General features: G+C 40.6%; 8 protein-coding genes across 10 annotated transcripts; 3 read left to right on the forward strand and 5 right to left on the reverse strand.

Moving 5' to 3' along the window:
• Positions 1-3,181: 3,181 nt before the first annotated feature.
• LOC121183660 (ceruloplasmin) lies at positions 3,182-14,212 on the reverse strand. Its single transcript, XM_041040828.1, has 24 exons — positions 13,879-14,212; positions 12,554-12,798; positions 12,246-12,458; positions 11,290-11,463; positions 11,116-11,207; positions 10,678-10,840; positions 10,414-10,552; positions 10,165-10,304; positions 9,841-9,981; positions 9,709-9,753; positions 9,406-9,620; positions 8,297-8,447; positions 7,927-8,139; positions 6,524-6,728; positions 6,126-6,265; positions 5,800-5,928; positions 5,373-5,479; positions 5,076-5,131; positions 4,803-4,874; positions 4,359-4,450; positions 4,098-4,237; positions 3,920-3,976; positions 3,334-3,439; positions 3,182-3,236 (listed from the first exon to the last, which is right to left on the reverse strand). The coding sequence occupies exons 1-24, from the start codon at positions 14,037-14,039 to the stop codon at positions 3,211-3,213; spliced, it is 3,222 nt and encodes a 1,073-aa protein (XP_040896762.1). The 5' UTR covers positions 14,040-14,212; the 3' UTR covers positions 3,182-3,210.
• A 1,171-nt stretch (positions 14,213-15,383) lies between these two features.
• tm4sf18 (transmembrane 4 L six family member 18) lies at positions 15,384-21,560 on the reverse strand. The gene is made up of 4 exons (XM_041039434.1): positions 21,272-21,560; positions 17,895-17,963; positions 16,840-16,982; positions 15,384-16,680 (listed from the first exon to the last, which is right to left on the reverse strand). Exons 1-4 carry the CDS (start codon positions 21,449-21,451, stop codon positions 16,482-16,484), a joined length of 591 nt encoding a protein of 196 aa, XP_040895368.1. The 5' UTR covers positions 21,452-21,560; the 3' UTR covers positions 15,384-16,481.
• Positions 21,561-24,555: 2,995 nt separating this feature from the next.
• Positions 24,556-34,325, reverse strand: LOC121183931 (glutathione hydrolase-like YwrD proenzyme). Of its 2 annotated transcripts, XM_041041255.1 has the most exons (13): positions 34,307-34,325; positions 34,094-34,213; positions 33,380-33,533; positions 33,149-33,302; positions 32,042-32,248; positions 30,275-30,427; positions 30,102-30,189; positions 29,277-29,448; positions 28,352-28,508; positions 27,624-27,806; positions 27,391-27,475; positions 26,566-26,661; positions 24,556-25,315 (listed from the first exon to the last, which is right to left on the reverse strand). In XM_041041255.1, exons 2-13 carry the CDS (start codon positions 34,191-34,193, stop codon positions 25,170-25,172), a joined length of 1,695 nt encoding a protein of 564 aa, XP_040897189.1. In that variant the 5' UTR covers positions 34,194-34,213; positions 34,307-34,325; the 3' UTR covers positions 24,556-25,169. The 2 variants fall into 2 exon arrangements, 1 of the variants encoding a protein (XP_040897189.1); XR_005894240.1 differs by lacking the exon at positions 24,556-25,315 and having other exon boundaries at positions 26,627-26,661; positions 27,564-27,806; positions 34,094-34,313.
• Positions 34,326-35,988: 1,663 nt separating this feature from the next.
• tm4sf4 (transmembrane 4 L six family member 4) lies at positions 35,989-40,434 on the forward strand. Its single transcript, XM_041040563.1, has 5 exons — positions 35,989-36,459; positions 37,127-37,216; positions 38,302-38,450; positions 38,918-39,104; positions 39,509-40,434. Exons 1-5 carry the CDS (start codon positions 36,289-36,291, stop codon positions 39,524-39,526), a joined length of 615 nt encoding a protein of 204 aa, XP_040896497.1. The 5' UTR covers positions 35,989-36,288; the 3' UTR covers positions 39,527-40,434.
• Positions 40,435-42,174: 1,740 nt separating this feature from the next.
• LOC121183251 (transmembrane protein 69-like) lies at positions 42,175-44,977 on the forward strand. The gene is made up of 4 exons (XM_041040231.1): positions 42,175-42,274; positions 43,143-43,187; positions 43,342-44,198; positions 44,563-44,977. Exons 2-3 carry the CDS (start codon positions 43,143-43,145, stop codon positions 44,128-44,130), a joined length of 834 nt encoding a protein of 277 aa, XP_040896165.1. The 5' UTR covers positions 42,175-42,274; the 3' UTR covers positions 44,131-44,198; positions 44,563-44,977.
• A 600-nt stretch (positions 44,978-45,577) lies between these two features.
• LOC121183250 (calcium-binding mitochondrial carrier protein SCaMC-1-like) lies at positions 45,578-56,747 on the reverse strand. Its single transcript, XM_041040230.1, has 10 exons — positions 56,242-56,747; positions 54,763-54,889; positions 54,471-54,558; positions 52,623-52,734; positions 49,525-49,683; positions 48,953-49,105; positions 48,593-48,700; positions 47,780-47,947; positions 47,439-47,589; positions 45,578-46,879 (listed from the first exon to the last, which is right to left on the reverse strand). The coding sequence occupies exons 1-10, from the start codon at positions 56,416-56,418 to the stop codon at positions 46,698-46,700; spliced, it is 1,425 nt and encodes a 474-aa protein (XP_040896164.1). The 5' UTR covers positions 56,419-56,747; the 3' UTR covers positions 45,578-46,697.
• A 1,704-nt stretch (positions 56,748-58,451) lies between these two features.
• fam102bb (family with sequence similarity 102 member Bb) lies at positions 58,452-75,553 on the forward strand. 2 transcript variants are annotated; one of them, XM_041040641.1, is made up of 11 exons: positions 58,452-58,688; positions 62,670-62,790; positions 63,954-63,983; positions 64,414-64,530; positions 65,001-65,047; positions 65,992-66,086; positions 68,439-68,540; positions 69,593-69,827; positions 70,546-70,682; positions 71,144-71,213; positions 72,688-75,553. In XM_041040641.1, the coding sequence occupies exons 1-11, from the start codon at positions 58,543-58,545 to the stop codon at positions 72,728-72,730; spliced, it is 1,143 nt and encodes a 380-aa protein (XP_040896575.1). In that variant the 5' UTR covers positions 58,452-58,542; the 3' UTR covers positions 72,731-75,553. The 2 variants fall into 2 exon arrangements, with proteins under 2 accessions (XP_040896575.1, XP_040896576.1); XM_041040642.1 differs by having other exon boundaries at positions 68,442-68,540.
• A 280-nt stretch (positions 75,554-75,833) lies between these two features.
• henmt1 (HEN methyltransferase 1) lies at positions 75,834-79,855 on the reverse strand. Its single transcript, XM_041040640.1, has 9 exons — positions 79,772-79,855; positions 79,440-79,552; positions 78,959-79,093; positions 78,561-78,743; positions 78,187-78,373; positions 77,523-77,724; positions 77,232-77,358; positions 76,857-77,014; positions 75,834-75,943 (listed from the first exon to the last, which is right to left on the reverse strand). Exons 1-9 carry the CDS (start codon positions 79,853-79,855, stop codon positions 75,834-75,836), a joined length of 1,299 nt encoding a protein of 432 aa, XP_040896574.1.
• Between the last annotated feature and the right edge of the window lie 24,222 nt (positions 79,856-104,077).

The following is a 104,077-nucleotide window of genomic DNA, read 5'->3' on the forward strand; positions in this document are numbered from 1 at the left end:
ATCTGGACCCTACCAAGTGGGATTGGAGGGAAGGAGGAACTTTTGTGTTCTTTTTCTTTGTCTATGTACTGTCAGAACTAATAATATCTGTAGCTTGAATGTGGCGTTCTTGAGTCATTGCACACTGACTAAATGAAAAGTTAAATGAAAAGTGTAAAGTTAAATGAAAAACTGCTTGCGGTTGTCTGACTTGACTGCTTCAACCTCTCTACCATGCAGGTGGTTTTGACCAAAGGGTATTTAAGGCTGCTGTGTGGTCAGATGACCTGTTTTGTCTGTGGGGCTGGGACAACCTTTCTTTTTAATTTAAGCTTTGCACATGCAATGATGGCTTTGCACTGTGTGTGTCAAAAGTCTGGAAAACAATTTTTAAGAAAGAAAGAATCATTTCTCTTTTTAGGCTTTACTTATGGAGCTGCCAAGCCTCCTAGAACTGCTTCACAATCTGATTAAGTTTTCTGTTCCATGTCCAACACTGAGCCTGACAAAGTTAAGATTTAAAGTTGTGGTCTAAGAATATAGAGCTCAGTCTGAACCGCTGAGTTTCAAATGTCTTAAAATGCCCCCTGCAGAGACAATAAATCATTTGATTTAGTTTAAAACATGGTGTCTCCTCTGGTGACACGTCACCAAACTTTTCAGTTCTTACCCTGATAGTGATCTAAGAATAACAACAGTTGTCCCTTTTTCATCTATTTAAGTGTCACAGCCTCCAAATGCTGCTATCATCGCTTACACATCTCATTTTGCTGTGTAAAGATCTGACCTTTGAATTAGCAGCATCAACCAAACAGCTGTGTCTCATTCAACAACCCCAACTAAGACCAAATGCACAGTATTTTTGGTGTAGGCTAAAGCCACTGCTTGGAGTGAGACTGAGCATCAAGTCAAGTTTCACTAGTTGAATGTGACAGAGCTGTTAGCACATCATTGAGATTCAGTACAGGTTTAGATCAGAGCCGGCATTATTGGCCACATTTCATGGTCTGAATCTTTTAAATTCCTTTTCCTTGCCAGCTAATGGAGGACTGCAGGTGGCTGCGTAGACACTGATCTGCACTCAGTACAGTGTCTGTGTGTGGGAGAGAGGGTTTGTGTGTCTGTGTGTGCTTGTAAGTTTTGGGTAGGAGTATGTGTGTGTGTTTGGTGGTGATAGGTAATCTCACAATCTCAGATCCCTTTGAACACTCAAAAAGGGCAAAATCAGAATAAAGTGGCTCCTCACAAGCCTGTCAAACTGCTATTTTTAAAATGTATGTGTGGCTTTTATCTGAGTCTGGAAAACCTATAGTGACTCACTGCAGCTTCTATTTATGGAACTATTTACACAGTACAAAACTGCTTTGTCGAGACTCCAGGGATCATAGACTCAGCTTACAGAAGTTGTAGGATATGTGGCAACCTTCAGATGAATAGAACAAGTCATTGAAACCAATTTCTCATCAGTTCTTGCAGACATACTACTTACTAGTGGAACTAACCCCTCTAAAGGTCCCTCTCTGGGACACTGACAGGCTCGAAGGCTCCTAGTTGCATCACCCTGAACCCTATAAGCCGGTGTATTTGAGGTGAAATTAGATCCAAACTGCCCAGAAAATAGAGGAATTGTCTTTTCTTCAAACTTTTCTGCTGGATCACACAGTGTGAGCTCTGCAATGAAACCAAAGATCCTTTTTTAAATGGATTCCCTGGATTTCATCTGAACATGCTGGTCAGCTCCACTAACAGAGTAAAACATGTTCCTCCTGACTGAAACTGTACTGTTCCTGTGTACGTGTTCGTAGGAAGTCATGCTTGATAAAAGAGACTCAGCTACAGAAAGACACACGTCAGCAACAATCTGAGCTGCTTCACACTGATCTGTCACTGTAGTGATTCAAGCCTCACAAGTCACAGACTTTCTACTGCTTAACATCCTGTGTCTATATAAGTGGCAGTACTGCCACCTATTGTTCTTCCAGACTGAACCCCTGCTCATGATCACCTTACTGTGATGCCCTGTTTGCAGCTTTTCTGGTGGTTCTCATTTGTACATCTGTGCACTAGAAACAGAACAATTGCAAGTGACTCTTTTAGTCATGTACAGTTTAACCCCTCAGTACCCAATCCCCCTATCCCTTTTTTTTTTTTTTTTTTTTTTTTTAATTAAATGTCCATTTAAACAATCATAAGGTTGTAAATTAATCAATACTGCCTGCCAGCATCACATATATTCATCATTACAGTATGATGTTTACACAGAGTAAAAAACATGCATGGTTGCATCATTCCCTCAAATATAAATATTCAAGATGGCTTGTATGAAAATTCAGTCTGGCATATTCAGGATCTTTGGAAACTTTGAGACCTCGACTTTGATTCAAATAAAGCTCTGTGAACTCAAACAAAGTTTTCCTGCACAGCATGATTTTGCACTGACTGATCCACTGACGGATTTGAACCTGCTTTAGGTTCCCAGGGGACAAAGATGAGCTGCTGGGCCTCTACTAACCTCCAGTTCTTCCCCCTCTGTGCGATTTTTTTTTCCAATGATCCTATGATGAATAATTATAATTACATGGTCCATTTTTTTTTTTTTTTTTTTTTTTTTTTTTTGCTGTGTGATTAACTGATTAAAGATAAAATCACTTAGCATTATGCTCTGTGAAACTAAATGATTAGCGTAAAACTAGATTTTGTCACAGAGAAGGCCTCAGTGGAATCTGATAGACATTCAATGTACAGAGCCAAAGGGACCTGACCGTCCCACTCAAGGTTCTTTCTTTTTTTTATTTCCCACAAAAAAGAAAAAATGTTCACAGAAGCAACAAAGCTTTTTGAATACTTGAAGTTTGTCCAGCAGATCTGATGTACTATCAGGCTATAGTGCCCCCTGCTGCCTGATAACTGTCATTATGGTCCACACATGAAAGTCACATGAAACTACTGACTTCACCTTTCAGGGTTTTAGCTTTTCTTATTTTTTTTTCATTGTGTTGGTACACTGTTCACTGACATTCACTGGAATATATTAGTCAGAAAATTATCAGAAAATTATCAGTCATATATCAGTCAGAAAATTGTAAAAATGTACATTTCAATTTAACTGACTCATGATAATCTATTCTGTAACTCTTCATATTAGGCTGATTTTACAAAGTTAAAAAATTCAAACTTTTAGCTGGTTTGCTTTTCTGTTTTCTTCAGTATGGATTAGTTTTCCTCAACTGTTCAGCCGAAGAGTCCCCTCCTCTGTTCTGTTGAAGAGAAACAAACACATTATCACCTATGTGGTATCTTCATCATTGCCAGAATATTGTAAAATATCCCTGTAAAATCTATCTGTTTCCTTACCTTTTTCAGTAACAGTATACATCGCCTCCATGCCAGCTTTAATGTGATCAGTGACGTGACAGTGGAGCAGCCAAGTACCAGGATACTGAGGACGCATCTTTACTGTCTGAAAGGGAGAAAGATGAGAACAGCACATGATTCACTGGTCCAGAGTTTGACAGCACTGTCAGGCCAGAGGAGAGAGACATTGTCACTGTCATTTTTTTATTAGCAACAGCGCCTTTCCAATTTTCTGGATTCCAACTGTAAAAGGAAAAGCCTTTTTTTAAGATACTCTGTATTTACTTGGTCTTAAAGACAGTAGGCTTGACAAAGAAACGGAAAGTTCTAGTTTTCTTTGATGAAAGTGATGAAAAATTAATTGAAAGTTTATCTGTATTACAAACATGCTATTTTTATATTTTTCTCATTTCTTGCCTCATTCAAACCTTTTCTCTTACCTGCTTTACGAAAAGGTGCAGATGTATGTGCAGATGTAATGTGGTCAGTATGTACAGATGCAATATGCAGCATCTTTTCAACGCTGCAACAAAGACTCAGGTTTTTAAAGAAAGTTGTTAAGTCAAGTCAGATTTCAAGGTTTTACCTGGAACGTGGCTGGAAACAGCTCATACACATCAGTACGATGAGGACCTCCACCCAGCTGGAGAGACAGGAGGGTTATTCTAGGAGTTGTTGTTTTTTTTTTTTTTTTTTTTGTACTGCAGTGTGCTTGTGTAATGGGACTGCATTGTTGTGTCTTGTATATATATGTTTTTATTTACCTTATATTCCACACTGTGTCCATGCCAGTGTGCAGTGTGTATGTCCACTTCATTGCCCATTCCCATCAAGTACCAGTACACCTTATCACCCACCTCCATGTTCAAACCATTTGCGTTGCCATACACGAAACCATTAATGGCTGCGTACAAACACATAAAAACACATAAGCACTCACATGTTGGAAATATAATTGAAGAAGCAGGAAAAATATCCCATCTTTCCAAATGATGCAGTTCATTTTGTGTGTATGTTTATCTCACCGTGCATCTTGTTGCTCTCTATAAAGGTTTCATCATCCTTCAAATTTGGGCGAGGGTTCCTGATGTAGGTCCTGATATTTTCATCCAGGTACCTGTAGTAAAAATAACAACAGCATTAATTCTGCCCAATATTGTTCAATATGAGCACAGCAGATTTTGTTCCTGAATATCACCATGCCACATCAGATAAAATGAACAATGTAAAGTCAAAATAAGATCATTAGTTGGGACCCTAGGTGGTTTATAACTGTCTCTGTCTCCCTTGGAACTATTTTGTCCTGATGAAATAGTCTCAGCGAAAATTACAGACAGATCTGTAGTTCATCCTGAACTGCTGAGTTTCTAAAAACGTTTTCAGTGTTTTTGGTGGCCCAATTGAAATCGGATTCTAGTTGTAGGATATGTGTATAAAGGTGGCTTTATAATTAGACCCTTGTTCCTTACCAACTTTCATTCTCATCAAAAATTAGGAAGAGCAGTGCAAACTCCTCTACTTCTTTCTTTAGTCCCAAAGTCCTGGAAGAAAATTTAAAAAAAAGAACTGCACATTAGCATGTAAGTATACTTATTCAGCTCAATATCACATTACAAAACATCCACTGGCCTTTTCAGATGCAGGAATTACACAAGCACATTGTGTACTACTGTATACTACCATCTTACTGTATATTTCAGTAAGATGGATTTCTGTCAATGCATCAATGTAGTAGCACTCACCTGGCCCAGCTACGGCGGCAAATCACCAACGGACCGATCAGCCCGCTGTACATGTCCTTGTGAACAGGAAAAAGACACATCAGTTTGTTAATGCCCGTGTGTGTGTCTGTGTGGTTATTTTGTTTTTGTTTTTTGTTGTTTTGATTTGTGTGTGTGTGTGTGTGCGTGCATATGTGTGTGTGTGCGTGCGTGCGTGCGTGTGTGTGTGTGTGCGTGCGTGTGTGTGTGCGTGCGTGTGTGTGTGCGTGCGTGTGCGTGTGCGTGTGTGTGTGTGCGTGCGTGCGTGTGTTAACATACCTTGACAACATCAACAGTGGAGTAGTATGCTGACACAGAGCACTCCTCCTGCTCCGTGGTCGGTCCTGTGTTCTTTGTGACGTACCAATAGTAGGTGTAAGTCTCACCTTGGAAAGATGACAGATTAGTTTTCAAGGTTTTGAATTCCATGCTATATTTAAAAAAAAACACACACAAATTACACACAGTAATAGCTGGACAGATAGTACTGATGAATATTATAAAGTGCCTCTACCATTACTACACTATACTATTGGTGGATGGTTTATCACTCTATCTCCAAGGAAAAAAATATCTTGGAGTGGAGCAGGGGCATTTGCGACCCGAGCAACAACCAGGAAGAATAAGCATTTGGGGGTTTTCTGTCCACTCCCAATATTTCTTGATTGTCCACCTCTGTGTTAGCTGATATCATATGCATGTGTACCTGGTGCTGTGTGGTGGACATCAGGGGTTTCTGTCTTGACTCCGTGGGCATGGATAGAATAAGGTCTGGATGCCATGTTCTTAAAAACCACCTTCACTTTGTCCCCCACATCAGCATGAATCATTGGACCTGAGAGAAAGGAAGATTTTCTAGTCACCAGACCAATCCAGCTGCACAGTGTTTCTCATATAGTTACTTATATTAAGTTTATTTAAGTTAATACTTGCTGTTACTGTACAATTGCTGCTGTGTATATATGTTAAATAAAGGAAGTTTATGTGATACATTCTCAGGTCTTGTGCATTTTCACAGCCCATAAAGCCTACCCAAAATGCCAAGGTGTTCCATATCGGCTGTTCTTTCCACCTGCTTGGTGAACTTGTCATTGGTAAACTGACGGTAAACCACCTTCTTGTAACGAGAACCAATGAGTCCACCCTGCTGGTCCAAGTAGAGCGGAGCAGGACTACAAAAGGAGAGAGTCACAAATAGTTTTACTATTCATGAAAAGATCAGCAGCTTTCAGCCATGAACAGGAGGAAATCGTGGACTTGTTGGGAACTCTTTTTAGCTGCGCATTAAAGCACTCTTTGGCTACCAAGACAACATTGGTTATTAGCATCAAGTAGTTGTAGCTTTTGAAAGACCAAAATTCGAGCAAACGAGTAAATCAACTCAGTCTAACTCTATAGAATTCACTGCACGCGTGCAGATACTACACTACCTTTCCTGACCACGGAACATCTCTGCATCCCAGGTGCGGTTCGGAGCATAGTTCCAGTCTGTTTCCATGGCAGCAATGTAGTATGTTTTCGAGTGGAGCATCGTCTCACCCTGACGGTGAAGTAAGCTGCACTTCTGTACTGTATAGTTGGCTCTCATCCCACCACGGTAATGGTTCACTGTAGGAGACACTACTTCAAACTGACCTGAAACACAGAAACATATGTGAAGTCATGCAATGCACTTGGCTTAATTTTAACCAAAGACCTCAATAAAATATAAGTTCACTTTGCTGGAAGATGGTGTCTTTGTTTTATAAAACCTCAGAGTCAAATATTGACTTTTGTTGCTTAGTTGTCTTGTGGTCTTATCTGCTGAAATATTTGTCTAATACAGGCCATAGGACCATGGACAGTACCTATTTTTATTTTAAACAAATAATGTTAAATTTTTTTAATTTAAAAAGCTTTGTGCATGGGGCTGTTGGGACAGTTGCCTAGTTTGCCTAAGCGACAGTTTGGTCCCTGACAACTGAGATTGTTTAACGTTTGGCTAAAAGAAGACTTTACCATGTAACAATGGGACTGAGGGTTCTCACAAGTATAGGTGGAGTGTATAGGACTGTGAGAGAGTGAGTGAGTGAGTGAGTGAGAGTGAGAGTGAGAGTGAGAGAGTGAGAGAGTGAGTGAGAGAGTGAGTGAGTGAGTGAGAGAATGAGTGAGTGAGAGAGTGAGTGAGTGAGAGAGTGAGAGAGTGAGTGAGTGAGAGAGTGAGTGAGAGAGTGAGAGAGTGAGAGAGTGAGTGAGTGAGAGAGAGAGTGAGTGAGAGAGAGAGTGAGTGAGAGAGTGAGTGAGAGAGTGAGTGAGAGAGAGAGTGAGAGAGTGAGTGAGAGAGTGAGTGAGAGAGTGAGTGAGAGAGTGAGAGAGTGAGTGAGTGAGAGAGTGAGAGAGTGAGTGAGTGAGAGAGTGAGTGAGAGAGTGAGTGAGAGAGTGAGAGAGTGAGAGAGTGAGTGAGTGAGAGAGTGAGTGAGTGAGAGAGTGAGTGAGAGAGTGAGTGAGAGAGTGAGTGAGTGAGAGAGTGAGTGAGAGAGTGAGAGAGTGAGAGAGTGAGTGAGTGAGAGAGAGAGTGAGAGAGTGAGTGAGTGAGAGAGAGAGTGAGTGAGAGAGTGAGTGAGAGAGTGAGTGAGAGAGTGAGAGAGTGAGAGAGTGAGTGAGAGAGTGAGTGAGTGAGAGAGTGAGAGAGTGAGTGAGTGAGAGAGTGAGAGAGTGAGTGAGAGAGTGAGAGAGTGAGAGAGTGAGTGAGTGAGTGAGAGAGAGAGTGAGTGAGAGAGTGAGTGAGAGAGTGAGTGAGAGAGTGAGTGAGAGAGTGAGTGAGAGAGTGAGAGAGAGAGTGAGAGATGTATACCCATGCTGTCTGGCTCCATAGTGACAGTGTGTGAGATGTGAGGGAAAACACTGATGGAGTCTCGTCTGTTCTGGTTATAGAGGAAGCGGTTTCCCTGGAAGTACAAGCTGTTGATGTCCGTCTCTGACCCCAGTCCTGACAGGTGCCACGTTACTTTATCGCCCTTACACATGGTCAGGCCTGGGAGGTTCCTATACACAAACCCATTGATGGCTAGAAGACAGAGCACAAAATATTAAAAATGTACCATGGTAAAGAAAAAAGAAGTGGAAATATTGAACAGAAATATATGTATTATTAATAATTTAGACATATTTAGCATATTTTTAGATAGGTAGTGAGGTGAGGCAAATCTCATCTCCCATCCCACCGTGCATCTTGTTGCTTTCCATGAAGCCCTCATCCTCCTTGTTAACCGTAGCGGGAGCAGTGGTGAAGGTCTTAATGTTGTCATCCAGATACCAGCTCAGGTTCTCATCAAACACTGTGGCCATGAGGTGGAACTCTTTCTGATAGTTTTTCTACATGAAGAGAAGAGAGACAAAAGAAATGTGTCAGACTATGGTTTCATCAATACACTTTAGGTTTTAAACTGGTAACTGCTACTGCTTCTGGTTGTACAAAAAACATTATCATTCATTTGAAGTCTTGTCACTGTCCACCTTATGAACATAAGTCCAATATTGACTCTCCTTTGAGCTCTCTTTTGGTTTCCACAAACTCCTTAGGGAAAACCAAACAGTCAGGTGATAAATATGTGAGGAATCCCCATTATGAGCAATACCTGTCACATACAAGTCATGTGTTCAATATAAAACTAGAAAGGAAATGCTAACCAACAGACCTCTGCCAAGGCCAGTGTCAAACAACATACACCGGACCTCAGAGAAAAAAAAAAACTGAAATTCATAGTAAATGATCCAGGTCTGTCCTAAACATTGATGGATTCTTCCCTGACCCTAGATTTGTTGTTGACAGGTGCCTACATAATATTACTTTTTTATTAGTATTAATGTACAATACCAGTCTGCATAAGTCATCATCAAACAACTGACAGAGGGATGTTCATGCTGACATACTGGATCCAGACCTGTGAACTGCTAGCCGTGACTCATAGTTGTGTGAATGGACTTCTTTTATTTGAGTCTTCAGCTTCACTGAAGGTTGTTTGTAAGGCCTGTAGTACAGCCGTGACATTTTCCTGTGGCACTGACTTAGCTACCTCAAACAGCCATCTGTCAGCCATGTGTTCTGCTAGTTTTGAAGCAAAAATTTCTGTAGTTCAATATGTTTAAGTGGCAAAAAATCAAGATGGTTGTCACACTGAACTGACAAAAAGTTGCATGAATTCTGACGTCAGAGGTCAGGTTGCGACAAACTGAGTATGATTTAGGACCACATATAAAATGCACAAAATCTGAGCTGAAAATTTCATTGGCTTCTATGTGGTGTGATCCCTGTTCACCCTGTTATCCTCACCTGTACTCCTTTCTTCAGTGATCCCTGTCGGCAGATGAGGAGGGGTCCGACTAGTCCAGAGTTGGTGTCTTTAACAGGGTCCACTCCAGAGTAGTAGAGATAAGTCAGACAGTCAGCCTCCCCCTGCACTGGACCAGCACCTACTGGCACCGTCCATTCATATGTGTGCACCGTCCCAGGTCTGACCAGAGCAGCGGGGGGAGGAGTCACCACTCCTAAAAACCACAGAATTAGTAGAATAATAATATTTTTCATAATGCATGCTAACTGAGACTAGTTCTGTAATTCAGGTTTTTAACTCACTTGGTTCCCTCTTCAGCTCCCGCAGTTTCTTTGCTGTATAAGACTCTAAGGATTAAGAAATATGGATGAGGGAGACATGAAGAAGCCCTCTAGCTATATTTTTTTTGTGTGTATTGTGTAATGTGTATTAACCTTCCAGTTCATTGTGATAGAGTGTCCCATCCTGTTCTACATTGTATTGAACACCATGTGGTTGTATGGAGTAAGGCCGGCTGGCTTTGTTCTTAAACACCACCTGAATAGTGTCCTTCTCTTCAGCTCGCAACACAGGACCTGGGGACATAGATGGACACAAACAGACACACAAGCACACACAGAGTTGTTAATTGGTTGGAAATTTAGGATGGGAGCCTGTTTTAGGAAATTTCCACCCTCATCTGCTTTCTCACAGCAGTATAGAAACGAGATCTTGGTGACATATTTCAAATATTTGTGTTACATAACAGCCTTAATTACCCAGAATTCCAAGGTGTTGTTCCTCTGGGCTGCGTAGCATCTTTGTTGTGAAGGTGTTGTCAGTGTATTCCACATAGTGAACCTTCTTATAGCGGCTTCCAATACGGTTTCCACCTCTGGTCACAAACATGTCTGCCTCGCTGCACACACACACACACACAAAAAAACACACACATATACAAGTCTCTTACAGAAGAAGCACCAAGATCAGCCAGGATGATTTGCATGTGTGTGCGTACAGTAACCAACCCATCAGTAGGTGGTATAGGAGCGTAGTCCCAGACCTCTTCTTCTGCAGCAATGAAGTACTGTCTGAGTTGACCGTGTGGCCTGGGCTTGTGGACGTTGGGGAAACATTTTTTGATCTCAAATATAGCCTGCATTCCAGCTGTATGAAAGCACAACACAAAACCTTTCAGCCACCACAACGGTGGGATGATACATTTCTATCATAAATTCCATCATCATGGTGAAGTGACCAGCCTCATGTTAAGACTGAGCATGTGAGCTCACCAGTCAGATGGTCGTTAACGGTGCACGTCAGCAGCCAGTGTCCGGGGTTATCAGCTACCATTTCAGCTGTAGCACTGGAGGCTGGGAAAAGACTGACCGTGTCTGTGTGGTGGTTCTGAATGGTCAGGATCTGGCCATGGAAATGTACTGAATGCATGTCCACCTGTTGTAGATAAATGACAATGAAAGTGGGCCCCTAATGAAAATCCAGGTCCAGACAAAAATGAAAAATTTCTAAGGATTAAAGTTGGATCTAGTTGCGTATTTTTAATTTTCGTTAGTTACATTTCTTAACTTTCCCGCGACCCTGACAGATCAAGCGGTAAATGAGAGAAAGAAAATGATTTAAAAGTTGAGAGATCACAAAAGCATTTTTAAAATAATTCCTGTACAGTCAAATGTTCTGGTTAATTGTTATAATTATAATGTAATAGTTACCTCGTTCCCTAAGCCAATCATATGCCAGTGGATCGTGTTACCTTGGCACATGCTCAGTCCAGGCAGGTTACCATACAGAAAGCCATTTATTCCTGCAATACACACTCACGGTTAAGTAGAGTATTTGTGTATATATTTGGGGATGTGTTTGTGGATGTGATGTTCCCCTCTCACCATGCATCTTGTTGCTCTCAATGAAATCTTCATCCTCCTTCAGGTCTCTGGCAGGATTTGTAATGTACGTCCTGATGTTTTCATCCAGGTACCAGCTGAAGTTCTCGTCCGACACCATGAACAGCAGAGCATACAGATAGTCTCCCGACCTGTCGCCATGTAAGTCCAGAGTTCCTAGAGAAGAGAGGAGAAAAGAGATTCACTCTGTTGTTTTGGAAGATTTCAGGAACTTCCAAGTCTGTCCTAACAGTTATTGATGTGAAATTCACTGGAAAAAATACATCTATTTAAGTTGCAAACTGATAAGGCTTTTTGACAAAACCACAATGTCATGATTGTTTTTAGCTTAGCATTCATTGAGCATCAGCAAAGAAATTTTCCATCCATGGTAATATTAAGATTACAAATGGGCTGTACTTCACCTTATACAAATGCATCAAACATTTATGTGATCAGAGACTGGATGGTTATAGAAAAATGTTAGCAATGGTAGAAATAGTGCACAATAAATGGATTTCACTGGGTAATTTGTTGTTGTTGTTGTTGTTGTTGTTGTTGCTGCTGCTGATTTGCTCATACTTGAACGATTAGCTCATTGTTTCAATTATAAAACTATTAAAATATTGCTGAATTCAAGTCAAACCTGTAAGCTGTGCTTTTACTTGGGCAAAAGTTGAGAAGTGTTCACAAAGAACATGCTTAAAGTAAAAGTACTCATTATGCCACAGAACAACAATTCAAACAACATAGCAATTCATCACAGATGATACATTTATAGATGTGGATTTTACATTCAAAACTAAGAAGTAACTGGAATAACTGTCAGAAATGTAAGTACAGTGGAGTAGAAGTATAAATTGGCAGAAAATGGAAATACTCAAGTACAAGTACTTCAGAATTGTACTTAAGTATAGTACTTATACTACCAGATGCTAAGTTTAAAAAGGTTCCAGTACCTCTCTTACAGACAATGAGGGGTCCTATCAGTCCTGAGTTTATGTCTTTTGGGGGGCTAATGTGGGAGTGGTAGAATCTGGTCATGCAGTTGCTGTCCTCTGATGTTGGGCTGTGGGAATCAGGGAGGGTCCACTCATATGTCACTGCTGCACCAGGAGCCACTGAGTCATCACGCTTCAGCTCTGGAGCAGTACCATCTGGATATAGGGCTCCTGACACAAGCACAAAGACACATAAAGTTACACATCCCTCAGTGTGTCAAGTCTGCTTGTGCTCTGACTCGTGCATCGGTTCCTTCTTTCCTCACCCTCATTGCCCTTGCTGTAGTTCAGTCCATGTGGGTGGATACTGTAAGGTCTGGACGCGCTGTTCTTCAGGTGGACAATCAGTGTGTCTCCCTCCTCAGCCATCAGCAGAGGTCCCAGGTAGCCCAGCCAGTCCGACTTGGCCACCTCTATCCTGTAGGTGGCGTCGGTGTACTGCTTATAAACAGCCTTCTTGTAGATTGGGCCGATCCGCTGGGGACCCCGCTTTAAAAAGACTGATGCTTCTCTAAAGAGCAATCCAGGCAGAGAGAGAGAGAGAGAGAGAGAGAGAGAGAGAGAGAGAGAGAGAGAGAGATGTGTGAGTGTGCGTACCCTTTTTTGAATTACAGTTAAAAGACAGATCTTCTGTCGGTGTAGATTCAAATACAGTTGTTAAACATATGGACATTAAAACTGAATCACAATCTGAGGGCAACAACTGAGAAATACCCTTGAGTATTAATTGAGAGAAGTGACTGGTTAGAAAATCTAAGATGGCAGCTGTAAAGCTACTGAGAAAGGTGAAGTAGGGGCTCAGAGGACTGCACATAAGATGGTCAAAATTCAAATAGAAGAATTTGTACTTTCAATGTTTATGTTAAATGTCCATTTTTAAGAGAAGGTGCACGCAAAGTTTCTAAAGTGCTCAGAAAAATGGAAAGGTGAACATCTACAAATCTGCGGTGAATTTGCTGCTGAAGATTGTGTATTACAGTCAAAAGCTCCAGAACCGGGGATGTCTGACTTCCTCTACAATAAAAAGACTTAAATTCAATCCTACTACTATAATTTGACAGCGGTTTGTGTGAGTCTGTGTTTCTGTTTGTCTGTTCTGTGTGAGCAGCACAGAATTTTCAAGGAACCTATTTCTTCATGAGGCCTTTCAAACAGCGACGTTTGCCTGACTCGGCCATTCCGTTCTTTTTTCCCTTGCACACATACTTGTGAGGTACTACTGTCACACAAAGGTGTGAGCTTAACTATGCAAAGGTCCGCCTCACTGATGCACATACATCGTTGTAAAGTTAATTAAATCAACGGCCATTGATAATACAACAAGACCAGGAGTGGCCAATCGAGAACTAACTCAGCCAATCTGAAACTGCATTTTCATAAGAGATGAATGTGCATTGCAAGTTTTGCAACTTTGGATCCCAAATTGTATAAATGTAGACATTTGTTACTCAGAGTTCATTACAACTCTACAAAATCTGAGGTGCTTTAGCACTGGTTAAAAAAATCTTATAACCCAAATACAGTGAAAGACACGTTGTAAGACCCAGCAGGTGTTTTATTCTACACAACAACTTGTGAGTAGGAAACTTACTCATCCTCCTGAAGTGTACGGTTTTGAATGATGTTCATCCCACTTGGGGCGTAGTTCCAAGATATCTCCTCTATCCTGAGGAAGTACTCTCTCCTCATCCCAGATGCACACATTGCTGCACAACACAACAGCAACACACTCCTTAATGCTAACCAACGCATTTTGATGATAAAGCGCTGGCACCTCACCAGCTACAAGTAAGTAAGAAGAAAAACTGTCAGGGAAGAAGATGAGTATTTCTGTCCAGTGATCCACTAGATGTTGATTAAGAAGACAGACAGTTAGGTTTCCCAGTCAGTCTGTCTCAGAGACTTTAGACCCTCTGTGTGTCTTTATACTCCACCAGCTGACTGACAGCTGAGAACAGCCAAGCAGAGCATAGGGGTCACTGACCATCAGACAGGGTTTGAGTCAACCGATCAGATGCCTGTTTGATCAACAGGTTAAACTTGCATAAGAGCAGAAACTGTTTCTCTGTGATGTCCTTATTTGATTTGTCCAGAATTTCAAAGATCAGATTTAAGTTACATTTACATCAGAGTTCATGTTGTTTATCTCTTTTTAGTAGAAACTGAGAAAACCTGATCTGTATCACATTCAGTTTTTTTTTTTTTTTTTTTTTTTTTTTTTTTTTTCTGTGGTTGTGGAGATGCAGCCAAAAATCTGGTGAGGACTTGTTTAGCTGATGGCGACAACACTCTGACTTTTGATCCAGTCAGTATTGCTGCTCTTTGTCAGCTGCAAAGAGTTGAAAAAGAATCTCTGAAAAATGCACTGTCCTGCTGACTGTCTCACTACACTGTGTTACCTAAATTAACTTGTAAGATTTCATTCCATTTCATTTACTAAAAGAATGACATGTGATGGGTTTGTCTCCTGGGGTCAGAGGCCAGATTTACTCAATCTGGGTCCTGATATGGATCATTAACAGGCAACTCTGGAAACTCCAGGACACACACTCTAGTCCAGGAATTGATTACAACATACCAAGCAAGCTGCATGCATGCGCACATACACAAGCCCAAAGTTTGACTTATGCTAATACTATTTATGTGTCAGTGACCCTGCTCCTTTGTAAGAGTGAGTGGGACAAAAAGTAATGAAGCTGGACAGAAAAAAAGACATCTGATCAGCTGGAAAACAATGATTCATTTGCAGTAATAGCTTGGAGTAGGTGCAAGAAGGGGCTTCAAGCATGAATACACATATACACCCACATGCACATCTGTCTCTGCTGCATGCAACCTGTTGTTTGCCACTGACATCTCTGGGGAATTTGGGGTTAACTGCCTTGACAGTAGACTGTATTTACTAACTGTCCTGAGAATGTCCTGACTATGATTTTTAAGTTTTTGGAAAGGTTTAAAAAAAAAGAAAGAAAGAAATAAAGAAAGAAAAGAAGTTGTTTTTGTTTTCATCTCGAACATATTTAGACACTGGATATATAAAATGGAAACATTTATTTTTTTTTATTCAAGGCAGCACAAACAAACACATTATAAAAATATGTCACTAAAATATATATAAAATGTCACTGACACTGAACTAGAATCTGGAAGACAAAAAAGAAAACAATTTACAACAAAATACTGAGAAAATGAAAACAAATGTACAAACACACACAAATTGCTTGTAACCCATAAGGAATCCAACACAGTGTATGAAAGTTGGAACCACAAAATAACACTGAACAGGAAGGACACTTTGACGTGCTTCATGATAATTGTCAGACAAAATGGCACCTTTTTAAAAAAAAACTAAAATTGTGGAAATGCTCATCAGCCCTTGCAAGAATACAAGTGAAAGCTTGCAAAAACTTTGTCGGAGGAGGCGGCAAACTAAATGTGGCAGCCATCTTAAGTGTACTAATGAAATGACACTGATTTGCAAGGCATTATGGTCTCTATCCACTGCTCCAGTATGTTGCTGCAGTTCTTTTCATGTGATAACACAGGTGTTGTAGGTGTAGGGTTTATGGAGGTATGTAGAGTATAAAGTATAAAACAATAATAAAGAAAGTGAGCAACCTCAACAGTCAGAATATTGGATTTCATTAAGGTACTGAACAGATGTCAACAAAAGCAAACACAAACAAAGGGATGATTGATTTTCTGAAAATGGTGCTGTGTTTAACACACTGTTAATGTGACAACTGTGCAGTTACTTCAGTGAAACATATTATCCTGTACATTTTTATTACTACTACAATTCGGTGCTCCAATTATTTCTTATGATTTGTACATGTGGGTCCGCAGAGCTTTCTTTCACCATTTTACCACCCTAGAAAATAAAGTACATCCTCCTCTTCCTATGGAGTAGACAGGACACACACACACACACACACACTTCCTGGACAAACATCCTGGTGTCATTATTGTCACGTTGCTTTAACTGAGCAACATGAAAGATTGAAAATACAGTGGTTAAACATAGTTGTCAGATGTCCATAATAGTGCATGTGTAGGTGTGTCTAAATAGTGTATTGTGTTGTACTCACACACATACACATAGTGCTGGGCAATGAGGCTGCATGTATGAATTTTTATGTGTGCACATGCACATACTGTCTGTGCAAGTGAGTCTACGTACACATGCATGTTTGTCTATGCATTAAGACTATACTCCTGCTTATAGCAGCAGGGCCGGCAGACGGCGTTGACTAAACCGTTCCCCAGCTGTAAGAGACAGATGATGAACTCCAGCACAGCCAAGCCCAGTAAAACACACAGCAGAGTGACGTTCCACTCGACAATATGAACAGGCTGAAGACACCGTGACCAAGTCTGTGGCTGCAACAGATACCTGGAACACAAAGAGACAGATCAGTGTAAAGAGTGAATTAAAGTGCGTTAAAGTCTATACAGTTTTATACAAAAACAGTCGTAAACTCAGTTTTGTTTTTTTGTTTTTTTATATATATACACACTTGAAACACACACCACGCTACAACAACTTTCCTACCTGCCCCCCTGGTCTGCAAAGGGGTACGTCCATCCATAAGAGGTGAAGCACTGGGGTCCCTGCACCAAGGCAAACCCGGACATGACAAAACAGTAGCCAGACCCCACCAGGCCGACCACAGCTGCCAACACGGACCCACACATCTTGAGAGGAACACAGATACACAAAGTGTTTTACAAGAGCATGCACGTTTGGAAGCCTTTGTGGATGTTTGTGCGACTGTCTGTCTCTTTGTATGAAGAAGAAGCTGTTTCACTTTTCAAACAGAGGCAACTGCTACACTCACACAGCCTCACTGTTTGAGTTGCATATATGGTACCGGCATTTTGTTGTCTTTTGATTGTCTTGTGTTTTTATTGTGGTACGTTTTTAGTGTGGTTGTGTTTCTACGCTGCTCTGCTGCAAGAAATAATTTCCTTTTTGTTCAGACAATACCTAAACTGAACTGAACACATTCACAAATACACACACATACACACACAACTGCAGCTGTGCATGTGGCTTGAGTGGTGCCAGCCAAGCTTACTTTGTTGAGTGTTACTTAACAATGGGACCCTTGTTGAATTATCATAGCTGGATAAGCATTAGCATTCCACCCCATAAAGACACAGTGTTAGCTGGCTTAATGACAACTGTACAGTATTATAGTAGTGAGTCAAAAAAAAAAAAAATCCTTATATTTTGATTAAGAAAAAGGAAACGGAAACTGAAAAAGAGTTAATGAATAATGGACTCTGTAACAAACAGAAATATATAAACATAAAATTAAGACTTGGGTACATGTTTGAGTGCAGCTGTTTGGGAAATGCAGACTTTCTTAAATACAAGGAATTGTTTATTACTCTGAGAGACGAGTCTGTATTGTGCAATGTCAGATAGCAGTGTTTTATTCAAGCCTATGATAGTATGACACTTCTCTACCATAGCATTAGTTTAGCATTAATGTCATCACTTCCAGATCTTAGTCAGATTGTAAAATCAGTTTTTGGGGCAGGCTTTGGCATGGCATTCTGCACCTCTTGTAGATTTTGAGTATGGACTAACAAGTGTCTTACCATCATGCTCTCGTTCCAGCAGCAACTGCATTTCCCCAGTGTGACGAAGACAACAGCTGGAACCAGCATCTGGAAGCACAGAAAATTAAAGTGTTTCAATACAGTTCCTGAATTCAGGCACATTTAGTCTATTATAGATGGCAATCTATGGGGTGAGAAAAAAAACAAAGGAGCCATAAGCTGCATTCTTTTAATCACATTTTGCTGCAAGACCAGATTACCAAACTCTGACCCCGCTTCTCTTTGCTAGCAGTTTCCTGGAAGTTGCCACAGTAATTGTACGTGTTATAGCACCACGTGTACCACCACCATTTTTGTCACAGCTGTCAAACACTTTTCTTGTTAAAAGCAGAATTGCTCATGTGGGTATTACACGCATCATCCAGGAAGTAAACATTTATAGCAACACTAGCTGGGGCTGTGACTCTCATTACACACTTAAAAACAAATGCTGGATAGAGTATTATAGGAAAATAACTTTGCAATTGAAACTTTAAAGGGCCTGAGTTTGGGCCGAAGGCGTTGCCAGAGTAACAGAAATGTTGATATCTAACTCAAATCAGGGGATTTTAGGACATTTCACACCATCAGGTTCAGCTTTACACTGTCAGATCTGGCTCAGCTTTTCGCAGTCTTATCAACATCAGCTAAACTTAGGCTCAGTTATGCTTTGAACAAAATAAGTTGCACCGTGGAATTGTTCGCAGAAAATAATGTATGAGACAAATTTAATTCAAATCCATGTAACAGTTGTTGAAATGTTTCACTTCCGTTCAAGTGTTGCACGAACTGGCAGATCAACATGGTCATGTCACTATGGTGTTGCTAAAAACACTGTCATGTGGAGTGGTGTTAAAATTGACTATAGCTGTATAACCATAAAGTCAGGACATGGTGGATTGAAAGAGCAGATTAAACATGATTTATGATGGAATTCAAGCAGTCAGTGGTGGACAAACAATAACACTGTCTGCATAAAGAGAATGATACAGTCTGTGCTGTACCAGCAGCTGGGATACAGTGTAGTTGCAGGAGAGACTGAGAGTAAGAGAAAGAGAGCGAAATCGAGGTTAATCCTACATCTGTTTGTATCAGAGTTCTTCTTGTTTACTATTCTCTCCCTCAACTTTTTCCTCTCCTCCTCTTTCCTGTGCTGTTTTCTCTCTCCCAGCTGTCAAGGACTTTATATCACATCCTAACAGAGGGAGGGAAGTTCCCAAGGTTTTACACACACACACACACACACACACACACACACACACACACACACACACACACACACACACACACACACACACACACACACACACACACACACACACATGCACACACACACACAAAGATCATAGGCATCATTATGTACACATCCTGGATGTCCCCCTAAAGCACTGTCCTCCAGCAGTGGCAGAGAGAGAGGCTGACAATGCAGAGGGAAATGGAAAGAAGAGAGACCAAGGAAGAGCAAGGGAGAGGAAGGGAGGGAGCTAAAGATAGATCTCTCTCAGAGGGGTTCAGTTGGTTTTCTTTAACTCTTTAACGTTCTGTCATTCTACAAAGAAAGGAAAAAGGCTAAAGAGGAAAATTTAAAGACAGCAAGGCAAAAATGATCTCAGACAAAGAAGAGAAAACATGAAGATAAATTCGTGTATGAAAATCTCCAGAATTACACACATTATTGTGAAACATCGGCAGGAAGTGAAGTGTCATTTACAACAGCTTAATATGGAAACAGTACAGCAATTTCAAACTGATCAGCATCACTGAGTGAGAGACCAGTATAGAACAGTTTATCCAACTCTGCCACCTAAAAAATAAGCAGTGTCCTGTGGATATGAAAGGGACATTTCAAGGTTCAGGCTCCTGTCTCTCGCAATATGACTGGATTTAATAATTCCTCTGATCATTGCCCTGCATCCTCTTTCCGTCTTCTCCATGAGAGTCTTCCTCTTTTAAAAGGTCAAAGACATACTTATAGGTCTTAGTGTAAAATCTGTTATGTAGAATATAGTATCTATTTCAGTTACATGATAAGATGTCCTTAACACTTTTTTAAACACGCATCTGCTCAGGATACAAACAAACTACATGTAATCTAAATAATCTAGAGAGTGAACCTGCAGCAGGGTTAATCTTGTCTGGAAAAATACAATCTCTCATCTGTTCCTCCTTTAAAGCCAAACTAAAAGAACAGCTCCTTTCTGCTCAGTCAGAGCATAAACCCATCAGATCAGCAGCATGTAGAGCAGACAGATTAACTATGAATTCACACAACACTCCATTGTTCTTACTAAACAACTCCAAACACACTCAGACTGAATGGTGTTGAGGAGGAAACAGTTCACATTTAGCCAATGTTTGGTCTAAAATTGTCTTCTTGTTCATTAAAGCTACAGTAAATTACAACTGAAATTTATAGAGAGAAGAGCAAGTTAATATCCTAATGACTTTTAATCAGCATTGGTCCAATATAGCACAAATGGATAAAAATAAAGAGGCTTCAGTCTACATTGGAACACACACTGCCACCAATGGCTCGACACGTACCAGCATCTGTCTCTGCACAATAAGGGAGGAAGGGCGGTGACAGTCATATTCAGTGAAAAGTTCATGGTTTCACCGCAATACAAGGGAGTTTCTTCTGCAGAGCTTTAGCGTCACATGGCTCAAATGCTGTCAAAGAATCTCATTCAGTTTGTTTTAATGGAGGAAAAAAATGTGTTCAGAGAGTATGACTCACTTTGGTTCCAGATAAAAAGTGAAACTCATCACTGTTAGTTTCAGTGAATTTCTCTCTCCACTGCAGCTAATGCTGGTAGGTTCCACCATGTGGTACCAGTGACCTCCTTTAAGCTTATATCCGTTAATTGTTTTAGCGTCTGCCAGGAAAATTAATCCAATCTGCTTATTTAATGTTTGGAACAATGTTGCCCCAGTCCAGTGCCCCACTCCTCCACCTTTACTTCTCTTCATTCATTATTGTGAATTAAAAAAATCAACTTATCATATTTTTGTGAATAACTCAGTACTCGTAATATATAGACATGATTAGAAATAATGGCAAAGATATTTCAGAAGTACAGAATTTAAACTTTGTATGTATTATACTTAAATGTCTTTAAAATGCCTGATGCGCACACCAAGCTTACACGGCTGCGACTACAATCCGATTCCATTTAAGCGGCAGAACCACTCAGAAAACTAGAGTACATGTCCTTCCAATAATAAATCAGGGTTTTGTAATGTTTTTTTAAAATAATAATCTGCCCAAAGCTGTAAGAAGAATATATCAGAATAGATTCTACAAAAAATAAATAACTAGTCTTCATTGTTTAATTGAACTGGAAAAGAATTCATGACACATGCTGTTTTTTACTCACCAGCAGTCCTCCACCTCCTAGTCCACCAAAGTACCAGATGTAGCTGGCCAGACGGTCCTGTTGGATGTAGGAGATCTCCCCCATAGGGAACAGCAGGAGCAGGTTGGCCAGGATACAGCACAGGGCGAGAGGCAGCAGGGCCAGACCCAGAGACCTGGCGAAGCCCACCGAACAACACATGGTTCACCCACACAACTGCAGGGAGGAGAGGAGAGAACTGGAATGGACGGAGGAGAACTGCAGTAAGTAAGACAGTAAGAGGGGAGGGAAGGGTCAGAGCAGCTGGGGAGTCAGGAAACGAAAACAAGTGACGAGAGCTGGCTGGATGGCTCAGCCAGAAATATGAAAAATCCCACAAGTGTATGTGTGTGTGTGTGTGTGTGTGTGTGTGTGTGTGTGTGTGTGTGTGTGTGTGTGTGTGTGTGTGTGTGTGTGTGTGTGTGTGTGTGTGAGAGAGAGTGAGTGAGTGAGTGAGTGAGTGAGTGAGTGAGTGAATGTGTGAGTGAGTGAATGTGTGAGTGAATGTGTGAGTGAATGAGTGAGTGAATGAGTGAATGTGTGAGTGAGTGAGTGAGTGAGTGAGTGAGTGAGTGAGTGTGTGTGAGTGTGTGTGTGTGTGTGTGTGTGTGTGTGTGTGTGTGTGTGTGTGTGTGTGTGTGTGTGTGTGTGTGTGTGTGTGTGTGTTTCCCACAGCCTCTTAGCCAGCAGGGCCTCACACAGCACTCTAAGGAATTAATTTCCCTTAGAATTACTGAGTCACAACAACAGGTTAACATGTTCAAATGCATAATCGGCGCATTTTTTCCTAATCCCTTTTTCCTACACGGTGTACACATTTGCACAGTGGATATACCCAGGTTGAAAAAAAATTTAATAAAAAAAGCTCATAAGTTCCCACTGCCCAAGGTGTTGTCTTCAAAAACATTATTTTGTCCCACCTGCTGTCCAAAACCCACAGACAGACAACTACAGTGAAACATTGAGCTGAAAATGATTAGCTGATTCATTGATCAGTTAAATGATTAGCAACAATTTTGAGCTGATCATCTGAGTAAATCCTTGAAGCAAAAAGGCTCCAACTTCACAGGTTCCTGCTTCCTAACTGTGAAGATCTCTTGGTTTTCTTAGTCTCTGATCATAACAAGCAATAAGAAAATAAAAAACTTGGTTCTGGAGGATTAAGATAGTGAATTAATGAAAAAAATCTTTAGTTGCAAAGTAAAGCTTCACATTTCACTGTTTCACAGTTGAAAGCCGCATTGTTGCATAATAAATGACTGAATAAATAAATGTTTAAAAATTTATCAATATAGTTGACAACTAATTCTCTTTGAATCAGCTGATCAAATAACTGATTAGTCATTTCAGCATTAATCTGACCTACACTTGTGCATTTCTTACTATTTTATTTACTAGATACAGAAAATGAATGAGAAATTTTTGGTCCTCAGGTCTGTCTTTGCTTCTGATTAAAATGTTTTGTACTCATTATTTAATTTGTTTTTATTATTGTTCTCGTTTAAATGTTGTTTAAATGTTTTTTTCACATATGCCATTTATCTATTATTATTGTTACTATTGCTTTTATTCTTCACTTCTATTATTTCTGTTTTTTGTAAAACAGAAATTATTTCCCTATTTATATTTGTTCTTGTCATGATCAGCCCCTCAGCGAACTGTTTTCTGAACTCTTTTGTTTTGTTTTGAACTCTTTTTGAACTTTTGTTGAACACTTCACAGCCCCTTTTTGGACTTTAGTTTGTTTAGTCAGTAGTTCCTGTTTTGTCAAATCAGTTATTCTTGTTTTCATCTCTTTAGTTTTGGTTGTGTGTTTCCTGTTTCACTTGATGTCTTGTCCCTGGTGTATCTGGTCTTATTCAACTTCCTTTGTCTGGTTTCCCTCCTTTTTTTGATTGTTTGCCCCGCCCTAATTGGTTTCACCTGTTGCCCATTACCCCTGTGTATTTAAGTGTCACTGCTTCCCCTGTTTCTTTGTCAGTTTGTCTGTGTTTGTACCTGTGTTTGTGCCTCTGTCTTACCTGCTTGTGTTATCTCTGGGATTTGCCTCACGTTTTCTTTTCAATTACCTTTGTGTCTTGTTCATCCACAAGCAAGGGCTTTGAGTTTTACTTGAGTTATTTTAGCAAAACATTTTTAAAATGGCAAAAGTAGACCTAGGGCTTTAATTAAACAACAGTGCAGTTCAGTTTAACGAGAACCAAAAAAAAATCAAAACAAAATTTCATGGGCACTAGAAGAGTTCTGTCTCTCTCTTCTTGGTCAGAATGAGACAGCAGATCAGCAGGTCTATGTAGGGCAATAGGGCACAACATAGTGCTGCATCAGAAAACCAGAAAGACTGTGTGTGTACATAAGTGTGCTGCAGGGGCCCAGTGTGTTGTGAGCTGCTTTATAATCCAGCTGGAATGCAGCACATCCAGATAAACTGCACACTAAGCTGGAACTGACCACTAACAACCTGCACTAACAAGCTGTGTTAATTAACACAGATGGTGTAAAACAGAGTGTGTTTGGGTGACACAACACATGGTTCTTTATAGGAGTAAATGGCTGGTACCGGGCTGGGTTTGGAGCCATAAGCAGATCAACACAGACACAAAGTCCAACATCATGTTTCTATATCAAGCGATTTGTGCTGAAGTAGAAACATGTTTGACCTGCCTGCTCCAATGTATAAGTAGCTTACAAGCTGTTTGCCAACTCAACCCAAGGCCCTGCATGTGCTGTAGTGTAGTTTATTCTGTCTGCCTGTGTATGTATTTGTATCCTGTCTGTGTGCTTTCACTAAAAGATCACACTCTAAAAAGCTGGAAAAAGATGCATCATGTGCAGTGTACCATGGAAAAGGCCGTGTAGTGACCAAAATCAAAAACACTTGTGGAGTTGGAACGCACACAGCTAATTTTATGGTTATATGCATCACAAACTGAGGTCCCTTGTGTACAGCTGACATTTCGGCTTGTTAGCTCTAGACCAAAACTCATGGAGTGTCTGAAATAGAAATGGTTTGTGCTCAGGTGAGCATGAATGTGCTCACCTGCTCTGGACAAATGAGCTGATCATATGACTCAAATGAAAAACATGCACATCTGCCTGTCTTGTCCAGATGCTGAGACCAAAAAACTGTTGCTGAACTCCCAAAGCATTCCTAACAGTAACAGTATTATACTTTTCTATTTTGAGGCCAAATCAGGTCTACATCAGATACATGAAAAGGACTGTGAGCACCACAAAGAGAAGCAGTCATGACCCTGACAATTAAGTGTTGCTCAAAAATAATTAAAAAATTGTTTATTATTTGTAAACATTTAAAAATATTATGAACAGATCCAGAATATTTCATTTAGCACCACAGATCATTTGAAATACAGACTGTTAAATCAGCAGAAACAAATGTACTTCTTTGAAATGATGCAAAAAGGCATTTGACTGGAGATATGACATCGAGTGACTTAATTTACATTATGACATAATCTAAACTCAATTTCTTTATAAAATATTGGCTAGAATAAAGATGCAACTATCATTTACTGAGGGAAAAGGGTTATATATGAAATGATACTGCTGCCATTTCTAGCAAACACCAGATCAGCAGCAACTAATTAAAGAGACTGAACCTGATAATTATCTCAACCAAAAGACAGACAGACATCAGGACAAGCATCTTAGGTATGAAATATAATGTTACCCAAAGATTTGATACAAGAAGGCACTTCATGAAGGTGCAATATAGCTGTCCAGTTACATGTGGTAATAAAATCAATCAGCTGAATAATGAATAATAATTATTTAGGAACGAATTTGCCTTCAGAAAGCTCTGGGACCACTTTATCTGATTCCTACACCTACAAAGGAGATGAAAGGAGGTCAAGTATGTCTAGTATCCCAGAGCACATCCATCAGCTCTGGGGTCTGATCCTGCCCATAGCACCCTGGTTGAATGAACAGCTTGATTGGCAGATGGGTTCCACCAGTCCCCCACTGTGATGATCTGTCCCCGTCCAAACTGAGACCTCTTGTGGCCTGTGTGTTTGAATGAAAAGATGAATGAAACTATCCCACCTTTTATCTATCTGTCACCATTATGCACAGTAAACCAAAATATTTCATGAGAGTGCAATGATCACAAGATGAGAGCCTCAGGTTTGAGGATGGTAAATGAGCCTGATATTAGCCAATAACTAATAATAGCCTGGGTGTGGCATTTCTGTTTTGATTCAGTAATAAGATACGAGATGAAGGTGGCAGTTGGGCAGTAAGGAAGGTATACGCAGTTTTATTCTTCAGTGCTGAGCAGTTCAACATTTGGTTCCTTAAATTCGATTTTCTTGTTAATGATTATCACAATGTACAACGATTAGTGCCATAACTTAAATCCCACCTGAGACTGTGAGCATTTAATTCACACACAGGCCAGAGATGTATACACAACCAGCCTCACAAAGCTTCACTGGTTTAGTGTCAATGGTTGTACAAGAGGAACTTAGATTGCCACATGTCCCATCATGACAAAAGAATATATATGTTTATTGTGAGGTATTGTGGTTGCAAGAAAAATCAGTTTCTTTCTTATCAAGCCAATTAATTCATTAACTAGCAGAGAGTTTTCACGCCAACATGTTGGTCTTTGCATGCTATGTATTTGGTATCAGTTTGAAGACAGGTGCTCATAGACTCCATATGGAGGTGCCTTCCCTAGATTTTACATTATGGGCTACTGACCTGACGAATGATTTGGTTTGTTCGACAAAAGGAGATCGCCTTATGAAGTTGGAGCTTTCCAACATGCAGAACGGCTGATGGCAAGCTCACTCACATGCTCGTGCTCATCATAAAAGCCAAAGAGCAACTTCAGTCACCCAGAATGATGCTAGGGCAGGGAGGAGGAACAAATAAAAACATCCTGTTCGCAACAGGAAGCAACAGGATTTTGGGGAACTACGGCCTAATTCCACTGATTTGAGACCACCCATTGTTTCAGCCACGGTCTCATTTGTTTATGGCCATTACTGTAAAACCATATAACAATTAATGTTACACATTAACTTTGAAGTAGGCAACATGAAATATCTATTTATTATACAAATATATCACCAGTGAAACAAGGAAAAATAAAAACCTTGACTTGTCTGTGCATGAGAGCAACATCTCAAAAAAATGTCAGTGACAACAGATCTTTTTTGGAACAATGGCATACTTCACATGTAAAAAAAAAGCATAACAGGAACACTATACAAGAATTAAAACCATCTATTTTGTTAAATAAAAAGTACCTGTGACTGGCCAGTTGACTTTGTGGCCCCGTCTCTTCAGTTCCTCGGCTACCTCCTGGTCGACCCCCTCCTCCAGATTAACCACCCACTCGTCAGCTAGACACAGAGTGTTCAATCAGGCTGTGGTTTTGACAAAAAGGGCTCAACAGAAACATAGGACAAGTCTCATAATTATCACCTTGCACACAATTTAAGTTACAAGATATTATTTGACATCAGAGAAAAATTAGTTAACAACCATTTACATGTGCACAGCATCTTCCATGGTCACTAAAAGAAGCACTTTGATATTTCATTTCTGAGTGAATGTCACTGTAAAGGTAGTGTCTCTATCAATAGGCTGTGAGATGTGTTTACTAATGCTTCAGTAGCAAATGTTAACTGCCCAGCTGCCTAACATGACTGTTCCATTTATAGGGATAAAAGCACAGAGCCAAAAAGCTAAACTCATAATTAGATAAAGCTACTGTAATCGAATACATATCACGTTTATGCCAACACACTTTTTTTGTTTATTACTTTTTTTCTGTTTATGACTATACATATACTATATACTATATTTATTCTAGTACTGAAACAGTCACTGTATCCAATTGCATGTACAATATATTGTAATATATAGCAAGTGGCCGTATTACTTATCTAATAAGTAAATACTGACATGAGAGGAAGTATACCACTACACAGCAGTTTGACTAAACACACAAAAACCTTAATCATTTATCAGGACATGATGTTCTGCTGTAGGAAAGACATTTAAATGATGCTCAGGTCTGTGTGAAGTGTGTGTTTGTGTGGGTGTGTGTTGGCGGGGAGCGTGCATACTTTTCTGGTCATACTGTACGTAGACTCTCGGTGCGTCCAGAGCTTCTTGAGGATTCATCCCGAACTCTAACATGTTCAACAACACCTAAACACAAGATTTGTGTTTATTATTTCTCCCATGTCTGATCTAGTCTTATAATAAAAGAACCAATAACAGAAACAAATGTACTTACAAACGATCAAACAATCAAAACTGGATGTTTAGCACCAATCTGTTCCTGATTGTTGTGTACCTGGATATGTCCTTGTGGTTGCATAAAAGCCCCCATGACCCCGAGTGCAGCGAGAAGTTTTGGCTTTTGTGATTTAGTTGCAGAGGCAGTGAGGAGTGCAGATATTATGGTGTGGTATGACCGCTTCCCCCCAGCAACACAGTTAAAATGGTTACGGCGCAGAGAAAAGTTGGCACCGCGATTCTGTGAGAAGCAAAAAGACTTTTCATTAATTCATTATAATAATGATCTATCCCATTAATCAACCTGTGCTTTTTTGTTTTAATGTTTCTCTTGATAAGAAGTCTGGAAAGTCTACTTTTGGCAAATAATGGGATAAGGCCTATGATGACACAGTTCATTACATAATACCCTTTTACAACAGCAATGTGTCGTCATAGGTCTGGTTCATGATTACCCAAAATATTTCCATGCTATTCATTCCTGCTTTTTTAAGGTAATGTTACTATGCAAAGCAGCATAATAATTCATTCATGCCTGGAGTGCAAACATGTTTTTTTTTTTTTTTTTTTGGTCTTAGTATCACCTGTCTTAGCACTTAACCTGTCATCAAATATTCACACACTTGTATTTCTCATCTAGTAAACGACTACTGTACAACTTCAGCATCACACTTTACATGTAAATAGACCATACTGTACTTTTATTTTCATCAGTCCAGATGGACAGATACCCATCACTACCTCACCTGCACAAAAACACACACACTCTTTGTAAACCCTTCAGACCTGTAGTGAGAATCCACAATCCTTTGGGACCAGCCCACTCCCAAAGGCCATATAAATGCTGTTAACAAATGAACAGGCGTTCCCCTGACCATCAATCACACAGAGATAGACCGTGTCACTTCCTGTCATTAGGCCAGGCTCCACTCCTTCCATGACCCTACAAAAACACACACACAAATTTAAATGCTGAAGACACAAATCTTCTTCATATGCTTCAAAGTAAGGCTGAGAAATCCCAGGTTTTAAAGTAACCAGGTTATTGCAGTGCATGTGAGGATGATTTGTAATTTCCTGCTTTCAACTGATTTCTCTCAGTTACCCGGTTCATTATGTGCATGTAAACACAGAGACTGTGAAGACGAGGAGTTTCTCACTGTTTGTGTTAGTGAGAGTCATTAGTTTCCATTTCACCTTTAATCCAGGATTGGTTGAATCATTCAGGTTGAGTTAGGCAATACTGAATGAGTGGAAGCTCTGGGATTAGTGTAAGTGTTTGTGTGTGTTGCGTAGTGCAGTAACACACCCTCAGTAATTAAAGGTTATTCGAAAATTAAACACAGCCTGCGTGTGTGTGTGTGTGTGTATGTTAAGAGATCATTATGTTACTTAACTTTCATAGTCTGTTTGTCTATTCATCTTACAACTGATAAAGACCTAAAGTTCAAAGTCTACGGCGCTGGCCAGTAAATATAAATTGTTGCCAAAATATACACACACATCACACACACACACACACACACACACACACACAGCAAACAGAGTGATGGAAGAGGGAGGAGGCATAAAGGGATGAATGTTAAGGGGAGGTAAAAGTCTACAGCCATATCTAAAGTCAACAGAGCACGACTGGTACACCCTGGTACTAACAGACACACACACACACATACACACACACACACACACACACACAGATACAGAAACACACCTTTCCATGTTGATGTGCTGAGCTCGCTGATGGCTGTAGCTCTTGTCCAGTAAGGTTTGCAGAGGGAGGGTCCCGTGGTCTGGATCACCCAGGTAATGCAGAGCGTCTGTTAGTGCCAGACGCACAGCCTCCACCAAAACATGGATGTAGTCAGAGCTGTTATGGCCCACAGCTACACACATATACACACACACACAGGTGCACACAAAAAAGATGTTTGTCAAATTCCACAATCATTTTCACAAAGTTTGCAGCTTTTGTGAGAAGATTTTCTTCCTCTTCTCACTCACCATGGTTTATGTTATCAACAATGTGATGGTGCTGTGTGGAGAGATAATACAGCAGCAGAGTGTTCGACCCAGTGTTTGGTTTTCGCCCTGAGCAATCTGAGATGCCAGTCTGCACAAAAGTGGATCAGAGCACAGTGACATGCACAACATGAATCAGATACCTGATTCATGTCACGCCTATGTCCAGACAGTGAGTCACTGGAGGCACTGAGCTGGCACCAGTTTGGTGTCCTGTGTCTACATTCCTGGGCCTTTGGGGCCATTATGCAAAAGTCAAGTGTATTTGTCATAACAGTAATAATCATATAAGCAATAGTGAGAACTTTAGTGACTGATCAGTGTTGTGGGACGTGTAATGGGACAAATGGGCCTCACATGTATAAATGAATGTGCCTGGGCAGTTGGTGATGTATTGCAGTCTTTAGATGGTCAGTTAAAGACACATTTTCCACTTACCCATAATGGTATATAACCACGTACATTTCTGGGTTTATGAGCATAGGAATTTACTTTGCTTCAGTTCCCCTGTGGTTACCTTTAAGTCGGAAATTCTCGAGGATGTTGAGCAGCAGTAGGGCAGCTAGTCCCTGACTGTTAGGAGGGGGCTCCCACAGACGCACGCCCTGAAAACACCATGGAGTCATCCACGCTGCTGCCCAACTTATTAAAATACAGATACAATCAGCTGTTTGTCGTCGCCGACCTCACCTTGTATTCTGTGCTTACGGGGGTGATGACCTCACTGTCATGGCTGCTGAGGTCATCCAGGGTCATGACGCCTCCATGTTGGCTGATGACATCAACAATGGCTTGGGCCACTCTACCCTGGTAGAAAGCTGATTTTCCCCATTCGCCCAGCTCCTGTTGAGATAGATTAGTCAATCAGTCTACTGCTAAATCAATCAGCCCATTAGAGAGTTTAGTCAAGGGAGGTTTTAACCACAATAAAGAATATAAAAAACATTGAAGATATGATGGTTAACAAGAAGTAAAGGCATATGACTCCAGAGTTTTAAAGTTATGCAGGTGGTGTGACCACTCCAATCAATGCTATCAAAAGAACGGGAAGGAATGTGTCCCTGTGTGATTTGATACCACAAGGAAGTAGCACACATTATCATCACTAAGGAATGACCATTATAAAGCCACGGAAACCATTCATCAATGAGGCTGAGGTCACTGCTATTGTTTTCACTGTGCCAGGAACGTGAGTGTGTGTGTGTGTGTGTGTGTGTGTGTGTGTGTGTGTGTGTGTGTGTGTGTGTGTGTGTGTGTGTGTGTGTGTGTGTGTGTGTGTGTGTGTGTGTGTGTGTGTGTGTGTGTGTAGAGAGCTGTCATGGGCGTACTTAGCAGTTTTCAACTGAGTGTTTGATGTAGTAATAGAGCAACAATCAGCGCATGCTTTAATGGTGAAACACAAGCAGATACACACACAGTGATGTCAGCCATAGTTGAATTGAAATGCCACTAATAGGAAACCAGGAAGTGAGCATGGTTTTATAATATCATGCTTGCATATTCACATAAGGCACAGGGAAGTAGGAAAGTAGGAAGGAAAATGTGACACCTCTTTTAAAAAGTAGTGGAGTTGAATTACAACATCTATATTATGTTTCAAATAATTTTCTAAAGCACCTCAGTAAACATTTTCACACCACAGTGGCAACCATCCATTTTTTGCCATCACTCTTGTCAAACTCAGAATTAATTATAACTGTTTCCATTCTTTCAGGGCCATTTAAGTTGAACTTTATTCTGTGATAAATATTGACCTTACATTTTCTCAATGGAACTGTTTTTTTTAGTATTTTCACACTGCCTAATGTAATACTTCCTTTAAAATGAATATTGTATATAATGTATAAGAAACCAACATAGGCTAACTAACAATGTGAGCTACAAACAGAAAGAATGACCACATCTGGTGAAAACTTGTCTGTTTGATATATAATCATCACATAGATAGGAGGAGAAGCAGCAGAGAAGACGCTTTATTTATGTTTTCATTCTTTTCTGGAATTCACTGGAATGGGAAAGATATGCTGAAAATGCTTTTTGTGTATTAAACTGCTGGCCAGGTATACAGGAATGAAGTGTCTCAGCCTGACAATCTTACCTCTGTTTGACTTCTGATGCACACAGAACTGAGGAATTCTTTTGAATTTATTATTGTTTGTTTCAGAAGCAGATTTTTCTTTCTTTTTCCTTTTCAAATCCAACACCCTAATGGAATCAGGTTTTTTTTTTTTTTTTTTTTTTAACCAAGTGTGTCCTTGGGTTCATCCAAGGTCTTCCCACACAGAAGGCCAAGTCAAGCTTTGAAAAGCAAACAACCTTTGGGAGGACATGCAATGAGCACAGTAGTTTCTCTGGGGTTCTACATTGTTCTATTTCCTCACCCTGTGCTCCGCACATGTCGTCTGATCCTGTGTTTTTTTGTTTTGTTTTTTTTGTATGTCATTTTCCAGGATTTACCTTCAGGGTCCGGGCCAGGGAAGGGTTTTTGAATACTTGTCCACATTTGGGTGCACGATTGTCAATCAGCAGGTCCCCACCTAGTTCCTTCCCAGCACCTCCCAGAGCAGCCACCCCGTTCGCCCAGTGGTGAGCTGTTACCTCGGCAACAGGAAACCCCACCTCTGCAAGCTCTACCGCCCCACTCAGCACCTCCTGAAAGGACAGCTATGGAAAAGGCACAGGAAACACACACTTATTACCTCACGGGAAAGCTCACTGAGCAGGAAGAGTGAATCATTGTTTATAGAAGGAATATGTGGAGACTAAAACTAGGTTTGTAATTTCTCCTTAGGGTTTTGCAAAGAGAAAAAGAAAGACATTCAACTGATTGTTAACTTGGTGACAGGTTACTTCAGGAGCTACTTTGGGATGAAGATTGTTATTTGTTTTCTGATGTGCCAAATTTACCTAGATATTCACTTTTTGGACAGGCCACAGAGAACAATAATGGACTTACATCTATGTCTCTACTATACATATGTATTTGTGAAACTTAACAGTCCCTGACGTCGACTGATAATGGTATAATGTGACTGCTTCCAAATGAAAAGAGAAAGCTGCTGTTTTCCATGAGAAAAATAAGTTGTTCTGCTTTGGAATAAATCCAATTTAACTTATTATTGACAAAAAAAAAGTGTCAAGTGTCAAAGCCACTCCCCTTGGACACAACCTGGCCACTGGCCCCAAATAATTTAATTCTGTGACCCCTGTGTTAAAAGTTTTTAAAGAACCCATGGAAACCCTACATTAGATGACCCTATTACTGCTGTTTTGACCAAACTGAGGAAATATCAAGAGCCCAATGATAGTGTGTCCTCTCCTTGTTTAGATGGCCTTGATTGACTTTCAACACCACTGTTTATAACATCGAGTTAAGAGTCTAACTTCCAAGTGTTTGTGCATGTTGGTGGTGTGTTATGGTTCCTTTTGCAGTGTTTATATTCAGGTTGTTTATGACATGTAAATGATTATGTTAGATGGGCTTTAGTGACCTGAGTGTTGAATAAAACTCGTACCCATCACAAACAGCTGTACACAATAAGACACAAACATGCACAGTCAAACCTTGTGGCTACCAAACAGCTGCACGGTGTCACACCAACATGCAGGAGCCCCTGGTACTGTGACATTCAAGGCATCATAAGGTGAAGGAGGGGCCTCGGCAGTGTAACCACGGCCTTCCAGGAGCTCCAGGTTCAGAGCTCTGGGCGAGCGACCACTGAGGACACAGAGAGAGGCTGAGCTAATCATTCTGTATTAACAACACAAAAACAGCCGTGAGAGAACAGTCTCCACCTGCCGTTAATTCCTCTGATCTCTCCCGTGTTTCCGTTGTAGAACAAGCAGAAGGCATCTCCACCAGGACCGGTGCTGAATGGCTCTGTTACGGCCAACGCCGCTGCTATGGCAACCGCAGCATCTGCAGCATTACCTCCACGCTTCAGGACATCTGGATGCAAACACATATCCATGAGTGACTGATGTAACTGACTCACAACATTGTTCGTAGCCTAAAATGACCTCACCTCAATCAACTATTTGATTGAGGTGAGGTCAACTGATTCATTGGTCCAGTCTTCTTTAAGCAAAAATGTCAAAAGGTTCCTGCTTACAGGTTCTCAAAATATGAGGTTTTGCTGCTTTTCTTCCTCTTATATGATGGTAAACTGAGTATCTTTGGTTGGACACATGTCGCCGTTGTCTGCCTTTTATGGGCAAAACGATTAATCGATCAGTGAACACTGTCCTTTAAGTGTGGTGTATGATTTGGCAGCTTTTAAGTGCTGCAAAACTATAAAAATAACATGTTCTCAACCAAGTTAGTGGGGTTAGATCACTACTTTAGTTTGTAATGTTCAGTGTTTCAGGTCCTACAGTTTTCCCTCCGTGGCCGCTAGTTGGGGAGCTGTCTGTTTGTCTGAATTTCAGAAAACGATGCTCTTTGTGTTCTCCCTTTTCTGCTTTTATGAGCTGACATATCCTCCAAGATCTCTATGGCAACTCACTCACCCAGTCCTACACTTGAAGCTAGCGGCTGGCTGGAGGCTACGCAACCGTGTAAGCACACCACAGGAGACCGACGAGAGGAGAAAGTCAAGTCGGTGTCCATTCCGCTTTGACTACCAGCGACTGTTGGCAAAAACAAATCAACATAACGGAAAAAAAAATTAATAATAATAATAATAATAATAATAATAATAATAATAATAATCCGCACTGTACTTTCAACTTCCGATGGGTCACTCGGCTATCGATTGAGTTTGCCTCAACTAGGCCGGCAACACAGAGAAGCGGATCACAGATGACATGATGGAAGCTGTCAGCTGTTTCAAATAGTAATGTTAAAATAAAACACATTTAGTGGTTAATCTGGAACCTTCAGTCATTTCCTTGACCTAAATCAGCAGATAGAGCAGACATTTTCATTTCTATTTGAAAATAACAAATCCCAGTGATTCTAGGCTACATTTTCAGTTGACAAGCTGAAAAGTGAAATGATCTCAAGCCTGTAGTATATAATTTTTGGCAAATTTTGATTGGCATTTTGTTTTTAAACTAGAGGTAATTCAAGAGGGATCATGAAATCATGAATGGATGAGTTACCTCTTGTGAAAAATCGTGTTTTCTGTGAAACACTAACAATAATTCTCTATGGAAAAATATTACTGCCAGAAGTGTGGACTAAGTTCTGCAAAGGCTATAATAATGGTCAATGATTACTGAAGCCCAAATGAGTTATTTATATTCTCTTTTATTACTCATTTGGCCACGCTCAGCTCCTCCTGAAAGGACAGCTATGGAAAAAGGCAGAGGAAACACATGCTTGCAACATGCGCAGTTGCATTTGGATTCAGTTCTTGTATTATTATAAAACCATCTAAAATTCATAAAACAATACAATCCAATAAGACCTTAGCTCAACCTTTATTTGCAAAACTTCCTATTTGAAGTTGAAGTTCAGTTAAACATTAGGTTTAGTGGTCATTTCATCAAAACAAGACAAGGAAAGGACAAGAAAAGACACTGGCTAAACGTATACGGCAGTGGAAAAGGAGGCCTCCAGCTGACGGGAAGAAGCTGTTGCTCATTCTGGTAGTTTAATCATAGACCTCTCTCTGTTTAAAATGACCGACTTAATCATTAAAAATGACACCAGTGGCCAAACCAAAGTCAACAGATTAATGACTCATTTGGGCATTTGTCTGTTTGACAGCACAAAAATCAAATAAAACTGTGAATCAATAATTATTTGATGGATGTCCTCATTTTTAACTAATACTAGCTCAAGCTTCCAGAATGTCTGTGTTATGACCATATAGCCCCTCAATGATCCCAAATTAGTCACATCTGTGAAATACCAGGCAGAGGTGTGGTCAGGTGACCTTCAATAGGTCCTTCCACTGGGTATTTTTTGACACTTTGTGTTTTACAGTGATAAATGAAAAACATTGCTCAAAAAAATCATGTCTGACTCTCAAATTTCTCACATCAGTCAGCTTATAACACACCATGACACACTATTCATGAAAAAATGAGATACACCCAGAGCTTAACAATCGATTGGACAAGCCTAACTGATGAAGAAGTTACTCACTAAACGTGTTGGCAGGTGGAGATCAGCTTTGAGGGCCCTGCTATATCGACCAACTCTTTGTCGCTTCCTCTTCTGTCTCCATGTACACATAACACTCAGTAGAACATTAACCTTTGTGTCTTCACTGGTGTGTCTGTGTGCGCAAGCCTTCATTAATGACTCTATGTCTGTTTGCTTGCAGCTACGAACGTGTGCATGTGTGTATGTGTGTGTGCCATATGACGGCTGGTTGGGGGGTGGGGTGGGGGGGGGTTATAAAGCCTCAACTATAGTGCCAACCACATCCTCAGAAACAGGACAGGTGAAGCAGACAGGATCATTCAGCTGATACAGTAAAGAGGATTGAGCATTTTGAAGAAGCAACCAAGCTTAAGAGGTGTAAGAAGAAATTGTTAGGAAGCTGCGGTTGGAGATAATATATCAGCTTAATACTCTAGTACCAGATAAGCCAACAGGTGGAGTGTTAAAACAGTTTTAACAGTAAATTTCAATTTTAGAATCAAGACAACCTTGCTTTGTCAGTCCCTAAGTGGAGTTTCAAAGCCCACAAGACATTTTTAAAAGCCAAGGAGTTGTTTCTATTAGAGGTGGTTTGAGCATCAGCGTCAGAATGTGTTCAGGCAGTTTTGCCAAGTGTTTGGGGATCACGCTGATGCCTCTGTCGATCGTGTGTGTGCTGTGCAACATTCTGCTCTTCTTTCCCGGCGGGACATCTGTGGAGAGCGACCACATCACAGAACAGGTCTGGTACTTTGGAGGCATTCTGGGATCTGGAGTGCTGGTGAGTATCTTAAACAGCGACACCGATCGTAACAGCTGGTGAAATCCACTTCTGCCACGTTGGATCACATTCATCACAGAATAGAAGATGCACACAGCATGATATCAGCTGCTCTCACCATCACAATTTTTGGGATTCTTGTGACATTTTTTGTATATTTTATATGCACATAATACTATATTGTCACCTGTGTGTCTGTGTATGCTCATGGACATGTTAAATTATAAACCACAAAATAGAAATTAATTAGGACTGCAACTAACAGTTGTGCTCTACCTAAAGGAGAGCTAATGAGCTCATTAGATCTTGTATGGTGCAGCTAGTTCACATTAGAAATATCGAAAGTGCCACAGACTGTTATCACTTTTTTTTGTTACGTGTTAACTTTTAATGTGTGTAGCATCTTTCAAATTATACTTTGACATCTTTGCAGAAAAAAGAGACAACACTAGTGAAAATTGATGTAGATTTAACAAATGACAAGTTCAGGTTCTAGTTACACTGTATATCTTAATAATCATGATCAGAAATTAGGCTGTTTAGTTTCCTCCTTGTAACAGAGGAACAAGTAAATCATCATCTGCTCAGAGTCACTGAGGTGTGTGTGTGTCTGTGTGTGTCTGTGTGAACTTTGGGTGTGTATTTTTTATTTTTTTTTTGTAAACAGATGATCTTCCCTGCTCTGGTTTTCCTGGGTCTGAAGAACAATGACTGCTGCGGTTGCTGTGGCAACGAAAGCTGTGGGCGGAGATTTGCGGTGAGGAGATGTCTCAACTGTTCAACTCTCACCATAATCACGGGATTATTTACAGCTGTGGCTATCAGACATTTGGGTGGGGATCCAAATTAGAGTCACAGGACAGGAAGATTACAATGGGGCACAAAACAATTCTGTAGAAACTGGTGTTCTATTTTTGTTGGGTGGATGATAGACCCTCTAAACTATTTACATGTCTCGCTGTGTTGTCAGGTAGTTCACCTCTGAAACCTACATCATGTTTTTGATGAGTGCTGGCTAAAAAGGCCTTTTTTCACAGCAGATATAGTCACATGTCCCAGTAGGAAAAACACAGCTATAAATAATTAAATTATTGACAGCTGAATTCCATTTAGCCAGTTCAGTTTCAGGGTCCCTGGTAATGTTTATACTGGTTCATCGTCATGGCTTACTGGAACACTTGAATAGGGCAGAGCCATTGTTAATGTTGTTAGTAAACAAACCCCTGCACTTTTCCTACAAGTTAAAATCTGTTATGAAAAAGGCAGATGAACATAAGACCAAAGACAAAGACCATTTTATTGAGGGGCTTAACTAAAAAAAAAAAAAAAAAAAGAAAGAAAGAAACTGGGCACCTGTTAAACTGTAGAATTGCTTTCAATGGAAAACAAACACAATGCCACTGCGTACACACACACACACACACACACACCAAGATCTGCACAGCAATAAACACACATACACACAAATTGATGAGATTTCAATCACTGTAAGGAGAAATTCCTCTGATGGGAGTTTCACATGACTTTCTCTCACAGAGCGGGTATTGTGCTGCAGCAGACACACATACTGATCGATACTTCAGGAATGTGTAGGTGTGTGAGTGTGAGGAAACAATCAACAAACAAAAGTCTGTCAGATTACTGCACACACACATATTCACACCATGTCAGTAGCTCTGAGTTGGCCGTGTTCTGTTGATGACCCTCAGCCTGGTCTCTGCACACCCAGAGAATAACCTCATTGTTGTCAGTGTTTAGGTAGTTAAAAGCCAGATTGCTGAATGTATTGATTCCCAGTATGAGTGACGGTTCTTTCCTTCCTTCTCTCCATCCTCTCTGTAGATGTTGACTTCCATACTGTTTGCTGCTGTGGGTGTTTTGGGGGCTGGTTACTCAGTTATAGTTTCTTCTGTGGCCATCAACCATGGACCTCAGTGTGTGGTTTTCGTGAATGACTCAGGGAAGGTGTGGGGCAATCCCTTCTCAAATGGGTGAGATATGCAAAATTATGAAGTATTAAAACACTTAAATGATATTTTCTATTATTTGTTTAACCACCAGTGTTAGGATGGATATGTCAATTCTTTCAATTAAAAGTTTCAGCCATATTTTCATTTAAATTGTGGATGCATACATAGCAACATTTTAGATGTAAAGACTTAACAGTTTAGAAATCCATTTATGCAAATTACATAAATTGCATTTTTAAACAGTTCTAAAAACTGGCAGTGAAAAAGAGGGGCATCATCTTCCTCCAAAATCAGGCATTCACTTCCGTTGGACTGAGATCATATTAGAAAACCCTTTTAATCTAGATTTTGACCTAGAGGAATTGGCACTGTACCTTGGAACACCACTGTAAACCACTGTGCTCACCCATTAATTAACCTGCTAATTCACCACATTGAAATGTTTCCAGATAAAAAGGTGTTGTATGTTTCTCGCCCTCCCTCTCCAGAGACTACCTGTCCAACAGTACTGCCTGGTCGGCGTGTGTAGAGCCTCCTGGCGTCGTGTCTTGGCATCTGTCCCTGTTCTCTGTGCTGCTGGTTATGGGTTTAATCCAGATGGCATTGTGTGCGGTGCAGGTGGTGAACGGCCTGCTGGGAGCTCTGTGTGGGGACTGCTGTGGCTGCTGTGGAGGGGTCAGTATCTGCACTCAGATGAGTTTACTTCTCTTTGTCTATTTATGAGAGGAATTGGATAAATTCTGAGGGAAATCTGAATTGAACCTCTTTTCTGAGTGTGTAAAGCTGTAGGATCAGTCCAGTCAGCCAGTGAAAAGTGCTAAAATCACAGACATAAAAGAAACACAGGCCAGATAATACACATTTTATTTTTGTAATACAATTTTTCTGGAATGCCCAATAAACCACTTATAATACTAATGATTAAAATGTAATTAATATAGTGTCTATTCTCACATTTAATCCCAAATTTAAGAAACTTGGTTGGTAGAAGTTAGCGGAGAAGAGCTCATTAACTTTGATCCAGTGAATCATGTAACGTGTAGCTGGAGGATTACAGCATGTTAATGTTTGTCTTTCAGAGTGATGGAGCTGTCTGAGTGTTTCCTGGAGCAGTGAGAGTCTGAAGGCGGCTGTTTTTCCTGTATTTATTTGGTTTTTAGACAATGGCATCAGTTTCTAGCTTTATCTTCTGTACGCTGTGGAAATTTGAGCTCATTGATTACAGTGTGTGTGTCTTTCTAACAACACTGGTGAAATGACAGAGCTCTCATTTAAAAGGTTTCCCGTTTACTGTATAGCAAACACTAATGGATTCACCTTCTCATTATTCAGTCTGAATGTGTATGTGCTGTCATTTCATTATAACACTAACTTCCATTTTCATATCAGCTACATATATTTACATCTGCCCTTGCCTTTTTGGTGAGGTTGTGGAGTGCAATGGTGATATTTAATTAAACAGTAAATAAAGATCCTATTTTTATACACATATGAAAAGTAAATGAGACAGGATAGAATCATGCTATTGCTTCAGATGTTCTGTTTTTATTATCTAAACTTAATTAAATGAAGATAGTAATTATCCCTCTCTTTTTCAACATGTTGAATTTCCCTCTTCCATCCTATCAATGCCCCCTGCTGGATGTTTTTTTTCTTGGTGTATGTGTGTGTGATCCCTGTACCTACACAATGAATGTACTTCTCACACTTAGATTTAGACTCAAAGGTACTGAAACAGCATCAACATTTATTTCCAAAATGTTGCAGCAGAAAGCTGTTGTCATTGTTTGTACACAAATGTGTCATAATGTCTTTCTGTTGCAAACGTTGTCTCAGACAATGATCTCAATAAAAGACTGAGGGCTTCTTTATCTAGTAGTCTCCCACAGGAGAATATTTCACACTTTCACACTACATTTATTATTTTTTACCCAGCCATTAATTTTGAGGCATAATATAACTAAATGGGTTTTGGCATTTTCTCTTTTATACACACATATTTTCTCATGAAGCATTAATTTGTGTGATGCACAAATAAAGTACATCTTTCTGTAAGCCTGTGACTGACTGATCTGATGCTATGCTAGTTTACTCGGATGGTTAGATGTGATATTTAAAGAAAAGAAAAGAAAATGGGAGCAGTGAAGGAGAAAAGAAAATGTATTCTGAATTACAGAAGAAGATGGGGTGGAAGGGGCTGAGCTCAAACTCTAGTGTAATCTACAAATATCAGAATCCCTTGTACCATGAGAGTATTACTTAACCCAGGGGACGTCAGGGATCAGGACGCCCAAGGGAGTTCACAAAGAGGCTCAAAACAACAAAAAGATGCAAAGCCCTTTGTCTCATGATCCTGAGGTATTAACAATGGGATGCCAGATGTTTTGTAGTTACATATAACTTCCTTATGGTACTTTAAAAATGACTTAAGTCCTTCTGCATGTTCTTGGTGTCCCCCAGGGCCTCCTTTTATTTGGGCATGTCAAGAATTCCTCCACAGAAAGGTAACTACTCATAACTGCCTTGACAAACTTGAAGGAGCAGTGGTTTCACTCTGAGCTCCTCACCATGTCCCTGAGGGAGCACTCAGAGACACTGTGAAGAGCTGTCATTTTGACTGCCTGAATCTGCGATCCCATTCTGTCTTGTCATTTCACAAAGCTGTTGACCAAAAATGGGGACTGGAACGTAGGTTGACTGGTTAAATCAAGGGTTTTGCCTTTAGGCACAAATGTGTGACGCTGTACACAGGGTTACTTAGACTCAGTCTGTTACTTTAAAATATTTCCCTCCAGCAAACATCTAAAATGACTGTCAGAGATTCTTCAACATCTACATTCACTATTACTAAAGGAGAGCTGAAATTCTTCACATACATTAATACACCAAAAATAATACATCAATAATATATTACACACCACTCTGACAAGGGCAATTCTGCTTAGTAAGTACTTTACTTCTGATATAATACTTAGAAAATGGTGCCCATTCCATATAGAAATTAGCTGAACATTTAAGTCATGTTGTTGAAAATGGCATTATGCTCTTCACAAGTGGTGGAACAGACACCAGAGTGGGAAGCTCTGCAACCTGCATTCAGAGAAATTCAAGGTCTTCTGTCAGGGTCAGTGAGCTTTGAAATTATGCTTTTTAACCCCTTGATTTGTATTTATAGATATACAAATTTACATGTACAGGTGGAAGTTCAAAGCTTTATCGTCGGGGATATTCAAAAAGTGCATGTTTCCAAAATAACATAATCTGTTCATCAATATGCTGACAAAAGCACAAAGTGTATTCAAAAAAGTCCCACACGTTTTAAAATTAAAATAGCAAACTTCCTTTTCCCCTTTATCATTAGTAATAATGATATAAGGAAAAAGTCTTAATAATACTAATTTATTAACACCAGGTTGGTTGTATTCAGACTCGCTGCATGGTAGTGGAACTAAAGTTAGGGAGACCCGGACGGCTCTTGGCGAACACGGAAGAAATAAACGCGTTACCAGCTCAAGCTCGGCTAACAGGGACTTTCTCCTTCAACTTGAGTTTTTTTTTTTTTTTTTTAAATTTATTTTTATTTATTTATTTATTTATTTAAATCTGAAACGAATTTCCAACTTATTGGCAGAACAGTCTTAAAATTCCTTCACTCAATTTCCTCCCATTTATAAATAAAAAATAAACATGAAATCCTCGTCTGTAGGTGGCAGCATTAAGCTTTGCTGTGTACAGCCTGCCGGAAATTCATGGGAAGAAGAAGAAGAGTTCGGCTAACTAGCTACTGACTGACCCTTGGGATGAAAAACGTTGTTGAAGTATGAGGGTTTTGTCCTGAAACAGAGGTACTTATTGTATCTTTATGACAGTAATGTGCTTTTTTTTATTATATTCTTCAGCCGTGTAACTATAGCTGTTGATTTATTAACATAGTTGTTGTATCTGTTGCCTCAAACGTTCAGTTTCTGCACCATGAAGCAGCAAGGCTGCTATTTACAAGGCTTATACAAGGCTGAGGTATTTATTGAACGCTTGTGTCTGTCTGAGCTGCAGAGCTGTAGTTTGCTACTCGTGGTGTATCCAGATGTCAGTGTAGGAATCTGAACAGGACCCAGGAAGGACAAGCTGATTTGACTGGTTTCTGTACCGCCCTGGGTCCGGGTCTGTCCCAGGTCTGACCTCAGATCACAGGCGTGGAGGCGAACAGTCCTCCAGCACAATTTGCCCTTTTAAACCTGATGCATTTTTATTTTGTTCAAATTAATTAATTAATTAGCTGATAGATAGAACATTAACCTGCCGTGATTCTGATAATTAATTGGTAAGATACATTTTTAACGTTAAGCTAACAATTTACAGGTCCCAGCTTCTCAAATGTAAATGTTTTCTAATTTTCTTTGTCTTCTATGGTGGTAAAGTGGATATATTTAGGTTTTTAGCTGCTGGTTGAACAAAACAGCCAATTTGAGCATGTCATCTTGGGCTTATTTTGTAGATTTTTTTAAAAATATTTTGTCAACCAAATTATTAATTGAGAAAGTAATCTGAGGATTTATCAGAAATTAAAATAACCATTAGTTGCAGCTCATATCTGTTTTACATTTTATTATGCACTATTCTTATTCTAATTTTATTTTCATTTTAGCAGAACAAATCAGCCTTTGCTGTGTGTTTCTGCTCTGCCTAACCTGACCTCTGTTTTTCAATGATCAGATGCTCACAGTCATATTTAGAAGGAGCACCTTTGCAGCCCAGAAGGTAAAGGACCATTTGTAATATCCCAGCTTCGGAAGCACCATTGTTCAGATTCCCTAATAAGAATAACAAATCCCTAAAAACATTTTAAAAGCAAATTTTAATACATTTTAATTAGAATTTTAGCATATATATAATTTATTTTTTTTTCTCTCAGGTGTTGCACTGGCCAGGTCCTTCACAAAGATGCTGGACATCAGCTCTCACTGGAGCTTCTGATGGTGGATCTGGCTCACTTCAGACCTGCTGGGCCTCATCAGCAAGGCGGCCATCTACAGAAAGGGAAACCGGAGTTTTAAAACCTCCTGCTGGCCTTGGTTTCATGAGGACTGAGCCCTTCCTGAAGACTCAAACCCATGTTACTCCATTTTTAGTGAGGAACCAACATTTCCATTCTTCTGCTGTGAGGTTGAAGAAACGACCGAAGCCTGAACCTCCTCCCAGAGAGCTGGATCTGCTGCGCTATGACATGAAGGACTTGTGGAAGAGTCCCAAACCAGCCTTGTACCTGGGGTTTGCAGGTCTGATCCCCTTTGTGTCTCCTACTGTGCTCATGGCTGTGACTGAGAGCTACTTCCCAGAACTCGCCTATGCACAGTTAGCCTACAGTGCTGCCATCGTTTCTTTCCTGGGCGGAGCACGCTGGGGATTCGCTCTTCCTGAGAGCAGCCCAGCCAAACCGGACTGGATAAACCTGGCCAACAGTGTGGTTCCCTCCCTGTTAGCCTGGATTGCCATGCTGATGAGCGACAGCATAATTCCTGCAGCCACCACAATCATTATGGGACTTGGAATCTCGCTACATTATGATCTCTCTCTGCTGCCCACTTACCCCAGCTGGTTCAAAGCCCTGCGCTCCATCCTGACCACTGTGGCATTTTTTTCTCTAGTTGGTACGCTCATAATTAATGGAGTGTATCCAGAAAAGAAAATTTTCTCAGATTAAATAGTATAAAAATATTTAAAACTGTGAAGATGGATGAGAGATTCACGTTACAGCATGCTTTTATTTTTTGATTGTTACGGCCCTGTGTTGGCCTTTCAGGGAGTTGTGTTGCTGCTGTTTTCTTTTGCTTTGTGTGTGCAGGTGATTGCTGGGCGGAGCTGAACTTGCACTCATGCAGCACACCTGAGTTGGCAAGATTGGAGAAGGCTTATAAGGGCCCAGCAGGCTTGCCTCGCTCTCTCTCCTCCTGGTCATGCTAGACAGCAGTTGTGCTCTTTTGTTTGCTGCAGCCATGACTGGGCATTTGTCCTGGACATGGCTGGCCTGCTAACTGTTGGTATTAACTACCTATTCTTCCTAAATAAAAATGGTAAATTGTTGAGATTGTGTGTGGCCTCCCCACTGTGTCACTTTTGTGAGCCAGTTGTGACATGATCCATCTTTAAGATTTTTCCTCATATTTTCTTCCCCCGTTAACTGTCTAAATCAACATCCTGTCAGGTGGAATCCATTTGGTAGAAGTTGTATGTTTATTGTGACACTTGTAAAATCAAAATCTTTGTGAAAGATGTACATCCATCTTTCACAAATAGGGTGCAATGACTGCTTGATATTCCCTTCTCCATGAGGGCAGAAGCGTGTTTCTTCTTTTTCACATCAAGACATTATATAAAAGCTGCTATTTGTAGAAAATGTCATTGTGAGTACAGTCTTTCACATTGTTCAGAGGAATTAACTTATTTTTCAGTTATTTTAAATACTACCACTAGAAGTCACCAAAGTCAAAGATTTTTAAATCCTAAAGGAAAATAAAAATTGGGCTGAAAATGCTCATTTAACAAGTCCACTCTTACTGAATGTGAAATAAATGCATTTTTGTCTCATAACATACTATTATAGCAAGATTAATCATTCAGTCAACATGACTTTTTTCCAAGTTATTTACCAGAGTCCAAGATGATGTTTTAAATTGCTCTGTTTTGTGAGGTATTCAATTTGGGCTATGAAACAGGAACACATTTAAGAGTCTGTTAATGGTTGATGGTTTAACTTAATTATTATTTTATCCAAATTATAGTTTTTGAGTGGTACAGCAGGAATTGGAGACCTGGGAAAGCAGTTTCTCTCAGTCCCTCTGTTAGTGTAGTACTACAAATTAGCAGAGCCACTCTTACTGTGTCCTTTTACATACTCAGGATCAGACAGTTAAAGTCGGGAGTACTGACATCACTGGGGAAAAGGGTATTACATAAGTTCTGAACTGGAGTAATCAGTACTTAGAGCCTCAGGGTCAGCTGCACACTATCAAATGGCCAAACACACAAGACTGCAGTGAAAGCTTGTGCTCAGTTAAGAATACAGTGGAGGTCCACAGCACGCATCAAACATATTCATTCGAACTAAAACCCATTTCACCTGAAAATAAATGCTCTCACGTCTTTTCATGTTTGTATTCAAATGTTTTTTATTCCTGTAAACACCAGCATCTAATTAACCAAATACTGGAAAGAAAGGCAAGAAAGAGGGAGGGTGGAGAAGTCTGCAGACGTCTGAGAAAAATCACATAAGGCACATGACTCCCCTATTCACCAAACTCACTGACAAGGTGCCATAGTAATGGCCTATTTAAAGGAGACCTTTGTGGAACTAACAACACTCGAGTGAAATCCATTTCCAAAAGACACTGAAACATAACAGTGAATGTCAAATGTGTAAATACAGTATTGCACTTCAAGAGTTTCCTCTGATTTCTTGCACAATATTCAGGGGAGCTGTGTAAAGTGTCTGGAATTAAAACGAACAAAGAGACTTTTCAACTTCTGGTCTGACTACTTTTGATAATTACAAAGAAGAGACAGCAAAAATAGTGTGCTAAGAATTATGTTATTGTGTTATTCCACTTTAGCAGGTGATATCTTGGATTTCCCATCGTAACTGAGATTGGTGCAATAAGGTGCTTTTTGCTCAGATATTAGAGGAACGTGTGACACATCTATGCCAAAGTCACATCAACAGGACCCATATCTAAAAGAACTTGTATACCTAAATTACTGCCTCGAGGTTGTGTGCCTCTGCCAACCAGCAGTTTACATCCTTTCTACTCAAACCAACAATTAAACCAAACAAAGTGTCTTGAAATCAAAGATAACCTCTCCAAGTGTTTGTGTATCCACCTAAATTCTTAATATCCACCTCTTTGGTTTATTAAAGGGAAAGTCATTTGACCCTAACTGTGCCCTGAGATTGACAGCGCACTGAAATCTGTGAGTGCATCGTAAACGCAGCCTGGACAAAGTGCATACAGATGGGAACACTGTTGAAGTCTTATTAACTATGAGCCCTGTGTGAGTGCTGCAGGATTTCTCTAAACAATTTCCTTTTCGCTGTGGCTCAACAGTTTAGCCAAAGTCCTGCAATCACTTCTACAGTGTCTCAATCTGCTGCAGTGTGAGCCCAGACGTTGGTGACCTACAGGTAAACAGGTTTTTACATGGAGGGAAATGTTTTGAAATACAAAATTGCTGCATATCCTTTTACACTCTGGTAGTCACAGGCGACTGTGCTGCCTACTTCTGAATCCCCAGGGCAGACCGTGTGTACTCGTACACCACGTAGCTGATGCTGACAGCCGGTATGACCTTCATGAAATTGGGCAGGATGCCACGGTAAAGTCCAAAGAAGCCTTCCTTTTCCAATATCTTCTTCACCATCCTGCTCATCGGCAGCTGCTCTGAGCCCTCGACAGAAGCTGAGAAAAGAGAGTTGAAATCAGACGATAAAGCTGAACTGGAGTTTGAGACACTTCTGGATTCTTGTCATGTTTAATGCTTATATATTTGGACTTTTTTATCTCCTTATGGCAGCACAATGGATTTGGAAAGAAACTATAACTGACATTAAAGGGCTGTCTTTAAACTGTAAGGATGTTTCAGGGAGAACAGGGCTACAAAATCCTACAATGATTTCTAAGTAACGGTTTTAAGTGCCCTCAGATTGTCAGAACTTTAACCTCATAGTCATTGTTTTATTTCTAATCCAATGTGTTTACATACAATGCAAGAAAAAGATGTTCAGATGTCAGGAGGTCAAGCCACTACTTAATAATCACAATCAATTATTTTTCTTAAAGTGTATGAGCCATCTTTGATCCCATCTTGTGTACAGTGATGAAACACGGCCCACAGAACACTACCAAAAGAAAACATGTACATGAGCCTTTTGCCTCCAGGGGTCTTCACTCAGTTTTTAACTTAGCTACATGTTGCCTTTCTCAGTGGAGGAATGTAAAGTACACCGGTTCATCATACCTTGTGCCTGCATCCTGGTGCGGATCAGAGCCAGGGGGTAGCTGGCAAGCTGGCCACATGTGCTGGAAATGGTACCACAGCCAAGCAGTACCAGAACACCTGGGTTGGCTGTGTCTTTGGCGTAGCGGGACAACCAGGTGTTCTTCAAGCTCTAAGGATGGATTTACAGTATGTGTACGTGAGAATGGTGTCTTAGTTTTATCATGCTTCACAAAATCAATGCAAGGCATCTACAGAACAGACCAAGTGGCAGTTTTTTTTATTGTTTATGGACAGAATGTGTATGAAAGCAGAAGTTTACATCTGTATTTTCCAGATGAGAATCGTTCCACACAACGTACCTCGTACACTGCCAGATCTATCCCAGCGTAGGGAATGATGCCCAGAATATTGGGAATGTATCCCTTGTAAAACGCCTTCACTCCCTCCTTTTTCAGGATCTTTTTGGCACAGTCAAACATTCCTGAGTACTGCCCGGTCTTCCTCAGGGTCAGGCGAGTTTTCATCACCTGAATAGACAGAAATCATCATTAGTCTTCACCAAGGAGCCACCATTCTTAGGAAGAGAGCAGACTACTAACCTTTCACAACCACCTTTCAAGACTATAGGTAGTAAGCGTTATATACGTAAAAGATTATTTATTTTCAATCAAAATATACTCAAAACTTATATGTTCTGCTTGGCTTGGTCCTGTAGTCCCTATGGCCCTCTAGTCTGTTCTTCAACCTTTTGGGTTTTTTTTTTTACCGGTTTAAAAATAGTTTAAGTGAGAACACCTGACTGACTTCATAATTACTTGATTCATACTTGTTCTAATACTAACTAAAAAGCTTCATTATCCAATAGGAAAAGGTCTCACATCACAGGCACAACATATAAACTTATTCAAGCAAAAAAATCTGAGTCAAACACAAATGATGAATCTAACCAAAAAAAAAAGTCCCAACACTAGATATTTATGAAAATAAATTTTAATTAATGCCACTTTCACTACTCAGAAATGCAACATGAATACTGTACATGATAAATATAACCATCAAAATATGTTCCTTGCAAGTTGTTTCTGTCCTGTGGCCCCTGTAAACTTTACTACCACAAACAGACACACAAACCCTGTGTGTTTCTCTGCTGTTGAAGCTACATCTCCACTCACCTCCATTGGGTAGATGGCCGTTTGTGCTGTGGCTCCAGCCAGCGATCCAGCCATGAACCTCTCGTGGGGCTGGACCTTCCCCGGTTCGCTGGCCAGCAGCTTCTTATACTGATGAAACACAGTGACACAGGAGTGAGGCATAAACACTCAATGTATAGTCTTTTCAGATTCATCGAACAGAGGCAAAATTGCATTTTGTGGTATTACTATACTTTACTATGGTTGAGCATTAAAGCTCAAGTGGAATAATGAATGACTTATCACCATTACCAGCAGCATTAAATAGCAAAATATAATTTATTTTTATCTGGGTGACTGCAGCTGTGTATACTGTTATCAGTGAGAGTGAAATGACTGTACCTGCTCATAGGCCATGAATTTAATGGCCGTCTCGGGGGCGATCTTCAGGACGTTAATACCGTTTCCTCTCCACAGAGACGTCACGCCTCCTTCTTTTAACATTTGCTTGAAACCACCGACCAGGCTTATTTTGTTGCTCTTAGAAGCGTGAACCTGTAAATAGAAAGAAGACTTTAAGCCATGATATCTCACAGGAAATATATTTATGAAGTATTAATGGCAGCATGTAGAATATGTCAACAATAAACTGGTTAATGGTTAATCCCATAAATAAGGAAATTATTTTCCCTTTTGCCACATGATGTATGGGAACAGCATCTTCATATTCTATTTTAGTTCAGTGATATTTCTGCAAACAACACAAGTATGATCGTAGGTAGTATCATTCTATTTTTATGGCACATTCCACAGCAAAATACACATAGTAGAGCTGTTCTGTGAATCCTCTGCACCTTTATTCACCTTTAACAGTACATTTGACGACCCCTGAACCCAGTTAACACATTCAGAACATAATTCAAAATGCAATTTATGAAATAAACAATCAATAAAAAGTATGAGTCATAACACACCTGCATGAAGACCTTCATTCTGTCCAGGGGGGCGGTTCCTGTACGGGACACTGCGCCCGCCATGGCTCCTGCCGTCAGCTGCTTCCACCACAAACCAGTCGTCTTCTCCTCTTCTGTGAACTCATCTGGGATGGTGAGGCTGTCACCAATGTCCAACACCTACAAACAACACAATACAATTAAATCACAGTCAAGCATATTCATTAAATACTGTGTAAAATGTGTTGAGATTCAAAAGATCAACTTCAGACAACTGTAGACTCTCAAATTGATAGATGTCTACTTAAAGCCAAAACACGAGATGAGTTTTAACACAGCTTCAAAACCACAGGTGACTCACAGCTTCACCTTGAACTTAATGCCTATCAGGTCCAGACACACAACACATCCTTATCCAAACTCTTGCATAACTTCAGGTCTGTGCTGTGAGGTTAATTACATCATTGCACGGTATTTTACAAATGTCTCTCAATAAACTCAGAAATGTGTTCTCACTCGTAACATACAGCATCTGCAACAATTTAATACAAACAGGTCAGTTCAAAAGAAATGTGTGGACAAATCCACACGCGATACGTACATGATAAGAAGGCTTGTATTGATATCAGTGATTAATTTATACCAACATATAGTCTTGTGCATTCACTGCTCCAGACTACAGGTTCAGTCTTTTCAAACAACAGACATGCAACACGAGATTCTAAGATGTTCAAGTTATTGTACTGTGTTGTATTTTATGGGAAACCTAATGTTTTGTCATCTCTTGTACATCCATGAAAGCAAAATATCAATAGTTCAGTCCAAGGTAAATCCTTCACCACCAGCTACAATCAAAGCTGAATGTACACCTTTCTGCCACAGTCTCAACAAAGTCTTAACTTTATCAGCTGTTGTATTAGTGTGCAACACAATAATTCAGGTGTTTATGTTATTTCCACCCCCAGGAATCTGGCCTATGAGGGAAAGCACGCTGCACAGACTAGACGTCTTCTTAAACAAGTCTCCAATAATGGCTGTTTGAGGGCATTATTTTTTTTGTTTTAACAATAATGCAATACAATATTAGCTTTAAGCATAAGCACATAACATAAACATCCTTTTTTATAAGGATCCCTCAAATTTATTATTTAGTGGCAGACACATACACCTATATATATTTATGTGTGTGTATATATACAGATAGATAGATACACACACACACACACACACTCTCATTTTAAGCTATAATTGGTTGGTAAATCGACCCCACTGATGTATTAGTCAGGCTCTACCATGAAGACATTTTGTTTGAGTTCATGACCCATTAGAAAACTGAGCCGGGAGAGTCAATATACAAACCCACCATGTCCACCTCCACCTCATAGATCCCCCCATCATCTTCAAAATCGAGGAAAAACCAGTTCTTCTGGTCTTGTTGCTGCTGCTGAGGCTGCAGCAGAGCCATGGCCATCTCAGCCCTTTGATAAAGCTGCTGATCCAGGACAGTGTAGTCCCAGTATAGCGCAAGCTCCCTCCTAAACTGATCTGGATCCTTTACACAATTCTAATAAGGTGCCCAGTCAGATCCCGAGGGTCTGCAGATCTAATCCAGCCTGAGGTGAGAAACGCTGTATACCGAGTGGCCAACAACCATCGGTGTGAATACTGGAGGTGACGGGAAGCTCTCACTGCCATAGATGTTACCAGCCACTGTTTCAGTCTCACTGATGCCTCATCTCACCCTCCTCACTCCTCTCGTCATGTCCTGTTCTAGACTCACTTCCTCTCTTCTTGACCTGTCCCAATCCCACTGACGAGCTAATCCCCCCCCCACCAGGTCAGGCTGAAATTAGCTTATCTCTGCCAAGCTTAGCAGCTACAGGTTTATTTAACCTCTGAGGTTGTGCCAGTGAACAGAGGCAGCAAACGTCAGAGTTTAGCCATTGACTGGAGTTGGCATGCAACAACTGTACATGTCACAGTAGTAGTTCCATATGACCAACACTGTACACTAGAAAATCCAGCTAAAACTTTGCAATGTGGAGATTCTTTGTTAGTCCAACTAGCAGCATAAAGCCTAGGAGTGAAATATTGTGTCTGATATCCATGCTCATAGACATCACATTTCCAGAACCAGAGCAGAAAGCCCACAGTCATCATGGTGACTGTCGCTGTTGTAATAAATAATAATAATAATAAATAATAACTTGTTTTATTTCTTGCTACTTTTATACAACTTCTTTTTCAAAGGAAAGGTCAATGTGAAAAAGCCAAGCCATGCTTCCTTTCCAATGTCAGCCTCTATTTCTACACAGCACAGATTTGATGGTAATCAGAAGTTACAAACTCGTCAGTCTCCTCCTCTTATCGTGTCTTTCTCTGCCTCTCTCCCTCCTTTTCTCACCTCTAGTCTGGAAATGAATGAACATAATCTATTGACGTAGACGAGCTGATATGTTGCCAAAGTCCTTGGCCAAATCCAGTACCAGCTGACAACTCTCTTTCACAACTTTCCCCTTTAATGCTGGGGATCTGAAAGTGAGGTCTGAGACACTAAAAGGACAATTTAGCCTTGGCTCCAGAGACAATTTAGCCTTGGCTCCAGAGAAAAATCAAGGTTATGAAAGAAGTGCTTTTTTATGAGATTGCAAAATTACTTGGCATGAGGAAATTTGGGAAGGTGCTACTGTCTCTTCCACAGGAAACAAAACAAATACCTATTCACCAACACCACCCATCCATAGTAACCTCATCAAAACAAAGGAGACATTAACCATGAGTTAAAAATAATCCACACCATAAAGACAGCTCTTTAATCTGCAGTTTTTTGTCATTTCCTAAAATTTAGACTGTGACTAAATTAATTTGAAATATCCCGAGCTGAACCTGAATATTTGGTTGTAAGTGGCCATTATTTTTGTCTGTATTTTGTCTGTGTTTTATGAGTGTATCACTGTGCTAAATCCATCATTATGATCTCTGTTTTCTCCCTCACACACACACACACACACACACACACACACACACACACACACACACACACACACACACACACACACACACACACACTAACATATGCACTCAGACAGTAAAGTTACTGAGTCACGCCCGCCTCTTACCGTGGTGTGCTTCCAGTAACGGATAATCTCCTGCAGGTTGGTGGCTGGGTTAAACAGGAAGTGCTCCCTCCATTCATTCCAGTCCACGGTCATGGTGCCGTCCACATCAATACTGTACAACAAGCATAAACAGAAGAAATTTTATTATATGTCTGGAATGATGTGATCCGTAGTCCTGCCTTAGTTGTCCTGGGCAACTAAGGCAGGCACTAGGCACTAGTTTGAGATTTGTTCATCCTCCTTCATCTAAAATTTTACTTTTATTTTAAAATCTGAACTCCGTTATCTGAGACTCACATGCTAATTGATTTGTGCTAAATGGACTTCGTTCTCTATTTTATTCGAATATTGAATAAAGACAACTGCAAACAAGCAAATACCACCAACTGGGGCTGGAAAATAATTATCTTATGTGTTATCTTATAACACATTATGAACTGGACTGGGATTAATGCTGATCCTCTATTCCAAATCCCATTCACTTTTTAGACCAACTAAGTTCCTCCTTACTTCTTCACAAGTTATGCAGAGCAGTCTGATTCACAGTCATGCACATCCTGCTCTGCTTCTCTTTGTAGGTCTACTCCTGTGAATCTGCAGCTTCACACTTTGCTTATGCAAATACACAACACTCTGCACAGCTCTCTGCATAAACTGGCTGAGCAAGTCGGTCCAGGTTAATATGAAGTGTGTGTCCATGTAGGTAAACAAGGTGAATAATGTTTAAATAAATCATATCAGAAATCCTCTTTCGTTTACAGTAAAATGTTTTCTGCACTTGAACACTGTCACTCTTTGCTCACTGAAAAAACCTTTTACAACATATTTCATTTATTATTTTATTGTCTGTCTCCAGGTATGTGTCTGCCCCTCTTGTCAAAAAGACAAATGAGTGCATACTACAAGCTGCACACACATTCAGATCCTCTACACCTTCCTCTATCTCTATGAGTGTCAGAGTGGTTCACTTCTGCAATCCATCATTTCAATTGATCAACTTTCTGCTTTCATCAAACTAAAAAAAAGCAAAATGACTCCAGGACTTTGGAGTAAGTCTTAAATACTGTATATCATTTTCTCGCAATTTGCATTTTTAACTAGGGGGGTCAAAGAGACTAAATGTTTGTTTCCCTTTGACTAAAGGCTGAATAGAAAGGCTTGAAGTTGCTGATATTGTTTATGGGAATATAAAGTTTCTTGAGGACCTGCCCATAAGCATTTGACACTAAAACTTTATGGTTAACAGTATGTGGTTTGTTTCGACCACTGTGACCCAGTCCTGCAACATATTCATCCCTGAGCCACTTCTACATTCATATGTGTGTCATTTGGGTCCTGGGCATGAAAATACCTGAGAAACAATGGAGATATAATTTTCTCTTAGATTCCATTTTACAGACCCATTTTAACACAAATGATTTTTAACCTAACTAAAAGAAACATTTTTGTTTAAAGTCCGATTTTTTATAAATTCAAAGACAATACTCTCACCCCTCGATGATCTTATTCCTACACATTAACATGCTGTCTCCAGCTCGGTCAGACATCTTGCCAGTTATTTATCATGTACTGTCAGCTGGCTCCCAGCAAAATTACACACTGAAATGGTTATCAGTCCCTCACACTGGTCCCCCACCTTTAACATCTTGAGCTCCACGCTGCTTTTTTTCCACTTTTAGTTTAAGATTATCAAGTTTATACTTTGGTACAAAAGTGACAGGAACATTTTAATTAGACAGCGTCAACACATTTTCCTCACATTTTGGTTGCAGATCACAGTAAATGTTGCAAAAAAAAAAACCCCAAAGGGACCTAATTTACAAGCAGCTACAAAACAGGTATAAATACCTCTGAAGGATCTTCTCTGCATGCTCCTTGCTGATTTCCAGTCCCAGATCAGCAAGTGACTGCTTTATCTCCATGGAGTCGATTCGACCTGTTGAACATACAAGCACAGCGGTTCTGACATTTCTCATATGCTGAGGGGGAGAAACCCTGTGCTACTGACAGCAAGTTATTTAAAATTCCCAACCTTTAGTTTTACTTTTCCTGCAAATTTTCAACATCAATTCGTATTCTGTTTGAACTGTTGAGAAATCCGTCAACATGAAGACTGCTGGATAACAAAATTTCACCATACCATCATTGTTTTTGTCTAAGCTCTTGAAAGTCAGCTGTAATTTCTTCTCATGATCCTTTAGGTACTTGGAGAACTCATTGAAGTCAAGCCCTTCATCTTGGTCTTTGTCTCCAGAAGAAATAATTTTCTGAAGGAAAAAAAAAAAAGGAATATTATAAATCCAGGTTTCTAATGTCACACGGTGTCCAAGTCTGTTGGATGCTAGGTGTCTGACCTCCTCACTGTGTGAAGGCAGAGGTTTTGGTGCGGCTGTGACTCTGAGTAAGTCAGCCATCTCCTTCTCAAACAGCAGCTGCTCAGTTCTGCCACTTGGTGACAGAATAACGCAGAGAAATGCTTCTCCACCGATGTTAGATTTTCTGTTTCACTTTCATTGATTCATCTCTGACTGTTTCTGCTCATTTGTAAAGTATTCTGTAAATTAAAGTTGTCATTGTTTGTAGAGGGATTGTCTTAGATCAAGAAAGAATGTCAATTGATTATCTTGCCAAGCTGTAGGTACATAATGCTGCACAAAAATGTGCTGATTCAGGATCAGAGGATCAGATCCTCAAGAGATTAACTGAAATCTGAACCACTGTGTTACAATTGACTACTGACTGACCACTACATTAGCTGACTCTTGAATTCAAAAGTCAACTAGTGATCTAACCCATGAGGGTAGGTGCAATCCATGTGAAAATTAATTAATGGAAAATGAAAATAAGACTTAATAAGTCAAGCCAGTTTTTAGTTTTGGAATTCTGTTCTTTGTTAAAAATTATAGATTAATCCAAGTGCCAAGAGATGACTTACTGTGATGCATAAAGACCCTACTGGTCAAATGAGGCTATTGGAAAAGCAGCCAGCGCGCATGTTTATTACCTCTTTATCACACACTTTGTCACACACAGCAGTGCCCTCCTCTTACCTTCCTTCCTGACTCATACAAGTTATCAGACTCACTGATGAGCCTGAGGAATGCAAGATTATTTGATTAGTAAAGGTGGGACCATCCTCTAAAAGTCACAGCCCACAATAAAAAGCGCAAATACACGTACAGTTTGAACTTTGAGACAGTTTGAAGTAGATGCACTTTTAACAAATTTGATCACTGATTAGTCATTTATCAAACAAAAGTGCCGAACATTTACTGGCTGCAAAACAAAAAATAAAATAAAATACAAAATACAATATGGCCTCTGGGAAATTGTGATAGTCCTTTTCACTAGTTTATGACGATTTATATCTTAATAATAACAGAAAAGCTTCAGTCTTGAGGTGAAGTAAATGCAGCAGCAGTATCTGAAGGCAGTACTCGTACGTAGTTGCTTCCTTTGAGGCCTATAGTTTGGAGTTAGGGTTAGTTAGGGTTAACACTGAGGAACTGCTGCCTGCACAGTTCCTTCGGGAAGACAGTACTACATAAAGTGTTTGTGGCAGCTTTCTCTCCCTATAAGGCCTTAATGTCAGCCGTTTACTGTTTCCATGTCTCTGTACCTGAGCTGCTCCTTTCGCGGTTTTGATGCCCATGGAAGCCAGGCCCGCCTTCAGCTCGGCCACATCCACTTTCCCATCCTTGTTGGTGTCCAGTTTGGCGAACAGCTGCTCGTAAGTGTTGGACGCATTTTCTGCACAGTGGCAGTCCGTAAAAAACAGCTTCCTCAAGACATCCATGGTTACACACACACACAATGAAATCTATAGAGGCCTCTACGGCTACGCACAGACACACAAGTTGGGCAATTATACTGCAGCAGAAAGACACACACACACACACAGACCAATTCCTGTGGTTGGCACTTCTGGTTTCCAGAAGCTGAATGATTCCGTATGATTTCAAGGGGATTTCCGCAGTGCGGGTTGGAAAATGAGTCGTAGAAAAGTCCTCATTTAAGTCGGTGTAGTATGTAATCCGGTAAATATGCGATATAATGTAGATTTACAGAGAGCTGTGTGCGGATGAGGTAGGTTAGGAAGCGGAGAGCGAAAGGGTGGAGAGACTCGGCTCAGTTTGCCCGAGAAGCCCTCCTACTTCACTGCACGCACACACACATCACAGAGACACACCCTTCCACAACAAAACACACACTGCCCTGTTACCCTATTTACTGTAATATTTCATGCCGTATATTTCTAGGTGCATAGACAGGTGAGGTAACTTATTAATCGTCCTTTTACTTTGTACTTTCCTTCAGTAACATCTCTTTATAATGCATCTATTAAGCTTAAGCTTTTTTTTCAACATAATGTTGTGACAGCACTTAGACACAAGCACACACGCGCGAATAGGCTATAATATGTATTCTCATGCAGTCGCTGTAATCCCAGCCCCCATAGTGAGCTCCATGGTACAAAGTTAAAATGAGTAATCTGTTTCAGTTCAGTGAGTCATACCCACAGGAATCTGACAGCTGGTCCAGGCAAAACATATCCCCAAAAACTTTTTAATTGGGGGTCAATTGTTTTTTCAAGGAGAGAGGCGTAGAGAGATGGATGCAGGGGGAGGGTGGAGGTCTTCAACGCCACTTAAGAACTACGCGCACTTTTGGAGATGTTGGCATTTTCAGTAAAAGCGGAAATCTTATCGACTACTTGTCGGATTAACCTCCATTCAACTCCCACTCTCCATCCATGGACTATTTTTTACAGCCTCATTAATAAGATTTTAAATTCTAGTGTGTGTCCCAGAGTTTCCAAAGATACCAAATGACAAAAATTTTGAGAAAACTCAATAAAATTATGCAGGTACATACGCGTCTTTCAATTGTTGTTTCATTTTATTGTAATTTTATTATCATAATTTGATCTAAGTTTGCTATGTGTGTCATGGCAGAGAAAGAGTAGCTAAATAATATATGACGGATATATTTGTCATTTAAAGAAATAAAGTGTATAAAAGATTTGTCTTGAAAAGTGCATTTCACAGACGTGTCAGAGCTACACTGTACCACAAGGTGGCGACAAATGTTTTGTAACGGCAGCTGGTTTCACTTTGTTGTTACAATTTGATAAATCAGTGTAGCTGTTGAGTTGTTGTCCTGACTGACCGCCAGGGGGCGATGGAGGGATGAGGCGGGCTTTGTTAAACTACAACCAAAGTATCAGCTGACATCACTGTACATCCGTTACGTTCATACTTACTTCAAAATAAAAGAACAGACAATTGTAGACCAAGACAAATCCCAACACGGACATGCCCACACTGACAGTGGTTTCCAAACGCTTGATCTCTCCTGAACACACTTGAGGTTTTTCATTATTATTTGAGTGAGATGTGATGTTCACGGCTGATGTGATACACAGTTACTAGCTGTTTGATTATTGAACGAAAATGTGCCTGTTCTCTTTCAGTTTAATTAAAAAAATGTTGTAATATACACTCAGTTAACAGTTTATTAGGAACACCTTCCCAAAACTAATGCAGTTTAATACAAGTTTTTGTTGAAACTGTTCCTAATATAGAGACAACCCACTTTATATAGGACATGAATATTACTGAGGCCTATTTGAAATGATGACCTTTTATAAAAGTGATATAAAGCTTTATCTATATAAACACAAATATCTTCAGAAGTCTTTCTGAACCTGCTGAATATTCCATTGCTGCCATTTTCAAAAAGAATTGCTTCTATTTTGAAAATACAACAGAGGAGGTTGCTCTCCTTCGTCGCCTCAGTAAACATGACTGTTGTCACCAGGAGCTTCACCATCCTCCCACAACACAGCACAACACAATGGGGCTGTAATGTCAGCGACGGGCGAGATTAGAACATCCTCTCAACAGTACTGAATCTGTGTATGGATTTAATGATGATGAAAAAGAAGAAATTCAAGTTCAAGGTGGATTTTGAGCTGGACGAGCTCTCGTCGGTCCCATTTGTCAACGGTGTCCTTTTCTGTAAAGTCCGACTCCTGGACGGCGGGTTCTCCGAGGAGTCTTCTCGGTGAGGATGTTTGCTTTTATTAAATATTGAAAACAATAATAACTAACAGGACCTGTTTTCATTAACTCGCATGTTAAACTAATTCAGTAGCTGCAGCCTATTAAGCTGCGTTCATAGCTAACCATTTAGCAGGCTACACGATTAACCTAACGTTAACTAGCTAACGTGTGTCAGTTGCCTGCCACTGTAACTGTTCTAGCTGTTCAAATGCAACGTTACCCTCTAATCACAGCTAATTTATCTGAGTAAATGGTAAACTAAACGTTAGCATCGACTGGAGAAAACATATACATGTGACAAGTGGTGCTTAGAAATTTCCATTAATTAGTTGGCATTGTCTTTATGTTCACAGGCGACATCTGGTTGCATTTCATAGGCTAACTTCCTCGCTGGGTTGTGGAATTGATTGATTGACTTGTCACATAAGTGCCGTGAAGCTAAATATGACTCCTATATATCTTTTGCTGCTGCTTTAATCAATGTTCTATGTTATGTCCTGGGTTGCCTTTGTCCCCTACCTGGTCTTAAAATTATCATGTGAGTAGGTGGAATGAAGGCGTTGGACTCTTGCTTTGTCAACCTTGTATTGATAATGACTGATCAGCTGTTAGCTAATTCTCAGGAACAGTGCATAGCTTGTACACCCCTACAAGTCATTTACTGCAGGACAGTGCTCTCTCAAGTCATTTATGTCTCATAATTGGAAATATTTTCCTGTGTAAATTAATGGGCAGAATGTAGAGCTGTCATTATTTTCATGATCAAATAGTTGCCGATTTATATTTTCGATTAATTGTATTCTCTATAAAATGACAGTAAATAGTGGAAAATGCCCATTATAACCAAATGGCCACAGGCCAATTTGATATTGCCAAATGTCCTATTTTGTCTGAAGGAAGTGTCTAAAGTCATAAGTTACTCAGTTTACCATCATGTGTGAAAAAGAAAAGCATCAGATACTCATATTTTAGAGGCATGACACAACAAATATTTGACTGCTTAAAAACGAAATCTATCATTCGATCATCAAAATAGTTCTTAATGTTTCTGTCTATCTCCTAATAGATAAATCGGGTAATTTTTATAATCTGCTATTGCAACTGAACCTGTAAATCTGTTGCTGACACTATAAAGGTTTTTTAAAAGAAATTTTAAATAGTTGGCACCAAATTGTTTGGCCTGAAAGGAAATATCATATACCCATTATTCTGTGTCACCCTGGCGTCCACAGCAGTGTCATTATAATTTCATTATTGCTGTCAAGTTGAGAGAGGCAAAGACAGTCATCTCCTGTGTAACATGTTTAGGGCTTTCACTCATAAATTAGACTGGCTTCTAACTTTGGACAAAGGGACAAACATTGTTTTTGGAGGGAGGCTGTAGGGATTAGATGGCTTCACCCTGATTATATAACAAGCCTTCTGTTTGCTCTACAGTAAGTAGCTCTGATAAAATGGCTAAATAGAAAGGTTCAGTGTGTTGGACTCTCTGAATCAGGATGCATCTAAGGTCATGGAATTGTAGCCATTTTAATTTAGCTACAGTTTTCTTTCTATATTTCTTAACGTGCGAGCAGCTACTACAGCTAAATGAAATCAAGAAAGGCTATAAGAGGTCCTTTTAATCCCATAACCCAGACAGTGAAGTTCTGGCTCTAATTAAAACCTCCTGTTCTGCCTCTGTAGTGTTTTATACTCTAGCCCTTTGATGTTTTTATGTCTTAGCCTATAGATCTTACTCAAAAGAAGGTCACAAGAATGAGAGTTGTTAAATCACATATTTCTGCAGCAGTATGATTTGTTAGACCCCCAAACTAGATTTCCTCTGACGACTCTTTTGAGTCATCCCAACTGTGAGTGTAAGGGAAGTGGGGATTGTTGTTTCATGAGCCTTTTCTTCCCTTTGGTGTGGCTTGTCATCAGGACTGTGCTATTGTTTGAGCCCTTAACAAGTTTTCCTTCTTATATAAGTTTACTTCTTGGAAAATAGATATTTTTATGGACAAATTCAGGCTTGATGTTGTCATTGGAGCTACACACAGGAAAGCCTTGCATCAAATCCATGTCAAACAGATTTGTTTTCTCCGTAGCGATATGCTTATTAAAGTTTATGTCTGAAGTCTGACCGTAGCCACCCCTTAAAAGGAGAACAGCTGTAGTTTAACGAGATGTCAGACCCATGTAGAGAGATGAGAATTACAAACTCTGCTTGCGCTTAAAACCAGACTTACTCACGCTCACTAATAAGATTGTTGTACTGAGAAGTGCTGTGAGCTACAATACATGTAATCAAGCCAGAATTTCTGAAGCACACAGTGTCCAGCTGGCTGGGAGTTTCCTCTCTGACGCTGGGAGTTCACTCTCTGAAATTTATTCAGCCTCAGGGTGAAGTAAGCGTTTGCAAAACACCCGTCACGCATCTGCTGCTTTTTTATTTATAGTGAAGCAAGGATGTGGTGCGCAACGTAAGGTATATACAGTCGACCATAACCATCTGAACAGTAATCCCAACACCCTGTTAACTGCTTAAGCCTTATGTCATCAACACTCTTTACGCTAAAACATTTAGTGCATGTTCCCAGCAGTCTTTGGCTCTTTTTGTCACTGTTCCAGACGCAAACACTTGTCTTATTTTTTTTATTGTGGCAGAATTTTCAGTTATACTGTATTAGAGAGGAAAACCATCAGCTCTGCGTGTATTTAAATCCAGCAGAGTTGATCGAAATGAATGGCGTGTGGGCTGTCTTAACAGAAGGGAGTTGGTTAGGTGAGTGGGAGAGGAGACGATGCCAGTGAAAGCGAGGCCATCTGGGGTATCGTAATGCTGCCCACACACAGTCTTTCTCTTTCGCTTCATCTCATCCTTTCACTGAGAGCAGGCTACACCTCACAGTCATTTTAACTCGGAGGATGTGTATATCTCTGTTTCTCTCATGCTGCCATAAGCCACACCGCTACAACCTTTGGCTTCAACAGTTAAATGAATCAATAGGTGAAAACTGGATTGTAATTAATAAGTTCATTTATTAAGTGGCCAGAAGAATAGGGGGATAAGCCCATAAGCTTATATTGGCAGTTTGAATCCGTAGCCATAAGCAGGGAAGAGGTGTGAGGATGGTTAATCCAGTAGTCACTCAACCCAAGTAGTTTTCATTGTTATGTAATAGTGATTTTAATTTTTAAAATTAATGAAATGAAGTTCTATGTTTAGGGATGTGATCAGAGCTGCAAAAAACACGTGGCAAGGCAGGAAGTCGACGATCAAAGAATCTGCAACAAACATCCTTGTTAAAAATCATCTGAGCACAGTGTGTATGGTTGTGAATAGTGCTGCATGACTAGGGCTGGGTGCTGCTTCAAATTCCTTGATATTATTACAAATACAATACCCTTTGTTTTGGTACGGATACCAAATATTTTTTCAGTAACCAGCTTATAACATTTCTTTCCAAAAACATTTTTTTTCCATTTTATCTGATCAGAAAATGAGCAAACAAGATAACCAAATTGTTCAGATGTTCAGTACCAGCTTGGGATACTTTACAGTACCAATAATTTCCAGTGCTCTTTCTGTGGACATATTTCAGTCGGTACCAAAAATGTTTTGAGATTTGATACTCACGTGGGTTTTTGTTGTTTTTTTTTTGGCTTGTTTGTTTTTCATTGTGTTTTATAGCAATAAACATCCTTTCCCATGTGCAGATGGATGGATGATGGATTATGATTTGCGTCTGAGCCAAATAGTTAATCAGTGGTTAGAGTGTCATTTGTTCAAACCACAAAAAGAAATGAATCAGCTTTTCAGTGGCATGTTCTAAGAACTGAGCTCCATTGCTTTTACGCAAAGCTCTGTGTCTAAAGTGTCTAAAATCTAGGTGTAAAACTCTTTTCAGGTCCACAACATTCAACCCATGCTCAACATACGCATGGTAACCTGACCTTAGCTTGTGCTGAAAGAAGTGTTTGTGATTTCCTCTTACAGGGAGCCAGTGCAAGCCAACTGTGTTCGCTGGAGGAAGCGGTTCTCTTTCCCCTGCAAAATGAGTGCCAACGCAGGGACAGGTGTGCTGGACCCCTGTATGTGCCGTGTATCTGTCAGAAAGGTACAGTATTTGACTGCTGAGCACCACCATGACTTTAGATATATACATATATATATATAGATATGCTTAAGTGTTGTTGATCCATAATGTGATGCTTTGCATGTGCACAAACAGTAACAGGTTTAAGATGCAGCAGCCAGTTTTTTTACTGAGTGTGTTGGTGTATAAATGAAATTCTGGTATTAGTTATGTACAGTTTTATGTGACAAATTGAAATTTGAGAGTGAAATGTGAACTCTAAAGCTGCAGTTAGTGAGCACAGCACTCTGTAGAAAACAGACTCATCAATGTGAAATCTTTTGCCTCTCAGCCTTTTTCTACCCTTTAACCTTTAGCCTTAAAAATGAATGTGCCCTTTGCAGTCGAATCATGTCAGGTTACATAGCTTTTAAAGGGATAAATACAGCAGTATTGGTGAAATGCAGTTTGTGTATCCAGATTGTATCTGCAAGCTGGGGCCAAATGCTTAAAACTCAAAAAGATTTATTACTAAAACTGTGGGTACACAGAAAGATAGAAATATGCATGCACATTCTTTTTGTGAGATTTATGATGCCACATTTTGTAAATTTTAATCACTGAGGAACAGGGCACGTGCACAAGCCTCATTTCTTCTCGTACAGTCCTGCAGTTATCCATAAATGGATGTAGAAACACGGTTAATCATTGGTTTGTCCCCCATCAGAGCAGCTGTCATCACACACAACCGTTACACATGGCTGTGGCTATTTATAGTGCCCATACCATTCATTTATTATATATATCTGTAAACCACCATCACTGTAATATCTCAACTATCATTTTTAATAATAATATAATCAGGGAAATTTTCAAAACACAAACTTCTATTTTTATATATTTTTTTAAAATATATTTTTAAACATTTTGTGTGTGAAAAATGGCATATGCATGGTATTTGTGCGAAAGCCACAGTTTATATATCTCTTCAGTTTCATCTGTACGGAGCCAAAACATTTAACTTTCTTTTCCCACCCAAGTATTTTGGAATTTAGTTAAATCTCAAACACATTTGACGAGCAGATGGTGATCACTAATCTTTTTTTTCCCTCTAAATCATGCTTAAATGAAGCTTTGAGACTTGAGGATTTGAAACTTTTTTTGTGTGACACTTCAGTGTAAATGTTTATGCTTCTCCTCTCCAGGAGCTGAAGGGAGGGAAGGCATATGCAAAGGTAATATGCTGTCATACTTCTGTTATCCAACCTCCATGCCCTAACCCAACCTCCAGGTCCCCTACATTTACAGTAATCTTGCATATTGATGGAGATAGCCTTGTGAGCCCATAGCAAACAGATGGCCTTCACTGCCTGCAGGTTGGCTCATTATGTCATATATTTTCCCTTTCACTCTCTGAAAATAATTATTTACTGAGCTTACAAAACCTCCTCTTGTGAATATTAAACTTGCAGAACATTACCAGCTTGTCAGTGAAGAAAAAAAAAAAAGATTTTTAAGATGTGTTAATATTTTCCAGTTTCTCAAGTTTGTCTCATGTCAAGTACTGTCTTTTTATATTCAGAGATTGTCACATTGATGACTGGGCAAAAGATCAGTCTCCCAAGAGGAAACAAAGTTCACCCCTTGTCATTCTTTCTCCTTCAGCTTGGTTTTGCAGATCTGAATTTAGCAGAGTTTGCCGGCTCAGGGAATACAACCCGCAGATGTCTGCTGGAAGGCTACGATACCAAAAATACTCGTCAGGATAACTCCATTCTCAAGGTAACACTGCAGTAAAGCACCCTGATTTGACTTCTTCAGGAGGATCCCTTGCTGTTTTGAATACAAGCGTGGTATTTTTCTCAGCTGGGAACGACTTATTATTGCAAAAACATCTAGTATTGCTAAAAACAACAATGGCTGGATGCCCAGGTATTCCATTAGACTGTAGCCAGAGATAAACCATTGAAGAGGAGCTGTGTCATCTGCGGACACCTGGCCAATTCTGAAATGTGCCTTACCCCTGCCATTATCTGCTGCATTTCATAAAGAATTGTATCAACCACTAATGTGTGACAAAAGCCCTACTGACAACATCCAGGTGATCATTCTCCAGTTCTCCAGTTCTCTCTGTGACTTTTTGGATTTGATGCTTTTCCTTTTTTTATTCTTTGAACGAAGACTCTGTGCGAATGCAAACCTTGAATTCAAGTCAAACCTGAATCAATTAACATGTCTTTTTCTTGCCTTAGGTTATCATCAGTACACAGCTCATGTCAGGAGATCCCTGTTTTAAAACGTAAGTTAGAGAATCATTTTTTTCTGCTAAATCTGGTGTTGTCTGCAGTTGATACTGTTTTGGTTCAGTCAGGGTTGGTGCCAGCTGACTTGTAGTTCTATAAGCTGAAATTTCTGACCCTATATCTGTGATTGGATTTGAAATTTAAATAAATTACAAAAGTGTTTGGACTGAAAAGGCTGATGAATTAAGGACTACATATTTTTTTAATGCTCGTGCATGACAGCGAACTTTCCCAAATTTGGATATGTACGGTACCTTTGAGAAACCAAAACCAATCCACTGACTTTGACTGCACCACAGCTTAAGCCCATATCTGCTTTGTTCTCATAGAATGTAGTCTAAGCAGTGGGCCGTTGATTACTTTATCCTTCTCAGTCTGTAGGAATCCATTTTTTAAATGATTCATGAAATCTGCTGCTGACTGCGTTTGTCAGGGAGCTCTTCCAAGGGGGTGTGGTACCTAACAGCTGACTTGGGAAAGTTTCATGGGAATCTAACAATACAGCATTATGCAAGCCTAAGTAACTGTTAACTAATCAGATTTTTTACATCAAAAGCAATCAATGATTTCATTCTGCAAGTAATAGATTATAGATCAACTTGATCCTCTTGCAGAAATAAGGTTATAGTATGTATCAGTACAGGTAAATTCTGCTTTACGCAGGGGCAATTTTTGACCTGAAAATTATTCAGTAGCCTGTATGTTTATGCCAAAAGCTGCATCTTTTATTTTAGCCCTAGCTGAAATCTATTCTGAATGCTGATAGTTAATGACCTGAATGACCTTTCCCCTGATTTATGTAAATGTTTTCATACTTTCTAACCATTTCCCTGTTTTTATCTTTATCACTTAGCTTTGCTTTTTTGGGCTGTTTTAAATAACTGACCTATTGAAATACAAGAAAGAAAATAAAGCCTCATTGTCTTTCCTCTGTCCTCAGGCCTCCCTCCACAGCCACAGTGATAGGGATCCAGGGAGACGTAGAGAGCCTGCTGGAGGAGAGGAGGGGAGGAGACTCACAGAAAGGCTGTTCTGGTGAGACCAAACACGCCACATTACACTCCTCTGCCCTGCTTACTCATTTAGCCATTTGCTTTTCCAAACATTTACACGGACCTGCCAAAGCCTGCTTTAGCTGTGCCATTGCATGCTGAACCAATAGTTAGTTTTTAAGTTTTCTAAAAGATGAAGTAGTCACTCGCTTACTGTTTTCTGGTCCACTCTCCTTTGCTGCCTTAAATTCCTGCTGATCAGTGGTATAGATTTACACTGAAATGATACAGATTTATTCTTGCAAACTTACAGGAAACCTAAAATGCCTCTCCCAGCCACAGATTGTATGGAAATATCTTTTATCTTGATGTACATTTTGGATTGTGGCACAAGGCTGAAACAGAGTTTCATTTTGATGCGATCCCATCTGCACATTTGTGCGCTGTAGACAAACACAGAGTCAGCACACTGTACAGAAATCTCACTGTGCATGAGTAGATCTGCTCAATGTCAGTGCTTTTCTTTATTGTAACATCAGTTTCTATTCTCAGTACAGTTGCTCTGACTCAATTTTGAGATTAGTGGTTGTTACATTTCAGATCAGGGGAGGGTATAAGTTAGTGTAAGTAGTACCTGTTGATAGAATTTTCTGTTATATCTAATAAACCACTGCAGTTCAGAGTAAGTAAATGTACATTGCTTTTAAAATAAATTATAGCATAACCTCTGATTTACCTGACCCCTTGGCATATTCCACTCCATCCTTGTGTCCCTACAGAGACTGAAAGCACACTTCGCTGCTTTACATTATTAAAAGCTTTAGACATTCTCTTGAACATGATATCTCAGGCCATGAGGGAATTTCTTCAAATTTGAGACACACGTTGAACTGGACTCAGGGATGAACTGATTTGATTTTGGTGGTCAAAGGTCAAGGTCACTGTGACCTCACATCTATAGTGTCATGCTTTATCTCTCATCCACTGTTATGAAAATATGTCTCTTCCAGCTGTCCCTTTCTGCTACATTTGTCTCCCTTGTTTCACCCCCTCTCTCTTTTGCTCGTTGTGTGTGTTCATGTGTGAACACATGGCAGTGTTGAATGCTTGTTCCTCCTGGAAGCTTCAGAGTGTAGCGCAGCTCTTTCATGTATAATTTAAACTAGCTCTCTTATAGATTAACTACAATCTGCTCTGACCCTGTAGGCTCTTACATGGTTAAAAATAGGACTCTGTGCAAGTCTAGTGGGGGTTGTGTGTGTGTGCATGTGCACACCATGTTTATTTGTCTTTCCTATAAGCATAATCATGTTTTCGCAGTGCATGGTTGTGTTGTCTGTGAAGGTGTATTTTGCATGTGATTATTTCAAATGGGAGGTTTGGTCCATTATGAGAATTTATGGTATTTTATTTTGTAGATGGATTTTTGTTTTAGTAATTTCATGTCTCCTTGTCCTCAAAGACAAGCAGGAGTGGGACAAATAATCTAATGAGATATTTTGCCATATCACAGATGCATATGTCATTTTAACCTACACTCTTCCAAAAGTGGGTCAGAAATAAACCATATAACATTTTTCTTATTAATAAATGTTATCTTCATAATTTTGCACAAAATGATTATTTGAATCCGACATGAAATTAAAATGGAGGCACATGGGTTCGTACTGCAGCACGTGTTTTAAAAGGTTTATGAGATTATTTTTGCACAAGCAAAACTGACACTGTGTCCACATATTTGCCAGCTGTGGTCACTCACTCATTAGCTCAGAGAAGCCGAACTCAGGGAAAGTGTGTGGGAGGCAGAAAGGAGTTTTCCCTGTTGTTGCTGTTGTACTGCTGCTAGTTGACAGCAATAAGCTACATGTCAACAGCATACTGATAAGGTCGGCACTGTATAGATCACCATGTTGTCAACTTGTGGCAAAACAGAAACTGGGTTTATGTTTGTGGTTTCAATGGAAAGTCTTTTGGTCAGACCAGATCTCATTCATATTAACACCACAACAGTTTATCTGGGCCCAAAGTTTCTGGTTATGTCAGTGTGTTGGCACATATAATTGACATTTTACAAACCGAACATGTGGTGCAGGGTAATGTAATTTCATGTTTTTATTGAGTTGCTGTTTTTTGTTTGTTTCTTTGCTTGATGATAATCAGTCAGAAATGTTTCACTTTGATCGCTCTGTTTCCGGTTCCTGGTCTGAGCTGGCTTTCATACTTAGTTTCTTTCTGACTGTAAGAGGAAGCATAATAAAAGCTATGCGTGTAGCATTTTTACTCAAATGACCCTTACCCTTACTCAAATTTTTTTTTCAGCAGAAAAGACTTTTGTGGAGCTTTCAGGCCTCTTCTCAACTGCTGTTTGTGTTTTATGATGTTCTTTGTAATCCAGCAGAGAGTCGAGAAGGGAAGTGCCCGGTTGTTTCTGATGACTTGGGAGGCTGCGGCCACTCCCGAACCTCCAGCTATGCCAGCCAACAGTCCAAACTGTCAGGTAGGGACACCTCACGCCTAAAAATACAATTGTTGGCAGACATGAATGGCAGACAATCATAGAGACCAAAGCTGGCTTGGTGAGTGACAGACTTAAAACTAGTTGTTACCAGCTTCAGCTACATAACAGTAATCTTTTGCTTCCAATTATTTTTCACTGGAGAAAGTGTGTGTGTGTGTGTGTGAGGTCAATCCGAGAAAACCTTTTGACTAAGGAGGGGGGAAGTTATAAAATTATTTTCCAGTGACACTCCACCAGCGAAGTTCAGACCCGAGGCTCGGGTTTCCATTACAGGCAGATCAGATGACCGCAATAAAAGATCACAGGAAGTGGAGAGATGCACTGTGAACAGCTTTAATGGCCCTCTTTAGTCTGAATTTGAAAATGTATTTCCTGCCACATGTGACTCTTGATAGATTTACTTGAACCTCGTATTAGTATGAGTAAAGCTGCTCTTCTGTAATGTAATGAACTGATGCCGAGATCTCTTTTGCTTTAAATGGATTGCTGCAGACATGAACAGCACGTGAGTGTGTGGGTGTCACTGTAACTCTGCTGAACTGCTAAATCATTAAACACACTGCAAGTTGCAACTCAGGTCTACAAGACAGCAAAATGGGTTTTACCAGAAAAACTAAAACTGTATAATACTTAATAAGAATCACTGATTATAGATTCATGAATTCATATTTTAATTCTGTTGTTTAGGCAGAAAAACTTAATCTTCTTCTACATTTGACTTCCATTAGTAAAGCAATAATTGGATTTTTATGAGCATATGATAGCAAATTTAACCTCTTTCATTAATGTTTAAATGCAGATTGGATCACTGCTGCCATTACTACATAAATGTGTAATATTATGAATGTATCTCAGTAGCAGGTAGCTGCAGTCTCTTGAATTGCACATTACATCTTTGTAGGATCTCACAGGGCATACAGTTACGTAACATTACTGACAATCTGTGTTTAATCTGAAAATGTCAGGGCAGAGAGCATATTATTTAAGAACCTTTACTGAATAGTTTTAAAATCATTGCCCATCTCTAACAGGCTACAGCACAGGTCACTCCCGCTCCTCCAGCATGTCAGAGTTCAGCCACCGAAGAAACCATTCGGTTGGCAGCGCCTCAACGGGCATAGGCAGCATCCCAGAACCCAGTGAGGACCGAGACAGGGAGTCCAGACCCTGTCCTTCACTGCCTGAATACCCAGTCCCCACAGCCACCTCTAGCAACTCCCAAGGCACACCAGTACGGAGTGCCTCCTCCTGTGAACGACTCAACAGGTGAGTCTTCAGGTAGTTTGGCAAGTAAATGAGCACAAGGAAATGTAATTCACGAAAAGTAAGTACAGATATAATCGTTGTCATAGTCCTATTTAATGAAGAGAAAGCAGTCATCAAGTCAAATATAACACCTTTTTATTGTGGATAATGAGTACAAAGTAGAGTGGCAGTCATTGTAGGAAGTTAAACTGTCACCTGAGACCAGTGTTAGAGTTCAGGAAGCAGCTGTCATGCAGTAAAATGCTGTGAGGCAGAGAAGCGGAAGAGTACTTGTGGTTTCATTATGTGGTGTCAATAGCGGCTGTTGTTATGTATAAAAACTAACTGTGTTTGGAAGCAGAACATTAGCAGAGCAGCAGATTCAGCGCTCACAGTCTGTCTATACATGAGGTGCTAAGGCACAGTATTGAGTTCTAGGTCTTTTAATATTTTTTAAGTGTTCAGAGCCCAATACACAGTCACTGTAGTTACATGAGTAAATGCAGGAAAGTAGACCTGGAGCATAGAAATACGGTTTGGGTTGGATTTATGGGTGTATAGCATGATTAAAACATTACGCAGCCTGTGTGCACAGCTGGATTTATTTAAGTAGGAGCAAGTGTGTGGCACCAAAAACATGTTTGATGACAATGAGTCGACGAAAATCATTTCCAGCTCAAGAAACAAACAGAATTTCAGTCTGCAGTGGAAAAATGATTCTCCTGTATCTTCCTGTCAGACACCCAGTGAAACAAGACTCCATGGAGTCTCAGCTAAAGAGAATGGACGACACACGGGTGGATGCTGACGATGTTGTGGAGAAGATTCTTCAGAGTCAAGACTTCACGCCCAGCCTACAAGACTCCAACACTGAAGGTAAAACATACACACTAAGAAACACTAGGTGTTTCAGAATTCCCACGTCTGTAGATTGGTTTCTTTGGCTTTTCTATGCAATATGTTTTACTATTTTAAATGGGTGAAATCTCATTTCATTGTAGAACTGTCTGAATTGCATTGATTAACAGAATATTAGTTCATGAGATAATTACTAGAGATGGATCAGTAATGAAAATATTATTGTTTAAGAGCACAGCTAGTTTGCATAACACAGTAACTAACCTGACAGTATTCTGGCTGAGTCTGTGGAGTTTGAGGGTTTTTTTTTTCTTTCTAAGGTCTCATCCTGCTCAAAGCTAGGAAAAGAAAGCTGCTGTCAATACATGATTATTTTTAGATTGCCTCGCAACTGGCTGCTCCTGATGACAAGCATTATACTGCAGGACGCTGGTGATCACTGTACTGATTGAATGTTACTACAACTGTGTCTGTCTCAGAGGAAGGCTTGCGTCTGTTTGTTGGGCCAGGGGGAAGTACAGCCCTTGGAAGCCATCACCTTCCCACCAGGTAAGCCTTGCAAGCTTTGAGATATTCACTTGATTGAAGCCATAGTACATGATTTGTTCCTCTCAGTTGAAATTGGTGTACATGGTGGACATGTCATCAGTAGCAGATGCAGTCATAATTGATGAGTCTCACTTTGTGTGGTACTCTAGAGCAACAACGGCTGCTGTTCAGTACAACGTTTTTTTTAAGCTTTAGTTTGAATAACTTTTTGTGGACCAAGATTATTTCCCTGCCAGTGTAATACCTGAAAACAGAGCTGATATGTGTTGTCTGGATTAGAGTGAGAATGGGACATTTTCTCTGTAGCATTAGCTTTAGTTAATGTGGATCTATAATATATACTTTCATTAAGGAACAAGTCTGGTATTATGCAAAATATTTCTTGTCAACAAATCCCATAAAAATATCACAATCAAAAACACATTACATCTGTTTAATACATTCTGGCTTACCTGTTTGCAATTCTCATCCCCAAGCACACTGCTTTCTACTGAAAATGTAACCATACGTAATAAAAATACACCAATTAATTTCTTAACACAGGTAGACACTGTAGCTTTTGGCAAACGTCGCTCAAACGGAAGTAAATAGTGTTAATAATAAGAATATTTGGGGTCACACATGTTTATGTCACCCATTGGAGAAGTGTGGCTCTGTGATATGTTTTTAATAGTTTTTTCTTGGACAACTAAGGAGCATTATGGCAGTGGTTCTCAACCTTTTAAAGTTATTGCCCGTATATATATGTCACATAAACACATGCACTGTATGCTGGCAAGTAGATTAATGCTTTTTGGTGTTTAAATGTTTTGGTATGTCATTAAGCCCCACAGCTAAGCGAGAGGGCGTTTGTGCTGTGAAATGGTGAAATGAGTTTGGCTAAATTCATGGGTGCATGTGTAGGTGCAGCGTCGTCCATAGTACTGAAACAACGTGGAGGAGATCGAATAGAACGCATCACTTAGTTTGGTTTCTCTGCCTGTTTGCTTTTTTGTAGTTGTAAACACGACTGTCAACCCTCAAAATGTTTTCTAAGGCAAATTATATCACTGGTATAGGAGATGTAATGTAAAAACCATTCCACAGTCTAAAATGGGTTATTTTATGTTAAACATTTAATTTTTTTTCTCCACAACCATCTGGTAACCCCCGAAAATTATCTTGCAAGTCCCTTGGGGATTGGAACGTCCAGTTTGAGAACCACTGCTCTGTGGCAAAGAGCAATGAGCTACAGTAAACTGGGCTTTAGACAGGCAGACAATACTTGTTTTAGTAGGATCGATTCATTGCTGGTTTTGCTTCTTTTTTTGGGGATTTGTTGACAACAACAAAAAGAGAGACTATCACCAGACTTATTCCTTAAACAGTACTCTGGTTTAAGAAATATTTTAACAACAAAGGAAGAAAGAATACCATGCATTATAAATCCTTGACTATCCTTACATATGATGGATATCTCTTCTTGTCCTACTAGGGTTGGTGCTGGGGCGTACGAACAGGTGGTGATAAAGCGTTAGGCCTGCAGACTAGCAGCCTATTAGTGATGGACTGACACTGCTTACATCCAAAACTTGGAAACAAGGCTGTGTCCATTTCAATCTGCATCCTTACAGCTCATTACCATTCCGTGTTCCTATTTACCTATTTACTGCTTGACACAGTAGCTTCCTGACAGAGTTTTAACAGCTAGAGGTGGACAGTCAGCATCTCAATGTAAGCACACACACAACTGTGAATTAAGGAAAATTAAACAGACCAGATTGTTCTAAACATTTTACATTTATGTAACAGAAGGTTAACTTAGCCACCCAGTATCCAATCCCGACTCATTATAAACTGTTAGGTACTTGAAGATTAACCTCTAATTCACCTCTAATGGGGAGCAGGTGTGTGTGTGTGCATCATCAAAATGAAGGGAAATCTACTCTGACAGGAGTATGCCATGAGTTTTCAATACATTCCTTTTGTCTGTGTGATTGTTTTAGACTTTCTTCTCAAATAGGACTATTTAATATTCGCCTATAAGCTGCAGTTGTTGGCACTCTAACAACCGTTGGTGTTTTGAAGGTGAGAATATTTTACTACAAAGACGAGGCGTCAGATGCAAGCTATTAGATGTGTGAATGTGGACTGTGTGTGTGTGTGTGTTGCGTGTGTGTGTCGGGTATGTGGTAAGACTACTTTCATTAGTAGTAACAGTTATCTTGGATAAGCGGGGGGATTTGTGATCTCTTGTAAGAAATGCTATGTTGGTGCTTTGAAAGAGAAAATTGGAGCATACAACAATTTGCTGTCTTTGTAATCATAGAGGTCGCTGTTCTTATCTGCAGAGGATCGTTTTAAAAATTAAAACATACAGTATTAATCTGCCCTACAAAGGTTAAAAATTCAGTTGAGACCCAAATCTGACCTGTGAAATGTGCTCTGTTGTATAAACAAATACTGTAGAATTTGTTGTCAAAACAGGTTTGAAAATGTGCGGTTATTACAAATTGGAGCTGAAAACTGAATTCTGGATGTGGACTGCTCCCCAGGTTGCAGTAATTACACTTCGGTTTGCACAGACAGTCTACTTGAAGCTAAAGCAATACAGCTACATATATGAAAGCTAGCTGAAGCCATTCCTAGCTTTACCTTAAACTAAAACTAAATCCAGTTTTTCCCTTAGCTGTTATCTGTTAACGATTAGTGAATTAAGATCTTGGTTATTCAGTTTCTTACTTCACAAACTAAAAGAGCCAGAAACAACAGAGAAGTGAAAAGCTAAGTTTTTTCATGACTTCACTCTTTCTGGAAGTTATCGCTCTCTGCCTTTGTAGGGTAGAACGGAACAGGGGCTCCTATGATAAATATGCTATAAATTAGATATATAAGGGGCATATATCTAATTCCCAGTGTTTCAGTTGCAAATCTGTTGTATACCTACGCTTTGCAACACTTTTAAAAACACCTCGAAGCTCGCCTGTTGAACAGGAAACTTAGATCAGTGAACAAATCAAAGATCCTGTGATGCATCAACAATTTCATTAATGTGCAACTGTTGTATACTGTAGTATACAGCAGAGTGAAGGACTAGTTTAAGTAATCCACTGCCATGAACAAACTATTAAACAGCACCTGTATTTTAAAAGACCCAGAGTAATACAGAAGCTTTGTGTGTGTATTTGTCCAAGCATCATATCAACCGTTGGTTCAAAACAATCAGGTACATTGATGATTAATGCTATAGACAGAAATCTAACTGCAATATAAATCTGCTGAGAATTCTGAAACCCTGATAATGTCACACATGTAGACTGTTTGCATTTGTAGCTTAATAGGGGAGTAAGTGCGCAATTTGATAGACTGAGAGCAAATTAGACAAAGTACACGACACACTGATATTACCTGGGACCTTGTCAGGCCTATGCATAAAGTGTAATGACAAATTAGACACATTATAACTAGTGAACAGACTGTACAGTATCTGTAATCTTCTGTCTCCTGTTATAACCTTTAGCAGAGGTGGGATACTTCCTCTTCTAGATTAACTATAAACATGTTATATAAATATCTGCACAAGCGTCAGTGTATGGTGTTTTAACTATACGTCAGTGTTCTGTTTTTAACGTTTGTGTGTTCTGCATGATTAAGATGTCCTTTTGTTAGCTTGCAGAACAACTTGACACATCATCTTTTTCCTGATTTGATATTGTGCCATCTTTTAATCTCAATATATCCACACTGAAGGAACAATTTCGTTCACCTATTTAGCACGTAGGAAAATGTTTTTGTTCTCATTACTTATTGTTACAAGCAGATATCTGCACAAACATCAGTGTATAACTGTAAATCAGTGTTTTCATTCTGTGTTTTTTTATGTCCAGCATGGTTTAAATGTCCTGTGATTACATCTATAGGATGTTGTTTTTGAATCTGTCATTGCTGATATTGTGCCATATTTTTGCTAAATACTTTATTGCTTAGGGAAAAAGCATTCGCACTACAAAGTTAAGCCAGTGTTAAATCTATGAACTATGGCTACCAAATAACTATTGTAGTGGGGGTTTTTTTTTGTCTTTTTGGATAAAAATCACTTGTTTTACCTGTGTGACACAGGTATGTTCATCTTGGTACCTAACATGTTGTTACAAACATGGTTGCTTCTTCTCTTCTGTGAAGCTGTTGTCTATATAAAACTGTAAAATGTATTCTCATGTAAAGTGATGTTCTGCGCTGTTCTGACACTGTCCAGTGTTTCCTGTTACAGACTCATACTTTCGACCAACATTTGCTTCCTTAACAAGTGTACTGGATGCTTCAAATGTGTACCTTGCACTGATTAAAACTGTTTAAAAGCCTCAACATGAACAGATCTCCTTTCAGCTTGTGGATAATTCACAGTTTTATTGTGATTTGTGCATTTAAAAAAGTGCCTTTCAGTCTGTATGCTCACATTTTAGAGGCCAATAGATTCTCTGTTTTCAGTGACATTTTCTTCCATAATCAAAACACAAAGGTGCAGTCCAAACAAACCACAAACACTGTCTGACAGTGCAAGTTGCGTACTTCTAATTTCCCTTGTTCCCTTTCCCTTTTTATATCTGAACTTGTCCTGAAAACAAAGCTGCGTCCTCCAGATCAAACATTTGCCTCCCAGTCCTCCCCTTGTTCAGTAGTGTGGGAGCACTGTCCGGCCTCTGCGTACCCACTGTCCTCTAACTCGTCAGGGTCCTCCTTCTCTTCAAGGTCTAAGAACACAAATGAATGGCCAGTGTTACAACCACAGAATGATTCAGTTATCAAATTCACATGTTGAGCAGAAGAGCAGGAAAACACAGCTGTGAAATCAGCTGATGATGTTGTTTTTATAAGTACCAAACAACTGTGCAGTGAAAATGGTGACATCCTGTGGATAAACCTTAGTACTGCATATTATACGGAAGGATTTCAGTTGTTTACATTCAGTGTTACTAACCCCAAAACTATGTGTGTATCATTGAGGTCTAATAAACATGTAAAGTGCATTTCGGTCCTCATAAATATTTGTAATATTTTTTTCCAAGTATTTTAAATCCAGTGTTGTTTTACAAGTTTGCAGTTGTCCTCCCTGTCTTTGATAGTCAGCTGCTGCATATCTTGGCATTTTACCGCCACCTGTAGATGAGTGAATAGTGTGCCAACACTGGTAGGACTGGTAGGAAATATATACAGTGCCTATAAAAAGTATTAACCCTTTGACTGTCTTCCCCTTTTTTTGCTTTTATAAATAGAATCATGTTCAACATAATTTGGCTTTTTTGACAAGAATTTACAAAAAAAACATTTCTACAAACTAATTAATTAAAAATCTATAATGTCAAATAAGTGATTGGATTAATTATTCACCCTGAATGACCTAATTCAACAGAGGTGCAGCCAATTGGTGCTAGGAGTCTCACAATTAGTGAAATGGAGTGTCTCAAGTGATTGTAGTATAAAGACACCTTTGTCTGGAAGGTCCAGTCACTGGTTAATCAGTATTCCACTTTATACCACTAGAGGAGCAACTTTATAAATAAGTCTCATATTTTACAGAATACATTCTTCCCCTTATAATATATTACTGTTGACATTTTACACATTTAATAAAGATAAACAAAACTGATCAAATAGCAACTGTACCTTGTTCCTGGTAATTTACTAGCACAGCAGTGCCATCCTGGCTCAGTTTAACTTCAGGGTCATCCATCAACAGACGTCTGAGATTACTGAGACTTCCACTCAGGGAACTGACTTTGGGACAGCAGGACCACAGCACATCCAGAGGTACAGACACACACCTGCCAGTGCAAATCAAAGGCAATAAAATGAAAGTGGTTACTAGCTGGAGGATATGGCCACGTCTCGCTTTAATACCATCTTAATATTAAGAATAAAACTTGTAGGATAACTTTGATGCCACACATTCAGATAAATAAATATGAAAGCCACAAAACATCACAGAAACGTGTACAAATATTGAAATTTAACAATATAAAAATCTGTGAGGAAACACACCTGTGCAATGTGCAACAATCTTCTTGCCTTTGCCCATTTGTCCCAAATACTTCATCCTCTTCTTCCTGATCCTCTGACACACCTTTCCCACGCTGCTCCACAAGATTTCTCATCCCTGCCTCACACACTATGAGTGTGAGATTTCATTTATTTGAAAAAAAATATCTATTATATATGTGCACAATTAACCCAGTTTATCTAAAACACCTATAATAAACAGTTTGGCAATACAAACACACCAGTGTCTTGGAAAAACTCTGTAGGAATTGAGAGCTGCTGTTGGATATTCACCTGTCTGCTTCTCCTTCATCTCCACGTGTCGCTCTGACAGACATTCCTCTCCTCCTCCCTCAGTCTGACACAGTCTATGAGCGCCAGTCTTCTCCTCCATCCATCTTCTCTTCAGTTTTTCTGCCCAAAACAACACCTCGCTCACCAGAACCCTCCGCAAGATGTTGTGGTCACGCAAGCTGGGATAGTTTACACTGTACAGCTGATACAGAGACACATCAAAGACACAGATCAAATCATCAGAGCTTTGAACCTGGACACATGGATAATCAGAGAAACTCTGATTGACTGTTTATGATATGATATTCATCATGTTTGTGCCATCCCAAAGCCTACAGTGATAAATATAAAAGTTTTCTCAAGCTACTGACACCGCTGCTGATCAACTCCAGGGGGGTCAGTAACAGGCAAAAAAACATCTGACTTAAAAACATATTTTTCTTGTTTATTTAGCTCTATTAATAAAACTGTCAACAAAACAGTTTGATATTATATTTTGGAATGATCATAACATGATTTGGAACATATTAAGCATCTCTATTCCTTTTTTGGAAGGTTTAACAAACAGTGGAATGACTGTATTACTCAAACAACCAACTTGATGTCGATGGATATGAGAAGCAAACATCTGAGAACTAATAATCTTCAAATTAATCAGACTCGCCAGAACGTATGGAGAAACATCCTCTGCATCGTCACAAAGCAACATATTGCAGCCATCTCTCCCCCCGAGCCGACGAAACACCCCAATCTGAGAGCAGAAGCCGACTCTCTCCTGCTGGCCTGACGGTGCCTGACCAACACCAGTGAACTCCACCTCATATCCAAACTCCAAACACACCTTCAGAGCCCTGAGGGGGGACACAGTTTTAACAAAACTCAGTTCAAATCATCTCTGTTCAGTAAGAGAGATTTAACAACACTGATGGGTTTTTGGTTTAGTTCATTCATTAACATTCCCTGTCACTACCATCTTCATTAACCCTCTCCGCATCAGCAACCAAATGAAAATGGATCTTTAAAAACAGCGTACTGTACCAGGATCTGAACTCTGCTCTGGTCCACTCAAACTTGTGATCCCTGTGCCTGAAACCTGCCAGTCCAGGGAGAAGGGGGTTGAACTCTGAGTTTGGGGTGCTGACGATAACTGCCACGGGGGTCATGTAACCAAACACCACCTCAGAGAAACGCTCCACATCAGCAAGAGTGAGGTGCTCTATGCTGCAGGCAACCAGGGAGGAGACATGGTGATAAATAATGGCAGAGAGGGACAGACAGCAAAAGAAAGATGAAATCAACACGGAGAGAAAGTGAGACAGAGAGAGGAAAATATATAGAAGAAAATAGAAGAAACACAATGATATTAACACTGACAGACAGCAGACTGTTAGTGCTTTAAGACAATGAGTCTTAACATCATATGAACAGCCACTTACAGCTCTATACTGGTCACCAGATCAAATCCTCTGAGGCAGGCGTCTTTCTGTGTGACTGAGCCCTGGTACAGCTCAATGCGCAGCTGATTGTAGCTGGGCTGCAGATAGTCAGTTGATATAGGAGCTAATCCATGCCTGAACAGAGGATACAAGCATTTTGCATATAACTGTAAGGTAAACTGCATAGTTTTTGCAACACAATACTTTAAACTTTGATTTTTCTATTTTATTTAACTTTGCATCCATCTAAGACTGCAAAAACGTCTGTTTGCCATTATCAATTAATCTGTCAATTTTCTTTTATTAATCAATTATTTATTTAGTCTTTAAAATGCCAGGTTGTAAAAAGTGCTACATAATATGCATCTGCCATGCCACGAAATACTGCATTGATATCAGAGAAGGAAAACTATTTCTAAACTATTTCAGTCATAAATAATAACGTATTTAGTCACATATGTAATTTATAAATAATATATACATCTTTTTCTTGACTTTGGTCCCGTCGATGTCCACTCCAACCAGAAGGTCAATTTCACGGTGAAACCTGAGCTTTTTGAGGAGGCTGCACTCACTACAACCCAAGTCCACCACCTGAGTGGGACAAGGACAAACGGTGTGATAAAGTTAATCCACCGCAGGTATAAACTTGTTACTACAGGGACCGAAATGTTTAAGATTATCGCAGCTAACGTTAGCTCTGAGACAAACTGGCGCGGTGAAAAAGTTAGCCGCGGTGATTAGCTTTTCGTTCCCTCAAACAGCCGTTAACTTGTTTAAAATAAGTCTGTTTCTCATTGAGACGTTAGCTACCTTTTTGGGTTTGTTTCTCTTCACAAAATCGATGACAAACTGATGTCTCTGCCTATGAAGCGGCGGGGTGAACATCTGTGCCATCCTCGCGTTACATTCAGCTAACGTCCGTAGCTCCGCCGGCCTTCAGAGGGCGCTGTGTGCTTCTTTTTTAGTCTGAAAGCGACGACAATGGTAGCGAGCAGTGTTGGGAACTAAAGACAGGTGAGTGTTTGTTTTTGCCACCACTTTTGTATTGAGAGTGTTTAAGTCACATGTGGCTTTAGGGATGGCGGTCTGTTGGTCCACCGCTTTGGTACAGAGTGAAATTCTCTCATTCTCTGGATCGATCACTGTTTTGATTTTGTTCATGGTCTCCTACTGACGACTGACTTTGGTGATCCCCTGACTTTTCGTCTTACACCACTTACAGGTAAAAGTTAGTTATTTTGTGGCCTGCAAAATGCTCATCATAATTTCCTGAAGCCAAAAGTGAAGTCATCGGAGTTCTTGTATTGTCTTACCCACGGATGGGTCACAAACATCCACAGAGGGACACAAAGCAACTGTAAAGACACACAAAATGACCACAAGAAAACAAAAATTGACTCATAAAACAACCACAAAGGAAAGCAAGAGTATTTTATGCATTTTTGCTGATTATTTTGCTGAGAGTAGCTGTGACTGATGAGTGTCTTACACATTATGATTTTCCCTCAACAGAGAAATAACATGTCATTATACTACAAAGTATGGGCCATATTGCATGTCAGAACATTCATACCTTCTTGATAAATAATGATGTTTCAACCCACAGGGAATGTCTCCAATCAAAGGTGTTAAAAAACACACCTTACACCATAAACACATTGTACAGTATCTCATCAACACATGATGTAATACTAGTTTGGAAACGGGGGGGGCTATGTGCTGTTTTGCCTTTCAGAAACTTACTCCAAAATTGGTTTACATAGCCAGAATCATGGGTCAAAGGAAAGTGGAACACAGAGCGCAGTGAACATGTATTTTGTGTTGCAGTGTGTATTCGGGTATTTTGAAATAGGCAGAGAGGTGTAGGAAAGACAAAAATGGAGTGGGGAGTGAATGATGAAATAGAAAAATGAGTTGGAGCTGAAGAAAAAAAAACAAGCAGACCGGAGGGAGTCTTTGGTGAGGGACAAAAGGGGGAGAGGGAGGGAGGGCATCAGGAGAGACGATGCAAATGAAGAAGATTAAAAATCTCATCTCTCGAAAACATCAATCAGAGGGCTGCCAGAGGAGCTCTCTGCTCAGACCTGCAGTCCCCCCCCTCTCAAGATGGTGGAGACTCTGGAAGGAGAAGACCTCTGTACCCCTCCCCTCAACTCCTCCTGCAGGTTAATGCCTGTTACTCCCGAGGTCATACTCATCAGAACACTGCTGTACTGCATCGCTCAGCTCACAGTGATTCTCAACTTGTTGGTTATCATCTCCATCTCTCACTTCAGGCAAAGATGCTTTTCTTGGACCATGGTGCTCATATCAGTGGACCGTTACGTGGCTATCTGTGACCCTCTGCGCTGTTCTTCCACGATTACAACAAACAGAGTTAAAATCTGTGTCTCTATGTTGGTTCTGTTCTGTTATCTACAACTTAACATTACTGAAAGATCACTTGTTACAAATAGACACGTCTGATTCCTGCTACCATGAATGTGCAGTTATCATAAACGACATTTCAGGAGCAGTGGACTTGATTCTCACCTTTTCCGGCCCTGTCACTGTGATGATAGTTCTCTATATGAGGGTGTTTGTGGTGGCTGTGTCACAGGCACGAGTCATGCAGACTCAAATTACAGGTGTCAAATCAAATACTGTGACTGTCAGGAAATCTGAGATGAGGGCTGCTAGAAGTATTGGTATTGTCCTTCTTGTGTTTCTCCTCTGTCTCTGTCCATACTACAGCCCATCACTAGCAGGACAGGACATCAAAGCTGGTGAGTCATCCACTAAAATCTGGCTCTTTTTTTGTAACTCCAGTTTCAATCCTCTGATCTATGCCTTTTTCTACTCCTGGTTTAGAAAAGCGGTTAAACTCATTGTCAGTCTTCAGATTCTGCAGCCAGGTTCCTGTGAGACCAAGATAATGTAGAGAAACCCAATACACTGTGTTTTAAAAAGCTAAATTCAGTCTAGTTGTTTGACTTAACTGTATAGAAAAGTTAATCAGTTCACAGTAATACAGTAAAAGTGCTGTCACATATAATTATATTTACTAGGGATTCTGTTTGTCAATTTTAAAGCAAAAACAAACACAGCGATTCTATGTTGTCTCACACAAGTCAAGTCAATAAGGCGTTTAATCGCTTTGATGTCCTGTAAGAAAAGTCAATCAGTGACATTCATCTGACTGAATTAAAAACTTGACTTGTGTTATCTTGAACTGAAACTCATCCTGGTCTGAATCTTGCTGTGTGTGCATGAAAATTTTCCCACAGGACATTGAGCTGCAGTGACTAATTCATTAATCAGTCAACAGAAGATACAGAATACACTACAGTGTCTTAAATTTTATAATTAATTTTCTTTGAATTTTGGTAATTTTTTTTACCTATGTCTTATAAAGCAAATGATTAACTGAGAAAATAATTAGTCACACATGACAAGTTTGAAAAAAAAAGGAAAGTTTTCAACTGATGTTTACATAGAGGGGTGTTTTAATGTTTCACAGATTCTTATGTTCCTTCATTTCTGGGACTGTTGAAAAAAAAAGTGTTCACAAAATGGGAAGTCATATAGTACATCATAAAGAAAATATACTGCATGGTTTTAAAAATATTGCTTGATAAATTATTGGTTTATTTGTTTACACTACTTTTTTTGTTAGTTTAACAATCATCCAGAGAATCTAATAGCCTAACTCAAAAATAAAACCATTTTTGATAAATATAATTTCAGCAATACTTTGTTAGACAGCTATAAAGCCACATGCTGCTATGATACCAGCCACAATTATGAGAATGTATACAACCTATTGCTAACAAGGATTCATAAGCATTCAAATCTAAAGTTTCTCCTCAGGTCTGATCATAGTTTATTTGTGATGTGTAAGACGTACCCCAAACAGAAGAATTCTGTTACAGCTTTGCAGTTGTAATTACTTAATTTTTTACAGTTCTCCCCCTAAAGTTCTTAGAGATTGAACTGGTATCAACTCTGTTATGGATGCTAGAGACTGGAGAAGACAAACATATAACCCATATGATGGTATTTCTGCTGAGTCCAGTGTGTATTTAAATGGATCTGTGGTATTTCATTAAGAGGCACCAGTGGTTCTGCACTGTGGACTGGAGTAGTTGCTTTGATTGATGGTGTTTTTGGCTGCAAGCCTGACGCAGTAGGTGGTCCAGGGCTTGAGATCAGTCTCTAGGTAAAAATCACCTTCCACGGTTCTCACTCTGGGTGGCTGATAAGCCTGCTGCTCTTTCTGTTCCTCCTCAATGACGAGTGTGTACTCGGTTGCATCCTTCACCGTCATCCACTTCACATACAAGGACACTTCATTTGCTGTTACAATCAGCACATCTGGAGTTTCAAGATCTGAGAGAGAGAGAGAGAGATGGGTGATAAATGAACAGTTGTTTTATAGCACAGGTCTAGATTCATTTGATTGTTAAGTACAACACTATTTCTAGTTTGTGTAATACAGTATGCAATATGTAATAACACTATGGTTACCATTGCCTAACTGGGCATAGACTTGAGAGGCCCGCAAATCTCTTCTTCTGCGCGATCTTACTGGACCTGAGGAAGATGAGAAATACATGTTACAAATAGATTACAAAATGGAAATATAGAGAAAGAAGTGATTAAATTAAATAGAACAATGGTTGAATGTTGCCACAGTGAGAGAACTTCTGAGCTTACTACCTACAATAGTTATCTACAATCACTTCTAAAGCACAGGAGGACATCATTAACTACATTAGTCATGGGGTTACACACAGTCTTGGACAGAGCCATGGTAGCGGCTCTGTCCTGCTCTTTTTTAGGGATATTTTACGCTCCAGCAAGGCCAGCAAACATTATGTGAGATAGGGTTATGTCTGCCAGACTCTTTGGTTCTTGGTCCTCTATGTTAAATTGTAAAAATACAAATATGCTCTTTGAAGATACAAACAATAAAGCACAAATCTGGCTTGTCTTGCTTGTGCTGGTGTGTGAGCTAAGCAGCTCATGTTAGAACAAACTAAACTAAGTCTGAGCTTAAATTTTTTTTGTTGGCCTAGTGTGACACTGGCAGCTAAATCAAAACACAATGTTTTGCTGAGTCCTGTGTGTTTGACCTGTAATATTTCGGTTGGGGTTGCTCTCTCCCACAGCGTTGCTGGCTGTCACTTCAGTGGCACTGGAGTTGAAGTTAGTCAGCTGGCAGTAGAGGCCGGTGGTGTTGCAAAGCTTGGTACGACCTCCTCCCGATATATTGTAGACAGTGTACCTGGTGGCAAACACTGACGCATCCCAGGACAGCACAGCAGACTGTGAGTTACCACTGTACCGCACGTTCTGTGGAGCACAGGGTACTGGGAAGGAAACAATGAATATGCTGTTAAGACATGGACAGAGGAGTGTTACATTTAAAGCAGGACCTGTGTGTGAATAACACTAATCCTAAATAATAATTCTATTTTTTTTTAACACATTTTACTTTAAAAATCCCTCTATATAGCATTTGTTAGCATCATACAAACATTTAAGAAATGGTCTATAACACCCTGTAATGTAGCTGTAAGCAGATATAAGGGCATATTTAAGTGTTCATTAATGTACAGTACTGGTCAACAATTCTAACTACTCATATACAGACATATATTATTACAACTGTATTTAATTGTATTGTCATTTATTATCTGTTTATAAACCAGCCTCCACGTATGGGTGAGTTATAGTTGTTGACAGATGATGACTGTGGGATGAGGATGTAAAGTTACTGTGTAAATTACCTGTGACTCCAGTGAAGGCACTGGAACGTGTGCTGACCCCAGCTGGGTTTCTGGCGCGTACAGTGAGGTTATAAGCTGTGCTGCAAGGCATAGGGAATTCAAAGTATTTCCTGGGTAGCCAGTAGGAAGAGACCTCCATCATGGCCTGTGGGTCATTTTTGATTCGACCAGTTATCTCCGCCAGGTACTCGACATCAGAGCAATTGACCCTGTCCCATGATGTCATGGCCCAATAAGTCTGGCCTATCTTCTGCATCCGGACATTCAGAGAAGTCGGAGGACACGGGACTGAGAAGGAAAGAGACAGTATTATGTAGGACTAGAAGAGTGTGCATACTGTTTAGGATTTACTTTTTAGCTGTCATATTTACCTGCTCCCGCCTTCAGAGGTGCACTAAACGAGCTGTTGCAGACACCGTTAGAGGCTTCCACCGAGAAATTGTAAATTTCACCACATAGCAGGCCTTCAAAGGTGCAGGAAGAGCCAGTGCTGTCACAGTAGAGCGCGTCTCCATCCTTAGATCGGGCACAGCCATAATACTTCACGGCGCCCTCACTGGCATTCCAAGACAGGATGGCAGAGTTGTGCTTACAGTCAATATCCACTGCGAGACCAGATGGCTTACAGGGCACTGAGGGGAAAGAGAGAGGACTGCTGTCAGAGATTCAAGCATGGATTTATAGACCAACATACAGTACAGACCAAATTACAAATGTTGAAATGGTGAAATTAACAATGAAAGCCTCTTGAAATTCCTGTCAACTAAAAAGAAACAATAAGAAAAACCAGAAACTGTCTTGTCACATCTCTACCTGTTCTGAATGTGGAATTGCTGGGGTTGCTGGTGCAGTTGTCTCCCCTGGCAGTGATTGTTAAGCTGTATGGCTGACCGCAGTGCAGATTATCCAGGGTGCAGTTGTTCACTGAGGTGTTGCAGCTGGCGACGTGTCCATCCCTTCCCTTGGCTGTTAGCAGGTAGGATGTGGCCACAGGGGAATGTCCCCACGTCACTGCAGCCCCGTTCTTCTCACATAATTGTACGACTGTCACATTTTCTGGTACACAGGGCACTAAGGAAGAGAGAATAACCTTAAACATTTCCATAGTTGTTGAGTGAGTTTTGGTTAAAGATTTCATTCGTAAGAAGCAGAGAAAATGTAATATGTGTCAGGCTGTTAAGCAGAAAGCACAAAAAAATACCTGTTTTAATCTTCTTTGGTGGACTTCTGAGGCTGCTGCACTTATCAGAGGAAGCTGACACTATGATGCTGTAGTGCATGCCACAGCGGATACCCTCGAGTACACATGAGTTGGAGGAGCTGTTACAGGAAATGAGGGTTTGGTCGTGACCCTCAGCGGTCACCAGGTAGAGGGGCGTGTCCACTGTCTTCTCCCATTCAACCAGGATGGTGTCGCTGTTGCATTGTGTTACTGCACTGATGGATGTCAGAGCACAAGGACCTAGAAGGTGGGCCACGTTTGATTAAAAATTGGCTCCAGAAAGTTCTTTTTTTTTTCCCCCAAACTTTCCAAACCAAACCAAAACTGAGACGAGATAGATAGATAGATAGATAGATAGATAGATAGATAGATAGATAGATAGATAGATAGATAGATAGATAGATAGATAAAAAACGTGTACTAGATAGTTTACCTAGTAACCTTTCAAAGATAGTAATGTTATCTTGAGAGAAGAGATTCTTGTTCAATACCTGTCTCAAGCTCAAAAGTGGTGCTGTGATTACTGCTGCACTGTTTGTTGACAGCAGTGACGTAGAAGGTGTAAAGCGTCCCACATTTCAGATCTGGGACTTTACAGGGAGAGGTGGTGGTAGTGCAGCTGGAGTTGTGTCCTCCCACTCCTTGGGCAAGCACGAAGTAGCTGAGGGCTCCTTCTGAGTCATCCCACGTCACCCAGGCTGAGTTTGATACGCAGTCCAGACGGCCCTTAACGTTCCTGGGCACACATGGAGCTGAGGAGGGTGAAATGAAAAGGAATGAGCATGTAGACTGAGTACTGTAAGAACTGTTTTTACACTCGAGTCACAAATACATGAAAAACATTTGGGTGATAAATTGTAACAAATGGTTATATTTTATATTTTGTGGGAGTAAAATGAAGAAGCTCAGGTGTCGTAGCAGCTGTAGCAGCTATTACTTTCTTATCCTGTAGGTGGCACAGGTTGGGCTGATAGTAATTGCACAGGTCCCCGTTGTGGAGAATCTTAAGCCTGTGTTTTAAGTGAATGCGTTTCTGAGTTGCAAAGCCAGTTCCAGTGCATCGCGTCAGTGACATACGTGTAATTTTTGCCTCTGAACAAACAGCTGACTGGCTGAAGTTTACCTGAAGAAGCCTCCACCACGGCACTCAGCTTGCTCTCACAGCTGTCTCTTACAGACAGCACGGTGATGTTATAGCGCTGTCCACATGGTAGATTTTTTATAGTGCAAGTAGTGCTGCTTGAGTTACAGTAGAGTCTCGCCCCGGTGTTGCTCACTGCCGCAACATGGAAATACTGGGCATCAGCGTTGGGAGACCAAGACGCAGTTATGGCGCCTTTAGAACACTGTGCATTAACAGTCACATTCTGAGGAGCACAAGGAGCTGAGGGGAAGAAAGAGAGGGGAGAGACAAACAGGTTAATACAGTAAACTACCCGGAGGTTTATGCTTATCTTGTCTCGAGGCACACTGACGTTATCATCAAACGGAAACTAGAGAAAAGCACTTCTACTCCACCTGTTTCACTACAACAACAAGGTGTTTACAGTACCTGTCCGCACGTAAGCCTTGTCGCTCTCCACACTGGAACAGGAGTCATCCTGGCCGAACACGCTCACGTTATAGGTCTGTCCACACCGCAGCTCGCTCAGATCACAGTGGGTCAGGTTGTTGCGACACTCAGTCTGGTGACGTCCGTCTGCTGTCACGCCCACTGCAAGATAGGATAGTGCTCCGCTGGCTTGCTCCCATGTCACTGCCGCAGAGTTTGAGTGGCACTGTAGAGAGGCCTTGACATTAGTGGGCCTGCAAGGCACTGGGAGAGAGAAAGAGCACAGACAAGGTGGGAGATGTTAGATGAGGCGCTGTTACTTAATAATGTACAAATGACATATCTGAATCACCCTTTAGGAAGAAGTGGACACTTTGAATCTTTTCACAAGTAACAAACTTTAAGTGTCAAAAAGTGCCATGTCTATGGTTTTTTTGCATTTTTTTTATGGTCCTATGTAAGCCTGAGAGCCTGATTAGAAAACCAATGACAAAGATTATTCATATCCAACTTGGCAATAACTTAAGTGCTGGTTCAATAAACCGAGTCCAACAATCTTGTTTCATGTTTTGCTGTTAGTTAGACTCTTGTCATGTTGTCAGTATACCAAATTAATCATTATTTTTGACTAAATGAATTTCATAGAACAGCAAAAATGTTCTATTAGGCTACCAACTAGTTAGAAATAAACCTGCTAAAATACCAAAGGCAACAATACTCCTCCTCCTCCTCTCATGGAAAACCACACTTGACATACTGAAAAAAAAAACTGTTTTGTTTACACTTACCTGACTGCAGGTTGAGGTAGGCGTGGCTGTTGTCACACCGTCCATCCTGAGCCGTCACTGTCAGGTTGTAGAGCTGACCGCAATGTAAGCTGGGTAGCTGACAACTAGTTTCAGTGCTGTCACACTCAGTCTTGTGACCGTCGGGCCCAAATGCTCGCACTACGAATGAGGACACGCCCTCTTCTTCTTCCCACGCCACCACACCTGTGTCATTACTGCAGACCATCTCTGCTGTTACCTTCTGCGGTACACACGGCACTACAGACAGACAGGTAGGAATAAAGACAGATATTAGTAGAGCTCTATAACATGCAGTATGCCTTACAGCTTTGGATGGATGTTGAATGAAGGCGCAACATTACTATGATAAGTTAAATACTGATTTTACATGTGTTGATCTCCACAGCAGAGCTTCCAGCGCTTCTACACGTCTCATCTGAAGCACTAACAGTGATGGAGTAGTTGAGGCCGCACAGCAAGTCAGTGAACAGACATGTTGTATCGCTGCTGTTGCACACTGATGCATAGCCGCCGCGGCCCTGGGCAACTGTGATGTATGACGACGCCCCTTTGCTCGGCTCCCAAGAGACCGCCACGGCACCAGACTCACAAACCGCCCGGGCCTCCACCTGCTGTGGTACACAGGGCACTGAACAGACAGAGAGAGAGAGAGAGAGGTATGTTGATTTTGCATATTGATCCAAGATCCATATCTATATCCAGCGGCATCCATACAAATAGAGAATCATCACTATTAATAATTAGCAGTAGCAGGGCTGCCAGAGAAAACATGACACAACTATTTTTGCTCAAATCAGCTTCATGTATATGTTAGTAGTTAGTAAAATCACAATGATGGAATTTATGAAACAGAGTACAAGGTTTTAATTTCCCATTTCAATGATAAATATGTATCCTGACCCAGCAACACAAATATTTTGTCCTTTTCCTTACCTGCGTGCAGCTGTTTAATGTCACTCTCCGACACATTGCACATTGTGTTAGTGGCGATCACACTGATGTTGTATGTGAAGCCACAGATGAGGTCTGGGAGGATGCAGGACTGCGAGTTTGTCTCGCAGCCAGATTCGTGTTCTTCCACACCAAAGGCTTGGACAATGTAGGACTCAGCCCCCCTGCTAGCCTTCCACTCAACCCGGGCTGTGTTAGTAGAACAGTCCAGTATAGGCACAACATCCTCAGGAGGACAAGGCACTGGTGGAGGGAAGAGAAAGAGCGAGGGGAGAAAAAAATAAGATCACTGAAGATGTTTTTGATCAGTGTCAGTGGCTAGTTGTGTACTTAGCTAAAGCACAGGAATTAGATGGGCTGCAGAGGGCAGCTGATGTTGCATTCTTGCTACAGAGGTACAAAGGAGATTATATAAGGCTGATTTATAAGATGTTTGTCATTAAACATGGATTTACCAGATCTTTCAAAATGAGCAGTGAAGTTCAGTTCAGTTCAGTTCAATATATTTTATTTTGTGTCCCCCAAATCTTTTTCCTGTTGAGACATTTTTCACTATACTGTTGCTTTGTGGTGCTTTTTTGAGAGCTCACCTGATTCCACCTGCAAGCTGGTGCTTGGGGGACTGCTGCACTTCTCATTTGAGGCCACAATGATCACGTTATAGATCTGGCCGCACTGCAGGTCCTGCAGCTCGCAGTTGGTTAAGTTGGAGTTGCAGGTGGAAACATGGCCGGTAGAGGACCGGGCTGTTGCGGTGTAGTCCAGGGCACCCTCAGCGTAGGACCAGTCCAAGAGGGCAGAGTTGGTGAAGCAGTCCAGAATCACTGAGCCATTGGTGGGTGTGCAGGGAACTGAGAGAGGGAGGGAAGAAATGGAGGGTTGTTTAGGCCACATTCATAGAGCTGCAATGAGTCAATGACATGTTCAGATCTAAACACTGTGATACCCAAATGAAATTCTGGTATTCCAGCTGTTCTACCTGATTTGAACTTTGTAGCTAGGCTGGGCAAACTCGAGCAGATATCATCTTGCGCCACCACCTGGACAGAGTAGGACTGCCCACAGATCAGGTTGGTCAAAGTGCAGTTTAGATCTGAACTCTCGCAGGAGGAGACCGCTCCCTGTGTGCTCTGAGTCGTCACTTTGTAAGACAGAGCCCCCTCGCTGGCGCTCCAGGACACGAGAGCTTGATTTTTGGAGCAGTCTATCTTCACCTCCACATCAGTAGGAACACAAGGCACTGGAGAAAGGCACAGGGAAAGGAGAGTGATTATCTTACCCTACAGTGATGACACAATTAAACCACATTTCAGGAATATCAGTCTGTTTTTTGTGTCAGATTAACAAAATATTCAGTGAACCGAATATAAAAACAATCACAGTTGAGATAATAATAAGACAACACATATATTCATTATAATCTTAAGTTGAGACCTCTATATCTTACTGAATATTGGATGTTTGGGGAATTTAAAGATCATGTGATTGTCTGGTCAAGTGACTTCATTTAGGAATACATTTAAACTGCATTTAAACTAACTGGTTAAATAACCCATCTTCACTGTATGTAACTCACCTGACTGCAGGGTGTCGGCCTTACTGCGGTCAGAGTTACACTTCTCATTGGAAGCAATAACGGTGACTGTGTAGTTCTGTCCACAGTGGACGTTCGGCATGCCACACTGCTCGCTGTCAGACCAGCAGCTTGTTGACTGGCCATCCTCCTGTGTTACTGTGGCGGTGTAGAACTCCGCCCCGGCCGAACCGGTCCAGGACACCACAGCAATGTTAGAGAGGCAGTTCATGAAGCTGGAGACACCGGTGGGTGGGCAAGGCTCTGAGGGAGGGAGGGAGAACAGACTGGATGAAAGGGGGCAATACAAGGAATATGTAACTATAGCTGACTTTGACAAGCAGACAGGTCCTTGTGAGGGTTTCTAGGGTTGATATCAGTTTTTCAGGTTTTTTTGCTTTCCCTGAGGTTTCTCCCTATAGGACAGGTGGTATCATAGGTTGTACAAATCTTCATGATGATTTTAGGATTTGCAATTGCTAGTTTTTAGTGTTTAGAAATAAATGGGCCACTTGCAAAATGGTTTGAAAACCACTGTTTCAGGGTATAAAATAGGAATTTACCTGACTTAAGCTTTGAAGGCTGACTGGGGCGGCTTGTGCACACAGAGTCAGCTGCCTGAACAGACAGGAAGTACTCCTGTCCACACAGGAACTCTGAAATGAAAGTCCAGGTGTCGTTGGTGCTGAGCTGCACTTTGTGGCCACTGTTGGTCTCTGCAGTCACAATGTAAAACTCTGCAGTTTCACTGGCATTCCAGGTCAGCGATCCCACCTGAGAGACAAGTTACATTTTTTAATTTTAGTTTTAGTTAATAACATAATAATGATAACCGATAACTTATTTAGCATAGCTCTTTTCAGACCAGAAATGAAGACAGAAAAGATAAAATATTCACCTTTATAGCGCAGTTCAGCGATGATTTTACGTTCTGGGGTATGCAAGGTGCTAAAAGAGACGGAGGACAAAAGAATACCTGTGATTAGGTAGCCAAAGACACTTTATTATCAATTAATGTCCTGATCATTGTCTCAGTTAATCTATTTAATTTTATTACATCATTTGATTTATAAAATGTCAGAAAATAGCATAAAATCCCTGTCACAATCACCCAGAGTCTGAGTTTTTGTTTTGTTTTGTCTTACCACACAGTTCAAAACAGGTAAGTGATTTTTTTTTTTTTTGCTCAAAAATTACTTAAACGATTAATTGAATGTCATAGTATGATTTATTTGCTCAGTTCTTAGTTAACCTCTGTCTAATCTTTAGAATCAGGCAAAATGTTACATGATATTCAGTGTGTGACCTAGAAAATTCCACTCAGGTTTTCACATTATGTATAAGGGTGGTTCAGTTTCTCAACATGTACTCTATAAAACCATGCTTACCCATCCGTATTGAAGTGCTGTTGCTCGGCAAGCTGTTGCACATGTGGTCATTGGCGATGATGTGAATGGTGTACGTCTCTCCGCAGTGCAAGTCATCCCAGGTGCAGCTGGTGGTGTTTGTGGCACACATGTGGGTATGGCCGTCCTGTCCCATTGCAATGGCCAAATAGGACTCTGCCCCGTCGCTCTTAGCCCAGCTGACCGAGCCCAGGCTGTCCTCACAGTGTGTAAAGCTCTGTACATTCTCAGGTATGCAGGGGCCTGAGGAGAAGGTGGACTGTTGGATCATCATGGATCCACTAACCCACGCGATTTATGCAACAAAAATATAAATGAGGTACGTACCTGTCTTGAATTCTTCAGGCAGACTCTCTGCACTGTCACATTGATCATCCTGGGCTTTTACAGTGAAGGTAAACAGTTGACCACAGGGCAGCTCAGCCTCTATTGTCGTCTCATCCGTTTGGAAAGACGTGACAAATCCCAAGTCTCCTGTAGCTGTCACCACGTAGACTGATGCTCCTTTAGCCGCCGACCAATCCAACACCACCGTCTCATTGTCACATGACCCATCAACTGTCAGGCCAGCTGGTCGGCAGGGTTCTGGTGAAGGAGGTGTTAGACACAAACGTCACATTACCATGAAATACTGTGTCAGTGTAACTGCTGTGACGATTAATTTTAGAGCTGAAATGATTGGTCCATTAATCAATCAGCTGATCAACAGAAAATTACTCCCCAATTATTTTGATAATAGATTGACAAAAGAGAAATTTAAACTCTTGACATTTAGAAGGACAATTAAGTCTTTATGGGTAGCTTGTGAATATGTCAATTAATAGATAAGAAAGGAAACCTGTCATTTAAGCAGCCAACCAACACCTAAAAACTCCCTAAAAAAATCAACACCCTAAGTAGATAACTAGTTGGTGATAATGGCGCGTACCTGTCTGAACCTCAGCAGTGCTGCTGGGTTCACTGTAACACTTGTTACCATATGCAGTTACAGAGAATTCATAGGTTTCTCCGCAGTGCAGGTTGGAGAACCGGCAGGTGGAGTTGGTGGAGTTGCACTGCAGAGTTTCCCCCAGGCTGCAGGTTGCAGTAGCCAGGTAAAGCTCCACTCCTTCTTTTGCCTCCCAGTACAAGTTGGCCGTACTTGTTCCACACTGAAGGTCCGCTCCGAGGTGCAAAGGTTTACAGGGACCTGGAGGAGACGTTTAGTTTAGTCACAAATAAGAGACAAAAACCTCTTTGGCATCAAAGAGAAATTCAGGATCCTAGTTTTCGACGTAGAATAAATTCAAGATCAGTGGTTCTTTTCACTTTTCCTTCAACTACTCTGAAATGAGATGTTGCTCCACTCACGTGTGCTGAAGGTGACATTAGTGTGTGTCTCAGTTTGGCAGTGGTTACTGATGGTTGTGAGGCTGATGCTATAGGTCTGACCGCACTCCAGCTCCGTCAGTTCACACTGGTGTTCACTGGTCTCACACGAAGCTCGGTAGCCATCAGCTGCTACGGCAGTCACCACATACGAGCTGGCTCCCCTGGCCGGGCTCCAGGAGATTTCGGCTGTGTCGTTGTCACAGTCCAAGTTAGCCACCACGTTTGCACCTGCACAGGGAGCTACAGAGAGAAGGGAAGGGAGAGACATACAGGGCATGGATGCAATTTAATTAATTACACTTCACTTCGTCAGACATACATTTACTTTGCTCCACATCATAAATTTCAATTTAAGCCTGCTCTAATGGTTACTAGAATTCGCTTTCATCAAACTGCATATGCCTGACATCCTTGTAGATTTGGATAAAAAGGGGGCTATTCTTTTTAACATGAAACCTTGTGTTTCTAAACCAAAACTCAGCACAGGAGAGATGTAGGAGATAAGCTGACCATCTCTATGTCAAGTACACGTATTTTCATATTCTCTAAATTTTTAACTTCTCAAATAGCTTAAAGGAAAAACTACATGTGAGAAAGTGTGAGAAAGGGAATTCAGCATAGTATTTTCATAAACTGAAGGTAACATACCTGAGACCAGCAGAACAGTGTTGGATACACTGCTGTTGAGTGTCTCTCCAATGGCAATGACGTTGGTGTAGTAGACGACTCCACAGTGGAGATCTTCAACGTTACAGAAAGTTTCGTTAGTGTAGCAGGACAGAGAGTGACCATCGCGCCCAGCGAGATTGGCCTTGTAGGCCACTGCACCAATACTGGTTTCCCATGTCACGCCTCCGATGTTGTTCTGACACCGAACATTGGTTTCCACATTGTTGGGTGGGCAGGGCTCTGTGGACAGAAGGTTGAATGATGCAGATATTATCTTTCATGAATGCTGCTTAATAATAAGTACAAATACACAACATTATCTGTGAATCTGCATATTTTATTTTTGAAACCTAATACTTGTCAACAGATACTGAAAACATGTCAATAAAAAAATGGCCATTGCAAGTTTTTACCTCAGTCGTGACACTGTGATTGCAGACCGCATGAAAGAAAGTCCTCAGACAGTTAAGAACCAAGCAAGTGCAAAAGGAAAAGATGTTATATCAGCGTGTTTTCTCACCTGTTGTGATCACAGCCACTTGGGTCGAGGTGGACATGCCTTGGCACACCTGGTTGTTTGCTGTGACACTGACATTATACAACTGGCCACAGTTCAAGTTATACAAGGCACAGTAGGTATCATTAGCGATGCAAGAGACTGTGAGGCCCTGCTCTGTTACCCCCTCCACTGTGTAGTAATCAGCACCGGCAGTCCAGTCCCACAGCACCTGGCCGATCGTCAGGCTGTACTGAATGGTGATGTGTTCAGGGATGCATGGCTCTGGAGGAGAGGATGGAGGAAAAGGTCAGGCAGTTAACAAAATCAAAAAGAAAATATACTAAAGTTTTGGCCTTTAATTGACACACAGGGAAGAAGTGATGGATTACTGATCTAAAAAATGTAAAATATACTATACTATATCACATTCTTGGAAATTCGTGCACAGCTGTATTTTCTTAAATCTGCAAGTACAATAAGATCATTTTAAGCTATTTCCAACACAAACCATGTTGTTTTTCCAGAATCACGTGTCCTTTTTCTTTATCCTAGTGCAACAATCAGGTTTGAATCAAGATACTGACTCAGTTCTAGAGAATTCTTCAAACAAGTTGATTTGAATAAGAAAAGGGTGGGAAAAAATTCACAGTTTTAATAAAATAAGACTTTTCTAACTCATTCATGGAAAAAATTGAGATGTTTTTTATATTTTTGTGTATATTGTGCTCATGCTGGTGAATGTCTCCGTGGTTTTGGGAGTCATCTAAAACTGGGAAGTGCCCAAGTCTGACGGATTCAAATTCCTCATAAAGAGTCCATTTAAGCTGAACAATTATAAAATCAGTTTTATAATACATATACATGCTCACCAGTGACCAGCTGCCCTGTCATGTGTGCGATGCTGCTGCAGGTCCGACCCACAGCTTTGACGCACACAGAGTAGCTCTGACCACAGTTCATCCCTTCCAGGTCACAGTTGGTGGTGTTGGTCTCACAGGTGACATTGTGGCCTGATGCGGCGGTGGCCGTCACCACGTACGACAACGCTCCATCGCTCGGGTACCACATCACCAAGGCTGTCTGCGTGTAGCAGTCAAGCACTGCCTTGATATGTCTTGGTTCACAGGGGACTGAAAAAAGGAAAAAGGACAAATAAGATCATATAAGGTCAGTCATGATTTTTACATGATTCAAATATGTTTCTACATTACTTGTTAATAATGATATAAATATGAATATAGAGAGACAGCAGACTTTCCTAAAACTTTAATAGCAAAATTGAATTCATAATTGACAAATATACAAAATATTCACTGAACTAAGAAAACAAATATTGAGAACTTGACTTAGATTCAATCAAGATTCAGTTTCATAATCCTATAGGGTCAGTCTTTTTAAATCCAAAAGAAGCTATGAATCCCTTATATTTATTTTCTCTAAGTATAAAATAAGAGAAGCAATATCCATATTAAGTTTTCTCTGTTTGCAACTACTGGCTCTCTTTCCTACCAGAGGGTGTGTCAACCACAGGAGTGGGCGGGCTGTCGCAGTATCCATCAGAGGAGACCACGTGGACATGATAGATCTGACCGCAGCCGAGTCCTGTCACGTTGCAATAACCCTCCGTTGTGCCCTGACAGGTTGTGGTCTGACTGTTGCTGTCCTGCAGCATGGCAATGTAGGAGTCAGCTCCTGGACTCTCGGACCAGGACACGGTCAGAGAATTGGCCTCACAGTCCACCACAGAGGAGACATTTGCAGGAGTGCATGGCACTGGTAAGAAGAGGTGAAGAGAAGGTTCAGTGAAAGCTTAAGACTACCTGTACATTCTTGTAAATAACAGTATTTCAGAATTCCTGAACACATAGAGAATTCAGCAGAGAAAGTCACTACAAACCTGTCTTGATCGTCACGCTGTCACTGGGTTTGCTCTTGCAGTCTATGTCCTCTGCTGTCACAGTTGCTGTGTAGTGCTGCCCACAGCGCAGGCCTGTCAGATCGCACTGGTTCTCGTGGGAGACGCACTGGTCCTCGTGGCCATCGGTACCCACTGCTCTCACTCGGTAAAGCTGCCCTCCTCGGCTGTAGTCCCACGACATGGAGGCTACGTTGTTGCTGCAGCTCAGACTGGCCGTGAGGTTCTGAGGAATGCATGGCACTGAGGGGGAGAGGTCAGTATAGAAATTTTACTTTGTTTCATAAATCCTGAACACTATAAATCCTGAACACCATATGTACTGTACCTGTCCTGGCGATGTCCCCTTCGCTCTGGGAGCTGTTGCAGATTCGACCCTCAGCTGTGACGTGCAGGATGTAGATCTCGCCGCATGGCAGGTCACTGATGTCACAGCCGGTGTCTGATGTGGTGCAGCAGGTGGTGCCTCCATTGATCTCCTCCAGCATGGCCGTGTACATTACCGCACCGGGAACGGCTGTCCAGGTGATGCTGATTGTGGCGTTGTCGCAGTCTACTGAATTTTCCACATCCTTAGGAGGACAGGGAGCTGGGGAGGGAGAAAAACTTTGAGCTTCCTGACGATCACTCTTATCCACGAATCTTTACTTTTAGAAGTAGAATAGCAGAATTGTTGAGGATGGTGTTCTAAAAAGTCTTAACTAGTATGTAAACAAGAACACACTTCACTTGCAAACCTACGTGAGAGCTACTTAACATCAACAAAGTAAACTTGAGTGACCTTTTTCACAGTGGTAGCTCATACATCTTTCATTTCTGTTACTAGTCACTACTGTATGCATCAATCTTTTTTGAATGTAGCATCTTTCAGGTTATTCTTACAGAATGATTGAAATGGTTTGCCACACACATGGTTTTTGAAGAGGTTTGCCACAGCATCTTTTTCAGACCTTTTATTGAGATTATTTGAACAAAGCCAAAGCCATTCATAATGTCTGGAGGAAACCAAAAATATAAATTCAAGACTATTGACAATATCAGCTCTTGCAGTGTAATACATCTGTATTATAATTATTTGAAGTGACTTCCTGTTTTCTTGTTACTTATGTTTTAAATGTTTTTTACTATTCATTTGTGTTTATCAATTTACCTGTCTCAGTTGTGACCGCATTGCTGGGTGGACTGGAGCACTGCTCGTCACGGGCCTTGAGGGTAAAGGTGAGGTTCTCACTGCACTTTAGCTCCGGCAGAGCGCATATCCCATCTGACGTGGCGTTACACTCAAACATCTGGACGTCACCCTGGCTGTCTGTCACTATGGTGACGTAGTCTTCAGCCCCTGCGGACACCTCATATATCAGCCAGGCTGAGTTTGTCAGGCAGTCGATCTCCACGTCAGACACTTCAGGTACGCAGGGAACTGGAGGAAACCAGGGACAGATCAGAAAAAACATTAGCATCATACTCACATTCACCGATTTTACATGTACATACATACACTTTAACATGTGGTGTGTGTTAAAATATTGACTTCATACAGAATTTAACATTTCACTGGCAAATGGCTGTCCAGTGGGGTAGGTGCAGTAAGAGTTCCCTCTCCTGTCACTACCACTATGTATGACTTAAAACCATTAATGTAAACAAGGTTTTTAAAGTCTACAATAACATTTTTACAGTTTGACAAATATTCAAATAATCGAAGTGTTGTACAAAAGACATAAAAAGGCATTAAGACAAAAGAAAACCCATGTTAAAGATTTTAAAAGAGATTTTAATCCTTGCCTGTTGTGATCACTTTTGTGGGGCTGTCTCTGCCGACACACCCCTTCCTGGACGGTGTGATGGTGACGTTGTATTCTGTCCCACACTCTAGTGAGCTGAGTTCACAGCCGCTGTTTGTGCCAGTGCAGTTGTGTCGGTGACCAGTTTTGTCAACCGCCGACACTGTGTACACAACTCCCGCCACGCTGTTGTTCCAGGTCACAGATACAACTCCGGTGCTGCAGTTCACAGTAGGAAGGAAGGACGAGAGAGGGCAGGGAGCTGTGCAGAACAAGAGTGGGAGAAGGAGAAGAAGAAGTTGACGTGAGTATAAAAGATGAGGAACAGAAGAGAGTCAAAACGAATGTCTAACTGCACATAAACTTTCAATATAAGAAATGGACAGAAAATAGGAAAACAAATCACAGAAGTTCAAAAACATACTGTGCCTATCACCTGGAGCTTTACCCACCTGTAAGGACCTGCTTTGTGGGGCTCTGAGAGCTGTTGCAGGTCTCATCTTCAGCAACCACTGTAACATTGTAGGTCAGATCACAGTGCACGTTTTGAACCACGCAGTGATGCTTATCCGTTGTGCACGTGCTGATGTGACCTTTGCTGCTCACCACGGAGGCGCGGAACTGTGAAAAGTAACCTGTCGACTGCCAGGTAACATTGAGGACACCGGACAGACAGTCAAGGTTGTTCTGTATGTTCTGTGGCACACATGGAGCTGAAGAGAGAGCAAACAGTGGTAAGAGAAACATTCTCTTTAATATTAAATGTGCAAGTGGCCACAGACAAGCCAAATATTACTTGGCTTAAAATACCCACCTGTCTGTATGATTGTAATGTTACTCTTGGCTCCAATACAATTTTCATCTACACCAACAACATACACCTGGTACTGCTGTCCACAGAGCAGACCAGATATCTGGCAGTTGGTGTTGCTGGTGTTGCAGGACCACTGACGGCCCTGTGCGTTCGCAGCCACAGCCATGTAGGAGACAGAGCCCTGCGAGGCCTGCCATGACACTGAGATATTGTTTGATTTGCAGGAGGAGTTCACCCTCAAGTAGGTGGGAGGGCAGGGAGCTGGAGGAATGAATGAAGAATGTGGTCAGTCAGGTCATTTACATGCACCAACACATGCAATAAAAGAGCATATATAATACATTTTAAGTTTAGTTTAGATATAGAAACCAGAGGAAAATTCTGTTAATTTGCTGGAAGTTTTCTCCTGGTGTCAGTTTATTCAGCCTGCAAGTTTTTACCTGGTATACTTAAGTTAAGTAGCAGGATAAAAGTAATTTATAAACAATAGACATGATGGGTGCTGTTGATGATGGAGCCTTTGAGCTCATCGTCCTCTAGTGAAATTATTTTAGATATTAGCCAACTCTTTATAAAACTTAATATATGTTAATATAAGTTACCTGTGTTGATTCTTTGCCAGTCCTGTGCTGGACTGGGGCAGTTCTGTCCCTGTCCACTGACGCTCACCCTGTAGCTCTCCCCACAGCGCAGAGAGGTGATGTTACAGGAGGAGCCGTTGGTGGAGCAGGTCTGCTGGTGTGCGGTGGCAAAGGCGACGGCTGAAGCATTGTAGTACCGGATGCCGCTGCCGGGGGTCCAGGACACCACAGCTGTGTTGGTGCTGCAGTCCAGTGTAGTCTTCAGACCACTATGAGGACAAGGACCTAGACAAAGAGGAATAAGTACAGACGGAGACGGCGTCATGTGGATATGCACTGCGTAAGATAAAATCTAATTTTTAGAGTTAGTGTGTTTCTCAAGCTGAGTTGATTTTGTTGATTCCTGCTTGGATTTTAAATGGACCTAATGAGATCTCGACACTTTGGACACATTTACACCAATTTAATACAAACTGCCAATTTACATCTTAAAGACTTTTTAAGACCTTTTTAATACTACATAGAAATTCATTTAATACCCATTTAGCCATCATACTGGCCAAAGTATATCCCCGCCAATGAAAATCAGTAGTGATGATATAATGTGGAATTAATTGCATTAATTTATTGACATTTTTATTAGATTTTTCTCTACTTCCCAGTTGCATATAACAGTAACTCCTAACAAAATGATTAACTAATCATCAAACACAACCTGGACTTGGATAAGCATCTGAAACTGGATGGATAAATGGATGGATGAATTCACCAATTAAACAATAACATTATTTAATATTTTATATATAAATTATTTTTTAACTCATAGCGGTCTTCCTACAGCAGGCTAGAAAATATTTAAAGCCAACATAAATAATAACTTGTAATACCTTCTTCTGCATTTTTTTGAGGAAACTGATATCAGTGCTTTTTAAGACTTTAATAGACCTGCAGATACCCCGATTTATTAGCTGTTCTGGTTGTGTTTTACTACCTGTAGCGGCAGTGATGGACTTGCTGATCAAACTGATGCAGGAGCCATGACGAGCCACCACTGTAATGTTGTAGTCCTGCCCACAGGCCAGGCTGGGGAAATCGCAGTTGGTGTCTGTGCTGTTGCATTCAGCATTGTGGCCAAGACTACCCCGAGCGTAGACGGTGTAAGATGTGGCGCCACGTGCAGAGTCCCATGTGACCACAGTGATGCCGGTCTGGCAGTCAACTCGTGCAGTGAGGTGGGTGGGTACACACGGAGCTGGTGGAGGGGATAAAGAAGTAAATACGTAGCATGGTCACTTTCAGTTCTGTCTCTTGTAACTAATGAACACAGTTATTTCCTGCATCATTCAGGCTTGTGGTGGTTTAGTGTAGGTGCTTTGCTGGAGTGGTCTATTTGACACAACTGATTAAAAATATATATACATAGTAAGACTAACACTTCTATTTTTTATACCTCTACATTCATCTGACATGACTATAGTTGCTAGTTACATTGCTGATTAACATACAAATCAAGGGATCATGTTATCACATAAAGTGATGTTCTGAAATACATCAATAATAATTAAATAAATGTTAGTATAATATATCTGTACATCTACTTTAAATGCAGGACACTTGCCGTATTAAGAGTGTTTCTGCTTTGTATTACTTTGTAATCACACTGATTTTCAACAGCTTGGATCTTGATGGTTCAAAGATTTAGAGCTAAAACTTTAAAAATCTTCTCTATGTCATGTTTTATTAACTGTATTCACACTCAATAATGTTTTTTCACTTTGTCATAAAATAATCAGCATTACTTGTACAATGTAAATACATTAATCACAGCAGAATCGTTACGCTCTACATTTGTCTACAACTTGCTTGTACAGAAGCCTGCTGTACATTACATTCACCTTGGCTAAATTATCAGTAACGCTACCTGTGTTGAGCCTTTGGGCAACAGCTGGTTCACTGCTGCATGTGTTTGTGTAGCCGACCACACTGATAAGGTAGCTCTCCCCGCATGTCAGCTGGTTAAAGGTGCAGTTGGAGCGGCTGGAGTTGCAGGTGGTGATCGCTCCTTTGCTGTCCACCGCTGACACCACCTGAGTCTGATCTGGGCCTGAGTTTCCCCATGTCACTGACGCCAAGTTAGTGCTGCACTGCAAGTCCACCAACACGCTGTCTGGTTTACAGGGGGCTGGTGATTTAGAGGAGGATAAGTGGAGTGTGAGATTTATTAAAAGTAAAGGTGTGATAAGAAAGAGGAGATGCGCGTTTTATGTAGATTGAGGGTCTATTTTAGAGAAGTCTGTCATAAACAAAAGTTATCAGCCATTTGAATTTTAAAATTCTGACAAGTCATTTTTGAGTCAGAGAAGCCTTAATTGGAAAAAAAAAGACACAAACAACAAAAACAAATTTGACACAAGATTATTTCAGACTGTTCCTAATATAAATCCACTTCAAACACTCTTAAAGATGTTTTAAGAAATATTTAGCACAAAACCAAAAGTGCTGCACAGATTATTAGTTAGTGAGCTTTATAGGTGCTGGTAGGCAGATGTTGTTACCTTTGGACAGAGTTTTATATTTATGGTACAGACAAAGAGATATCATCTGTCTGCAACAAGAAAGTGAATAAGCATGCTTCCAAAAATATCAAACAGTTCCTTCACAAAAATGAATCTCTGAGAGTCTTGAAATTAAAAAAAAGTGACTGTTTTCTTTTTTTCTTGATGAAAGTTGATTTGTAGTGAGACAGGTTTTTAAATTATTTTTACACACCTGCCTGTTAATACCTGTGTACCCCATTAATTCTTTAATACAGCAACTCCCACTAGTGGCCATATGCATGTGCTGCAGTAATTTCATGTCCCCTCAGTAAATATTGTATTTAATGTGCTGTGAATCAACATAAAGCTTGAATGTTTTCTACCTGACTGCACTTTGTAATCGGAGCCCTCAATGGTGCCACAGTCAACTGACGACGTAGTGACGACGATGCTGTAGGTGAGGCCACATTTTAGGTTCTTGATGGTGCAGTTAGTGTTTGTAGAGTCACACGTTGCACGGGTGCCATCACTGCCAATGGCAATCGCAGTGTAAGAGCCAACATCGCCGATGCTCCCCCTCCACTGCACTGAGAAGGAGTTGACTTGGCAGTCCAGGTCCGCCACCACCCTGTCAGGCAGACAGGGAGCTGTGGGAGGGGGGAAACTGAGTCATTCGTTCATCGGTTTTGAGGTTTAAAATAAAGAAGGAAACATTGAGGGTTGAATTCAGACAGTTCCAGGGAGGAACAGGTTTCATTTACCTGAGTTAAATGTGAAGGTGGCGCCTGCACTGCTGTTGCACGTCGCACTGGAAGCAACCACAAACGCAGAGTACTGATGTCCGCAGTTCAGCTTCACTGAGCAAGTCGTTGTGTTGGAAGAACAGGAAACTACATGGCCGTGGGTACCAGTCACTGTAGCTGTGTAGGAGATGGCGTGAGTGCTCGGCGCCCAGGTCAACGTTCCCAAATTGGTGCCACATTCGGCGCTGGCAGTCAGGTTGGTTGGTGGGCACGGAGCTGGCAAGGAGATTAGGGAACAAAGAGAGGTACACCAAATCACCCTCTGACTCACTGTGGTAACTCTGGGTTTCCGTAGATGAGCAACCACGATATATCTGAATATTAACCTGTTTCCGTTTTAATCGGCTTGCTGAGGACGCTGGTGCACTCAGAGTCCCTGGCAGCGACTGTGAGCGTATGCAACTGGCCACATTGCAACCCGGTGATTAAGTGGGACGTCTGGGTGGTGGAGTAGTTGGCACTGGCACCGCCATGTTCTTGAGAGCGGAGGAAGTAGTCAACACCACTTTCAGGACTCGGGTCCCAGCTCACTCTGATGTCATTGTTCCTGCAAGTTGTCACTCCGGTCACATTGGTGGGAGGGCAGATGACTGAGGACGAAGAGAGAGAGACAAAGACAGAGGGACATTATAGTCTTTCTGAATATGTACAATAAGAATAATGAAAGTAATGAATCATGCTAACACACTGATTGTTTATCAGTTTTATTATCTGACCTGATTGGAAAGTGAAAGGCAGGCTGGGTTTGCTCCTGCAGCCCCTTTCCACGGTGACCACCGTGACGACGGGTGTCTTGCCGCAGTGGAGGTCTTTGAGGGAGCAGCTTGTTCCATTGGAGGTGCAGGTGTGTTGATATTCA

This window comes from Toxotes jaculatrix, chromosome 6 (assembly GCF_017976425.1).
Source record: "Toxotes jaculatrix isolate fToxJac2 chromosome 6, fToxJac2.pri, whole genome shotgun sequence".
NCBI classification, from domain to species: Eukaryota; Metazoa; Chordata; class Actinopteri; family Toxotidae; genus Toxotes; species Toxotes jaculatrix.

What these genes read in the sequence shown, in the direction of transcription:
- fam102bb (XM_041040641.1), top strand. Translation starts at nt 58,543, where the DNA reads ATGGATTTAATGATGATGAAAAAGAAGAAATTCAAGTTCAAGGTGGAT. An exon ending in GAGGGAAGGCATATGCAAAG is followed by an intron (nt 63,984 to 64,413) that starts GTAATATGCTGT and finishes TTTCTCCTTCAG; the next exon opens with CTTGGTTTTGCAGATCTGAA. An exon ending in GGAGATCCCTGTTTTAAAAC is followed by an intron (nt 65,048 to 65,991) that starts GTAAGTTAGAGA and finishes CTCTGTCCTCAG; the next exon opens with GCCTCCCTCCACAGCCACAG.
- henmt1 (XM_041040640.1), bottom strand. Translation starts at nt 79,855, where the DNA reads ATGGCACAGATGTTCACCCCGCCGCTTCATAGGCAGAGACATCAGTTT. An exon ending in AGAGAAACAAACCCAAAAAG is followed by an intron (nt 79,553 to 79,771) that starts GTAGCTAACGTC and finishes TGTCCCACTCAG; the next exon opens with GTGGTGGACTTGGGTTGTAG. An exon ending in ACCAAAGTCAAGAAAAAGAT is followed by an intron (nt 79,094 to 79,439) that starts GTATATATTATT and finishes TCCTCTGTTCAG; the next exon opens with GCATGGATTAGCTCCTATAT.
- tm4sf4 (XM_041040563.1), top strand. Translation starts at nt 36,289, where the DNA reads ATGTGTTCAGGCAGTTTTGCCAAGTGTTTGGGGATCACGCTGATGCCT. An exon ending in TTCTGGGATCTGGAGTGCTG is followed by an intron (nt 36,460 to 37,126) that starts GTGAGTATCTTA and finishes TTTTGTAAACAG; the next exon opens with ATGATCTTCCCTGCTCTGGT. An exon ending in GGCAATCCCTTCTCAAATGG is followed by an intron (nt 38,451 to 38,917) that starts GTGAGATATGCA and finishes CTCCCTCTCCAG; the next exon opens with AGACTACCTGTCCAACAGTA.
- LOC121183250 (XM_041040230.1), bottom strand. Translation starts at nt 56,418, where the DNA reads ATGGATGTCTTGAGGAAGCTGTTTTTTACGGACTGCCACTGTGCAGAA. An exon ending in CCGCGAAAGGAGCAGCTCAG is followed by an intron (nt 54,890 to 56,241) that starts GTACAGAGACAT and finishes TTTTTCCTTCAG; the next exon opens with AAAATTATTTCTTCTGGAGA. An exon ending in CACCAGGATGCAGGCACAAG is followed by an intron (nt 46,880 to 47,438) that starts GTATGATGAACC and finishes CTCTTTTCTCAG; the next exon opens with CTTCTGTCGAGGGCTCAGAG.
- tm4sf18 (XM_041039434.1), bottom strand. Translation starts at nt 21,451, where the DNA reads ATGTGTTGTTCGGTGGGCTTCGCCAGGTCTCTGGGTCTGGCCCTGCTG. An exon ending in TAGGAGGTGGAGGACTGCTG is followed by an intron (nt 17,964 to 21,271) that starts GTGAGTAAAAAA and finishes CTGTGCTTCCAG; the next exon opens with ATGCTGGTTCCAGCTGTTGT. An exon ending in GCTGGAACGAGAGCATGATG is followed by an intron (nt 16,983 to 17,894) that starts GTAAGACACTTG and finishes GTTCCTCTCAAG; the next exon opens with ATGTGTGGGTCCGTGTTGGC.
- LOC121183251 (XM_041040231.1), top strand. Translation starts at nt 43,143, where the DNA reads ATGCTCACAGTCATATTTAGAAGGAGCACCTTTGCAGCCCAGAAG. An exon ending in GCACCTTTGCAGCCCAGAAG is followed by an intron (nt 43,188 to 43,341) that starts GTAAAGGACCAT and finishes TTTTTCTCTCAG; the next exon opens with GTGTTGCACTGGCCAGGTCC.
- LOC121183660 (XM_041040828.1), bottom strand. Translation starts at nt 14,039, where the DNA reads ATGCGTTGGTTAGCATTAAGGAGTGTGTTGCTGTTGTGTTGTGCAGCA. An exon ending in CCTCATTGTCTGTAAGAGAG is followed by an intron (nt 11,464 to 12,245) that starts GTACTGGAACCT and finishes TCTCTTCTCTAG; the next exon opens with GAACTCTGGACTTACATGGC. An exon ending in TGATTGGCTTAGGGAACGAG is followed by an intron (nt 10,841 to 11,115) that starts GTAACTATTACA and finishes TATCTACAACAG; the next exon opens with GTGGACATGCATTCAGTACA.
- LOC121183931 (XM_041041255.1), bottom strand. Translation starts at nt 34,193, where the DNA reads ATGGACACCGACTTGACTTTCTCCTCTCGTCGGTCTCCTGTGGTGTGC. An exon ending in CAGCACATCAACATGGAAAG is followed by an intron (nt 28,509 to 29,276) that starts GTGTGTTTCTGT and finishes GTGTTTTTGTAG; the next exon opens with GGTCATGGAAGGAGTGGAGC. An exon ending in AGTCAACTGGCCAGTCACAG is followed by an intron (nt 25,316 to 26,565) that starts GTACTTTTTATT and finishes TCAAACACACAG; the next exon opens with GCCACAAGAGGTCTCAGTTT.